The sequence below is a fragment of the Coregonus lavaretus genome, assembly GCF_964263955.1.
Source record: "Coregonus lavaretus genome assembly, chromosome: 1".
NCBI classification, from domain to species: Eukaryota; Metazoa; Chordata; class Actinopteri; order Salmoniformes; family Salmonidae; genus Coregonus; species Coregonus lavaretus.
Genome location: NC_139988.1, coordinates 9,642,795 through 9,786,973, shown reverse-complemented (window position 1 = coordinate 9,786,973; position 144,179 = coordinate 9,642,795). Strand labels below are relative to the sequence as shown.

General features: G+C 42.9%; 6 protein-coding genes across 7 annotated transcripts; 3 read left to right on the top strand and 3 right to left on the bottom strand.

Moving 5' to 3' along the window:
- Positions 1 to 55,260: 55,260 nt before the first annotated feature.
- On the bottom strand, positions 55,261 to 79,579 carry LOC311147571 (PHD finger protein 10-like). The gene is made up of 12 exons (XM_084184320.1): positions 79,469 to 79,579; positions 72,429 to 72,535; positions 71,985 to 72,115; positions 71,635 to 71,718; positions 71,359 to 71,483; positions 70,615 to 70,764; positions 62,965 to 63,074; positions 62,719 to 62,863; positions 62,416 to 62,559; positions 56,589 to 56,697; positions 56,215 to 56,403; positions 55,261 to 55,588 (listed from the first exon to the last, which is right to left on the bottom strand). The coding sequence occupies exons 1-12, from the start codon at positions 79,535 to 79,537 to the stop codon at positions 55,491 to 55,493; spliced, it is 1,461 nt and encodes a 486-aa protein (XP_084040446.1). The 5' UTR covers positions 79,538 to 79,579; the 3' UTR covers positions 55,261 to 55,490.
- A 6,201-nt stretch (positions 79,580 to 85,780) lies between these two features.
- Positions 85,781 to 90,507, bottom strand: LOC311120542 (uncharacterized protein; the record flags this gene model as incomplete). Its single annotated transcript, XM_084157861.1, has 5 exons — positions 85,781 to 86,347; positions 86,492 to 86,651; positions 86,974 to 87,167; positions 87,983 to 88,876; positions 90,503 to 90,507. The coding sequence occupies 2 exons, from the start codon at positions 90,505 to 90,507 to the stop codon at positions 88,153 to 88,155; spliced, it is 729 nt and encodes a 242-aa protein (XP_084013987.1). The 3' UTR covers positions 85,781 to 86,347; positions 86,492 to 86,651; positions 86,974 to 87,167; positions 87,983 to 88,152.
- Positions 90,508 to 98,066: 7,559 nt separating this feature from the next.
- On the top strand, positions 98,067 to 100,389 carry LOC311134588 (proteasome subunit beta type-1). The gene is made up of 6 exons (XM_084168323.1): positions 98,067 to 98,275; positions 98,615 to 98,722; positions 99,193 to 99,274; positions 99,440 to 99,569; positions 99,714 to 99,820; positions 100,075 to 100,389. The coding sequence occupies exons 1-6, from the start codon at positions 98,175 to 98,177 to the stop codon at positions 100,258 to 100,260; spliced, it is 714 nt and encodes a 237-aa protein (XP_084024449.1). The 5' UTR covers positions 98,067 to 98,174; the 3' UTR covers positions 100,261 to 100,389.
- Positions 100,390 to 101,969: 1,580 nt separating this feature from the next.
- On the top strand, positions 101,970 to 109,671 carry LOC311106949 (TATA-box-binding protein-like). 2 transcript variants are annotated; one of them, XM_084149355.1, is made up of 8 exons: positions 101,970 to 102,072; positions 102,546 to 102,748; positions 102,872 to 103,188; positions 104,067 to 104,154; positions 107,802 to 107,893; positions 107,984 to 108,151; positions 108,333 to 108,427; positions 108,534 to 109,671. In XM_084149355.1, the coding sequence occupies exons 2-8, from the start codon at positions 102,698 to 102,700 to the stop codon at positions 108,611 to 108,613; spliced, it is 891 nt and encodes a 296-aa protein (XP_084005481.1). In that variant the 5' UTR covers positions 101,970 to 102,072; positions 102,546 to 102,697; the 3' UTR covers positions 108,614 to 109,671. The 2 variants fall into 2 exon arrangements, with proteins under 2 accessions (XP_084005481.1, XP_084005482.1); XM_084149356.1 differs by having other exon boundaries at positions 101,991 to 102,072; positions 102,666 to 102,748.
- A 150-nt stretch (positions 109,672 to 109,821) lies between these two features.
- LOC311130795 (programmed cell death protein 2-like) lies at positions 109,822 to 115,602 on the bottom strand. Its single transcript, XM_084163592.1, has 6 exons — positions 115,194 to 115,602; positions 111,731 to 111,970; positions 111,498 to 111,638; positions 111,231 to 111,331; positions 110,662 to 110,775; positions 109,822 to 110,295 (listed from the first exon to the last, which is right to left on the bottom strand). Exons 1-6 carry the CDS (start codon positions 115,480 to 115,482, stop codon positions 110,125 to 110,127), a joined length of 1,056 nt encoding a protein of 351 aa, XP_084019718.1. The 5' UTR covers positions 115,483 to 115,602; the 3' UTR covers positions 109,822 to 110,124.
- Positions 115,603 to 116,394: 792 nt separating this feature from the next.
- Positions 116,395 to 123,523, top strand: LOC311134581 (rho-related GTP-binding protein RhoU-like). Its single transcript, XM_084168310.1, has 3 exons — positions 116,395 to 116,953; positions 117,328 to 117,386; positions 122,152 to 123,523. Exons 1-3 carry the CDS (start codon positions 116,707 to 116,709, stop codon positions 122,602 to 122,604), a joined length of 759 nt encoding a protein of 252 aa, XP_084024436.1. The 5' UTR covers positions 116,395 to 116,706; the 3' UTR covers positions 122,605 to 123,523.
- The last annotated feature ends 20,656 nt before the right edge of the window (positions 123,524 to 144,179 follow it).

Below are 144,179 nucleotides of genomic sequence, written 5' to 3'. Positions count from 1 at the left end.
GTCCACAACCTCAAACAGTCACACTCCAAACTCCACTATGGCCAAGACCAAAGAGCTGTCAAAGGACACCAGAAACAAAATTGTAGACCTGCACCAGGCTGGGAAGACTGAATCTGCAATAGGTAAGCAGCTTGGTTTGAAGAAATCAACTGTGGGAGCAATTATTAGGAAATGGAAGACATACAAGACCACTGATAATCTCCCTCGATCTGGGGCTCCACGCAAGATCTCACCCTGTGGGGTCAAAATGATCACAAGAATGGTGAGCAAAAATCCCAGAACCACACAGGGGGACCTAGTGAATGACCTGCAGAGAGCTGGGACCAAAGTAACAAAGCCTACCATCAGTAACACACTACGCCGCCAGGGACTCAAATCCTGCAGTGCCAGACGTGTCCCCCTGCTGAAGCCAGTACATGTCCAGGCCCGTCTGAAGTTTGCTAGAGTGCATTTGGATGATCCACAAGAGGATTGGGAGAATGTCATATGGTCAGATGAAACCAAAATAGAACTTTTTGGTAAAAACTCAACTCGTCGTGTTTGGAGGACAAAGAATGCTGAGTTGCATCCAAAGAACACCATACCTACTGTGAAGCATGGGGGTGGAAACATCATGCTTTGGGGCTGTTTTTCTGCAAAGGGACTAGGACGACTGATCCGTGTAAAGGAAAGAATGAATGGGGCCATGTATCGTGAGATTTTGAGTGGAAACTTCCTTCCATCAGCAAGGGCATTGAAGATGAAACGTGGCTGGGTCTTTCAGTATGACAATGATCCCAAACACACCGCCCGGGCAACGAAGGAGTGGCTTCGTAAGAAGCATTTCAAGGTCCTGGAGTGGCCTAGCCAGTCTCCAGATCTCAACCCCATAGAAAATCTTTGGAGGGAGTTGAAAGTCCGTGTTGCCCAGCGACAGCCCCAAAACATCACTGCTCTAGAGGAGATCTGCATGGAGGAATGGGCCAAAATACCAGCAACAGTGTGTGAAAACCTTGTAAAGACTTACAGAAAACGTTTGACCTGTGTCATTGCCAACAAAGGGTATATAACAAAGTATTGAGAAACTTTTGTTTTTGACCAAATACTTATTTTCCACCATAATTTGCAAATAAATTCATAAAAAATCCTACAATGTGATTTTCTGGAATTTTTTTTCTCATTTTGTCTGTCATAGTTGACGTGTACCTATGATGGAAATTACAGGCCTCTCTCATCTTTTTAAGTGGGAGAACTTGCACAATTGGTGGCTGACTAAATACTTTTTTTCCCCACTGTAGCTAAATGGGTACATTTGTCAAAGTTGCCGGGTAAATGTAACTAAATGGATACATTTGTCAAAGTTGCCAGGTAAATGTAACTAAATGGATACATTTCACAAAGTTGCAGGGTAAATGTAGCTAAATGGATACATTTGACAAAATCAAACTAGAGCTACTGAATTGCATCAAATAAATAAAGGTAGAAACAGAGCATAACAAACATGTAATCTGAATGTTTTACAACCAGCTCTGATCATCTTTCCATTGGCATAAACAAACGTTGACGACCATTCAAGACAGGAGAGGCATGCCTCCATTCCATTAGTACCACACAGGTGGAGTAAAGTATAATTCCACATGTAGCATAATGACCGTACCCACTCTGGCCCTTTGGTGCCCCTTGACTTTGCCCAGGAGGGACCACCCAGCTGGGGGGTGATAGTCCACCTCAGCCCCACAGGGAACATCCATCCATCACACGCCCCCTCATCTTGAGAGGGACAGAGCTTTCCAGCCATGTAAATCACCCTCTGGTACAAACTCAGTGATCCAGAGAGCACAGCCCTTTGTGTTCTAGCTGACACTTTTACTGTCCTGGGACCGTCAGCACCCTTGAGGGAAGTGTTGGTCCTCCTGAAAGCCTCTGCAGGAATCCAAGGGTTCAACATTCCCTTAGTCATGGAAGACAGACAAGAAGTCAGGCCTCCTTCTCATCTGTCCAGAGATGGTTTCATCATGTCAGGCAAATATGGCTGAGTAGGACTGAGTATCTCGGGCAAAGGTAGTAAAACAAGCTTGAGTGTGGAGGTAGAAATGTATTGGAAGAGCTTATTAAAAACATTTAATTTGATTGAACACTGTTGTGAATCAACATGATCTTTGGATGAACTGTGAAATGGCAGCATCTTTGTTGCCTGTAAATCCAGCCAACATCAATATATCAAATAGTCCTGAATGCACTGAGTAAACTGAGTTTATATTTTCTGAGAGCAAGATGGACGCATGCACAACAAATGCAAACAAGTGCCTTACATCAATGACTTTATTGATAACCAACAGACCAGCAGTTTACATTATTTAGATGTGGATCTAAATCTGTAGCACAAATGTAGCTCCATGGACTGTAACAAACTGAATAAAGGTTTGTTTGCTTCTCTTTAGTCTGCCATAAAAGTTTATCATTAACATCTGCTATGTCGTCCCCACCAACCCCACAGTGGGCAATTATCTGTTGTGACTCTGTGGACATTGTCAGGAGTTGAAAGTGGCTCCCTAGGGACCAAGCCTCTTTGAGTCCCGTTTGCTCACCCCTCCCAGAAGGGACTCTTAGAAATCCTACCAGATACACCACATGAGAGATAACAGACAGGGAATCTACCAACTCAAACCCCAAACCCAGCTTTTACAAATCCTGTAACTGACCATACAGGACAGATAGTTCTAAGTTATCGAATTCAGCTGTGGTGAAAAAGGCACATTTTTATAGGTTCACTTCATGTTGTTCAACATTTTTCTAGTTCAATTCAAATTTCAGCAGTTCCTCCTTGTTTACCAATGTCATAAACTCAACTTTTCAGAAGTTCACCTATTTTTTCATGTCCTCATAGGAAAGTAAAATGAAGAGTGGCATCCTCCCAATGAGGATCACTGTGCAGAGGCAATGACAACAGGTTTCTAAGCATGGCAATAACTTCCTTTGCACAATTCGTGGGAACCGCCTGTGGCAGACAATGATTAAATTCACAATGGTGCATACAAAGGCCACCTTTGGGAGAAACCATATCCCACAGCATGCTGGGAAAGGGGAGCAATGGCAGCAGATGATGATGTCAGAACTATAAGCAACAGATGCCTCCTTGTAAGAATTCAGCCCTGCGCACAAGCCAAGCCCACAGAGCTGTGATGAGCCAAAGAGCGTTGAGAGCTCAAGAATGGGAGTGCACACAAATAATAGTGGATTAGTCTCTGTTTTGGTGGAGAGAAAGGAAAATGTAATGAAATCAAGGTACAATCGATTTGTGATTATTTTAATTGTATTCAAGTTTGTACATATTGATGGGAACTTATTGGTTACTTATTATTCAAAGTTTTCTTCATGCCAAAACAATAAAGCGGTCCCCAAAATAAATCTGGGTAAAGACACAACATACATATTTCAGACCAGGGAAACCAGTCAGTCATTTACATTTATCAAACGTTGAGTGAAATGGTCCTCACATCCCATTATGTTGAAATAGATTTAAAAAAAGACAATGAACAATGTTCGTGTTTTATAAGCTACTGTGAGTAAAATAAATGGATTACAGGTCCTCAGTAGCTCAGTAGCTCAGTAGCTCAGTTGGTAGAGCAATGGTGCTTGCAATGCCAGTATAGTGGGTTCGATTCCTGGGACCACCCCTACGTGAAATGTATGCACCCACGACTGTAAGTTGCTTTGGAAACAAGCATTTTCTAAGTGGCATATTTATTCAACCTAAGCTCAAACTAAATGCTTTGAAATCCCTGGTGATCCAGTCCTTGCTTGGTGTCTTTGCTCTACTCATTCATAGATAGACCTGCTGAAAATGTCAATGTTCAATCAGAATCAGAATGATCAACCTGTTTCACTGAGACGACACAAGGAATTAAGTGGAATACATGAGTGACAATATTGCTGGGAGGTGATTATACATTTTGCCAATGAGTAGTAATAGTTGCATTGATTCAGTGAGATGCTGCTGTTGTTCCCAGTCAAGAATCATTGTTGTTTTCTTCTCCTCTGTTTTGTGTTGCCTGGCCCTGTGGCCGGTGTGGCTTCTGGTCAACGCTAAAGGAGTCAGGAAAGAGTCACACAGAGAAGCTGGCTGTGCTTGTTGGTGTGGATTCTCTGAATATGAGGCCTTTTCTGAGGGCCTTCAGTGACCTGTGGAGGTCACAGGACACAGGACCTTGATCCCAGGCACCGTAATTGACACAGTGCCAAAAGAGCCACAACACCCCAATAAATAGCATGTCCCCATTACATGAGAGCAAATATAATGTGAATATAAATGCACAGCACCTTGACTCTCGTGCTCAGAAAGTGCCGGGTTGCCAGTTCTTCTCCATTGAAGCGAGAGCGGAGCGTGTCCCTTGGAGACAACGTTCAGTGTGGGGTGTGTGGGAATGGACCAGTGAACTGACGCCTGATTAATGACCACAAACACTGAATGCTCTGCTCTCTTGAGATGAAAATCATTTGAAATGGCAGATGAGTAGGAAAGTTGAGGTTTGGCCACAATCAACTGAATGAAAATCGCTTCGGTTGAGAACAAAGGAAAAAGTATCCCATGTCCTCCGTTGGCCTTTAGCTTAAGGCCAATTACTTGGAAAACAAGAGAGGGGACGGATGTGTGCTGTTCACTAGATTAACCATGAGGAGGCATCTCACCGGGATTATTGTGACTAGACATGTTAGATGTGACTCATCATTTCTCTTGTTTATTTGGACAGTAACAACCCTGAGAAGAAAACATTAGAGGAAGAGGAGGACATGATGTCATCCCTGACAACACTATGGGATCCTCCGCTGCTGACACACAAGGAAAGAAAGTCAGTCTCACATTCAGATGAATGACAATGACACAAGACAGTGTGAGTATGCCCAATCTTGGCGGGGGATGGATGTATCCATAAACAGCAGTGCTGAACAGCCCCTCTCTCACCCACCCATCCCCCCAGTACATTGTCCTCCCCTCTCGTGTCTGTGTGGGACTGCTCTAGCCAGCAGAGCTCTGGGGACCTCACTCTGGCTCCTGTCTGCCTGTGATGCCATGCAGCTGGGAGTCGACACGGACGCCTCGCCACTCCAACGGACAGATGGTGAGCAACGCCCATCAATGGGCTGAGCGGCATTGCTCCGTCCCTTCTGGTAACTACCGGCCTGTGCTGGCATTTTCTCATCCCTCTCCTCCGGCAGACATGCCAGGCCCCATACTTCCCTCCACAGTATGTAAATGATCAGACAGAGAAGGCTTTCATCTGAATATGAATGCAGGAAGAAGAGGATGAGAGAGAGAGAAAAGCCCCTCCCCCTCCATTATAGACTTAATTCTAAAAACAAATCTCAGACAGGACACAATCAAACTGATTAAAACAATATGTCCCATCGTCTCCCATCTTTTTTCTTCTTCATTGTGTTTAGCATAACCATAACAATAATAAATGCTATTTTGGTCATATACAGCAAACAGTTTACTTGAACACAGAACTGAATTTGGTTCGTGTTTAGTCTCGTTCTTTGAAAGGAGGAACTTCTGAAGGGATGTAATGAGTGAGTTGAATTGACCCCCGTCTCTATGAATGAACATCAGGAAGTCTAATCAGAGAGCAAAGCAAGTCCTAAAGACATGGACACTCTGAACTACATCAAAATGAAACAGACCACCGACTAAATGTGTGTGAATTAGCCACGCTAAATGCTAAAATGTTTATTCTATTCTACTGAGGCATTTACTTCATGTTCCTATTCTTATCTTTTCTTATTGTTGTTGCATTGTCCAGAAGGAACCTGCGTGTAAGCATTTCATTAGACGGTGTATACCATGTGTATCCTGCACATACCACTCTAATACAACTTGAAACTTGAAGTAGTAGTCACCTAGGTTTCATTCCTGCCTTTCTCCATTGACACAGTACCGTAAAGTGTGTGGTTAAGCATGATGATCAGCTTTAGTAAGCATTTCACTGTTAGTCTACACCTGTTGTTTACGAAGCATGTGACAAATACATTTTTTAAATTTGATTTAATTATGTATGCGTGTACTGAATAAGCCTAAATACACCAAAGGATAATTACACTTTTTGAAATAACATTTACATACATTAGATATTTTCCTGTAAAGTTTAAAAGTTCCTTCATCTTTTGAATTTAAACATAATATTTGTGCTCCTTTCTGACATTGAAGTACCAAAGAGACTGGGTATCTGTTTTGGAAGATCCATTTGTATCTGCAACCCCTATTGGAAACTAAATGATGGTTCAAACTGGAGTGTTCCTACCAGACCAGGCTGATAGAGCAAGACAAACATGCTTCATCTGCTGGTAGGATATAGGAGAGTTGCTGATTAAGAATGCGTTGGTCGAGGGGGGATCGCAGGCTACCAGAGTTATTGCAGCAGGAAACCGTGCCTGCTTCCTCCCAGGAGTCCCCTGATCTGAGGAAAAACAAGTGATAGATTCAGGTTGTACATGTTAATTGGTCTAATTCCAACTAAAAAAGTATATATATAAAAATAATGTATAATGTAAAGTTATGCAGACAGTTATGAAACTGTTATAGACATGGGTAATGAGGAATTCAGCTATAGGTATTTAGTTGTAATAACTGATAACAATTTGACTGTAAAGGAGCACAATAACAGCATAGAGTTCATGTTCCATGTCCTTTCCACATTCTGTATTTGAACCTTACCCACAAAAAAACTCATTGCCCCTCAGTATGAAGGAACTTTGGGAGCTAACTGTGCATTCTGACTGGACAAAGAACCATTTGGTTGAAGTACAAATCTCTTCCATAGCTTCTCCCTGGTCGACATGGAGGGGGACAACCTCTCTGCCTGTCATCTACTCCAGTATAAATCAAACTAAATCAAACTCTCTGACAGTCAACACAAGGCCCTAAAACAAACACAGAACACACTTTCCCTCCCCCTCACCAAGTTATCTGTCAGAGCAAATAAAACAGCCACGTTCCCCAAACGTTGGCATTTGTTCCAGAGAAGGCCACTGCTAACTGTCAAGTGGGATGAACGTTAAAACCGTTTCAGGCCGGCCCAGTTTGCCATTGAAAGGGCCTTTCTGCCTGGTCTGCCTAATGGGGCACCCGTGTTAAAAGCAAATGTGCTGCTGCACAGGGTTTACTGCATGATTTGTCATTTGTGAGATTTAATTTGTCCAAGAATGAGCCCCGAATCAGAGGTCAGTGGGCAGGACAGCAGACCTGCTGACAGGTTGACTGTTCACGGGGGACTAATGAGAGCGCTCTGCCAAGTGAACGGAACAAAGGCAGACATGGACTCATTTGTTGACTGGAATCAATAACACCAGTCACTTGGACTTACATTTCCACCCTACGGTAGCCACTGGCCTGGCAAAGGCATCCATTCAGAAAGCATCATGTCGTCCTCTCGCCCCCACACGCACGCTGGCTGACATAGCAGCGGGCAACATTGATTTTGTGTCTCTTTCCACTTGGCTTGCAGCATTGTCATCATCCCTTTGGTGGGGAGCAGAGGAGGGGTTTAACTTTTTACTGAAGGCTTTTATCTGCCTTTTGTCCAATCACTGTTTGGATGTAGAGAACATGGGTTTTTAAAGCAAAGCGCATAATATGGATGAATTATAAGAATTCAAAAACAGAGCTAAATAAATTGTAACTTTGTCGAACTTAAAAACATTATTTCAAATAAAATAAAATAACATTTTATTTGTCACGTGCCGAATACAACAGGTGTAGACCTTATCGTGAAACGCTTACTTACAAGCCCTTAACCAACAATGCAGTTTTAAGAAAAAAAGAGTTAAGAAAATATTTACTAAATAAACTAAGGTTAAAAAAGTAACACAATAAAATTAGAATAACAAGGCTATATACATGTCAATGTGCGGGGGTACAGGTAAGTCAAGGTAATATGTACATGTAGGTAGGGGTAAAGTGACTTTGCTCTCTGGTTAAAGCTAATTGGGCAAGAACAGTGTGTGTGTGTCTGTGTGCGTGCGTGTTCGTTCCAGAGGAATGCTTGAGATAGATGGGTTAGCTGACAACGTCATTAAAACGATGTGCGCACTTCAAAGGGGTAGAAGTCTGTGTATTGTTATCAGTTGCGGTCGGTGACTTTTAAGATGAGGGAGGATGATTTATTTTTAATGAGCATGGCCTAATTTCTATTACAGCATATTGGATGACTGTCATTCAAATCAAATCAAATCATATTGTATTTGTCACATGCGCCGAATACAACAGGTGTAGACCTTACTGTGAAATGCTTACTTACAAGCCCTTAACCAATAATGCAGTTCAAGAAATAGAGTTAAGAAAATATTTACTAAATAAACTAAAGTAAAAAATAAAATAAAATGTAACAATAAAATAACAATAACAAGGCTATATACAGGGGGTACCGATACCGAGTCAATGTGCGGGGGGTACAGGTTAGAGAATTTTGAGTAATTATGGTGACAGACATTGACACATTAAATACCGCCTTGCACACTCTTGCCTGCATCTAGCTGATCTAGGGTGTAATCATTAGTCCATCAGCTGCAAATGAGAGTTTCTATTGAAAAAATGCAGGTATGTTTATCCCTGTTTCATTCTGTTTGCTTCCGTTTAATAAATGTTTTTCAACAGAATCGGCAGAATGATCACACACAAACAGTTCACTTTCATAGCAGCCACATAAAAACAGTACGATCACTTTGCTCGTTGTATAATTCCTTCTCGCAACTATCTACGCGCCGCCTCCTCTCACCTTTTCCCTTCACTTGTGGACTTCAGTGCACAACAGATCAGCTGTCTGTGACCAGGCAAAACAACCTTTCCAAGCCAAACCTTCATATCATGACCACTAACCGCTACACACAGCCTACGTCGTTTTCACGTCATAGTCAACTAGAACTACTAGAACTAAAGCGTTAGTAAACCCGTTACAATCATGCAGTACAGTGTACAGCCAGCAAGCAGTTTAGCAGTTACACCGGAGGGCCCCGGTTGTAATAAATTAATAAAAACCAAAAGCTTACCTTGACTTGGAAGAGTTCCAGTATTGGATAGCCATAGCCAGCTAGCTAACATAGCATCCCTCTCTGTTTGAGCCGGGTGTTTGAGTAGGCTAAACTAGCTAGCTGCATTTGCTAGCTAAGTGAAAGTGAAAGTTTTAAAAAATATAACCAAATATAGCTAGCTCTCACTTTCTCTCTCGATTCTCCTTAATTTTTTAAGAAATGAATTTGTTCAAAACTGTTCAACTATTGTCTTTCTCTCTCTTTGAGTCAACTACTCACCACATTTTATGCACTGCAGTGCTAGCTAGCTGTAGCTTATGCTTTCAGTACTAGATTCATTCTCTGATCCTTTGATTGGGTGGACAACATGTCAATTCATGCTGCAAGAGCTCTGATAGGTTGGAGGATGTCCTCCGGAGGTTGTCATAATTACTGTCGAAGTTTATGGAAGGGGGTGAGAACCACGAGCCTCTTAGGTTTTGTATTGAAGTCAATGTACCCAGAGGAGGACAGAAGCTAGCTGTCCTCCAGCTACACCATCGTGCTACCCTACAGAGTGCTGCTGAGGCTACTGTAGACCTTCATTGCAAAACAGTGTGTTTTAATCAATTATTTGGTGACGTGAATACATTTAGTATAGTTTTATCTAAAAGGGATAACTTTGTTAATGTTTCACTATTTAAATTTTTATGAAATTCACTGAGGAGGATGGTCCTCCCTTTCCTCCTCTGAGGAGCCTCCACTGGTTGATGTGATTTTGGATGGCCAGATAGCTAGCAACAATGACAAGAAACTGCCATGTGAGAAATTGTAAGTGGCTGTTTCAGCTAGTTTCATCTTGTTCTTGATATCATATCTTGTTTTGAGGTGTTTTGACAGATATCACGTCTATGCTAATATGGCAAAAATGTGTTAGCTAGCTAACCAACAACTGTAATGATGTATTTGAGAGACAAGTGCTCATTGTGCAACTTTATTCATGTTTTCAATAAGCATTGGAGATGAAATATAGTTTAATAACCTGCCCAGGGACTGCGGTTGAAAATTAGCCGGCTGGCTAAAACCGGCACTTTTACTGAAACGTTGATTAATGTGCACTGTCCCTGTAAAAATAAACTCAAACTCAAACTCAAACATGTTGTCAACAATCTAAGACAACCCCGTCTGTTTTGCCCCATAGTTGCGCACACGTCGGTTTTGTTGCTAAACAACCAACCCGTCTATTGTTCACACTGACTGATGATGTCTGGGCAAGAGTTTTACTGAGGAAGTGCATGAGGACCTAGAGGAAGCCCTTGCCAGTATCCACCCTCTATCTGCTGAATAGGGGAAGGGAAAGAGAGATGCTACTGTATAAACCATTTGATTATACATGAAACAAAATAGGGAGTATTTACTTTTTAACTCCCACATGCTGATTGATTCCTGTTGGTTGAAATTACATCATTATATTTTTGCCCATTGGTTTCATTTGCTGTTTCCAAAAACAGGTGAGAAAAGCAGAGAACTTGGTCATCCACAGCAGGAGCAGCAGAGTTATTAGTTGGGTAGTTGTATACAAAATCACACTAGGGACTGTTTCCAAAACAGTCAGCGAATTATGAGAGAAGTATTCTGTCCTTACGATACGTAAGTATTACAGACAAGTGCACGTTTTTATTTCCTTTAAACATTTTAGTCATTTTTTTACTTTATTTGTTATTTTATTGTTATTTACACTTTTTAGTAATTTAGCAGACTCTCTTATCCAGAGCGACTAACAGAAGCAATTAGGGTTAAGTGCCTTGCTCAAGGGCACATCGACATATTTTTCACCTAGTCGGCTCGAGGATTAGAACCAGCGACCTTTTGGTTACTGGCACAACGCTCTTAACCACTACCTGCCGCCCATTTAGCAGACGCTCTTATCCAGAGCGACTTACAGTTAGTGAGTGCATACATTTTTCATACTGGCCCCCCGTGGGTATCGAACCCACAACCCTGGTGTTGCAAGCGCCATGCTCTACCAACAGAGCTACAGGAAAGACATCAAATTATTCCCATGCACCTGCAATAAGCCTTCTCAGACTAAACCAGCCACGTTGGGTGCGCGAGCGTTGCAAAATAAATGTACATGTTATTCAATCATTTCATGCTCACTGCTTGCGCGCATCAACGAGCGCCTGCGTTGCCGAACGCTAACATGCTGATCACACCACACGCGTTACGTGCGCAAGCGTTGCAAAATAAATGTACACATACATGTTATTCAATCATTGCACCCACACTGCTCGAGCGCGTCAACGCTGCAAGTCCCACCTCTCCCATCGGTTTTTAGGAGCATTTAGCCACATGGGTGATTGAAAGATGAACTGAGGTCCACACTCCAGTCCAGTTGGAGGTGGTAATGCACTTTAAAATTGGTTGCCAACTGCCATACAAAGTCCAAAGAAGAAGAAGAAGACCGAAGGAGGAGAGATTACTACATTTGCATTTTAGTAATTTAGCAGACGCTCTTATCCAGAGCGACTTACAGTTAGTGAGTGCATACATTTTATTTATTTTTTCATACTGGCCCCCTGTGGGAATCGAATCCACAACCCCGGCTTTGCAAACGCCATGCTCTACCAACTGAGCTACATCCCTGCCGGCAGGGATGAAATTGTCTGGGTAGCCATGATTAGCTGTTCAGGAGTCTTATGGCTTGGGAGTAGAAGCTGTTAAGAAGCCTTTTGGACCTAGACTTGGCGCTCCGGTACTGCTTGCCGTTCGGTAGCAGAGAGAACAGTCTATGACTAGGGTGGCTAGAGTCTTTGACAATTTTTAGGCCCTTCCTCTGACACCGCCTGGTATAGAGGTCCTGGATGGCAGGAAGCTTGGCCCGAGTGATGTACTGGGCCGTACGCATTACCCTCTGTAGTGCCTTGCGGTTGGAGGCAGAGCAGTTGCCATGCCAGGCGGTGATCAACCAGTCAGGATGCTCTCAATGGTGCAGCTGTAGAACCTTTTGAGGATCTGAGGACCCATGCCAAATCTTTTCGTCTCCTGAAGGGGAATAGGCTTTGTCGTGCCCTCATCACGACTGTCTTGGTGTGTTTGGACCACAATACTTTGTTAGACACCAAGGAACTTGACGCTCTCAACCTGTTCCACTACAGCCCTGTCGATGAGAGTGATTATGCACTCACTAACTGTAAGTCGCTCTGGATAAGAGCGTCTGCTAAATGACTAAAATGTATAGATGAAAACTCTCTTGGTAAATAGTGTGGTCTACAGCTTACCATGAGATACTCTACCTCAGGTGAGCAAAACCTCGAGACTTCCTTAGTATGAAATGTTATGCACCAGCAGTTGTTTACAAATATACACAGACCGCCACCCCTTGTCTTACCGGAGTCAGCCGTTCTATCCTGCCGATGTAGCGTGTATCCCGCCAGCTGTATGTTTTCCATGTCGTCGTTCAGCCACGACTTGTTGAAACATAAGATATTACAGTTTTTAATGTCCCGTTGGTAGGATAACCTTAATCTTAGGTCATCCAATTTATTTTCAAATGTTTGAACATTGGCTAATAGGATTGATGGAAGTGGCAGTTTACTCGCTCGCCGTCGGATGCTTACAAGGCACCCTGACCTACGTCCACGATATCTCTGTCTCTTTCTCATGCGAATGACGGGGATTTGGGCCTTGTCGAATGTCTGTAGAATATCCTTCGCATCAAACTCGTTGAAGAAGAAATCTTCGTCCAATACGAGGTGAGTAATCAATGTCCTGATATCCAGAAGCTCTTTTTGGTCATAAGAGACGATGGTAGAAACATTATGTACAGAATAAATTACAAATAATGCGAAAAAACACACATAATAGTACAATTGTTTAGAGGGCTGTAAAACGGCAGCCATCTTCTCCAGCGCCATTTCCAAAACTTTTTATCCCAGGACAAATTAGCTAGTAAAAACAAGCTAGCTAGCTAAATTGCTATGAATGTTTAATGCTTTTTGACCTGTCCCTAGGGCTGTTGCAGTGACTGTATTACCGCCACACCGGCGGTCACAAGTCATGAAGGCAGTCAAATTCCACAAGACCATTTAGTCACGGAAATTAGGCTTCTCCAAGCACTGATGCTGCTGACGGTCATTAGTAGCCTACCAAACTTGCTAACTGCCTGGTACCCAACACTCTATTGTCCCTCTAATCACTCTAACATCAATGCAAATGTCATCGAAAATCTAATCAAACACTTCATGAGAGCCCATGAGCTCATGTTGCGCAACATTTCAATAGGCAATGAAATTGCCGAGAAAACAGAGTGATGGCCTCTACTAAAAAGAGGAGGATCAGCTTTCTATAGGCTAGGCCTACTGTATTTATTTTTAAACTTTCCTAATATTAAGCACAATGCTTATATTTACAACTGGCTGGCATGAAAATAAACCACGGGGAAAAGCGTTCTCCATTCACTATTTAAGTGCATAGATTACATGTATTTTTTCCCACTGCCCCTGTTTCAATACAGGTGCATGATAATGGTCCATTCTAAATCAAAACTAATTTCACACATATATTATTTAGGATATGTAAAGACAATATTAAATCAAGAATAATCTGATGGGTGACAATATTAGCCTATCACTTGTGAATTATATATTATCACTTGTGAATGATGCCCAGCTTAAGAAACAATGCCTTTTTTTTGCGACTTTTCCGAATTATAGTCGCACACCTCATGTAGCCTAGCCAATAGGCCTATATGTTTTACTAAGGTTTGTATCACCACTAAAGTGGCCAAATAACATTAATCAGCTTTACAAGGGGTGTAGAGCCTAACTGGCATACATAAGCAGCGCAAAAGTTTCAAGTCTGGGGAAGATCATTTTCACCATAATAATTGCACCTTTATAATAAAATAATTACATGCATAACTGCATTTGCGGTCACTTTTGATAATGGTGTTTTCCCCTAATGGAACATTCACGCTTATAGCTTACTACCATGTGTGCATTGCTGCGCTTATGATGTGAAGAAATAGCCTGATAATTTATCAACATTTTAAGCTAAACATTCGGATCTGTTGCGTCAGCCACATTGTGTAAAAAATGTTTTTTAATGCTAGTGGTTGTATTAATTTGGGATCTATCGCATCCCACAACTGTTCCAGACTATGTTTGGATTATTTATTTATCTCACAGAATAGAATAGGTCGACCTTTGTACTATGGAGGATAGGAGATTGACATAGGCTAGTGCTTTTGCTGTTCGTTAGGCCTACTCATCTTGTTGGCTGACGAAAAGTAAATGTGGACAGTTCTTCCAATATCTTCAATATGCACCTCGGAATTGGATAAGGACGCGCGCAGTTGCGTCCCCGATGTGTCTGTCTTCACTTGTAGCCTGTGAGAAAGACCCAATCACAGTGATGGAGCGTGCAGCACTCTGGGAGAAGGGCACAACGGCCACAAAAGGCATGGATTTTTTTAGGGTGCATTACGGCCACACAAAGGGGATGCCGCCATGAAATTCTAGGCATTATCAAGTGCTTGTCAAATTGTGAATGAGAGACTGATGTAGTGTGTAAAGCCTGCGCAAGAAACAAAGCAGAGCTCATGCCTTTCAAGTCGCATCATGCAGCCTTACAATGTATTAAAAATCAAAACATATAGCCCAACGTTTGTAGAACAACTAAAGTTACATTAATAACTCTAAATTAAGCATATACCTATTAAGGAATACCTATTTCTTTGCTAACCGCTCAACACAGAATAGCTGCATGTGCGCATGTAACAGGGTTATATTGGTGATTCCCCTTGCCACTTTATTGTTAAGCCAATGGGTTTTTGGTTTTGTCTTGCCTTCACCTACTCAACATGGCATCTTATTGGCTGGTTGGCGTAGCTTGCTTACGAGGGAGGATGTTTCAGTTAGAATCATCCCAGTGAACAAGCACCAAACTAGCGGTAAGTTGTTGGTTGCAAAGCACTGTACGTCAAAAGTGATTTTTATACTCCCAAGTGATGATGTAAATGTATAATTTATATCAATTTGTTTGTAAATGTTTTTCGAACATCACACATAAGATGCAGTGTTTTTTGGTGAAAATTTGTTGTGCATTTTGTTGTAGAGAATTCCAGCTAATACTAGCTAGCAATTTACTGTGTCTGGTGGGGGGTTTGTATATTTTGTACAGTGCGTGAGTGCAGAGTTGGATGGTGAGCCGTGCATTGCATTACGTGCAATTTTGTGCTGTTCCTATCAGGTACATTGTTAAAGATATTATATTTTAATTGTATTATTTCAGTTAGAATCGTCCCAGTGAACAAGCACCAAACTAGCGTGCGTGAGTGCAGAGTTTGATGGTGAGCCGTGCATTGCATGACGTGCAATTTTGTGCTGTTCCTATCAGAATAAAGCTCCATGACTGGTGTTACAAGATGGAGTTCATGTTGATGATTGATTGTACACAACGCAAGAAGAGTACTGTTACAGTGGTGCCGTGACCGTTCTTCTGGATCGGATCATCCTTCGCTGGATTTCCATCTCAGAACTTCGCTGTGGTTGCCGTTGAAGAATCAGATAAGACATTGCTGGTGCAGTTTATGGCAATATCGCATTTCGCCACAAGAGGGCACTTACATTTTTATTAGTGTGTTGATTTCCAATTGTTAAAATGGAAGGTGTTGGGAGAGGTAGGGGTTTCCTGACATTTAATCTGTCACAATCTGTTGGTAGGGGTTCAGCCATCATTCCAGTTGCTTCTACACCTATGCCTAAACTGGAGGGTTTTGGGAGTTTTGATGATAGTTTACCCATGGAAACACCCAAGGATGTGTATGATAGAGTTTTGCCAAATGCAGGGAGTGGGGAGGTCTCCATGGATTTCATAGCAGACATAGTACAGCAGATTGGTCATTCCATTGGGGAGAACATTACCTCCTGTTTGGAGTCAAAGGCAATTGTTGGACATGTTGGTGACAATGTTATGGGAAATGCATGCAGCTCTAGGGGTATGGATGTGTCAGGCCTGAACCTGGTATTGAAGTCTGATATCAGGGAACCGGTGTACTTTCGGGGGGATGGCTCTGAAAAGTGCACAGTGCATGAGTGGGAGGATATGGTCATGGTTTACATGCGTAAGAGGGGCGTACAGTGGGGGAAAAAAGTATTTAGTCAGCCACCAATTGTGCAAGTTCTCCCACTAAAAAATATGAGAGAGGCCTGTAATTTTCATCATAGGTACACGTCAACTATGACAGACAAATTGAGGGAATAAAATCCAGAAAATCACATTGTATGATTTTTAATGAATTTATTTGCAAATTATGGTGGAAAATAAGTATTTGGTCACCTACAAACAAGCAAGATTTCTGGCTCTCACAGACCTGTAACTTCTTCTTTAAGAGGCTCCTCTGTCCTCCACTCGTTACCTGTATTAATGGCACCTGTTTGAACTTGTTATCAGTATAAAAGACACCTGTCCACAACCTCAAACAGTCACACTCCAAACTCCACTATGGCCAAGACCAAAGAGCTGTCAATGGACACCAGAAACAAAATTGTAGACCTGCACCAGGCTGGGAAGACTGAATCTGCAATAGGTAAGCAGCTTGGTTTGAAGAAATCAACTGTGGGAGCAATTATTAGGAAATGGAAGACATACAAGACCACTGATAATCTCCCTTGATCTGGGGCTCCACGCAAGATCTCACCCCGTGGGGTCAAAATGATCACAAGAACGGTGAGCAAAAATCCCAGAACCACACGGGGGGACCTAGTGAATGATCTGCAGACAGCTGGGACCAAAGTAACAAAGCCTACCATCAGTAACACACTACGCCGCCAGGGACTCAAATCCTGCAGTACCAGACGTGTCCCCCTGCTTAAGCCAGTACATGTCCAGGCCCGTCTGAAGTTTGCTAAAGTGCATTTGGATGATCCAGAAGAGGATTGGGAGAATGTCATATGGTCAGATGAAACCAAAATAGTAAAAACTCAACTCGTCGTGTTTGGAGGACAAAGAATGCTGAGTTGCATCCAAAGAACACCATACCTACTGTGAAGCATGGGGGTGGAAACATCGTGCTTTGGGGCTGTTTTTCTGCAAAGGGACCAGGACGACTGATCCGTGTAAAGGAAAGAATGAATGGGGCCATGTATCGTGAGATTTTGAGTGAAAACGTCCTTCCATCAGCAAGGGCATTGAAGATGAAACGTGGCTGGGTCTTTCAGCATGACAATGATCCCAAACACACCGCCCGGGCAACGAAGGAGTGGCTTCGTAAGAAGCATTTCAAGGTCCTGGAGTGGCCTAGCCAGTCTCCAGATCTCAACCCCATAGAAAATCTTTGGAGGGAGTTGAAAGTCCGTGTTGTCCAGCGACAGCCCCAAAACATCACTACTCTAGAGGAGATCTGCATGGAGGAATGGGCCAAAACACCAGCAACAGTGTGTGAAAACCTTGTGAAGACTTACAGAAAACGTTTGACCTGTGTCATTGCCAACAAAGGGTATATAACAAAGTATTGAGAAACTTTTGTTATTGACCAAATACTTATTTTCCACCATAATTTGCAAATAAATTCATTAAAAATCCTACAATGTGATTTTCTGGAGAAAAAAATTCTCAATTTGTCTGTCATAGTTGACGTGTACCTATGATGAAAATTACAGGCCTCTCATCTTTTTAAGTGGGAGAACTTGCACAATTGGTGGCTGACTAAATACTTTTTTCCCCCACTGTATCTGTGATGGACCAAGCAGATGAGGTTATGGGTAGGCTTATGGGAAGGGCCCGTGATGTTGTTAAAGTGGGCATACGCAGCAATCCCTCCGTTGATTTATCCAAAGGCCCGAGTCCCATCTTTGACATACTGAAACAACATTTTAGTGACACTGCTTTTTCAAGCATGCCCCTCGCTGACTTTTATGCCACATTACCTCTGACTGATGAACAACCATTCGACTATTGGCTCAGACTGAACAGGGCTATGGAGGTTGCTGAAGATTGTCAAAAGAGACAATTGTCTAAAAAGTGTTGAAGACCCATCTCGTGAGCTCACAGTCATGTTCATCAGACATTGCCCTAATGCCGAACTGTCTCTTATCTTTAAGTGCAAACCATTACAGCAGTGGACCGCAGCAGATGTTCATGAGAGGTTGGATGAATACAGGAGGGAGCAGAGGTACTCTCACTTATCTAAGGTGACCCCAGCCATCGCAACAATGAAGCAGGAAGTTGGTGCTGTCATGCCAATCACCATGCCTGCTGTGAGGCCTCACATGGAAGTACCTAATGCGTTGCCTTCTCCAGCCCAGACTGTTTAGGGCTCAGCTGAGCTGATGGAACGTATCCTTGCAATGCTGGAGCGTGTGCTGGAGCAGAGGCCACAACAGTCTGACCGTAAGTTCCAAAAAGAGAATAGGAGCAAATTGAAGTCTAATGGGCCATGTAACATGTGCAGGGATGCTGGACATGATACTTACTTTCACTGCAGGGCCAATCACCTCTGCTTTCTTTGTCATGTAGCTGGCCACGCACAACGTTCTCAGTGCCCCAAGGCCGCAGCTCTGAGCACAGCTGGTAGAGTCCCTACAGTAATCACTGCTCAGCTCCCAGGAAACTAGTAGGCTTGCATGTAGAAGGGGAGAGTGTTGGGCCTTTTGTAGAGTCCCCATCGGTGAGAGCTGTTGATTTGGAGTCTGAATATAAAAGTGTTTGTGACGAAATGGAGACTGAGAAGAATATCATAATGCAGACCACACAGAGACTTTCCCCATATGATGATTTATTCTATGCCAAGGTGTTAATAGGAGGAGAAGTAGAAGTGAGAGCTATGCTTGACAGTGGGTCCATGGCTTGTACCTTGAGCTCTAGGGTCTTACCTGAACTGTTGCAAGCAGGAATGTTGAAAAGTCCATCATTGAGTCCTACAGAGGTAGTCTTGGTTGGTTGTGGTGGGTTGAAGATGAGGCCTTCGGGAGTATGTGAGCTGGAGATGGAGGTGTACAGCTGTAGAGTTGCCGTGCCTACACTGGTGGTTGAAGGCCAGAGTGATGACCTCATCTTGGGCAGCAATCTCCTAAAGCACTTGATTCGCCACCTGAAGACTAATGGAGATCTCTGGAAGAGGGTTTATACTCCTGTGTGTGATGGGGGTGAGGAGAGCAAGCTAATCAACATGATGGCTAATGTGGAGAGATGGAGAGACAGTGAAGTACCTGACAAAGTTGGAACTGTGAGACTAAAAGGGGCTGTGACTCTAGAGCCTATGCAGGAGCACTTAGTCTGGGGCAGACTACGAAACACTCAGAATCTATCACCGGGCAGTGCTGTTCTCATTGAGCCCAGCAGTTCAAGGTCAACACCAAGGTCAATCCTGGTAGGGAGGACAGTAGCTCTATTGCGGGGGGGATGGGTGGCTCCCTGTTAGAGTGATAAACCCTTCTCAGAAGACAGTGATGTTGAGACGAAACGCAACTCTAGCCGATGTCTTTCCTTGTATGGCTCTAGAGGACTTTGACTGTTCGTGTGTGAATGATGATTCATCAGCAGCTTTTCAGCAACAAGTGCAGAGAACGGCTGATATACTCACTGACTGCCAAGATGACTTGACACTGACTGATGACGGTTCCAGCCAACTTCACGATACTGACGGACCTGACAGTTCAAGCAGTCCTGAGGTCTTACGTGACTTAGGTTTGACTGATATTGATGTTGACTCCTGTCAACTGTCTCCTGCTGATAAGAAGAAACTCATCCAGCTCATAGCTGAGTACCAGTCCATTTTTTCCAGGCACAAGTTGGATTGTGGAAAAGCTTCTGGATGTCTTCACCGCATTCAACTGAGTGATGAGAAACCCTTTCGGATGCCCTACCGACGCCTTTCACCAAATCATTAAGAGAAGCTCAAGCAAGCATTGAATGAGATGGAAGAACGTGAAATCATAAGGAAGTCTAGTAGTGAGTTCGCCTCTCCCCTTGTCCTTGTATGGAAGAATTCTGGAGACCTGAGACTCTGTACTGATTTTCATTTGCTCAATGCTCGCACCATCAAGGACGCACACCCACTCCCTCACCAGGCTGATGCGCTTGCTGCTTTAGGTGGAAATGCCTTTTTCTCGACAATGGACCTTAACTCTGGCTACTACAATGTGGAAGTGCATGAGGATGACCGGAGATTCACAGCTTTTACGTCGCCATTTGGATTGTACGAATACAATCGTATGCCACAGGGGTTATGTAATAGTCCTGCAACCTTTATGAGGATGATGCTAAACATGTTTGGGGATCAGAGCTTTCTTAGCCTGCTGTGTTACCGTGACAATGTCTTGGTCTATGCACCCACTGAAGATCTGGCTATACAGCGCCTGGAAATGCTTTTTGAGCGTCTCAATTTTCACAACTTGAAGTTGGCGCCTAAAAAGTGTAACTTTCTGCAGAGATCTGTGAAGTTTCTGGGGTATATCATTAGTGCGGATGGTGTAGCTACAGACCCTGAGAAGGTGAGGGACATTACAGGAGTAACAGAAGCTGATCTGATGGAAGATGGCACTGACATTCCATCTCAGAAGAAATGGAGGTCATTCCTTGGGATGGTGGTGTATTATCAACAATTCATTGAAGTTTGCTCGACCATCGCAAAGCCTCTCTTTGGATTGACTACTGGACACAAGGCTCCACGCTGGAAAAATAAGCGACGCTCACCTGTCAGGAAGTTGACGGCTGCCGACTGGACAACAGAATGCAGACAGGCCTTATTCCAGCTAAAGCAAGCCTTAATGGACCAGGTTTTGTTGGCCCACCCCAACTTCGACAAACCCTTTCTACTCTCGGTGGATGCGTCCAGCAACGGCTTAGGTGCTGTGCTGTCCCAGGTGCAGGAACAGGGAGCTACAGCGAGACCTATAGCCTTCGCGAGCAAGTCCATCAGTTATGCGCAGTCGAGGTATTCTGCGCACCGGCTCGAGTTCTTTGCCATGAAATCGGCTATCTGTGACAAGTTCCACCACTGGCTACGGGGACAGCAGTTCACGGTATGGACGGATAATAATCCCTTGACATACATTCTGACCAAAGAAAAGCTTGATGCTTGTGAAACAGAGATTTGTCACCAAGCTGGCACCGGACGAGTTTGACATCAAGTACATTCCTGGAAAAATAAATGTTGTTGCAGATGCTTTGAGCAGAGAGCCCTTCGTACGACCCAGTGCACTCCATCGCCTGACAAGGGTCCCGTACGAGACCTTACTAGCTGAAGCTAACGCTGTGCGCACAGAAAGAGTGCAAGATGTGTTTCGCTGGTCCAGCCACCCCTTTGACAAAGCCTCTGACCAACGAAGTGGTCATTAACTGTCAGGCTACTGTTGACCCCCCATCTGGTGCTTTATCAAGACATGAAGTTGCAGCTGTTCTTCATTCACACAGGTGCTGGGTGGGTGAAGTGGGCTCACATGCACTACTGTTGCCACAGCTTCCACAGGCTGTTATGCCATCAGAGCAGACTGATGTCGATGTTCTGCCACACAACCTACTGATGAGTAAGCAGCGTGATGACAACGTGATCAGCAGAGTGATCTTCTTTGTGGAGAGGGGGAGAAGACCATCCCGGAGAGAGTGTGCCCATGAGAGTGTTGAGGTTTTGTGTCTTCTCAGAAGTTGGGACAAGTTGACCATGAAGATGGGTGTACTGTATCGTGTTTAGAAGAATGTGGTTAAAAAGAGGAAGCTGTATCTGTATGTGGTTCCAGCCTCCATGAAAGCAATGGTGTTGAAGGGTGTCCATGATGAAGCTGGCCACCACGGCCAACAGAGAACAGTCTACCTGACAAGACAGAGGTTCTTCTGGCATGGCCTGGAGAGGGAGGTAAAAGCATATGTGAAGTGCTGCAGGAGATGCGTCGTGAGCAAGACTCCTGATCCAGAAGCAAGAGCTCCTCTTGAGAGCATAATAACAACTGAGCCTCTTGAACTAGTGTGCATATACTTTTGGTCTGCAGAAGATTCTTCAAACAAGTCCTTGGATGTGCTCGTTGTTACTGACCACTTTACCAAATTGGCTTGTGCCTTCTTGTGCCCGAACCAGTTTGCTAAGTCAATAGCTCATCAGTTGTGGAACAACTATTTCTGTGTCTATGGGATGCCTCGCCGTATACACTCAGACCAGGGAGCCAACTTTGAGAGCGCTTTAATAGCCGAACTGTTGAGTGTTGCAGGTGTTCAGAAGTCTCACACCACGCCGTACCATCCGATGGGGAACGGGTCCTGTTAAAGGATGAATAGGACGTTGGGAAACATGATCCGGGCCCTGCCGACGAGAGCAAAGCACAGATGGCCTCAGGCGCTGAAGTCCCTCACGTTTGCGTACAATTGTACCATCCACGAGACCACAGGCTTTGCCCCTTTCCTGCTAATGTTTGGGAGGACGCCAAGACTGCCTGTTGACATAGTCTTTGGCTCTGTCATAGAGAACACAGAAGTTGTCGACTTTGATCAATTCGTTCAGTCTTTGAGGAGAGATCTAAAAGAATCCATGAATACAGCACAGGCATCTGCAGCGAAGCAGTTGAAGAGGCACGCTGACCTTTATGACAGAAGAGTCAGAGGAGCACCAGTGGAGATTGGGGATCGAATGTTGCTGGCTAACAAGGGGGAGCGAGGAAAGCGGAAGCTCGCTGACCATTGGGAGGATACTGTCTACCTTGTCACTGGATTGAATGCTGACAGTCACACTTTTAAGATTCAGAACAGCTCCACTGGACAGGAGAAGACAGTACATTTTTCAACTTTCTTCCTCTTCCCCATGCTGCCTTTGATGAGGGAACAGACATGTCTGGATTAACAGAGTCTGAGGACATGAATGACAGCTTTGTGGTCTCAGCTGCCATGGATACTGCAGTGGATGATGATGCTGAGTACAGAACAAGAGTGTGGGTGTCAGAGTTGCCTTCTGAAGGAAAAGGTGACACAAGCCTGGAGGGTGATGTGCGATCCTTGGAAGCTCAGGATATTCCACCTTTGGATTCTGTGGAAGATGTACTGCAGCTGGAAGGTCTGCCTCCATCAGAGAGTCTTCAAGAATCTGACCAAGACCGTAACAGCGTAGTGAGGGATATAATTGACCAGTCTGCTTACGATATCCGTACTGACCTACCAAACTCTGACCATTCCCTACCTGATCAGTTACGCACTGACTGTGTTGACATACCCACTATTGCAACAGTACACAACACTGTTACCCCTTATGCAGTTGAAGGTACTCGGGGTCGTATTAGATCAAGGGCAGGAAGAATATTTAAACCAGTGTTTAGACTGATTGAGATTATGAATCAGCAGAAAGTTAGCTCTTGAAGATTAGTATGTGAATGGTATTGACATCTTTTATTTGTTTTGTTTTTACATCATTGTGACCATGATTAGAGGTTGCAGGATGGTAATGTGACGGATGTGATAAAGTCTCTTATGGTTGTTTATTTTATTACTTGGATGTTTTAAAGTCACTGAGTGTACTTAACATGTAACAGGCATGTTTACCTATGAGGGCTAAGGGGATTGATCAACCGCTTTTCACTCTAATTCTCAAGGAGAATAGTCTAATGACTGGAATATTTAGTGACTGTTTTAAAGCAGGGTCTGCATCCTCGATATACACAGCTTTACCTTTTAGTTTTCTATATTAGGTAGTATAAAAATATATATTTAAAAAAATTTTTTTTCTCTCTCTGAATTATGCTGTACATATGTTGAGTGTTTCTGTACCTGGTATGTTTGCACAGTGCCGTTTTGTATTTTTATTATTTTTCTTTGCAAGTGGAATTCAGTAGGGGGGAGTGTAACAGGGTTATATTGGTGATTCCCCTTGCCACTTTATTGTTAAGCCAATGGGTTTTTGGTTTTGTCTTGCCTTCACCTACTCAACATGGCATCTTATTGGCTGGTTGGCGTAGCTTGCTTACGAGGGAGGATGTTTCAGTTAGAATCGTCCCAGTGAACAAGCACCAAACTAGCGGTAAGTTGTTGGTTGCAAAGCACTGTACGTCAAAAGTGATTTTTATACTCCCAAGTGATGATGTAAATGTATAATTTATATCAATTTGTTTGTAAATGTTTTTCGAACATCACACATAAGATGCAGTGTTTTTTGGTGAATATTTGTTGTGCATTTTGTTGTAGAGAATTCCAGCTAATACTAGCTAGCAATTTACTGTGTCTGGTGGGGGGTTTGTATATTTTGTACAGTGCGTGAGTGCAGAGTTGGATGGTGAGCCGTGCATTGCATGACGTGCAATTTTGTGCTGTTCCTATCAGGTACATTGTTAAAGATATTATATTGTAATTGTATTATTTCAGTTAGAATCGTCCCAGTGAACAAGCACCAAACTAGCGTGCGTGAGTGCAGAGTTGGATGGTGAGCCGTGCATTGCATGACGTGCAATTTTGTGCTGTTCCTATCAGAATAAAGTTCCATGACTGGTGTTACAAGATGGAGTTCGTGTTGATGATTGATTGTACACAACGCAAGAAGAGTACTGTTACACGCACTCCCTCAAATCGTTTGGAGAAAATATATTTTCTATTTTATTCAGCTATGTTCAATTGTATTCTTCATACTATAAAATAATGCCATGGAATTCTAAGCAAATCTTGTCTGCTAAATGAACTAGTGTACACAGCCATTTGGCATAGCCAGATCAGGACCTAACACAAGGACAACTCAGAGTATGCTATTCTGTTCTTCTGAAATAGACTACAATTTCTTCATATCATTCTTCTTTCGACCTGTCTAAAATAAATAATGGATTTATTGTGAAGGTGTAGGCTATATTTGACTTTTTTAAATGTAGATGTTCCAAAGGTCAGCATCAGTGGCTTTTAGGCTATGTGTGGAAGCCAGGAGATGCTAAATGTGTTTATGTTAATTAACGGTCAATTACCGTGAGACCGACAGTTATTTGCTTGACAATCACCGGCTGATGAAATTACGTGACCGCCACAGCTCTACCTGTCTCCAAATTAATATAGTTGTGTCAGAGTTGATATTTCAACCTGCGTGTCCTGATCGCGTCTGGTCTGGATGGACAAAATCAACATGCGCGCGATGGCGCACGCGGACGCCCGGTCTAGTCAGCATGTAAAGGTGCTGATTAACTGAAGACGATGTGGGGCGATGAAACAAGGGAAGCCATTCATTTTTTATGGAAGAGAAGGAAAAGTGGCGGGACCATTGGGTGATGCAAGCTTGGGGTGGGATCGTGAACAGTGCGGGACCTAAGTACTCAGCAATCTCAGGGCATGATTGACCAATCGAAGCTCACTATAGCTTCCAGCCCCTACTGGATTGCATGGTTGGGGTCAATTCTGAATTGAGTTATAAATTGCTCTTCAATTTCAAATAAATTCTTGAATTTGAATTGTCCACACCCCACAGGAAGCAGAATTTGAATTGAATTTGAATTAAAGGAAGTAGAATTTAATTCAATGACATTCAAATGGCTAATTTATTCTATACATCACCATAGAAATGTTTATTGTTAAAACATTCCAATTTTACATTTTAGTCATTTAGCAGACGCTCTTATCCAGAGCGACTTACAGTTAGTGAATAGATATTTTTTTATACTGGCCCCCCGTGGGAATCGAACCCACAACCCTGGCGTTGCAAACGCCATGCTCTATCAACTGAGCTACATCCCTGCCGGCCATTCCCTCCCCTACCCTGGACGACGCTGGGCCAATTGTGCGCCGCCCATGAGTCTCCCGGTCGCGGCCGGCTGCGACAGAGCCTGGATTCGAACCAGGATCTCTAGTGGCACAGTTAGCACTGCGATGCAGTGCCTTAGACCACTGCCCCACTCAGGAGTACACAATTTTAAACTCATTCTCCTAAAACAATTTTAAGTAATTACAATGGTCTGGAAATATTCTAAGATCATGTTGTGGATTGTCTATAATAATTCATAATTCCCTTAATGTTTTGAAATATCCTATTTGTTTTATTTTCCAGAATGCATTACATCAAACACTTCAGTATGGAAGGGAACAATCTAACAGCTCATGACAAATAAAAATAAAATGGTATGTGTATTCTTTGCATTAATAAGATTTGATAAAAGATTTGTCAAATGAATGAGACTTTCATATTGAATTTGTTTGAATTGCTTTGAATTAAATTCTACTACCTTCAATTCAAATTCAATTCAAATTTTGCTTCCTGTGTGGGTGTGGCCAAAAAGTGCACAGGTAAGGGAAATTGGGAGGTTGGTCAATCCTTGAGAGAGAGGTAGACATAGGCCTGTCGGTCTTTATTTTGTTTTACAGTAGTTAACCTCTTTATTTGGTTTTACAGTAGTTAACCATAGTTTTCGACCGGTCATTCTGAGTGTCTTTTTGTAAATATTTTGGTCACCCTAATCAATAATCCTCTGGTCTAACAGACCCATGGGAGTCAGGATGGAGCTGGTCTAACAGACCCATGGGAGTCAGGATGGAGCTGGTCTAACAGACCCATGGGAGTCAGGATGGAGCTGGTCTAACAGACCCATGGGAGTCAGGATGGAGCTGGTCTAACAGACCCATGGGAGTCAGGATGGAGCTGGTCTAACCGACCCATGGGAGTCAGGATGGAGCTGGTCTAACAGACCCATGGGAGAATGCCACGATTTGATTTGTTGTCAGGGGTTGGTATGCTTCCTTCACCGCGTTACGAGCTAATGCCTTCATTTTAAGAGGACATTTTGATAGGTTGTTTAGCTCTGGCTCATTTGCTAATTTTTAATTTAAACAAAATGCCTTTACTGACACTGTGAAAGTTTGGGTCATTGGGTCATCCCCTCCTGCCCACGCACATACTCATGCTTCAAAATCTAACCAACCCACGGAGCTGGTCCTGGATCCCGGTTAGTTCACTGTCCCCAGGCACACACACACACATCCAACACGGTCCGCACACATACTTCCACGTTAATGCACACACCTAGTCAGGTTACAGAACAATAGACCCAGCGAGTGTAATGTAACAGTAAAACCTACTGGGTCTAGGAGCCTTAGGCTTGCCTAATTGTTCTGTAACCTGACTAGGTGTGTGCATTAACGTGGAAGTATGTGTGCGGACCGTGTTGGATGTGTGTGTGTGCCTGGGTTCAGTAACACTAGCAATTCCTAGCATGCTGTTGGTATGCTAGTAACCACATGGTGAGCCATTCTGGGTAAAGCTAGCGTGGCTAGGTGATGCATCGCTGATAGTTAACAGGGTTCTATTTGAGATCCTCAACACAATGCAAGTCCCACCTCTCCCATCTCCTTATTGGTTTTCCTGAAGATACAAACCCATGTGGGTGCTTGATCTAACTAGGTTTCCCTTTTTATCTGTGGATTAATTGTCGAAGTAGAGAAACATAGGATTTTGTATGACTCTGGGTAAGTTCTACAAAAAAACATCTAAAGGAACATAGTAAACAGCACACCTTTGGCCGATGTATCACATTGCTTAGGGAATATATAGTTTGGAGATCTTTCGCACATTGGGAAGACGTCCCCGAGACATCAGAATAGAATGTTGATGTCTGGCTGACATACAAACGATGTAGAACTGTAGAATTTAGAATGTAGGTATTCTAATAAAAGACGTCTTTCCAATGAGCAATGTCTAAACTGCATCTTCCTGATGTATCCTATATACGTTGTGTCTACGTTGGGGAGACGTACACTACCAGTCAAAAGTTTGGACACACCTACTCATTCAAGGGTTTTTCTTTATTTTTTCTATTTCTACAGTATAGAATAATAGTGAAGACATCAAAAGTATGAAATAACACATGGAATCATGTAGTAACCAAAAAAGTGTTAAACAAATCCAAGTATATTTTTTATTTTAGATTCTTCAAAGTAGCCACCCTTTGACAGCTTTGCACACTCTTGGCATTCTCTCAACCAGCTTCACCTGGAATGATTTTCCAACAGTCTTGAAGGAGTTCCCACATATGCTGAGCACTTGCTGGCTGCTTTTTCTTCACTCTGCGGCCCAACTCATCCCAAACCATCTCAATTGGGTTGAGGTAGAGTGATTGTGATGCAGCACTCCATCACTCTCCTTCTTGGTCAAATAGCCCTTACACAGCCTGGAGGTGTGTTTTGGGTCATTGTCCTGTTGAAAAATAAATGATAGTCACATTAAGCGCAAACCAGATGGGATGGCGTATCGCTGCAGAATGCTGTGGTAGCCATGCTGGTTAAGTATGCCTTGAATTCTAAATAAATCACCAACAGTGTCACCAGCAAAGCATCCCCACACCATCACACCTCCTCCTCCATGCTTCATGGTGGGAACCACACATGCGTAGATCATCCATTCATCTATTCTGCGTCTCACAAAGACACAGCGGTTGGAACCAAAAATCTCAAATTTGGACTCATCAGACCAAATAACAAATTTCCACCGGTCTAATGTCCATTGCTCGTGATTCTTGGCCCAACCAAGTCTCTTCTTCTTATTGGTGTCCTTTAGTAGTGGTTTCTTTGCAGCAATTCGACCATGAAGGCCTGATTCACGCAGTCTCCTGTGGCGGTCCTCATGAGAGCCAGTTTCATCATAGCGCTTGATGGTTTTTGCGAATGCACTTGAAGAAACTTTAAAAGTTCTTGAAATTTTCCGGATTTACTGACCTTCATGTCTTAAAGTAATGATGGACTGTCGTTTCTCTTTGCTTATTTTAGCTTTTCTTGCCATAATATGGACTTGGTCTTTTACCAAATAGGGCTATCTTCTGTATACCAACCCTACCTTGTCACAACACAACTGATTTGCTGAAACGCAATAAGAAGGAAAGAAATTCCACAAATTAACTTTTAACAAGGCACACCTGTTAATTGAAATGCATTCCAGGTGATTACCTCATGAAGCTGGATGAGAGAATGCCAAGATTGTGTAAAGCTGTCATCAAGGCAACGGATGGCTACTTTGAAGAATCTCAAATATTTAACACTTTTTTGGTTACTTCATGATTTCATATGTGTTCTTTTATAGTTTTGATGTCTTCATTATTATTCTACAATGAGTAGGTGTGTCCAAACCTTTGACTGGTACTGTATGTATATACTGTATTCTATACTACTTTATATTAGTCTATGCCACTCCGTCGTTGCTCGTCATAATATTTATATATTCCTTAATTCTATTCTTTTACTTTTAGATTGTGTGTATTGTGTGTATTGTTGTGAATTGTTAGATATTACTGCACTGTTGGAGTTAGAAACACAAGCATTTCGCTACACCTGCAATAACATCTGCTAAACATGTGTATGTGACCAATAAAATTTGATTTGATAACTGAATTAATGTAATCACTATTATAAACAAACTGAATTCATGTAATCTCCATTAAAAATACTAAGTGAATTCATGTAATCACCGTTATGAACAGTAAATGAATTCATGTATGAGTGCAAGCACACTGCAACCATACGTCTTCCTGTCATTACCAGAGACACCAGCTCTGGGGACAAGGGGGGCTGGGGAGTGTGTGGCTGCAGTAGCCCTTCCAGGGACAGAAAGACTCGGGATAAACGCCCGGTAGGGAGACCCCATCCAGGGAAACGTTTTACCCTATAGGGTTCAAGATGCACTCCATGATCTTACTCTATAGGGTTAAAGATGAACTCCAGGATATTACCCTATAGGGTTAAAGATGAACTCCAGGGTATTACCCTATAGGGTTAAAGATGCACTCCAGAATCATACCCTATAGGGTTAAAGACGTACTCCAGGATATTACCCTATAGGGTTAAAGACACACTCCAGGATCTTTCCCTATAGGGTTAAAGATGCACTCCAGGATCTTAAGCTCAACAAATTCTTAACATATAGTACAAATTGGATTGGTAGCATGTCATACAAGCATATCATGGACGTAGCATATCATAAGAGCATATCATGGATGTAGCATATCATATAGAGCATATCATACAGAGCATACAGTATCATGGATGTAGCATATCTTACGAGCATATCATGGATGTGGCATATCGTACGAGCATATCATCAATCAATCAATCAATCAATTTTATTTTATATAGCCCTTCTTACATCAGCTAATATCTCGAAGTGCTGTACAGAAACCCAGCCTAAAACCCCAAACAGCTAGTAATGCAGGTGTAGAAGCACGGTGGCTAGGAAAAACTCCCTAGAAAGGCGAAAACCTAGGAAGAAACCTAGAGAGGAACCAGGCTATGAGGGGTGGCCAGTCCTCTTCTGGCTGTGCCGGGTGGAGATTATAACAGAACCATGCCAAGATGTTCAAAAATGTTCATAAGTGACAAGCATGGTCAAATAATAATCAGGAATAAATCTCAGTTGGCTTTTCATAGCCGATCATTAAGAGTTTGAAAACAGCAGGTCTGGGACAGGTAGGGGTTCCATAACCGCAGGCAGAACAGTTTAAACTGGAATAGCAGCAAGGCCAGGCGGACTGGGGACAGCAAGGAGTCACCACGGCCGGTAGTCCCAACGTATGGTCCTAGGGCTCAGGTCTCTCAGTTGGCTTTTCATAGCCGATCATTAAGAGTTGAAAACAGCAGGTCTGGGACAGGTAGGGGTTTCGTAGCCGCAGGCAGAACAGTTGAAACTGGAATAGCAGCAAGGTCATAAGAGCATTTCATGGATGTAGCATATCATACGAGCATATCATGGATGTAGAAAATCATACGAGCATATCATGGATGTAGCATATCATACGAACATATCATGGATGTAGCATATCATACATAGCATATCATACAAAGCATACAGTGTCATGATGTAGCATATCATACAAGCATTTCATGGATGTAGCATATCATACGAGCATATCATGGATGTAGCATATCATACGAGCATATCATGGATGTAGCATATCATAAGAGCATTTCATGAATGTAGCATATCATACGAGCATATCATGGATGTAGCAAATCATACGAACATATCATGGATGTAGCATATCATACATAGCATATCATACAAAGCATACAGTGTCATGACGTAGCATATCATACAAGCATTTCATGGATGTAGCATATCATACGAGCATATCATGGATGTAGCATATCATACGAGCATATCATGGATGTAGCATATCATACGAACATATCATGGATGTAGCAAATCATACATAGCATATCATACAAAGCATACAGTGTCATGATGTAGCATATCATACAAGCATTTCATGGATGTAGCATATCATACAAGCATATCATGGATGTAGCACATCATACGAGCATATCATGGATGTAGCAAATCATACGAAATGGATGACGAAATACACATAAAATGGGGACCACTTTTGGCTCGTGAGCACCACATTAAAAACTACTGGCTGAAATTATACAAAAGTTTGAGAATGCATCTGTAAGTGAGCACCTCAATCTCTCGTTATTACCCATTTGATGTAGTGACCCTAGATGTTATGGTGACAGGGTGAATACAAAGACACAACATCAACCAACCATGTTGTGGTTTAAAGACCCACCAACTGCTTAACTAATACTGCGCTTGTCACATCCAGCAGACAGTTAGTGCACCAAATGGTGTTCCAGCAGGCTACCTGTATTATTTCAATTGTTGATAGCTAAGATATGAGGCTGTGATAGAACCCATAGCCTAATATGGAACTCCGTAAGCAATGGGTTCCCTTCTTCCTCATGACTCACGTCACGTCCTAACAGCTTTGCCAAAGATATTCCTCCACACAATAGTGGACTCCTTCCCTCTCCTCTGTGACCTGTGCTGTTCCTGCCCTCTCCTCTCCTCTGATCTGTGCTGTTGCTGCCCTCTCCTCTCCTCTGTGACCTGTGCTGTTCCTGCCCTCTCCTCTCCTCTGTGACCTATGCTGTTCCTGCCCTGTCCTCTCCTCTGTGACCTGTGCTGTTCCTGCCCTCTCCTCTGTGACCTGTGCTGTTCTTGCCCTCTCCTATGTGAACTGTGCTGTTCCTGCCCTCTCCTCTCCTCTTCTCTGTGACCTGTGCTGTTCCTGCCCTCTCCTCTTCTCTGTGACCTGTGCTGTTCCTGCCCTCTCCTCTCCTCTGTGACCTGTGCTGTTCCTGCCCTCTCCTCTCCGACCTGTGCTGTTCCTGCCCTCTCCTCTCCTCTGTGACCTGTGCTGTTCTTGCCCTCTCCTCTCCTCTGTGACCTGTGCTGTTCCTGCCCTCTCCTCTCCTCTGTGACCTGTGCTGTTCCTGCCCTCTCCTCTCCTCTGTGACCTGTGCTGTTCCTGCCCTCTCCTCTCCTCTTCTCTGTTACCTGTGCTGTTCTTGCCCTCTCCTCTCCTCTGTGACCTGTGCTGTTCCTGCCCTCTCCTCTCCTCTGTGACCTGTGCTGTTCCTGCCCTCTCCTCTCCTCTGTGACCTGTGCTGTTCCTGCCCTCTCCTCTCCTCTTCTCTGTGACCTGTGCTGTTCCTGCCCTCTCCTCTCCTCTGTGACCTGTGCTGTTTCTGCCCTCTCCTCTCCTCTCTGACCTGTGCTGTTCCTGCCCCTGCTCCACAGTGCTTTCCAGACAGACAGATAGACGGACAGACAGCACTGCTGGAGGAAGAGGCTGGATTACAGTAGAAGGCCTGCCCAAATGATTAGTCAGGAACACAGACCGTTTCCTTGGAATCAGTGCCCATTTCCTATTTGAGCGAGTTGAGAATGAGTCTTTCCTTACTCTGACCATTTCCCTCTCATATCCTGAGCCTTTCCAACTGCCACGCTTGTTACCAACTTAACTGTTTCAACACCAGGGAACAATGTTGGACTCACTGTCTGGGGGCCCTGTCCCAAATCTCTGCCAGCACCCTCACCTCCATTCTGTCTTGTCATTGGTTTTAAGCCACACTGACCACCACCATGTGTATAGGTATTTAACTAACAAAAAATTATATCAAGGTCTATACTTGTTCATAGACATTATATCATCTCCATTTTAGGGTTCTAAATACATCTGGTAATTAAGGTGCATAACACAACATACACTTTAGTTCCACATTTCTTAACAGAAAGATAACGCCATCTAATAGATAGTACAATTTGTCATAGAAATTCTGTGGCTCTATGTAGTTTCTTAAATATACTGTATATCCAATGCAATTGAGTCTTTGATGTAATCAGGGGTTCAAAGCGAAGCATAACTCCAGCATAGATTGGTACATTTTTTAAAATCTAATTTGGCACACAGAAACTAGAGGCCATGGGTTCTATGTTAACAAAACTAACGCAATGGTCGATCTAAGCGCTGGCGGTATAGGTTCAGGGGTGTGTCAGAAATAGTATTTTATATTTTCACAACCACAATTATTGGCGCAGTTGCTGGCGTTGGCGCAAAAGGGCTGGGTTTTGATTTATAAACAAGTTGTAAGTGTTCGAGGCTTGTCCCCTCACTGGCCAATCAGAAAGTGCTCCATGGCTAAATATGTGGTTGCTTCAAGTTGTGTATTTACGGTCTCTTATGTATTGCCTTTGAATGAACTCCAATTAAAATGTTAGTCTGTTGTAGTTTGATAAACAGCTTACAAAAACAAAATAACAAAATGTGTTAACTTGAACCTGTTTGCAGTCCATATTGTTCTAAGTAATTGCATGGCTTTAATGTGGAAAAATATGCATAGAATTCGCACTGATATAGGGGCTAGGCCTACTGTAAATTGCATTATGGCGGAGCATAGACATGCCAAATGTTGTCAATAACCAAGATTAAATTCATTATTGATAAGGCCTAAAAAGACAGCGAATAACTTGGATAAAATTCTAAACGAAACAACAACTTGTTTTAAATAGGCTGTGTCTAAATACACTTACAGGCACCATAATTGCTTCTCGTGGGCATATAATATTAAAACAACGCATACTATGGAAGGGGCGCAGATCAGGGTGCCTTGTGAGAATTTGTCGGAAAGTGGGTAACCCGCCTCCACCATCCGTTCTATTGGCCAACGTGCAATCACTGGAGAATAAACTGGATGAGCTCCGTTCGAGACTATCCTACCAACGGGACATTAAAAACTGTAATATCTTATGTTTCACCGAGTCGTGGCTGAACGATGACACGGATAATATACAGTTGGCTGGGTTTTCCGTGCATCGGCAGGACAGAACAGCTACGTCCGGTAAGACGAGGGGTGGGGGTGAGTGTCTATTTGTCAATAACAGCTGGTGCGCAATGTCTAATATTAAGGTAGTCTCGAGGTATTGCTCGCCTGAGGTAGAGTACCTCATGATGAGCTGTAGACCACACTATCTACCAAGAGAGTTTTCATCTATATCTTTCGTAGCTGTCTATTTACCACCACAAACCGACGCTGGCACTAAGACCGCACTCAACGAGCTGTACAAGGCCATAAGCAAACAAGAAAATGCTCATCCAGAAGCGGTGCTCCTAGTGGCTGGGGACTTTAATGCATGCAAACTTAAATCCATTTGACCTAATTTCTACCATCATGTCACATGTGCAACCAGAGGAAAAAAATAACAGACCACCTTTACTCCACACACAGAGACGCGTACAATGCTCTCCCTCGCCCTCCATTTGGCAAATCTGACCATAATTCTATCCTCCTGATTCCTACTTAGAAGCAAAAACTAAAGCAGGAAGTACCAGTGACTCGCTCAATACGGAAGTGGTCAGATGACGCGGATGTTACGCTACAGGACTGTTTTGCTAGCACAGACTGGAATATGCTCCAGGATTCATCCAATGGCATTGAGGAGTATACCACCTCAGTCACCAGCTTCATCAATAAGTACATCAACGACGTCATCCCCACAGTGACCGTACGTACATATTCCAACCTGAACCCATGGATTACAGGTAACATCCACAACGAGCTAAAGGCTAGAGCTGCCGCATTCAAGGAGCGGGACACTAATCCGGACGCTTATAAGAAATCCCGCTATGCCCTCAGACGAACCATCAAACAGGCAAAGAGCCAATACAGGACTAGATTGAATCGTACTACACCGGCTCTGACGCTCGTCGGATGTGGCAGGGCTTGCAAACTATTACGGACTACAAAGGGAATCCCAGCCGCGAGCGCTCAGTGACGCGAGCCTACCAGACGGGCTGAATGCCTTTTATGCTCACTTCGAGGCAAGCAACACTGAAGCATGCATGAGAGCACCAGCTGTTCCGGACGACTGTGTGATCACGCTCTCCATAGCCGATGTGAGCAAGACCTTTAAACAGGTCAAAATTCACAAGGCTGCGGGGCCAGACGGATTACCAGGACGTGTACTCAGAGCATGCGCGGACAAACTGGCATGTGTCTTCACTGACATTTTCAACCTCTCCCTGACCGAGTCTGTAATACCTACAGGTTTCAAGTAGACCACCATAGTCCCTGTGCCCAAGAAAGTGAAGGTAACCTGCCTAAATGACTACCGCCCCGTATCACTCACGTCGGTAGCCATGAAGTGCTTTGAAAGGCTGGTCATGACTCACATCAACATCATCATCCCGGAAACCCTAGACCCACACCAATCCCCCAACAGATCCACAGATGACGCAATCTCAATCGCACTCCACACTGCCCTTTCCCACCTGGACAAAAGGAACACCTATGTGAGAACACTGTTCATTGACTACAGCTTAGCATTCAACACCATAGTGCCCACAAAGCTCATCACTAAGCTAAGGGCCCTGGGACTAAACACCTCCCTCTGCAACTGGATCCAGGACTTCCTAATGAATTTGAGGAAGATTAGCTGCTGCATTCAAAGTCGGCCAAGCTACACCACTAGATGGCACCATATCACTCCAGGGCTGTAAGAACTGAACCGATGGACATAGGGCCATGAAATTTGGTATGTAAACCTTATGTATATGTCCTTAGAAGCTGAGTGAATATAAAGTAACTGCAACCTTAGGTGGCTGCACCATACCAGTTGGTGCTACTATAGATGTAATTGGCACCAGTGGCACCATAGGATACTAGAGCAATGCCCTGGCTGAGGGAAGGAGGTTCTCACCCAAGATTTGACGGTACATGGCCTCGTCCATCGTCCCTTTGATGCGGTGAAGTTGTCCTGTCCCCTTAGCAGAAAAACACCCCCAAAGCATAATGTTTCCACCTCCATGTTTGACGGTGGGGATGGTGTTCTTGGGGTCATAGGCAGCATTCCTCCTCCTCCTCCGAACACGTTAGGTTGATGCCAAAGAGCTCGATTTTGGTCTCATCTGACTACAATACTTTCACCAGTTCTCCTCTGAATCATTCAGATGTTCATTGGCAAACTTCAGACGGGCCTTTATATGTGCTTTCTTGAGCAGGGCGACCTTGCGGGCGCTGCAGGATTTCAGTCCTTCACGGCGTAGTGTGTTACCAATTGTTTTCTTGGTGACTATGGTCCCAGCTGCCTTGAGATCATTGACAAGATCCTCCCGTGTAGTTCTGGGCTGATTCCTCACCGTTCTCATGATCATTGCAACTCCACGAGGTGAGATCTTGCATGGAGCCCCACGCCGAGGGAGATTGATGGTTATTTTGTGTTTCTTCCATTTGCGAATAATTGCACCAACTGTTGTCACCTTCTCACCAAGCTGCTTGGCGATGGTCTTGTAGCCCATTCCAGCCTTGTGCAGGTCTACAATCTTGTCCCTGACATCCTTGGAGAGCTCTTTGGTCTTGGCCATGGTGGAGAGTTTGGAATCTGATTGATTGATTGATTGCTTCTATGGACAGGTGTCTTTTATACAGGTAACAAACTGAGATTAGGAGCACTCCCTTTAAGAGTGTGCTCCTAATCTCAGCTCGTTACCTGTATAAAAGACACCTGGGAGCCAGAATTCTTTCTGATTGAGAGGGGGTCAAATACTTATTTCCCTAATTTAAAATGCAAATCAATTTATAACATTTTTGACATGCGTTTTTCTGGATTTATTTGTTGTTATTCTGTCTCTCACTGTTCAAATAAACCTACCATTAAAATTATAGACTGATCATTTCTTTGTCAGTGGGCAAACGTACAAAATCAGCAGGGGATCAAATACCTTTTTCCCTCACTGTATCTCTATAATCACATATTGTTGCCCTATTATGTGGTCTGAACGTAGTGAAAAGTAGATATTTTATTAGGGAAAATTAGAAACCGGAAGTCCTGCCACTTGCACAGTCAGCACATTACAGCTGTGCAAGTGTATTGAAGTATTTTGGAACGCTAATGTGGAGTGTACCAACTGAGATTTAATCATATACACAAACAGATTGACATATTTGTATTATTATGTTTGCATTGTCTAATATGAAAGAGCTGCAAAACATTTTTTATATATTTTTAAGAAAACCTCAAACATAGTGTATGACAGCTGTTGATGTGGACGCATTTTTGGAAAACTAATATGCACTGCACCAACTGAAATGTGAATTATTTGAACAGCAGTGTAAAATATTTGAATTATTATGTCTGCATAATGTGCACTATTGTTGCCGTATTAGAAAACGTGAACCGGAACTGGCGCCGACAAAGAAACTTTGCAGTATTTTGTTTTTTTATGTATTATTTTTTACATTATTAGCTCAGAAAATGTTTTATATCATTACATACAGCCGGGAAAAACTATTGGATATCAGAGCGGCGGTAACTCACCAGAACTACCAGCATTACGACCAGGAATACGACTTTCCCGAAGCAGATCCTTTGTTCGCACTCCCCAGGGCAATTGAACTGATTCCAGAGGCTGAACCAAAACATCACCGGCGGAGGAGAGGCACTCGGAGCAGCCTGCTGGTTCGACTTAGGAGGCGGGCACACCACCCACCGCTTCCGAGTTTATTACTTGCTAATGTTCAGTCTTTGGATAACAAAGTTGACGAGCTCAGGGCAAGGGTTTCTTTCCAGAGAGAAATCAGGGCCTGTAACAATACTTTGTTTAATGGAAACATGGCTCTCTTGGGATATTCTGTCGAAATCAGTCCAGCCAGATGGGTTCTCAGTTCATCGCGCAGACAGAAATAAATATCTCTCCGGGAAGCAGAAGAGCGGAGGTGTCTGTTTCATGATTAACGACTCATGGTGTAATTGTAGTAACATACAAGAACTCAAGTCCTTTTGTTCACCCAACCTAGAATACCTCACAATCAAATGCAGACCGTATTATCTCCCAAGACAATTTTCCTCGGTTATAGCCAACACTGTTTATATCCCCCCTCAAGCCCATACCATGACGGCCCTCAAAGAACTTCACTGGAAACCACATATCCTGAGGCTGCATTTATTGTAGCTGGAGATTTTAACAAAACAAATTTGAGGACTAGGCTGCCGAAGTTCTATCAACATATCGACTGCTGTGCTCGCACTGCTAAAACACTCGACCATTGCTATTCGAACTTCCGGGATGCTTACAAGGCCCTCCCCCGCCCTCCTTTCGGCAAATCTGACCACGGCTCCATTTTGCTCCTCCCTTCCTATAGGCAGAAAAGCAAACAGGAAGTACCCGTGCTAAGGACTATTCGATGCTGGTCTGACCAATCGGAATCCACGCTTCAAGATTGTTTTGATCACACGGACTGGGATATGTTGCAGTTGCTTGCGAAACAAATTTAGACGAATACACTGAAATGGTGACTGAGTTTACCAGGAAGTGTATAGGAGATGTTGTGCCCACTGTGACTATTAAAACCTACCCTAACCAGAAAACGTGGATAGACTGCAGCATTCGCGCAAAACTAAAAGCGCAAACCACCGCATGGCAAGGTGACTGGGAATATGACAGAATACAAACTGTGTAGCTATTCACTCCACAAGGCAATCAAACAAGCAAAACGTCAGTATAGAGACAAAGTGGAGTCGCAATTCAACGGCTCAGACACAAGACATACAGTGAGGGAAAAAAGTATTTAGTCAGCCACCAATTGTGCAAGTTCTCCCACTTAAAAAGATGAGAGAGGCCTGTAATTTTCATCATAGGTACACGTCAACTATGACAGACAAAATGAGAAAAAAAAATCAAGAAAATCACATTGTAGGATTTTTTATGAATTTCTTTGCAAATGATGGTGGAAAATAAGTATTTGGTCAATAACAAAAGTTTTTCAATACTTTGTTATATACCCTTTGTTGGCAATGACACAGGTCAAACGTTTTCTGTAAGTCTTCACAAGGTTTTCACACACTGTTGCTGGTATTTTGGCCCATTCCTCCATGCAGATCTCCTCTAGAGCAGTGATGTTTTGGGGCTGTCGCTGGGCAACACAGACTTTCAACTCCCTCCAAAGATTTTCTATGGGGTTGAGATCTGGAGACTGGCTAGGCCACTCCAGGACCTTGAAATGCTTCTTACGAAGCCACTCCTTCGTTGCCCGGGCGGTGTGTTTGGCATCATTGTCATGCTGAAAGACCCAGCCACGTTTCATCTTCAATGCCCTTGCTGATGGAAGGAGGTTTTCACTCAAAGTCTCACGATACATGGCCCCATTCATTCTTTCCTTTACACGGATCAGTCGTCCTGGTCCCTTTGCAGAAACACAGCCCCAAAGCATGATGTTTCCAGCCCCATGCTTCACAGTAGGTATGGTGTTCTTTGGATGCAACTCAGCATTCTTTGTCCTCCAAACACGACGAGTTGAGTTTTTACCAAAAAGTTCTATTTTGGTTTCATCTGACCATATGACATTCTCCCAATCCTCTTCTGGATCATCCAAATGCACTCTAGCAAACTTCAGACGGGCCTGGACATGTACTGGCTTAAGCAGGGGGACACGTCTGGCACTGCAGGATTTGAGTCCCTGGCGGCGTAGTGTGTTACTGATGGTAGGCTTTGTTACTTTGGTCCCAGCTCTTTGCAGGTCATTCACTAGGTCCCCCTGTGTGGTTCTGGGATTTTTGCTCACCGTTCTTGTGATAATTTTGACCCCACGGGGTGAGATCTTGCGTGGAGCCCCAGATCGAGGGAGATTATCAGTGGTCTTGTATGTCTTCCATTTCCTAATAATTGCTCCCACAGTTGATTTCTTCAAACCAAGCTGCTTACCTATTGCAGATTCAGTCTTCCCAGCCTGGTGCAGGTCTACAATTTTGTTTCTGGTGTCCTTTGACAGCTCTTTGGTCTTGGCCATAGTGGAGTTTGGAGTGTGACTGTTTGAGGTTGTGGACAGGTGTCTTTTATACTGATAACAAGTTCAAACAGGTGCTATTAATACAGGTAACGAGTGGAGGACAGAGGAGCCTCTTAAAGAAGAAGTTACAGGTCTGTGAGAGCCAGAAATCTTGCTTGTTTGTAGGTGACCAAATACTTATTTTCCACCATAATTTGCAAATAAATTCATTAAAAATCCTACAATGTGATTTTCTGGAAAAAAAAATCTCAATTTGTCTGTCATAGTTGACGTGTACCTATGATGAAAATTACAGGCCTCTCTCATCTTTTTAAGTGGGAGAACTTGCACAATTGGTGGCTGACTAAATACTTTTTTCCCCCACTGTACAGTGGGGAGAACAAGAATTTGATACACTGCCGATTTTGCAGGTTTTCCTACTTACAAAGCATGTAGAGGTCTGTAATTTGTATCACAGGTACACTTCAACTGTGAGAGACGGAATCTAAAACAAAAATCCAGAAAATCACATTGTATGATTTTTAAGTAATTCATTTGCATTTTATTGCATGACATAAGTATTTGATACATCAGAAAAGCAGAACTTAATATTTGGTACAGAAACCTTTGTTTGCAATTACAGAGATCATACGTTTCCTGTAGGTCTTGACCAGGTTTGCACACACTGCAGCAGGGATTTTGGCCCACTCCTCCACAGAGACCTTCTCCAGATCCTTCAGGTTTCGGGGCTGTCGCTGGGCAATACGGACTTTCAGCTCCCTCCAAAGATTTTCTATTGGGTTCAGGTCTGGAGACTGGCTAGGCCACTCTAGGACCTTGAGATGCTTCTTACGGAGCCACTCCTTAGTTGCCCTGGCTGTGTGTATCGGGTCGTTGTCATGCTGGAAGACCCAGCCACGACCCATCTTCAATACTCTTAGAGGGAAGGAGGTTGTTGGCCAAGATCTCGCGATACATGGCCCCATCCATCCTCCCCTCAATACGGTGCAGTCGTCGTGTCCCCTTTGCAGAAAAGCATCCCCAAAGAATGATGTTTCCACCTCCATGCTTCACGGTTGGGATGGTGTTCTTGGGGTTGTACTCATCCTTCTTCTTCCTCCAAACACGGCGAGTGGAGTTTAGACCAAAAAGCTTTATTTTTGTCTCATCAGACCACATGACCTTCTCCCATTCCTCCTCTGGATCATCCAGATGGTCATTGGCAAACTTCAGATGGGCCTGGACATGCACTGGCTTGAGCAGGGGGACCTTTCGTGCGCTGCAGGATTTTAATCCATGACGGCGTAGTGTGTTACTAATGGTTTTCTTTGAGACTGTGGTCCTAGCTCTCTTCAGGTCATTGACCAGGTCCTGCCGTGTAGTTCTGGGCTGATCCCTCACCTTCCTCATGATCATTGATGCCCCACGAGGTGAGATCTTGCATGGAGCCCCAGACCAAGGGTGATTGACCGTCATCTTGAACTTCTTCCATTTTCTAATAATTGTGCCAACAGTTGTTGCCTTCTCACCAAGCTGCTTGCATATTGTCCTGTAGCCCATCACAGCCTTGTGCAGGTCTACAATTTTATCCCTGATGTCCTTACACAGCTCTCTGGTCTTGGCCATTGTGGAGAGGTTGGAGTCTGTTTGATTGAGAGTGTGGACAGATATATTTTATACAGGTAATGAGTTCAAACAGGTGCAGTTAATACAGGTAATGAGTGGAGAACCGGAGGGCTTCTTAAAGAAAAACTAACAGGTCTGTGAGAGCCGGAATTCTTACTGGTTGGTAGGTGATCAAATACTTATGTCATGCAATAAAATGCAAATTAATTTCTTAAAAATCATACAATGTGATTTTCTGGATTTTTATTTTAGATTCCGTCTCTCACAGTTGAAGTGTACCTATGATAAAAAAATTACAGACCTCTACATGCTTTGTAAGTAGGAAAACCTGCAAAATCAGCAGTGTATCAAATACTTGTTCTCCCCACTGTATGTGGCAGGATCTACAGACAATCACGGACTACAAAAGGAAAACCAGCCACGTCGCCGACACCGGCGTTTCGCTTCCGGACAAGCTAACCTTCTTCACCCGCTTTGAGGATAACACAGTGCCACTGACGCGGCCCACTACCAAGGACTGTGGGCTATCCTTCTCCGTGGCCGACGTAGGTAAGACATTTAAGCGTGTTAACCCTCGCAAGGCTGCCGGCCCAGACGGCATCCCTAGCCGAGTCCTCAGAGCATGCTCAAACCAGCTGGCTGGTGTGTTTACGGACATATTCAATCTCTCCCTTTCCCAGTCTGCTGTACCCACATGCTTAAAGATGGCCACCATTGTTCCTGTACCCAAGAAAGCAAAGGTAACTAAACTAAGTAGCACTCACCTGTCATCATGAAGTGCTTTGAGTGACTAATCAAGGATAATCTCCACCTTACCTGTCACCCTAGACCCTCTTCAATCGCCATCACACTGCCCTATCGCATCTGGACAAAAGGAATACCTATGTAAGAATGCTGTTCATTGACTGTAGCTCAGCATTCAACACCATAGTACCCTCCAAGCTCATCATTAAGCTCGAGGCCCTGGGTCTCAACCCCGCCCTGTGCAACTGGGTCCTGGACTTCCTGACGAGCCGCCCCCAGGTGGTGAAGGTAGGAAACAACACCTCCACTTCGCTGATCCTCAACACTGGGGCCCCACAAGGGTGCGTGCTCAGCCCACTCCTGTACTCCCTGTTCACCACTGTACGGCAACTGCACCGCCTGCAACCGCAGGGCTCTCCAGAGGGTGCGGTCTGCCCAACGCATTACCAGGGGTAAACTACCCGCCCTTCAGGACACCTACAGCACCCGATGTCACAGGAAGGCCAAAAAGATCATCAAGGACATCAACCACCTGAGCCACTGCCTGTTCACCCCGCTATCATCCAGAAGGTGAGGTCAGTACAGGTGCATCAAAGCTGGGACCAAGAGACTGAAAAACAGCTTCTATCTCAAGGCCATCAGACTGTTAAATAGCCATCACTAGCACATTAGAGGCTGCTGCCTAAAGACATAGACTAGAAATCACTGGCCACTTTAAGAAATGGAACACTAGTCACTTTAATAATGTTTACATATCTTGCATTACTCATCTCATATGTATATACTGTATTCTATAATATTCTACTGTATCTTAGTCCATGCCACTCTGTCATTGCTCGTCCATATATGTATATATTCCTAATTCCATTCCTTACTTAGATTTGTGTGTATTGGGTATATGTTGTGAAATTGTTAGATATTACTTGTTAGATATTACTGCACTGTCAGTGCTAGAAGCACAAGCATTTCACTACACCCGCAATAACATCTGCTAAACACGTGTATTTGACAAATACAATTTGATTTGGTTTGATTTGGAAATACTTGCGCACTAGAATAAACTTCACTTGTGTCATCCTTGGGGTATTGAGAGATAAACGATTTCACTGACTGCACATAAGGGAATATAGTTCCTACGTGATAGAGTGCTTGCTTTGTTATCCAACTGATCTTGTCCTTTCTGTCACCCTGTGAACCCTGTGCATTGCTGCTCGCAGCTATATTTGAAGTTTTTTTTAAATATACAGTTCCATCACTTCAGTACATCACAGTTGCATCTTGTTTTCTTCATAATATCAAAAACTGTTGTAAATCATTTATTTTGATCTCAAAATTCCATCTCTCAAGCCTGCCAATAAAAGTTTTTTTGTTTTGTTTTTCTTCCCACCAGCCAAATAGATAAAACAGTTGAGAATGGTAAAAAGCGGCTTGTCACTTGTTTATAGTTGGCAATGTGGACCGAGTGAGCGCTGGGAAAAAAGTTGGGGAGCGTGGCCCACACGCTGGCCAGCGACAGCGAGCTGGCCCGATTGGGTTTATGAAGTGGAAAGTTTAATGAAGTAGCGAGCGAAGGAATGGTTGGGACAGTTCTCCCTGCACAGATGTCCCTTTGTAACTCCTGACACCTGCCAGCTGCTCCGGCTTCAAAATGATGGCGCTGGGGGGAGGGCCCTGCCTTCTAAGCTTCCTACAGTGGCTGGGGCTGAACCCCTGACCCCTGGTGTCAGACAGGGCCACTGAATGTTTTCTCTCTTCTCAGTGGGTCTCCAGCCCGTCTATGGCGCCTCACTCTCACCACAGTCGCCTGCTCGGGGGGACCGCCTCCTTTGGCCACCCGGCCTCAACCACACCACACCAGAGCGCTTCTGTTTGGTCACTTCTTTCTCTGAAAGACGAACTGGATGAAGGGTGTTCTCAGGCTGAAAATCAGACCGTTGTTGGTTCTATTTTGATCTAAGCTCAGTAAATGGCCAATGGTTCATTTTCACTTTGAAAATATTGCTACAGAGAGTTTATGAATACACACTTTTCAAACATTGAATTTATTTCATATAAATGAAAAACATCCAAGAAATACAAGAGCTTTATTAGTTTTTCCAATTGCTCCAACAGACGTGATACAGTATTGTTGTATAAGACATTGTCCCTCTTGGAGAGTAACTATGCTTTCTCCTATTTCCCCTCTGTGAGGTCTTGACATACAGGTAACTGCCAAAATAATGGAAACACTTGAGTAAGTGAAGGATACAAAGTATATTGAAAGCAGGTGCTTCCACACAGGTGTGGTTCCTGAGTTAATTAAGCAATTAACATCCCATCAAGCTTAGGGTCATGTATAAAAACGCTGGGCAGGCCATTATTTTGGTTACCATGTCGATGCCCCCATAGGATGAGTGGTCACTGAATGGTTTGATGAGCATGAAAACTATGTAAACCATATGCCATTGCCATCTCAGTCACCAGATCTCAATCCAATTGAACACTTATGGGAAATTCTGGAGCGGCACTGAGACAGCGTTTTCCACCACCTCAACAAAACACCAAATGATGGATTTCTCGTGGAAGAATGGTGTCACATCCCTCCAATAGAGTTCCAGACACTTGTAGAATCTATGCCAAGGTGCATTGAAGCTGTTCTGGCCCAACACCCTATAAGACACTTTGTTGGCGTTTCCTGTATTTAGGCAGTTACCTGTATTAAATTACATACCTGTATATATCTGTATTATATATTTATTTTATATTTGTGTGTTTTTGTTTGCTTGTTTACTCTACGTCCCAGCGTTTTGGTCCCAGCCCAGCGTTTTGGTCCCAGCCCAGCGTTTTGATCCCAGTTGAGCTACATGTTTTTCTACACTCTGTTATTCCCGCAGTAATCATGTCACTGACCCACAGAAGGCTGTTTTACCATCCACATGAAAGATAAAGGTATTTGCATTGCTTGTGGATGAACCGTACCACATACCAGCTCCACTGGTAGCCTACTGTAGATTAAACTGTTTATTTGGTTGAAAAACATCCTGCAGTAGCTGGTGACCATTTGTTCAAATCAACCAGCAGGTGTCAAAAGTAAACCCCTCGACCCTGTCCAACTATAGCTATATTTCTCATCCTGTCTCATAACAGTTTAGGTATCCAAACCTACACTAATAGGATTACAGGGGTTTAGGGGCCTTATAGATACGTTTCAATGTCACATGCACAAGTACAGTGAAATGCCTTGCAAGCTCTAAACCCAACAATGCAGTAATCAATAAATCATTCCCATTATATTGCTGACTTCATCCCAATATGTTCTGTAGAAATGTTTCCACTACATGAAAAGTGCTTTCTGGAAGTTATTTTGAACAAAGGCTTTTCGGTATTGTTCACTATCCAGCATCAAGTTCTGTTTGTTCCATTTCATCCCATGATGAAACGTCACCTCACAGTATACACCTATGATGAAACGTCACCTCACAGTATACACCTATGATGAAACGTCACCTCACAGTATACACCTATGATGAAACGTCACCTCACAGTATACACCTATGATGAAACATCACCTCACAGTATACACCTATGATGAAACATCACCTCACAGTATACACCTATGATGAAACATCACCTCACAGTATACACCTATGATGAAACGTCACCTCACAGTATACACCTATGATGAAACATCACCTCACAGTATACACCTATGATGAAACATCACCTCACAGTACACCTATAACCAAAATAAGTGCTCCTCTCCTGTCTCCACAATGTTTAACTGAATATTTTCTACAATTAAAGAAAGTGTTTTATTTGCTCTTGCAAAACCTTTTCTGTATCTTAAATATCCGTAACAATAGATAACAATAGATAACTCATAGCAAACAGGTCAGGGTCAGGGATGATAATCCCCAATTCCCTGTCAGGGGATAGTTTGGAGGACTGTGTTTCTCCAGGACTTAGTCTTGTAAACGGCTCAGGTTTCTGCCCACACCCAGCCCAATGACAGACAGACACATCAGAAATGGTAGGATGGCAGATGATGTCTTAAAATACTTGCTACTTGAATTAGTGCACAGACAGATACAGGTCTGGGATGTGGTGTCAAACCATCAAACTGCCCATTCGGGGGACTGTAACAGGGATTATAAATTGAGAGAGGATAGACAGAGAAAGAGAAATGCATCCCATAAGAGAAGACAGGTTTTTTTTTTAGACACACAAACCTCAACCTGGCTGCAACACAAATAATTATAGAAATACAGCCAAGAAACAAACTAGAGAAATACACAATATTTCTCATAAAACACCAATCAACAGCATACCCATACATCTTATTATCTCTACCCCATCATGGCTTCACAGTTTGTACCAAAAGCCTAAAATCTGCATTGCAGAAGGCAGCGATAGAAATGGCTAACACAGATCATCAGGCAAATTCTTTGGCCCTGTTAATCTGCTCTGCCCTGCCCTCAAAAGGGTCTGCCTTCCTCCCTGAGAATGGCCACAGAAACACTGGAAGGGAGTTTCTAGTGACAGCTGGTTGGCTGCATCCCTTCCTGCAGACCCCCTCATCTTCTCCCTGGGCCCAGAGTAAATGAGTGATTCCAGAGGTCAAAGGTAGCGCTCCCTTTCCCAGGCATCCACCCAGCCCGAACAACATTCCCTTGAAACAGGAAGGGAGGGCATTGTCCATATGCTGTCTTCAATCACAGGGAGCCCCAGAGGTGCTTCAGCAGCTCAGTGACAAAGCGGGCCCACTGTTTGGAACAGGACTGTGAAACTGTTCCAGAGGCCAGAGAAACTGGAATGAACTGTAAAATGAAGCCTGCCTGCCCACCCCCAACGCAGCAGCACAGACACTCAGCAGAGAGAACAGGGTTTACATAAAAGTCTAGCTTTTCACAGGTCTCCTTCCCACGTTGTGGAGGAACAGGCGAAAGGGGAGGTAGTCACTGACAGGCAGGACAGCACATCTAGGTGTTGTATATTGCTTATACCGATACTAACTAAAAACAATTCCCATTTTACAGCTGCCCCAACTTTAATACGCATTTAACAACCTGAGGGATATAGTGTATACTAAAACTCAATTTGATGATACAGTGGAGGACATTACAGTACAGGTGGTATTCAGTTACATCATGCTGCTGCTCAAGTCCAGGATTCAGGACATGAGGTCTAAACTGATACAGGCTATGGAACTGAGGGGGTGAAGTCACACTAACTAATACAGGCTGCAGAACTGAGGGGGTGAAGTCACACTAACTAATACAGGCTGCAGAACTGAGGGGGTGAAGTCACACTAACTAATACAGGCTATGGAACTGAGGGGGTGAAGTCACACTAACTAATACAGGCTATGGAACTGAGGGGGTGAAGTCACACTAACTAATACAGGCTATGGAACTGAGGGGGTGAAGTCACACTAACTAATACAGGCTGCAGAACTGAGGGGGTGAAGTCACACTAACTAATACAGGCTGCAGGACTGAGGGGGTGAAGTCACACTAACTAATACAGGCTATGGAACTGAGGGGGTGAAGTCACACTAACTACTACAGGCTATGGAACTGAGGGGGTGAAGTCACACTAACTACTACAGGCTGCAGGACTGAGGGGGTGAAGTCACACTAACTAATACAGGCTGCAGAACTGAGGGGGTGAAGTCACACTAACTAATACAGGCTATGGAACTGAGGGGGTGAAGTCACACTAACTAATAAAGGCTGCAGAACTGAGGGGGTGAAGTCACACTAACTAATACAGGCTGCAGAACTGAGGGGGTGAAGTCACACTAACTAATACAGGCTGTAAAACTGAGGAGGTGAAGTCACACTAACTAATACAGGCTGCAGAACTGAGGGGGTGAAGTCACACTAACTAATACAGGCTATGGAACTGAGGGGGTGAAGTCACACTAACTAATACAGGCTATGGAACTGAGGGGGTGAATTCACACTAACTACTACAGGCTATGGAACTGAGGGGGTGAAGTCACACTAACTAATACAGGCTGCAGAACTGAGGGGGTGAAGTCACACTAACTAATACAGGCTGCAGAACTGAGGGGGTGAAGTCACACTAACTAATACAGGCTATGGAACTGAGGGGGTGAAGTCACACTAACTATTAAAGGCTGCAGAACTGAGGGGGTGAAGTCACACTAACTAATACAGGCTGTAAAACTGAGGAGGTGAAGTCACACTAACTAATACAGGCTACAGAACTGAGGAGGTGAAGTCACACTAACTAATACAGGCTGCAGAACTGAGGGGGTGAAGTCACACTAACTAATACAGGCTATGGAACTGAGGGGGTGAAGTCACACTAACTAATAAAGGCTGCAGAACTGAGGGGGTGAAGTCACACTAACTAATACAGGCTGCAGAACTGAGGGGGTGAAGTCACACTAACTAATACAGGCTGCAGAACTGAGGGGGTGAAGTCACACTAACTAATACAGGCTGCAGAACTGAGGAGGTGAAGTCACACTAACTAATACAGGCTATGGAACTGAGGGGGTGAAGTCACACTAACTAATACAGGCTGCAGAACTGAGGGGGTGAAGTCACACTAACTAATACAGGCTATGGAACTGAGGGGGTGAAGTCACACTAACTAATACAGGCTATGGAACTGAGGGGGTGAAGTCACACTAACTAATACAGGCTGTAGAACTGAGGGGGTGAAGTCACACTAACTAATACAGGCTGTAGAACTGAGGAGGTGAAGTCACACTAACTAATACAGGCTGCAGAACTGAGGGGGTCAAGTCACACTAACTAATACAGGCTGCAGAACTGAGGAGGTGAAGTCACACTAACTAATACAGGCTGCAGAACTGAGGGGGTGAAGTCACACTAACTAATACAGGATGGAACTGAGGGGGTGAAGTCACACTAACTAATACAGGCTGTAGAACTGAGGGGGTGAAGTCACACTAAGTAATACAGGCTGCAGAACTGGGGGGTGAAGTGGCCACCAGTACTGAACAAAAAATCTGCAGTCTTCCCTGCTGAGGGGGACCATGTGCGAAGCTTCTTTGTAAGTGTTGGCTGTGCAGGTTTACTTTATGTCTGTCTGTGCAGCCAGTCACTTACCTCACTCAAGCATGTGGTGCCACTGGAGAGCAGCTGCAGCCAGCTGTTGGTCCGAAGCAGTGAGTGGTGATTACTGGAGAACCCTTGTCTAGGTCCTGTGGGTGACTACTGGATAACCCCTGTCTAGGTCCTGTGGGTGACTACTGGAGAACCCTTGTCTAGGTCCTGTGTGGCCCTCACAATTACACACAATCACACGGACACATCCAGTCAACACTACACCACACGGACACATCCAGTCAACACTACACCACACGGAAACTCCCAGTCAACACTACACTACACGGATACCTCCCAGTCAACACTACAGCACACGAATACCTCCCAGTCAACAGAGGGAGATCCACCAACGCTTCAAACACCTCAATTATTAACTCTGTTGTTTGTCATGAGATTAGGCCTTATTCTGGTGGTACGATATACCTGGCTAAAGATACCTCACTGGAACAAAACCAGTAAACCCACTCCATTCACACTCCCTTCTTTACCCTTTACCTCCCTCAACTGACACCCCTCCATTAACTGCTCCATTCAAGGCTGGTGAGACAGAACGGCAGTGAAAGGTGCCTACCGCATGGCCAGTCCTCACTTATGCCGCTCGTCCACCGGGGCGAAGGCACTCTCATTGTGGAGGGGCAACAGGTGTGAGGCATGTGCCCCGGCTTAAAACCTTCTCTAGTCAAATATGCATGAGGAAGGTCCCATAACCATGCTGATGTCTGCACTCAGCCTAGTTTAACAGGCTGGCAACAAGAGAGCACCATTACACCTGGTTTAACAGCCGGGCAACAAGAGAGGACCATTACACATGGTTTAACAGCCTGGCAACAAGAGAGGACCATTACACCTGGTTTAACAGCCTGGCAACAAGAGAGGACCATTACACCTGGTTTAACAGCCTGGCAACAAGAGAGGACTATTAAACCTGGTTTAACATCCTGGGTTAACAGCCGGGCAACAAGAGAGCACCATTACACCTGGTTTAACAACCTGGCAACAAGAGAGGACCATTACACCTGGTTTAACAGCCTGGCAACAAGAGAGGACTATTAGACCTGGTTTAACATCCTGGTTTAACAGCCTGGCAACAAAAGATGACCATTACACCTGGTTTAACAGCCAGGCAACAAGAGGACCATTACACCTGGTTTAACAGCTTGGCAACAAGAGGACTATTACACCTGGTTTAACTGCCTGGCAACAAGAGAGGACCATTACACATGGTTTAACAGCCTGGCAACAAGAGAGGACCATTACACCTGGTTTAACAGCCTGGCAACAAGAGAGGACCATTACACCTGGTTTAACAGCCTTGCAACAAGAGTGAACTATTACACCTGGTTTAACATCCTGGTTTAACAGCCTGGCAACAAGAGAGGACCATTACACCTGGTTTAACCGCCTGGCAACAAGAGATGACTATTACACCTGGTTTAACAGCCTGGCAACAAGAGGACCATTATACCTGGTTTAACAGCCGGGCAACAAGAGAGGACCATTACACCTGGTTTAACAGCCTGGCAACAAGAGAGGACCATTACACATGGTTTAACAGCAGGGCAACAAGAGAGGACCATTACACATGGTTTAACAGCCTGGCAACAAGAGAGGACCATTCAACCTGGTTTAACAGCCTGGCAACAAGAGAGGGCTATTACAACTGGTTTAACAGCTTGGCAACAAGAGAGGACCATTACACCTGGTTTAACAGCCTGGCAACAAGAGATGACTATTACACCTGGTATAACAGCCTGGCAACAAGAGGACCATTACACCTGGTTAAACAGCCGGGCAACAAGAGAGGACCATTACACCTGGTTTAACAGCCTGGCAACAAGAGAGGACCATTACACATGGTTTAACAGCCTGGCAACAAGAGAGGACTATTACACCTGGTTTAACATCCTGGTTTAACAGCCTGGCAACAAGAGAGGGCTATTACACCTGGTTTAACAGCTTGGCAACAAGAGAGGACCATTACACCTGGTTTAACATCCTGGTTTAACAGCCTGGCAACAAGAGAGTACTATTACACCTGGTTTAACAGCTTGGCAACAAGAGAGGACCATTACACCTGGTTTAACAGCCTGGCAACAATAGGACCATTACACCTGGTTTAACAGCCGGGCAACAAGAGGGGACCATTACACCTGGTTTAACAGCCGGGCAACAAGAGGACCATTACACCTGGTTTAACATCCTGGTTTAACAGCCTGGCAACAAGAGAGGACTATTACACCTGGTTTAACAGCCAGGCAACAAGAGGACCATTACACCTGGTTTAACAGCTTGGCAACAAGAGGGGACCATTACACCTGGTTTAACTGCCTGGCAACAAGAGAGGACCATTACACATGGTTTAACAGCCTGGCAACAAGAGAGGACCATTACACCTGGTTTAACAGCCTGGCAACAAGAGAGGACCATTACACCTGGTTTAACAGCCTGGCAACAAGAGAGGACCATTACACCTGGTTTAACAGCCTGGCAACAAGAGAGGACTATTACACCTGGTTTAACATCCTGGCTTAACAACCTGGCAACAAGAGAACCATTACACCTGGTTTAACAGCCTGGCAACAAGAGAGGACCATTACACCTGGATTAACATCCTGGTTTAACAGCCTGGCAACAAGAGAGGACTATTACACCTGGTTTAACAGCTTGGCAACAAGAGAGGACCATTACACCTGGTTTAACAGCCTGGCAACAATAGGACCATTACACCTGGTTTAACAGCCTGGCAACAAGAGGGGACCATTACACCTGGTTTAACAGCCGGGCAACAAGAGGGGACCATTACACCTGGTTTAACAGCCGGGCAACAAGAGGACCATTACACCTGGTTTAACATCCTGGTTTAACAGCCGGGCAACAAGAGAGGACCATTACACCTGGTTTAACAGCCTGGCAACAAGAGAGGACCATTACACCTGGTTTAACAGCCTGGCAACAAGAGGACCATTACACCTGGTTTAACAGCCTGGCAACAAGAGAGGACTATTACACCTGGTTTAACATCCTGGCTTAACAACCTGGCAACAAGAGAACCATTACACCTGGTTTAACAGCCTGGCAACAAGAGAGGACCATTACACCTGGTTTAACATCCTGGTTTAACAGCCTGGCAACAAGAGAGGACTATTACACCTGGTTTAACAGCTTGGCAACAAGAGAGGACCATTACACCTGGTTTAACAGCCTGGCAACAATAGGACCATTACACCTGGTTTAACAGCCTGGCAACAAGAGGGGACCATTACACCTGGTTTAACAGCCGGGCAACAAGAGGGGACCTTTACACCTGGTTTAACAGCCGGGCAACAAGAGGACCATTACACCTGGTTTAACATCCTGGTTTAACAGCCGGGCAACAAGAGAGGACCATTACACCTGGTTTAACAGCCTGGCAACAAGAGAGGACCATTACACCTGGTTTAACAGCCTGGCAACAAGAGAGGACCATTACACCTGGTTTAACAGCCTGGCAACAAGAGAGGACTATTACACCTGGTTTAACATCCTGGCTTAACAACCTGGCAACAAGAGGACCATTACACCTGGTTTAACAGCCTGGCAACAAGAGAGGACCATTACACCTGGTTTAACATCCTGGTTTAACAGCCTGGCAACAAGAGAGGACTATTACACCTGGTTTAACAGCCTGGCAACAAGAGAGGACCATTACACCTGGTTTAACAGCCTGGCAACAAGAGAGGACCATTACACCTGGTTTAACAGCCTGGCAACAAGAGAGGACCATTACACCTGGTTTAACAGCCTGGCAACAAGAGAGGACTATTACACCTGGTTTAACAGCCTGGCAACAAGAGAGGACCATTACACCTGGTTTAACAGCCTGGCAACAAGAGGACTATTACACCTGGTTTAACATCCTGGTTTAACAACCTGGCAACAAGAGGACCATTACACCTGGTTTAACATCCTGGTTTAACAGCCTGGCAACAAGAGAGGACCATTACACCTGGTTTAACAGCCTGGCAACAAGAGAGGACACCCTGAGCCTATATCCACCGCAAGTCAAAACAGCAGAGGTGCCTTTTAATTTAAAAGCCATAATCAGTTTGTAATTTCCATGAGCTTACCCGATTAATAATTGATACATAGTAACAAGTGATCCAGTGTTTGTTTGGACCCAAGCCAGAGGAGGGAGGCATGGGAGCAGAGCACAGGAAGTAGCCTGCTAGAGGTTCAGACAGCCACAGGCTGTTTTCTCTCTGACCACTACTGCTGGCTTCATGAGAGGATCGGTTTTATTTCATGACACATTGTGTAAAAGTACTTTAACACATAAGTGTTGCAATCTATCAAAAAAGATGGTACTTTCACTCCCTCTTTATAAAGTGTGTCCCAGAGTTTGTACATAAATCCTGGTCATAAAGACTCCTTGTGAAAGACGTCCTTATCTCAGTACGCCAACAAGAGACTCCAGGGCAATACAGTTTGGCAGACTGCAATAAAAAAATATCTCAGAGTTTGACATGTTATGCTGAAAATCATCAACCCAAGAGAGCGCTTTGACATCTGATAGCAATAAAGAAGTCTGCAGTGAATAAAAATTGAACAATTACTCATTTCCAAAAAGTTCCATCAAATTTCTTAACAAAAAGGTCGCAAACATTGGCCCACTGGTTAAGAACATCTCTTCTCCCCAGAACATTGGTTTGCTGTGTTCCCAAACATTGTGAGGCAACAGGATGCATTATTTCCTAAATACAAAGTGCAAACTGGTACAAAATCTGGGGCAAACCTTCAAGAGCAGGAATCTTTCAAGCTATTGAATATGGTATTTGTTCACTCTACAGCATCTTCATACCAACCAGGGATATTGACAGAGAGCAAAGGTGGCTCAACCAAAAGCTCTTGGCTTCCATCCAGTGGTAATTTAGGAAACAGCACAGCAAGTTCTTACTGCTCTCGAGGTTTAGACCAGCATGCATAAAACGCCATTCCTCTTCTAGCCCCAAAGATAGAAAGTACCTCATTTCAACTGATGGCTCATATACATTGCAATTTATACAAATTCACAACAGACCACTTTTCAACAGACCAAGCCAGGCTTCAGTTGTTGAACGCTGATGATTCTTTTACTTTTAGATTTGTGTGTATTGTTGTGAATTGTTAGATACTACTGCACTGTTGGAGCTAGGAAGACAAGCATTTCGCTACACCAGCAATAACATCTGCTAATTATGTGTATGTGACCAATAACATTTGATATGTTGACTGAATGGGCTCCTCAAAACAAACACCGGCTGTTGAGTGGAACACTGACCTTTCTGTGAGACGCAGCGAGCGTTCACACGCGTATCGTTACAGTGTCTTGCTGCTGCTCCCAACTGCCCATGGTACTCCACACCCTCACATATCAGATGACAGGGACCCACGCACGTCTCTCACTTACTGTAGTCTACCTGGTCGCCACGTAGCAGCTGCTCTAAGACTTCACACCAGGGCCCAAAGGAACCATAAGAGGCAAACTGATCTCTTTGACTCACCTGGACAGAACTGTTCAGATGCTACATAGGGCCACCTCTCCAGGTGACTAATTGGTCACACTTAAGCCAGTCCTTGTCAAATATGCATGAGGAGATACTGTGGTGCCTGCTGTATGTCTGGTTGTATTGATTGTGGTCTTAGAAATGTCACACAACAACAACATGATGTGGTTAATTCAGAGTTCTATTGTAACTTATCAGAGAGGAATAGGTGGTATTTGCTGGCACTACCTTGATGAGAAGTTATTGGTGCACAATGGTAGGAAGGGCATTTTTGGGACATCATCTGTGTTTTAATGAAACTTCAGGACAGTCATGTGTTATATCATTAAAAAAACATTTACTGGCAAAAATTATATAACTTCAGTGGCAATGACATTTCAAATATAATTAAGACAAAGCAAATCTATATATACAGGATTACAAACTTAATCTTAACACAATCTAAAGTACAAAAAGTATCAAAAGGGTTAGCTAGTTGATTTGATCAGCCTGTAATCACATTCTATTTATGTGCAGATTTAGACATAGTTTTTCTTTTTGTTCCTCCTTTGTTCTTGGGGGTTGTGAACTCCTTGTTGCAACACTCACAAACCCAGCAACCTGAGGAGAAAAACACAAAACAATTATGTTACATATTTCAGTTGATCCACATCAAACCAAAGGCTAGAAAACAGAATGCATTGTGGGATCTTTCAGACTAAAAGGCATCTAGACAAAACCGTCTCTTTCCAACATTTGATTTCAACACTTTTAAAGCACTTCGACCACATTCCAAACATGAACTTTCCGATGTTTAATTTGCAGCAACGCTAATTATAGCAAGTTGAGGTAACACACAACCATTCTTGACAGCACAAAAAAATCTTAAAATGTCAGTCTTGGAAAACTCTAAAAACAGGTTTCTAATTTAGCATTATTCACCAAGCTCAGTTGGCTACGCAAATTAATGTTGTTTTCACATAAAACCAGAAATTCAATCACCCCAAAAGTCCATAAAAGAATAATAAGATAAGATACAATGAGAGAGAAAGAGAGAGACAGAGTGCAACAGCAAGACAGAGATTTGTATATATATATTTTATTTTTACATACCCTCCCTTCCTTCCTAATCACTGATCTAACATATATTGATAGGCGCAAGCAACGAATTTATCATAAAGCTTTCACCAAGGAAAGGAGGAAGGATGCATTCTTAAAGTATTTGAACAGACCCAGAGAGAGCTCACCTAGAGGGATGGAGTCCAGGCCCACGCAGAAGGTGTGGAAGCCCCGGTCACACTTGTCACAGAACATCATCTCCTCCTCGTGGTGGGGATGCTTACACACCGTGCACGTCTTACACACCATGCACTGCCACGGGTAGGTCTTAATCAGACCCACCAGCTCCTCACTCATGTCCAGGCACGATGGGTGACCTGGGACACACACAATGATCGCACCATAGCACTACTCCAAAACACACTGTATAATTCCAATTTGTGATCCCGACAAATCAGATTAAGTTCTGTTGCTCATATTTTAGAGGCTTAATGGTCATTATGAACAAGCCTGTGCAATTCGTCAGTTTTAATTAAAAAAACAAAACAGAAGTTCTACTTACCACTGTTCTTGCACTGTGAGCAGTGAATGAGAGCTTCTGGCTTTCCTTTCTTGTTGGACTCCTTACCCTTCTGGCAAATTCCACATATAGCATTGGGTATGACCTTAGGCTGCAAGGACAGAACAATTCTATCATATTTAGCAACAAGGCCTAATGCACCATGTGACACAGGGCTTCTGGGTAACACACATTATACTGTACAACGTGTTAAATCCTAAAAGGCCTGATATGAGGTATATATTAATTTATTTAACTCGCAATAGATCCAATCTTGTTAGGTGCTTCTTACTTCACAACACCAAACAAGAATGACTAGGAAAAGCCTTTTGTCTCATGGGGACTGGGAGACTATGATACTTGGATCTCAAAATCTCCAAAGGCAAACACCAAGAGGTCAAGCTGATTTAAGATCCATTTGGATGTGCCACGGTGTCCCCCACAGCTGCTCATAACAGGTTAAACACTTGAATGTCCCTCCTGTAGACACCGAGGTGTTTCCATATAAAACGTTAGTTAGCCAAAGTGATTTCTGACAGGAGGAAAACTATTTCCCTGCAGGTATTTCATTACAGGACCTCAGTCTCTGTGCTGCTAATAGAATCAAAACATCTCTGAACAGTCTATTTGTTTGAAATCTTTATTTCAATGGTTAACTGTGTCTAAAGACTGACATATCAAAGCTTTTCCTACATAAAAAGTATTGGATTAGATAAGAGCAGTAAAAGCCTTTCTAAAACAAACAAATGACGAAACATGTGGGAGGGCGAACCAGAGGTTAGAGACACACAGTTCAATTAATAAAAGGACAGCTAATTGAATACAAGATGTCTCCACAGAAAAAGGTGCCAGCTAAACTAGGAGAACAAAATATTTATCCAAAAGGAAGGTATGACACTCAGAGGGACACCTTTGTCATTACACTCACATCAAACATGTAAGACAAATGGACATTCTAAGAGGGAAGGGTACAAGTCGGGAACAAATTGAACATAAACTGTACCTACTTAGGTGGACAGTCTGCACAAATATTGGGAATGACAAGTGTGCAATCAGTTGGGAGGACACAGCCCATGAGTATGAAGTAGGTTTCTATGTGTTCATGGATATATAATACATTTTCAAAATGTCAAATGTTTGGTGTTGCCATCTTGAAATGTTTCATCTGACTGGTGCAAAATAAGAAGAAAAGGCTACATATTTTCTGTTAGGCTTCAGAAGGCTACCCCTGCAGTGTAGTGCCAACACAGGATATTCATACCATTACCAGTATGAAAATGATCAATTTATTGTACAGCTCCTGAACTCTAACTTGTATTAAAATGATAATAAAGTCAACTTTAAGGCCATGTTATCTATGGCTGGGTAATTATTCTGCAAGTACTGTATCGACTTTAGCCTTAAATTCAATGAGCTCTGATATTGTAAAGTTTGTGTTAAATTCCAAACACATCTAAGATATTTAGTCTAATTACATTCATTACATACTAACAATAAATGGAAGGTAAGTAGAGAAACGTTTTTAAACATTTAAAAGTTTGGTTTGGGGCACTCAAAATAAATTGTTCAAATTCCCTTTGGAAACCTGCTAATTGGAAAGGTAACAGGGAAACATGCTGATTGGAAAGGTAACAGACAAATCAATCCCTGTGGAAAGTTATGAGCTCTCCACATCAATCAATGACCAATGATCAAATCCTGATGTAGGATGTGGTGTAGTAATAACACAGTCATGCCATGACAAGATATATTTGTGCTTACTGCTCTTGCTGTCATTTTTGGCAAACAAACTTTTAATCATCTCCCATGTTGCCCTTGCAGTAAGACAGATGAGCGTAAATTGCCAGAAGGTAGATCATGTTGATCCCAGAAATGCCATACTCTTATCAAATAATTTTAACTTAACACAACAACTTTCAGAGGCAATCGAAAGCAAAAAAGCCAACATATAGAACATGTATTAACAGGCCTCTGGCACACTGACATTGTGTTCTCCAGTCTCATAAAAAAACAAAGAACAGTATGTAAGGTTATATCAAAACAACCGTTATAGATTTACAGCACAAGAATACTGCATTAAAAGTACTGAAACATAAGTTGAATTATAAAACGTTCAAACACTCAAGTATTACCGTAGTTTAAGTGCTACTACTAAATAAAATGTATGCATCTTATAAAGTCTGTTTCATAACAAGAAATACTGTATGATGTTTCAAAACAATTAATCTAGCAGCCAAATATTTCTGATCACTTGTCTTAAAGGGATAGTTCATCCAAATTACATGTTGGTTTCCTTACCCTGTAAGCAGTCTATGGACAAGGTATGACAACAATCCATGGTTTGGTTTAGTTTCCATGGCACCGTTTCCAAATGCTAACGTTTTAGCATTTGTGGCACAAAACCGCTTTAAGTCATGGGACCGATATTAGCATTTTTCACACATCACGTCCAAATCATCCGAAAGTATTGAAAATGTATTGTAAAAACAAAGTCACTTATAAATTATTTGAACATGATGCACGAAAAAGCTAATAATCGGTCCCATGACTTGAAATGGATTTGTGCCACAAATGCTAAAACATTAGAATTTGGAAACAGTGCCATGGAAACTAAACCAACGCATGGATCGCTGTCATACCTTGTCCATAGACTGCTTACAAGGTAAGGAAACCAATGTCATTTTGTAATTTGGGTGAACTATCCCTTTAATTAGTCTGTTGCCAAGTACACAGAAAAGAGGTATATTAAGACATTCAAAGAATACGGTGAAAAATGTACAAGTCTTTAGGACCAATTAAAAGTGCTGTGAAGACAAAATCCCAGATGTGACAGAACTACTCCAAAATGTTATTGCTCATAAAGTCTGATATGGAACCATTAGTGTTTTAACCAATGATGTATATAAACCCTGGATTGCTGATGCTATGTATTGGCCAATGAGACGCTTTGAAGTCACCGGTCGGCCATATTGGCACTGCCCAGAAGAAGCATAGGAATGAACGGAATTATACAGTATTTCAATTAAATGTTTCAAGGACAAAATTACATGTATTTAAATATTTGTTATTGTTGTAGTGGGGACAGTAACATTGGTACTTTCTCAAAATAATACTTTAAAGCTTGAATCCTTAGCTGCTACATCAACTTTGGGATTTAAATTAATGATATACAGTACCAGTCAAAAGTTTGGACACACCTACTCATTCAAGGGTTTTTCTTTATTTTTACTATTTTCTACATTGTAGAATAATAGTGAAGACATCAACACTATGAAATAACACATATGGAATCATGTAGTAACCAAAAAAAGTGTTAAACAAATCTAAATATATTTTAGATTTTAGATTCTTCAAAGTAGCCACCCTTTGCCTTGATGACAGCTTTGCACACTCTTGGCATTCTCTCAACCAGCTTCACCTGGAATCCTTTACATTTACATTTTAGTCATTTAGCAGATGCTCTTATCCAGAGCGACTTACAGTCAGTGAATGCATGTTATTTTATTTTTTTATACTGGCCCCCCGTGGGAAACGAACCCACATCCCTGCCGGCCAAACCCTCCCCTATCTTTGACGACGCTGGACCAATTGTGCGCCGCCCATGGGTCTCCCGGTCGCGGCCGGCTGCGACAGAGCCTGGACTCGAACCAGGATCTCTAGTGGCACAGCTAGCACTGCGATGCAGTGCCTTAGACAACTGCGCCACTTTTCCAACAGTCTTGAAGGAGTTCCCACATATGCTGAGCACTTGTTGGCTGCTTTTCCTTCACTCTGCGGTCCAACCTATCCCAAACCATCTCAATTGAGTTGAGGTCGGGTGATTGTGGAGGCCAGGTCATCTGATGCAGCACTCCATCACTCTCCTTCTTGGTCAAATAGCCCTTACACAGCCTGGAGGTGTGTTGGGTCATTGTTCTGCTGAAAAACAAACGACAGTCCCACTAAGCGCAAACCAGATGGGATGGCGTATCGCTGCAGAATGCTGTGGTAGCCACGCTGGTTAAGTGTCCTTGAATTCTAAATAAATCACCATCAGTGTCACCAGCAAAGCACCCCCACACCATCACACCTCCTCCTCCATGCTTCACGGTGGGAACCACACATGCAGAGATCATCCGTTCACCTACTCTGCGTCTCACAAAGACACAGCGGTTGGAACCAAAAATCTCAAATTTGGACTCATCAGACCAAAGGACAGATGTCCACCGGTCTAATGTCCATTGCTCGTGTTTCTTGGCACAAGCAAGTCTCTTCTTCTTATTGGTGTCCTTTAGTAGTGGTTTCTTTGCAGCAATTTGACCATGAAGGCCTGATTCACGCAGTCTCCTCTGAACAGTTGATGTTGAGATATGTCTGTTACTTGAACACTGTGAAGCATTTATTTGGGCTGCAATCTGAAGTGCAGTTAACTCTAATTAACTAATCCTCTGCAGCAGAGGTAACTCTGGGTCTTCCTTTCCTGTGGCGGTCCTCATGAGAGCCAGTTTTATCATAGCGCTGATGGTTTTTGCAAATGCACTAAAGAAACTTTCAAAGTTCTTGAAATTTTCCGGAATGACTGACCTTCATGTCTTAAAGTAATGATGGACTGTCGTTTCTCTTTGCTTATTTGAACTGTTCTTGCCATAATATGGACTTGGTCTTTTACCAAATAGGGCTATCTTCTGTATACCCCCTACCTTGTCACAACACAAGTGATTGGCTCAAACGCATTAAGGAGGAAAGAAATTCCACAAACTAACTTTTAACAAGGCACACCTGTTAATTGAAATGTATTCCAGGTGACTACCTCATGATGCTGGTTGAGAGAGTGCCAAGAGTGTGCACAGCTGTCATCAAGGCAAAGGGTGGCTACTTTGAACGATCTCAAATATAAAATATATTTTGATTTGTTTAACACTTTTTTGGTTACTACATGATTCCATATGTGTTATTTCATAGTTTTGATATTTTCACTATTATTCTACAATCTAGAAAATAGTAAAAAATAAAGAAAAACCCTGGAATGAGTAGGTGTGTCCAAACTTTTGACTAGTACTGTATACCCATTGATTCTTGAAGAATATAACTTCTAAATGCCTCGTGAGCTTAGTTTAACTGTCCTCCCCATCAGAACCCAAAATAGAAGCTTGTTTTACTCCAATGTTTGTAAACAATGTAAATGGAAACAAACACTGTATACCTCAAAACATGGTTCAATCTATAATGTTGGTATCATGGATGGTCAGTCCTTGCATCCATAGCTCTGTCTATTCATCTGAGAGTGGTTACATTTCTCCAGGCCCATTCGTCAGCTTTTTACCAAAACAGAGGCGGGGTGTACGCTTTGTTATTGTTTCAATTAAGGATTTTAGCTTTACTTTTTATGTTCAGTTCACATAATGTAATTTAAAAGTATGCATTAAATGTTTCTGTAATAGAATAAATGTGGCAAAAACAAATGTAGACATTAATAAATGCATTTTTATAGCTTTTTTTTTTTTTTTTACAATGGTGGGGGAGTGTCAAGATGGAGTCGTGGTGGCTTCAAAACAGAACCCCGTCAGTCATCTAGTGTATATACTGTATATAAATAATTAGTTTTAACCATACGGAACCATCAGCATTTTAACCATACGGTTGATATGGAACCATCAGTAACAAACTGGACCAAGTGAAAGAGGGAAGGCAGAACAAGTCCACAGACTTGAGTGTTGCCCCAATAAATAACTATTGCCACCTGGTGGAGTGTGTGTGTGTTAGGGTGGGGACAAAGGAGGTTCTCTACTGAAAGTGCTGAATAAGCTAGAAGGGTAAAGGGAAGAGAAAGTCAGGGGCTTTTTTCTTCTACCTTGTACCCAGGGACAGATTTGTGTTGGTTGAGGCGTGGGGTGGCATCTTTAGCCGGGGTGGCAGTCCTGTCCTTGGCCTTGCCCTTTGACTGCACTCCACTGTCCTGACTGTCCCCATCTGAGGTGTTTCCAGATGAGCTGTCCTGTAGACACAATTCAGTTCTTACTATTCAAGCAAGCTGCAAAGGAGTTTACATTGAAGTCAACTTACAGAGCAGCTCTAGGCATTTACTGGTAATACAATACAATATGTCTTCGCATCTCTAGCTGTGTAAAACCAGTTCCAGGATCCAGTTTCTTACTGAATTTTTCTTGCCCTCTTCTCCCTTGTTGTCATCTGCATCGTCCGAGTCCCCATCGCTGTCCAGGGCAGGCAGCTCCGGGTCCAGGGGGGGCTCGAACAGGGCTGTGTTCAGGGGCAAGTAGCGCAGCTCATTGGGAGAGTACCTGTATCAAACACAGGAACGTCAATTTATCAGCTATTCAAATATCTTTAGAGGTCAGGACCTGCATTCATGAAGACTAGTTTTTTGATTAGTGAACCATACCTTTTGTAATAGTCCTGGAACTGCCCAGGGATGAGGGCCACTGGATAGGGTCCAGTCTTGGTTCTCTCTGGAGGAAGGACTTTATACCTCCCTTGGGGTACTTGGATAATCTGTTAGAAAGTTACTGTTGAAACTTTTACTCATTCAATTACACGTTCAACTCCACATAGATAAGTACTACAGTTTATTAATGTACCGATATACACTGAGTGTATAAAACATTAGGAACACCTTCGTAATATTGAGTTGCACCCCCTTTTGCCCTCAGAACAGCCTCAATTCGTAGGGGCATGGACTCTACATGGTGTCAAAAGCATTCCACAGGGATGCTGGCCAATGTTGACTCCAATGCTTCCCACTGTTGTGTCAACTTGGCTGGATGTCCTTTGGGTGGTGGACCATTCTTGATACACACAGGAAACTGTTGAGCGTGAAAAACCCAGCAGCATTGCAGTTATCACAAACTGGTGCGCCTGGTACCTACTACCATACCCCGTTCAAAGGCACTTCAATATTTTGTATTGCTCATTCACCCTCTGAATGGCACAAATACACAACCCATGTCTCAACTGGCTTAAAAATCTTTCTTTAACCCGTCTCCTCCCCTTAATCTACACTGATTGAAGTGGATTTAACAAGTGACATCAATAAGGGATCATAGCTTTCACCTGGATTCACCTGGTCAGTCTATGTCATGGAAAGAGCAGGTGTTGGAAAATAAATTGGATGACCTAAGATTACGGTTATCCTACCAACGGGACATTAAAAACTAATATCTTATGTTTCACCGAGTCGTGGCTGAACGACGATATGGATAACATACAGCTAGCGGGCTATACGCTACATCGGCAGGATAGAACGGCTGACTCCGGTAAGACAAGGGGTGGCGGTCTGTGTATATTTGTAAACAACAGCTGGTGCACAAAATCAAATACTAAGGAAGTCTTGAGGTTTTGCTCGCCTGAGGTAGAGTATCTTATGATAAGCTGTAGACCACACTATTTACCAAGAGAGTTTTCATCTATATTTTTCATAGCTGTCTATTTACCACCACAAACCAATGCTGGCATTAAGATTGCACTGAATGAGCTGTATAAGGCCATAAATCAACAGGAAAACGCTCATCCAGAGGCAGCGCTCCTAGTGGCCGGGGACATTAATGCAGGGAAACTTAAATCCATTCTACCTAATTTCTACCAGCATGTTAAATGTGTAACCAGAGGAAAAAAAACTCTAGACCACCTTTACTCCACACACAGAGACGCATACAAAGCTCTCCCTCGCCCTCCATTTGGCAAATCTGACCATAACTCGATCCTCCTGATTCCTGCTTATAAGCAAAAACTAAAGCAGGAAGCACCAGTGACTCGGTTAATAAAAAAGTGGTCAGATGACGCAGATGCTAAGCTACAGGACTGTTTTGCTAGCACAGACTGGAACATATTCCGGGATTCTTCAGATAGCATTGAGGAGTACACCACATCAGTCACTGGCTTCATCAATAAGTGCATCGATGATGTCGTCCCCACAGTGACCGTACGTCCATACCCCAACCAGAAGCCATGGATTACAGGAAACATCCGCACTGAGCTAAAGGGTAGAGCTGCCGCTTTCAAGGAGCGGGACTCTAACCCGGACGCTTATAAGAAATCCCGCTATGCCCTCCGACGAACCATCAAACAGGCAAAGAGTCAATACAGGACTAAGATTGAATCGTACTACACCGGCTCTGACGCTCGTCGGATGTGGCAGGGCTTGAAAACTATTACAGACTACAAAGGGAAGCACAGCCGCAAGCTTCCCAGTGACAAAAGCCTACCAGACGAGCTAAACCACTTCTATGCTCGCTTCGAGGCAAGCAACACTGAAGCATGCATGAGAGCACCAGCTGTTCCGGATGACTATGTGATCACGCTCTCCGTAGCCGATGTGAGTAAGACTTTTAAGCAGGTCAACATTCACAAGGCCGCAGGGCCAGACGGATTACCAGGACGTGTACTCCGAGCATGTGCTGACCAACTGGCAAGTGTCTTCACTGACATTTTCAACATGTCCCTGACTGAGTCTGTAATACCAACATGTTTCAAGCAGACCACCAAAGTCCCCGTGCCCAAGGACACTAAGATAACCTGCCTAAATGACTACCGACCCGTAGCACTGACGTCTGTAGCCATGAAGTGCTTTGAAAGGCTGGTCATGGCTCACATCAACACCATTATCCCAGAAACCCTAGACCGACTCCAATTTGCATACCGCCCCAACAGATCCACAGATGATGCAATCTCTATTGCACTCCACACTGCCCTTTCCCACCTGGACAAGAGGAACACCTACGTGAGAATGCTATTCATAGACTACAGCTCAGCATTCAACACCATAGTGCCCTCAAAGCTCATCACTAAGCTAAGGATTCTGGGACTAAACACCTCCCTCTGCAACTGGATCCTGGACTTCCTGACGGGCCGCCCCCAGGTGGTAAGGGTAGGTAACAACACATCTGCCACACTGATCCTCAACACTGGGGGTCCTCAGGGGTGCGTGCTCAGTCCCCTCCTGTACTCCCTGTTCACCCATGACTGCATGGCCAGGCACGACTCCAACACCATCATTAAGTTTGCCGACGACACAACAGTGGTAGGCCTGATCACCGACAACGATGAGACAGCCTATAGGGAGGAGGTCAGAGACCTGGCCATGTGGTGCCAGGATAACAACCTCTCCCTCAACGTGACCAAGACAAAGGAGATGATTGTGGACTACAGGAAAAAAAAGAGGACTGAGCACGCCCCCATTCTCATCGACGAGGCTGTAGTGGAACAGGTTGAGAGCTTCAAGTTCCTTGGTGTCCGCATCACCAACGAACTATCATGGTCCAAACACACCAAGGCAGTCGTGAAGAGGGCACGACAAAGCCTATTCCCCCTCAGGAGACTGAAAAGATTCGGCATGGGTCCTCAGATCCTCAAAAAATTCTACAGCTGCACCATCGAGAGCATCCTGACTGGTTGTATCACCTCCTGGTATGGCAACTGCTTGGCCTCCGACCTCAAGGCACTACAGAGGGTAGTGCGTACGGCCCAGTACATCACTGGGGCCAAGCTTCCTGCCATCCAGGACCTCTATACAAGGCGGTGTCAGAGGAAGGCCCTCAAAATTGTCAAAGACTCCAGCCACCCTAGTCATAGACTGTCCTCTCTGCTACCGCACGGCAAGCGGTACCGGAGTGCCAAGTCTAGGTCCAAAAGACTTCTCAACAGCTTCTACCCCCAAGCCATAAGACTCCTGAACAGCTAATCATGGCTACCCGGACTATTTGCACTGCCCCCCCACCCCATCTTTTTACGCTGCTGCTAATTGCTGTTAATTATTTATGCATAGTCACTTTAACTCTACCCACATGTACATATTACTTAAACTACCTCAACTAGCCGGTGCCCCCGCACATTGACTCTGCACCGGTACCCCCCTGTATATATAGCCTCCCTACTGTTATTTTATTTTACTTCTGCTCTTTTTTTCTCAACACTTTTTTGTTGTTGTTTTATTTTACTTTTTTATTAAAAAATAAATGCACTGTTGGTTAAGGGCTTTAAGTAAGCATTTCACTGTAATGTCTGCACCTGTTGTATTCGGCGCATGTGGCCAATAAAATTTGATTTGTTCCTGATGCCTTGTATACTCAGTGTATCTACTCAAACATGACAAGTGAGTTCTTATAAACACAAAATATGAATGACTAATAGAGCTTTTCGTATTTATTCAAGGTATTAACATACGTGTGTCTGAAGGTCAAAATAGGAATGACTAATAGAGCTACACGTATATATTCAAGGTATTAACGTAGAGTTGAAGTCGGAAGTTTACATACACCTTAGCCAAATACATTTAAACTCAGTTTTTCACAATTCCTGACATTTAATCCTAGTAAAAATTCCCTGTTTTAGGTCAGTTAGGATCACCACTTTATTTTAAGAATGTGAAATGTCAGAATAATGGTAGAGAGAATGATTTATTTCAGCTTTTATTTCTTTCATCACATTCCCAGTGGGTCAGAAGTTTACATACACTCAATTAGTATTTGGTAGCATTGCCTTTAAATTGCTTAACTTGGGTCAAGCGTTTCGGGTAGCCTTCAACAAGCTTCCCACAATAAGTTGGGTGAATTTTGGCCCATTCCTCCTGACAGAGCTGGTGTAACTGAGTCAGGTTTGTAGGCCTCCTTGCTCGCACATGCTTTTTCAGTTCTGCCCTAAAATTTTCTATAGGATTGAGGTCAGGGCTTTGTGATGGCCACTCCAATACCTTGACGTTGTTGTCCTTAAGCCATTTTGCCACAACTCTGGAAGTATACTTGGGGTCATTGTCCATTTGGAAGACCCATTTTCAACCAAGCTTTAACTTCCTGACTGATGTCTTGAGATGTTGCTTCAATATATCCACATAATTTTCCTTCCTCATGATGCCATCTATTTTGTGAAGTGCACCAGTCCCTCCTGCAGCAAAGCACCCCCACAGCATGATGCTGCCACCCCCGTGCTTCACGGTTGGGATGGTGTTCTTCGGCTTGCAAGCCACCCCCTTTTTCCTCCAAACATAACAATGGTCAATATGGCCAAACAGTTCTATTTCTGTTTCATCAGACCAGGGGACATTTCTCCAAAAAGTTAGATCTTTGTCCCCATGTGCAGTTGCAAACCGTAGTCTGGCTTTTTTATGGCGGTTTTGGAGCAGTGGCTTCTTCCTTGTTGAGCGGCTTTTCAGGTTATGTCGATATAGGACTTGTTTTACTGTGGATATAGCTAATTTTGTATCCGTTTCCTCCAGCATCTTCAAAAGGTCCTTTGCTGTTGTTCTGGGATTGATTTACACTTTTCGCACCAAAGTACGTTCATCTCTAGGAGACAGAACGCGTCTCCTTCCTGAGAGGTACGACGGCTGCGTGGTCCCATGGTGTTTATACTTGCGTACTATTGTTTGTACAGATGAACGTGGTACCTTCAGGCTTTTGGAAATTGCTCCAAAGGATAAACCAGACTTGTGGAGGTCTACAATTTTTTTATTCTGAGGTCTTTGCTGATTTCTTTTGATTTTCCCATGATGTCAAGCAAAGAGGCACTGAGTTTGAAGGTAGGCCTTGAAATACATCCACAGGTACACCTCCAATTTAAAGGCAATGCTACCAAATACTAATTGAGTGTACGTAAACTTCTGATCCACTGGGAATGTGATGAAACAAATAAAAGCTGAAATAAATCATTCTCTCTACCATTATTCTGACATTTCACATTCTTAAAATAAAGTGGTGATCCTAACTGACCTAAAACAGGGAATTTTTACTAGGATTAAATGTCAGGAATTGTGAAAAACTGAGTTTAAATGTATTTGGCTAAGGTGTATGTAAACTTCCGACTTCAACTCTACGTTAATACCTTGAATAAATACGAAAAGCTCTATTAGTCATTCATATTTTGTGTTTATAAGAACATTTTTATGTTTGAGTAGATACACTGAGTATACAAGGCTAAGGTGTATGTAAACTTCCGACTTCAACTGTATATATACACAACGTATTAACGTACGTGTGTCTGAAGGTCAAAATATGAATGACTAATAGAGCTACACGTATACACTACCGGTCAAATGTTTTAGAACACCTACTCATTCCAGGGTTTTTCTTTATTTTTTACTATTTTCTACATTGTAGAATAATAGTGAAGACATCAAAACAATGAAATAACACATATGGAATCATGTAGTAACCAAAAAAGTGTTAAACAAATCAAAATATATTTTATATTTGAGATTCTTCAAATAGCCACTCTTTTCTTTGATGACAGCTCTGCACCCTCTTGGCATTCTCTCAACCAGCTTCATGAGGTAGTCACCTGGAATGCATTTCAATTAACAGGTGTGCTTTCTTAAAAGTTAATTTGTGGAATGTATTTCCTTTTTAATTGGTTTGAGCCAATCAGTTGTGTTGTGACAAGGTAGGGGGTATACAGAAGATAGCCCTATTTGGTAAAAGACCAAGTCCATATTATGGCACGAACAGCTCAAATAAGCAAAGAGAAACAACAGTCCATCATTACTTTAAGACATGAAGGTCAGTCAATACTAACAATTTCAAGAACTTACAAAGTTTCTTCAAGTGCAGTCGCAAAAACCATCAAGCGCTATGATGAAACTGGCTCTCAAGAGGACCGCCACAGGAATGGAAGACCCAGATTTACCTCTGCTGCAGAGGATAAGTTCATTAGAGTTACCAGCCTCAGAAATTGCAGCCCAAATAAATGTTTCACAGAGTTCAAGTAACAGACACATCTCAACATCAACTGTTCAGAGGAGACTGTGTGAATCAGGCCTTCATGGTCAAATTGCTGCAAAGAAACCACTACTAAAGGACACCAATAAAAAGAAGAGACTTGCTTGGGCCAAGAAACATGAGCAATGGACATTAGACTGGTGGAAAAGTGTCCTTTGGTCTGGAGTCCAAATTGGAGATTTTTGGTTCCAACCGCCGTGTCTTGAACGGAGGGTGAGTCGCGGTGTGGGTGAACAGAGGATCTCCGCATGTGTATTTCCCACCGTAAGCATGGAGGAGGAGGTGTTATGGTGTGGGGGTGCTTTGCTGGTGACAATGTCTGTGATTTATTTAGAATTCAAGGACACTTCACCAGCATGGCTACCACAGCATTCTGCAACGATACGCCATCCCATCTGGTTCGGGCTTACTGGGACTATCATTTGTTTTTCAACAGGACAATGACCCAACACACCTCCAGGCTGTGTAAGGGCTATTTGACCAAGAAGGAGAGTGATGGAGTGCTGCATCAGATGACCTGGCCTCCACAATCCCCCAACCACAACCAAATTGAGATGGTTTGGGATGAGTCGGACCGCAGAGTGAAGGAAAAGCAGCCAACAAGTGTTCAGCATATGTGGGAACTCCTTCAAGACTGTTGGAAAAGCATTCCAGGTGAAGCTGGTTGAGAGAATGCCAAGAGTGTGCAAAGCTTTCATAAAAATATATATATTTGTACCTTTATTTAACTGGTCCTCTGTAGCTCAATTGGTAGAGCATGGCGCTTGTAACACCAGGGTAGTGGGTTCGATCCCCGGGACCACCCATACGTAAAAATTTATGCACACATGACTAAGTCGCTTTGGATAAAAGCGTCTGCTAAATGGCATATTATTATTATTATTATTATTATTAACTAGGCAAGTCAGTTAAGATCAAATTCTTATTTACAATGACGGCCTACACCGGCCAAAGCCGGACGACGCTGGGCCAATTGTGCGCCGCCCTATGGGACTCCCAGTCACGGCCGGTTGTGATACAGCCTGGAATCAAACCAGGGTGTCTTTAGTGACGCCTCAAGCACTGAGATGCAGTGCCTTAGACCGCTGCGCCATTCAGGAGCCCATCAAGGCAAAGGGTGGCTATTTGAAGAATCTCAAATATAAAATATATTTTGATTTGTTTAACACTTTGTTGGTTACTGCACGATTTCATGTGTTATTTCATAGTTTTGATGTCTTCACTATTATTCCACAGTGTAGAAAATAGTAAAAATAAAGAAAAAACCTTCAATGAGTAGGTGTTCTAAAACTTTTGTCCGGTAGTGTATATTCAATGTATTCACGTACGTGTGTCTGAAGGTCAAAATATGCCCTTCTCTCTTCCATCCTTTCCCTGTTGAAGTTACTGTTGAACTCAGCAGCTTTCTTGGCAGCTTTCTGTATGTACTCTGGCACTCTACTGGCTTCAACCTTCTGAGGCCTTTGTTGCTGCATTTTCTTGGAGATAAAAACATAGAATAAAAACTTACCAACAACATATTGAATAACCATGTCAACTGTAAATGTACTATGAGTGAAAATATACAAATCGGGGAACTCAAGTCCAAGACTGCTGTAACAAGATCTAGAAATCAGCAAACACAAAACTAACTTTGCATCAATTAAAATGTGTCAATGTTGCTGAGCATACTAACGTTAGTGATACTCACTGAACTGAGAGTACTAACATTAGTGATACTCACTGAACTGAGAGTACTAACATTAGTGATACTCACTGAACTGAGAGTACTAACATTAGTGATACTCACTGAACAGAGTACTAACGTTAGTGATACTCTCTGAACTGAGAGTACTAACGTTAGTGGTACTCACTGAACTTGAACTGAGAGTACTAACATTAGTGATACTCACTGAACTGAGAGTACTAACATTAGTGATACTCACTGAACTGAGAGTACTAACATTAGTGATACTCACTGAACTGAGAGTACTAACATTAATGATACTCACTGAACTGAGAGTACTAACGTTAGTGGTACTCTCTGAACTGAGAGTACTAACAATGATACTCTCTGAACTGAGAGTACTTACAGAGTACTCTTCTGTTATCCTCTGGCGCTCCCTCTCTTGGAGGATGACAGAATACTCAGCATGTTTTCCCGGGTACTCCTTGATCATCAAATCAATGACTTCATCACTTCGTAAAGCAGTCAGGCCTGGAAAAGGAGATTCACAATTAATGAATGTATCCATGAATAGCCTAATTCCCCAAAACAACTCTTGGTAAGGCTTGAGGCCCTGGTGGTTTATGCCGCACTCCAAGCTCTTCGTGATTACGCAACAATTCCATGTTTTTCCAGTTCTCACCCAAGGTGCACTGAGTCTCTGTGATGACATTTTGCTCCCTCAGATATAGCTTCTCCTTGTGGGAGAGGTCTCTCCTTTCCAAATCTAAAAGAATAATTGATTGAATTGATTAGGTAATTCAAAGTAGTAGACCGCTCTAGCCAGAGACAACATTACATACAAAAACAATTATTGAGGATAAAAAAACAAATCAAACCTGGAGGCTTATTACCATTTAAATAAGGCATGGTTAGCTAGAGATTGACCAGTATAATCTACAGATAGTTTCGTTATAGCCTATTAGCCTAATCATTAAATTGACACACAATGATCCTCCTACACCATACATGCCAAACGTTCAGTCACATTACCTGGATATTTTCGCTTGAATGAAGTGACTCCCAGATATTCACTGACTTGTTCTTGCAACATATAGTACTCCCCACTGCCGTCTGACGGCCACCTGTACTCGGTCAGATTTTCTGCTGAGAAGTATGTGGGCCTGGGGAAACACATTTGACTGAAAGGTTAAGAGCAGGGTAGAAGTATTAAGCCTATTTGAAAGAGGGACTCAATGTTATTGGACACATAGGCTGCGTTTAGACAGGCAGCCCAATTCTGATATTTCTGACCAATCAAATCTAATGTGAAAAGATCTGATTTGTCAAAAGACCAATTAGTGGAAAAAAGATCGGAACTGCACTGCCTGTGTAAACGCAGCCTAAGAGTTTGTAATGGGGATTGGACGTGGTCTATTAGGAAGTAGTGATGAAAATATTTCAATCTACGCCTTCAGATATGATCTGACCACATACCCAAGTTCCTGACTGGAGGTGTCGCAACTTCTGGAACTGTCGCCTGAACCCATGCGCCGTCTTTTTGGAGCTTGACTGCCATCATTGGACACTTCCTCGATGTCATCCTAAAAGGATAGCCCATACAGTTAGGATACACAAAACACCTGAACTATTACTACTTGTTAAAGTTAATAGTTCTCTCCTAAATGAAAGTTTGTTGGACGTTTTCAGATCTCAAGGGGTTAGTTAATTTCCTCTGTTGTGTAGATCCATTAAGCACCGTTCCCCTCTCACTAGATTAAGCTGACTTAGAGGTAGCCCTATTCCCGATTGTGGCAATGCCTTCCATTATGTATAGCATAGGCATGCATTTACATAAACATCCATTGTCTGTCACGAATGTTGAATACAATTATATTTGAACTTACTCTGCCGATTGTCCATGGGGTTGGTCATTCAGCTGGTCAAAATGTAAGACAAAAATATCCACAGGAAATATTTATTAAACGACTTCAAAACGCGAGTCTATGTGGCAATCAAGATTTGTTTACTTCCGTCTTGTGCACATGACCCAAGGCATGTGCACAAGATGGAAGTACACGCACGCGATACATGCATACTAACCGAAGTCTTGCAGGTGTTTACATGGTTTTGCGCATGTGCCAGAGCACAAAGTTGGGTAAATAATACTTTCCTGTGGATATTTTGTCTCTAATTTCAACCAACTGGTACCAAGTTCAAATGTACTTGTATTCAACATTCTGGATTGTAAGGAAACTTTTCAAGTTTTTGCAGTGTTTTGTTTCAGAATGTATACCATGAATTGTTATCACAGTCTGATTTATTAGGCATGCCTAGAGGCAAAACAGAGAGCATTTGATTTGGACTATGGTCGGAGGAGGGGTGGTATATGGCCAATATACCACGGCTAAGGGATGTTCTTATGCATGACGCAACGCGGAGTGTCTGGATACAGCCCTTAGTTGTGGTATATTGGCCATATACCACAAACCCCCGAGGTGCCTTATTGCTATTATAAACTTGTTACCAAAGTAATTAGAGTAGTAAAAATAAATGTTTTGTCATACTCGTGGTATACGGTCTGTTATAAACTGGGTGGTTCGAGCCCTGATTGCTGATTGGCTGACAGGGGTATGACAAATATATAATTTTTACTGTTCTAATTACATTGGTAACCAGTTTATAATAGCAATAAGGCAACTCGGGGGTTTGTGGTATAAACTGAAAGCGCGAACCACCACATTTAACCATGGCAAGGTGACTGGGAATATGGCAGAATACAAACAGTGTAGTTATTAACTCCGTAAGGCAATCAAAACAGGCAAAACGTCAGTACAGAAACAAAGTGGAGTCGCAATTCAACGGCTCAGACACGAGACATATGTGGCAGGGTCTACAGACAATCACGGACTACAAAGGGAAAACAAGCCACGTAACGGACACCGACGTCTTGCTCCCAAACAAGCTAAAAACCTTCTTCGTCCGCTTTGAGGTTAACACAGTGCCAACAACGCAGCCCGCTCCCAAGGACTGTGGGCTCTCGTTCTCCGTGGCCGACATGAGTAAGACATTTAAGCGTGTTAACCCTCGCAAGGCTGCCGGCCCAGACAGCATTCCTAGCCACGTCCTCAGAACATGCGCAGACCAGCTGGCTGGAGTGTTTACGGACATATTCAAACTCTCCCTTTCCAAGTCTGCTGTTCCCACATGCTTCAAGATGGCCACCATTGTTCCTGTACCCAAGAAAGCAAAGGTAACTGAACTAAATGACTATCGCCCCGTAGCACTCACCTCTGTCATCATGAAGTGCTTTGAGAGGCTAGTTAAGGATCATATCCCCTCTACATTACCCGACACCCTAGATCCATTTCAATTTGCTTACCGCCCCAATAGATCCAAAGACGATGCAATCGCCATCGCACTGCACACTGCCCTATCCCATCTGGACAAGAGGAATACCTATGTAAGAGTGCTGTTCATTGACTACAGCTCAGCCTTCAACACCATAGTACCCTCCAAGCTCATCATTAAGATCGGGGCCCTGGGTCTGAACCCCGCCCTGTGCAACTGGGTCCTGGACTTCCTGACGGGCCGGCCCCAGGTGGTTATGGTAGGAAACAACACCTCCACTTCGCTGATCCTCAAAACAGGGGCCCCACAAGGGTGCGTGCTCAGTCCCCCCTCCTGTACTCCATGTTCACCAATGACTGCGTGCCCACGCACGCCTCCAACTCAATCATCAAGTTTGCACACGACAACAGTAGTAGGCCTGATTACCAACAATGACGAGACAGCCTACAGGGAGGAGGTGAGGGCTCTGGCGGAGTGGTGCCAGGAAAATAACCTCTCCCTCAATGTCAACAAAATGAAGGAGCTGATCGTGGACTTCAGGAAACAGCAGAGGGAGCACGCCCCTATCCACATTGACGGGACCGCAGCGGAGAAGGTGGAAAGCTTTAATTTCCTCTGCGTACACATCACTGACAATCTTAAAATGGTCCACCCACACAGACAGTGTGGTGAAGAAGGCGCAACAGCGCCTCTTCAAACTCAGGAGGCTGAAGAAATTTGGCTTGGCCCCTAAGACCCTCAGAAACTTTTACAAAGGCAAAATTGATAGCATCCTGTCGGGCTGTATCACCGCCTGGTACGGCAACTGCACCGCCCACAACCGCAGGGCTCTCCAGAGGGTGGTACGGTCTGCCCAAGGCATCACCGGGGGCACACTGCCTGCCCTCCAGGAGACCTACAGCACCCAATGTCACAGGAAGGTAAAAAAGATCAAGGAAATCAACCACCCGAGCCACGGCCTGTTCACCCCGCTATCATCCAGAAGGCGAGGTCAGTACAGTTGCACCAAGCTGGGACGAGAGACTGAAAAACTGCTTCTATCTCAAGGCCATCAGACTGTTAAATAGCCATCACTAGCCAGCAACCACCCGGCTACTCAACCCTGCACCTTCGAGGCTGCTGCCCTATATACAGTTGAAGTCAAAAGTTTACATACACCTTAGCAAAATACATTTAAACTCAGTTTTTCACAATTCCTGACATTTAATCCTAGTAAAAATGCCCTATCTTAGGTCAGTTAGGATCACCACTTTATTTTAAGAATTTGAAATGTCAGAATAATAGGAGAGAGAATGATTTATTTCAGCTTTTATTTATTTCATCACATTCCCAGTGGGTCAGAAGTTTACATACACTCAATTAGTATTAGGTAGCATTGCCTTTAAATTGTTTAACTTGGGTCAAACATTTTGGGTAGCCTTCCACAAGATTCCCACAATAAGTTGGGTGAATTTTGGCCCATTACTCCTGACAGAGTTGGTGTAACTGAGTCAGGTTTGTAGGCCTCCTTGCTCGCACACACTTTTTCAGTTCTGCCCACAAATGTTCTATAGGCTTGAGGTCAGGGCTTTGTGATGGCCACTCCAATACCTTTACTTTGTTGACCTAAAGCCATAACTTTGGAAGTATGCTTGGGGTCATAGTCCATTTGGAAGACCCATTTGCGACCAAGCGTTAACTTCCTGACTGATGTCTTGAGATGTTGATTCAATATATCCACATAATTTTCCTTCCTCAAGATGCCATCTATTTTGTGAAGTGCACCAGACCCTCCTGCAGCAAAGCACCCCCACAGCATGATGCTGCCACATCCGTGCTTCACAGTTGGGATGGTGTTCTTCGGCTTGCAAGCCAACCCCTTTTCCTCCAAACATAACGATGGTCATTAGTGCCAAACAGTTCTATTTTTGTTTCATCAGACCAGAGGACATTTCTCCAAAAAGTACGATCTTTGTCCCCATGTGCAGTTGCAAACCGTAGTCTGGCTTTTTTATGGCGGTTTTGGAGCAGTGGCTTCTTCCTTGCTGAGCGGCCTTTTAGGTTGTCGATATAGGACTTGTTTTACTGTGGATATAGATACTTTTGTACCTGTTTCCCCCAGCATCTTCACAAGGTCCTTTGTTGTTGTTCTGGGATTGATTTGCACTTTTCGTACCAAAGTACGTTAATCTCAAGGAGACAGAACGTGTCTCCTTCCTGAGCGGTATGACGGCTGCGTGGTCCCATGGTGTTTATACTTGCGTACTATTGTTTGTACAGATGAACGTGGTACCTTCAGGCGTTTGGAAATTGCTCCCAAGGATGAACCAGACTTGTGGAGGTCTACAATTTTTTTGCTGATTTCTTTTGATTTTCCCATGATGTCAAGCAAAAATTTGAAGGTAGGCCTTGAAATACATCCACAGGTACACCTACAATTGACTCAAATGATGTCAATTAGTCTATCAGAAGCTTCTAAAGCCATGACATAATTTTCAGGAATTTCCCAAGCTGTTTAAAGGCACAGTCAACTTAGTGTATGTAAACTTCTGACCCACTGGAATTTTGATACAGTGAATTACAAGTGAAATAATCTGTCTGTAAACAATTGTTGGAAAGATTACTTGTGTCATGCACAAAGTGGATGTCCTAACCGACTTGCCAAAACGATAGTTTGTTAACAAGAAATTTGTGGAGTGGTTGAAAAACTAGTTTTAATGACTCCAACCTAAGTGTATGTAAACTTCCGACTTCAACTGTACATAAGATATGGCCACTTAAATAAATGGAACACTAGTCACGTTAACATTGTTTACATACTGCTGTACTCATCTAATATGTACAGTACCAGTCAAAGGTTTGGACACACCTACACATTCAAGGGATTTTCTTTATTTTTACTATATTGTAGAATAGTGAAGACATCAAAACTATGAAAAAACACATATGGAATCATCCAGTAACCAAAAAACTGTTAAACAAATCAAAATATATTTGAGATTTTTCAAAGTAGCCACCCTTTGCTTTGATGACAGCTGTGCACACTCTTGGCATTCTCCCAACCAGCTTCATGAGGTAGTCACCTGGAATGCATTTCAATTAACAGGTGCCTTGTTAAAAGTTAATTAGTGGAATTTATTTCCTTCTTAATGTGTTTGAGCCAATCAGTTGTGTTGTGACAAGATTGGGGTGTGATATACAGAAGATAGCCCTATTTGGTAAATGACCAAGTCCATATTATGGCAAGAACAGCTCAAATAAGTAAAGAGAAATGACAGTCCATCATTACTTTAAGACATGAAGGTCAGTCAATACGGAACATTTCAAGAACTTTGAAAGTTTCTTCAAGTGCAGTTTCAAAAATCATCAAGTGCTATGATGAAACTGGCTCTCATGAGGACCGCCACAGGAAAGGAAGACCCGGAGTTACCTCTGCTGCATAGGATAAGTTCATTAGGGTTACAAGCCTCAGAAATTGCAGCCCAAATAAATGCTTCACAGAGTTCAAGTAACAGACACATCTCATCATCAACTGTTCAGAGGGGAGTGTGTGAATCAGGCCTTCATGGTTGAATTGCTGCAAAGAAACCACTACTAAAGCACACCAATAAGAAGAAGAGACTTGCTTGGGCCAAGAAACACGAGCAATGGACATTAGACTAGTGGAAATCTGTCCTTTGGTCTGATGAGTCCAAATTTGAGATTTTTGGTTCCAACCGCCTTGTCTTTGTGAGACTCAGAGTAGGTGAACAGATGATCTCCGCATGTGTGGTTCCCACCATGAAGCACGGCGGAGGTGGTGTGATGGTGTGGGGGTGCTTTGCTGGTGACACGGTCTGTGATTTATTTAGAATTCAAGGCACACTTAACCAGCATGGCTACCACAGCATTCTGCAGCGATACGCCATCCCATCTGTTTTGCACTTAATGGGACTATCATTTGTTTTTCAACAGGACAATGACCCAAAACACACCTCCAGGCTGTGTAAGTGCTATTTGACCAAGAAGGAGAGTGATGGAGTGCTGCATCAGATGACCTCGCCTCCACAATCACCCGACCTCAACCCAATTGAGATGGTTTGGGATGAGTTGGACCGCAGAGTGAAGGAAAAGCAGCCCACAAGTGCTCAGCATATGTGGGAACTCCTTCAAGACCGTTGGAAAAGCATTCCAGGTGAAGCTGGTTGAGAGATTGCCAAGAGTGTGCAAAGCTTTCATTTTTGGTTACTACATGATTCCATATGTGTTATTTCATAGTTTAGATGTCTTCACTATTATTCTACAATGTGGAAAATAGTACAAATAAAGAAAAACCCTTGAATGAGTAGGTGTGTCCAAACTTTTGACTGGAGCCCCCTGTAGCTCAGTTGGTAGAGCATGGCACTTGCAACGCCAGGGTTGTGGGTTCGTTTCCCATGGGGGTCCAGTATGAAAATGTATGCACTCACTAACTGTAAGTCACTCTGGATAAGAGCGTCTGCTAAATGACTAATATGTAAATGTACTGTATATACTGTATTCGATTCTACTGTATTTTAGTCAATGCCACTCCAACATTGTTCATCATAATATTTATATATTTCCTAATTCCATTATTTTACTTTTAGATTTGTGTATTGTTGTGAATTGTTAGATACTACTGCACTGTTGGAGCTAGAAACACAAGCATTTTGCTACACCCACAATAACATCTGCTAAATATGTGTGTGACCAATACAACTTGATTTGATATACCACACCCCCTCATGCATTATTGCTTAAATATACCACGACTGTCAGCCAATCAGCATTCAGGGCTCGAGCCACCCAGTTTATAATGACACACACGATGTAATGAAAAACAATGATATGCTGACACTAGTATTAAACAGCTAGGTACCTACCTAGATAGCTAGACTAGCTAAGTAAAATGTAGTTAACGTTATGGATAGCTAGCTAGCTAATAACGTAAACTATCTAGTCGTTAACTAACGACGACACAAGAGTTACAACACATCGAACCCCAATAGCTAGATAGCTAACAATTGTATTTCTAACGTTAGCTAACTAGCGAAACGGCAGTAGGTTGAATAAAACAAAGGAGTTGTGTTGTCAGCTAACTAACGTTAGCTACCTTAGCATGTTGTGTCTTCAACACATTATTAATATGTATGTGGCCAGCAATGTGTATAGTAGTATTTCCAGTCCGATATCTTTGCCAAGTTTACCTTTACAGACTGAACTCCCGGGGTTGCAGGGTTGCTATCGCAAGGTCTGGGTGGGAGAACAGTAGCCATGTTTAGCGGCTACTGTGCTGCTAGCTAGCTTCAGAGATGCACACTAGGAAAATAATGTTACCGACCGGAAACAGAGACAAGGAACAAATGTTCTTCAAGTAATGTCTAACTCTAACCACTGGGAGGCGGTAAAGCAAGTCTATGGACGGGGAATACATTTTTGCCACATTTTTACCAACATTGGCTATATTATACTAATTCATGAAAACAAACATTTGCTTTTTGGTCTTAATTTAAGGGTTCGGCATAAGGTTAGCAGTGTGGTTAAGGTTAGGTTTAAAATCTGATTTTAAGAAGATCATTTGTAGTAATTGGTGGGGTTTAGCCATAATTATGACTTTGTGATGTAGTAACTAGTGACAACCAATCAAGTATAGGTAACTGCATACGCGGAAAGTGGGCGTGGCGAAATCAGTGGGTGGCTCATCAGCTATATATCAGCGCTCTGTGATTGGTTAAACAGTTTTGATTTAGCAGTGTTTTTCGTTTCTCAAATTGCACGTTTTATTAGTCAGGATACACATGGTATACAAGTCCAACGAAATGCTTACTACTTGCAGGTTCCTTCTCGACAATGCAACAACAATAAGAAATAATAAAAGATGATATGAACAAAGTAAATGGGGATGTATAGAGCCCCACAGTGCACAAGTCATAATACCCATAAAACCTAGTGGTCAAAAAGTACTCAATTGTCATACTTGAGTCAAAAGTAAAGATACCTTAATAGAAAATTACTCAAGTAAAAGTGAAAGTCACCCAGTAAAATACTACTTGAGTAAAAGTCTAAAAGTATTTGGTTTGAAATATACTTAAGTATCAAAAGTAAAAGTGCAAATTTCAAATTCCTTATATTAAGCAAACCAGATGGCACCATTATAATGTTGTATTTATTTTTATTTATTTTTTTATGGATAGCCAGAGGCACACTCCAACAAGAGGAATAATTTACAAACTAAGCATTTGTGTTTAGTGAGTCCACCAGATCAGAGGCAGTGGTGATGACCTGAGATGTTCTGTTGATAAGTGTGTGAATTTGACAATTTTCCTGTCCTGCTAAGCATTCAAAAATGTAACGATTATTTTTGGGTGTTAGGGAAAATGTTGGAGTAAAAAGTAAATTATTTTCTTCAGGAATGTAGTGAAGTAAAAGTTGTTAAGAATATAAGTAGTAAAGTACAGATACCCCAAAAAACTACTTAAGTAGTACTCAGTTGGTAGAGCATGGCGCTTGCAACGCCAGGGTTGTGGGTTCGATTCCCACGGGGGGCCAGTATGAAAAATGTATGCACTCACTAACTGTAAGTCGCTCTGGATAAGAGCGTCTGCTAAATAACTAAAATGTACTTCCAAGTATTTTTACTTAAGTACTTTACACCACTGTATTTCATGTAGGCTTTCCCTGGCGTGACGTTTTGATAACGTGTGAATCTCTCTAGGAAAAGGTGACTTTTATCAATATAGTCGTCTCTATTTACCCTGATTCGAAAATGCTAATTAGCATCATAGACATCATGCATGACTACAAATCCCTGCATGTCATCTCTAGCTGACACCTTTGCTGTCAGCTAGCTAGCTACCTTGATCCAAAACAAAATATATATTGAACATTTTAATTTACTGTTCCCTATTTTAACTCATATTTGTTGTCTTATTTATGCATTTGGTCTTGTGTCTTGTACAGAATACTATCCTAGTAGCAGTCAGATATTTATAATGTGCCATAAATACTAGGCTAATATTTTTTGCTAAGAAGCTAGCTAGCTAGCTAGCTACCTACCTAGAGATGATATTAGCAACATATCCTTATTTTACCAGATCCTCTTCTTCTTCAGCCAGTGGAGTTCTATATTTAATCCCTTATAATTTCTGCCAACTACATGAATGAGGTGAAATCTATTTCAATTCATGGTGTCAGAATGCACTGCTGTATTAAAGCAATTCAGAACTAACTTGTTGACATGTTCTGTTACACATTTAAAGCCAGATTAATTTATTGCAGAATGTATCCATAATCATGAATTCATAAATTTATTTGACAAGAATGCACCTAGCCACCCATCAATCCCGTCAAACACCTGAACTCCAACAATTACATTGTTTTAGGCCTACAATGCCTTCAGAAAGTATTCACACCCTTTGACTTTTGCCACATTTTGTTGTGCATTTAAAATATATTAAATTGAGATTTTGTGTCACTGGCCTACACACAATACCCCATAATGTCAAACTGGAATTACGTTTTTCAAAATGTTAACAAATGAATTAAAATTGAAAAGCTGAAATGTCTTGAGTCAATAAGTATTCAATCCCTTTATTGCAAGGCTAAATAAGTTCAGGAGTACAAATGTGCTTAACAAGTCACATAATAAGTTGCAAGTGTTTAACATGATTTTTGAATGACTACCTCATCTCTGAACCCCACACATACAATTATCTGTAAGGTCCCTCCGTCGAGCAGTGAATTTCAAACACAGATTCAACCACAAAGACCAGGGAGGTTTTCCAATGCCTCGCAAAGAAGGGCACCTATTGGTAGATGGGTTTAAAAAAAAGCAGACATTGAATATACCTTTGAGCATGGTGAAGTTATTAATTACACTTTGGATGGTGTATCAATACACCCAGTCACTACAAAGATACAGGAGTCCTTCCTAACTCAGCTGCCGGAGAGGAAGGAAACCGCTCAGGGATTTCACCACGAGGCAAATTGTGACTTTTAAACAGTTCGTTTAATGGCTGTGATAGGAGGCTGGATCAACAAAATTGTAGTTATTCCTCAATACTATCTTAAATGACAAAGTGAAAAGAATGAAGCCTGTACAGAATAAACATTTTCCGAAACATGCTTCTTGTTTGCATTAAGGCACTAAAGTAAAACTGCAAAGAATGTGTAAAATAAATGAACTGTCCTGAAAGTGTTTGGTTTGGGGCAAATCCAACACAACACATCACTGAGTACCACTCTCCATATTTTCAAGCATGGTGGTGGCTGCATCATGTTATGGGTATCCTTATCATTGGCAAGGACTAGAGTTTTTTTGGGGATAAAAATAAAAGGAATAGAGCTAAGCACAGGCAAAATCCTAGAGGAAAACCTGCTTCAGTCTGATTTCCAACAGACACTGTGAGACAAATTCAACTTTCAGCAGGACAATAACCTAAAACACAAGGCCAAATATACACTGGAGTTGCTTACCAAGACAACATTGAATGTTCATGTGGCCTAGTTACAGTTTTGACAAATCGGCTTCAAAATCTATGGCAAGACTTGAAAATGGCTGTCTAGCAATGATCAAATCAAATCAAATTTTAGCAGATGTTATTGCGGGTGTAGCGAAATGCTTGTGTTCCTAGCTCCAAAGGTGCAGTAGTATCTAACAATTCAACAACCAACTTCACAGAGCTTATAGAATAAAAAAATAAAAAAATATGCAAATATTGTACAATCCAGGTGTGCAAAGCTCTTAGAGACTTACCCAGAAAGACTCACAGCTGTAATCGCTGATTCTAACATGTATCGACTCAGGGGAGTGAATAGATATTTCTGTACTTAATTTAATACATTTGCAAAAATGTCTAAAAACAAGTTTTCAGTTTGTCATTATGGGGTATTGTGTGTAGATGGGTGAGAAAAAAATATTTTGAATCCATTTTGAATTCAGGCTGTGACAACAAAATGTGGAATAAGTCAAGGGTGTGAATACTTTCGGAAGGCACTGTATATACAGTTGAAGTCGTAAGTTTCACACCTGAGCCAAATACATTTAAACTCTGTTTTTCACATTCCTGACATTTAATCCTAGTAAAAATTCCCTGTCTTAGGCCAGTTAGGATCACAACTTTATTTTAAGAATGTGAAATGTCAGAATAATAGTAGAGAGAATTATTTATTTCAGCTTTTATTTATTTCATCACTTCCCCGTGGGTCAGAAGTTTACATACACTCAATTAGTATTTGGTAGCATTGCCTTTAAATTGTTTAACTTGGGTCAAACGTTTCGGGTAGCCTTCCACAAGCTTCCCACAATAAGTTGGGTGAATTTTGGCCCATTCCTCCTGACAGAGCTGGTGTAACTGAGTCAGGTTTGTAGGCCTCCTTGCTCGCACACGCTTTTTCAGTTCTGCCCACACATTTTCTATAGGATCGAGGTCAGGGCTTTGTGATGGCCACTCCAATACCTTGACTTTGTTGACCTTAAGCCATTTTGCCACAACTTTGGAAGTATGCTTGGAGTCATTGTCCATTTGGAAGACCCATTTGCGACCAAGCGTTAACTTCCTGACTGATGTCTTGAGACGTTGCTTCAATATATCCACATAATTTTCCTTCCTCATGATGCCATCTATTTTGTGAAGCGCACCAGTCCCTCCTGCAGCAAAGTACCCAGACAGCATGATGCTACCACCCCCGTGCTTCACGGTTGGGATGGTGTTCTTCGGCTTGCAAGTCTACCCCTTTTTCCTCCAAACATAACGATGGTCATTATGGCCAAACAATTCTATTTTTGTTTCATCAGACCAGAGGACATTCCAAAAAGTACAATCTTTGTCCCCATGTGCAATTGCAAACCGTAGTCTGGCTTTTTTATGGCGGTTTTGGAGCAGTGGCATCTTCCTTGCTGAGCGGCCTTTCAGGTTATGTCGATATAGGACTTGTTTTACTGTTGATGTAGATACTTTTGTACCTGCTTCCTCCAGCATCTTCACAAGGTCCTTTGCTGTTGTTCTGGGATTGATTTGCACTTTTCGCACCAAAGTACGTTAATCTCTAAGAGACAGAACAAGTCTCCTTCTTGAGCGGTACGACGGCTGCGTGGTCACATGATGTTTATACTTGCGTACCATTGTTTGTGCAGATGAACGTGGTACCTTCAGGCGTTTGGAAATTGCTCCCAAGGATGAACCAGACTTGTGGAGGTCTAAATTTTTTTTCAAATCTTGGCTAATTTCTTTAGATTTTCCCATGATGTCAAGAAAAGAGGCACTGAGTTTGAAGGTAGGCCTTGAAATACATCCACAGGTACACCTCCAATTGACTCAAATTTTCTGGAATTTTCCAAGCTGTTTAAAGGCACAGTCAACTTAGTGTATGTAAACTTCTGACCCACTGGAATTGTGATACAGTGAATTATAAGTGAAATAATCTGTCTGTAAACAATTGTTGGAAAAATGACTTGTGTCATGCACAAAGTAGATGACCTAACCGACTTACCAAAACTTTGTGGAGTGGTTGTATGTAAACTTCCGACTTCAACTGTATAGTGTATGTACACAGTCTTGTACTCTTAACCTTTTTTAAACTGACTATCGTATTTGTTGATTAAATCGGACTTCATTAGCATAATGAGTAATCCAGGAATGTCAAGTTAATTGACACGAGAAAACCTGAGAAAATAGCAACTCTACAGAGCGCCAATAGCTACAATGAATGGCTAAATTACTTTCGGAGACAAAGGGTCCGCGCAGCTCCTCCTCACCACTCGCTAGGTTTTGGCCAAAAAGCCAAGCCTACATTAGTGCCTACAAAAGGAGGCCATTACTATTGCCCTCTTTAGCAGAGCTGGCCCTAGCCTTTTGGGGCCCTAAGCAAGATTGACGGAGGACATTTTAATTTCCTGCAATTCTAAACAGTTTGCCATGACTTATGCAATGTTAATGATATCTGAGTGAGAGTGACTAACAAAATCAATGCGGGCCCCCTGGAGGTCAGGGACCCAGGGCATGTGCCCTGCGTGCTCGGTTGGTAATGGGCCATGATTACTAGAAATGTAGATAGCTGGCTAGATTAATTTACCAATCTAAAATGTGTTATCTGACATGGCTAATTGAGTGACTCAGTGAATGACATAAGAGAAAAGGTGCTTGAAATTGCACCTTGTGTGTTCTGCTATTATAACTCAACAGTAAGTTCAGAGTGAGGAGTGAGACCCCGACTGAGTTCGCATCTAGACATTATTTCCAGTATCTTTTAGCCTAGCATTTGGTTTTCAACAGCGGAGATTTGTTTCAATTTTGAATTGCGATCTCCACCGTATCATAGAAAGTGTCCGAACGAGACAGACAGCAAGTTGGTCTGGTTGTCATAGTAACATACAACAACTAGTTAGCTAGCTAGCTAAGCTGCGGGGAATAACAAAGTGAATGTATTGTTTCACTGATTAAAATCAGTTCAAATGAAATCCCAAGGTCAAGAACATTGGGAAACAGCGGCACTCCAAAATAAGGACAAAAAAACGTCACCTCATTTCACCATTTTATTTTTGGCCGAGCAGGCTAACGTGGTTCGGCAATTATGCCTTCGTCAGAGCATCCTTATATCTTTCTTTTGTCTAGTATAGCCATTTAGCTTAGATAGCTTGGCATAGAACACATAGAACTAATGACCAGTTGGCTTGGTTGGCAACAAGCAGCTTAGATTTGTGTCGGGACTATATCTCATGGAAGGAAGGAAATAGTATGAATAAATTCATCAAAATAAAGTTGAATGAAAATATGTCAATCATTATTTGAATATGTCAGTAACCGTTGCATAAAAGTGATAATGCCCTCCAAGCCGTGATTTGGAGGTTATATTGGCACGGTTTGCCGGCCCTTGACAAATATATCATCCAAACCACGGCTTCTTGGGCACTATCACTTAAATACACCCTTTTCCCCAAGTCCATCATGGCACAGGGGCTGCCACACTCCTGTCTCGTCTCCTTCTTCCTCCTTCCCGGTATGCTGCCAGCTGCAACCACTTTTTCATGACCGACTCCACATCACTTTCGGACGCTCTAGATGTTAACGGATTCTTCCGGACAACAGCTAATGAACAAGAGCACAAGTGGTTTCAAAGATGTGAAAAGGCAGTTGCAACAGGGAGAACGGAATACTGTAAAATGTAATGGTAATTGCATTGCAGGCTATTTGTGTCGTGATGAGACATTTGTAAATATGAGAAATCCTTACCAATCAAAACCTCTCTCAGTTGAAGGGATGCAAGTGAGATTTTCCGATTTACTCCTCTCCAATTCATGTTTTTTGCCAGCGCATTGGAAATTGTGCGCCTCATTAAACGCCACACAGCATCTTTCACATCGCATCCCCCAATTAGGCTCAAGTGGTTAATCTAAAGGAAAAATACATTTGAATAATGTATCAATTGACATACAATTTATATCCACAATTGACTGCCGCTTTTCCCCAGGTGAGAGAAGCATATATGGTTTTAAGAAACACGTATGCTTATTCTGAGCATCGAAACATTAAGCTTTTATCCTACATCAAGTTGAAACGTTTTTACAGGGAGCCTTTTCCTTTTCATCAAAATGTTTTTGTGGACATAAATAATAATGTTTTTGTCTTGCTTAACTGAACAATTAATTTAATCCCATAAACTCCCATTGAATCTCTAAAAAAGAGCTTAAGATACAAAGTGGAATGAAACTCACCAGTTTAACTTTGAAGTCAGCCCCCTGAAGATCAGTTTCCAGGCTCTGGAGACCTTGCTGATCCTTCAACGGCAGAAGGCCTTCTTCAATCGCATATTCTGCTCCATTTTGCTGTCCTGTTTGTAACAGTCGTAGGATGAGTGTCTGTTGTTCCAGTATCACCTCTTGCTTGGTAAGCATTTCCCGAATGAGCGCTGAAAGACATTTTAAGGGGCATTTCACTATAACACAAAGAGGTGGACAAGAGTGAGGTAAGTGTATATTGCTGCCCACCAGGAGTAGGGGAGACATGGAAGATGTGTCTACCCACTGGGCACACACTGGTTGAATCAACGTTGTTGAATCAACGTGGAATAGACGTCTGTGCCCAGTGGGTATCCTCGGCGTAGAATGGACACATCCTTCCCATCTCTCCCTCCACCGCTGGTACTGAAACATGAGTGAGTGAGGTATTGGCATTTGTAAATATTAGTGTACAAAACATTAGGAACTGCTCTTTCCATGACAGACTGTCCAGGTGACAGCTATGATCCCTTATTGATGTCACTTGTTAAATCCACTTCAATCAGTGTAGATGAAGGGGAGGAGACAGGTTAAAGAAGCATTTTTAAGCCTTGAGACAATTGAGACATGGATTGTGTATGTGTGCCATTCAGAGGCTGACTGGGCAAGACAAAATATTTAAGTGCCTTTGAACGGGGTATGGTAGTAGGTACCAGGCGCACCAGTTTGAGTGTGTCAAGAACTGCAACGCTACTGGGTTTTTCAAGTTTAACAGTTTCCCGTGTGCATCAAGAATGGTCCACCACCCAAAGGACATCCAACTAACTTGACACAACTGTAGGAAGCATTGGCGTCAACATGGGCCAGCATCCCTGTGGAACGCTTTCAACACCTTCCCCAACGAATTGAGGCTGTTCTGAGGGCAAAGGGGGGGATACAACTCAATATTAGGAAGATGTTCCTAATGGTGGTACACTCAGTGTATATATTATGTATTGCTGCTCACCAGGAGAAGGAGAGACAGGGAACATGTGTTGATCCTCTGCAAACACCCAATTGTCCTGGACAAAGCACTGACTCTTGAGATTGGAGTGAGCTGTAATGTCCTTCTCAGCAGATGTATGCTTCCTTAGTTGATGTTTCGTCAGGTTATTTTTGTTAAGCCATAAACTGCAGTTACGACATTTGATTTTCCTCTTGCTTGCAGGTCTCACAGCTGGACACGCTGAACCTGGGCCTCTCACAGTTGCACTGGTTACATCTGGGCCTCTCACAGTTGCACTGGTTACATCTGGGCCTCTCACAGTTGCACTGGTTACATCTGGGCCTCTCACAGTTGCACTGGTTACATCTGGGCCTCTCGCAGTTGCACTGGCTGCATCTGGGCCTCTCGCAGTTGCACTGGCTGCACCTGGGCCTCTCGCAGTTGCACTGGTTACATCTGGGCCTCTCGCACTTGCACTGGCTGCATCTGGGCCTCTCGCAGTTACACTGGCTGCATCTGGGCCTCTCGCAGTTGCACTGGTTACATCTGGGCCTCTCGCAGTTGCACTGGCTGCATCTGGGCCTCTCGCAGTTACACTGGCTGCATCTGGACATCTCACAGCTGCACTGGTTACATCTGGGCCTCTCGCACTTGCACTGGCTGCATCTGGGCCTCTCGCAGTTACACTGGCTGCATCTGGGCCTCTCGCAGTTGCACTGGTTACATCTGGGCCTCTCGCAGTTGCACTGGTTACATCTGGGCCTCTCGCAGTTGCACTGGTTACATCTGGGCCTCTCGCAGTTGCACTGGTTACATCTGGGCCTCTCGCAGCTGCACTGGTTACATCTGGGCCTCTTGCAGTTGCACTGGTTACATCTGGGGCTCTGGCAGTTGCACCTGGGGCTCGCCCACGTACTGACTCACATTGTGGAATGTGTTTGGTAAAATCACTCCTATTTACATAGGTCTTGGGGCAGTATGGGCAGTGGAAATGCTTTGCTGCTCTGCACTCCAAATGGCAGATGAATATTGTGAACTCTGAAATAGAGAAAATAAAACGATCAGCATCCAGGACCCAAAGTTTCCCGGTTTATAATAATCATGGTATCATGTGCTAAACTAGCATAATGAATGGAAGGCTTCACGTGGTTAGTATCTGTAGCTAAGTGTAACATCACTGTACGTGATTACCTCTATGCAGCACAGCCTTCAATCTGTGAGACTCAATGTGTGCCGACACACTGGCATAGTCTCGGGGCTTGAAAATGGAGGGCTGGCAGAAGGGGCAATGATACAATTGGTACTTCTGGCACTTGGATAAAACAACACGGCCATCAGCTGCTTTTCGCACTGTGATATGCTGTCAAACACAAACATAAATGACAAATATACTGAACAATAATATAAACACAACAATTTCAAAGATTTTACTGAGTTACAGTTCATAGAAGAATCAGTCAATTTAAATAAATTCATTAGGCCCTAATCTATGGATTTCACATGACTGGGCGGGCCACTTGTTCTCAACTGGCTTACCTGGTTAAATAAAGGTGAAATAAAATAAAAATAAAATAGGCCCACCCACTTGGGAGCCAGGCCCACCAATTGGGGAGCCAGGCACAGCTAATCAGAATGAGTTTTTCCCCACAAAAGGGCTTTATTTCAGACAGAAATACTCTTCAGCGGCCTCCCGAGTGGCACAGCGGTCTAAGGCACTGCATCGCAGTGCTTGAGGCGTCACTACAGACCCGAGTTCGTTCCCAGGCTGTGTCACAACCGGCCGTGACCGGGAGTCCCATAGGGCGGCGCACAATTGGCCCAGCATCGTCCGGGTTAGGGGAGGGTTTGGTCAGGGGGGCTTTACTTGGCTCATCGCGCTCTATTGACTACTTGTGGCGGGCCAGGCGCCTGCAGACTGACTTCGGTCGTCAGTTGAACAGTGTTTCCTCTGACACATTGGTGCAGCTGGCTTCCGGGTTAAGCGGGCAGGTGTTAAGAAACACGGTTTGGCGGGTCATGTTTCGGAGGACGCATGACTCGAGCCCGTTGGGGAGTTGCAGCGATGAGACAAGATCGTAATTGGATCGCAATTGGATATCACGAAAAAGGGGGTAATATACAACAACAAAAAATACAAAATTAAATATTTAAAAAAATACTCCTCAGCACCCTCCTTCCCCCTCCACAGACAATCCGGCAGGTGAAGAAGACGGATGTGGAGGTCCTGGGCTGGCATGGTTACACGTGGCCTGCGGTTGTGAGGCAGGTTGGATGTACTGCCAAATTCTCTAAAATGACGTTGGAGGTGGCTTATGGTAGAGAAGTGAACATAAAATTATCTGGCAACAGCTCTGTTGGACAATCCTGCTTTTTGTGCATTTGGAACATTTCTGGGATCTTTTATTTCAGCTCATGAAACATGGGACCAACACTTCACATGTTGCGTTTATATTTTTGTTACATATAGTTTAGCAAGTCAGCTAGGTGAGTTGATAACGTTGCCTCACTGTGTATTATACATCATGAATATGGAATACGTACATCATGAATACGGCTGCAACGAATGGGCCTACAGCCAATGTTACCTTCTTTTTTTACTGTGAACACAGGCTGTACCCGCTTTAAGTTACAGTTTTAACAGTGGCCAAGTAGGCTAATGTGGCTATTTGATCATAATGTAGTCCTACCAGAGTGGCCTATCATCAAAAACAATGGAGAAAATGCATCCCATAACATTTTAACATGGAAATAGCTGTTCTATCATTCATCCTACAGAAGCAGCCAATGTGTGGTGTTCAATGTAGGCCTACATTCCATTAGACTTTGGAAAAAAATATGCAGGGCTTGACATTAACCTGTTTATCCACTTGTCCTTCAGACAAGGAAGTGACTGAAAATGTTGTTGTGTTATTTGATGCAAGAAACCACTTTACAAAATAAAATGCATTATTATTCCCATACCATTATTACAGAGAATCAGACACATTATGCTACCCTCTGCCTATTGGCTACTTAGCTTATTCAAGCCTGTCTCAAAATACAACACTGCTACTTTAAGACAAAAAAAAAGCTCTTTACCTGACACACTTTTCAAAGATAATGCACATTTTGTGCTCTTGTAGGAAGCAATCACTCCCCTATTGCTGACTACAAATGATCTATAACTGGGCTAATAACTCACTAACTAGCAAAGGATATTAAAAAATGTGCACAGGTGGCTATATGCAGCTCTGGCTTTGATCTCAAAACAAGCGCATCTACTCACAACCACAGCTTTAAAACGGGTCAATGACGTATAAGGTTTTAAAAAGTGAAAAAAAAGTGAAAAGGGAAAACAATTTAATTTTAAATACTTGTTATGTTCCCTTGAGTGTTACCTATGCACTTTCAGGGTTTGTCGCAAAAAATAATTGTTAAAAATTTGTTTTTTTATGCGATTGTTAAATTGACCTCCTAAAGAAAGTAATTCGGTGCAACCATGAATACAAATTTAAAAAAGGTTTTCGGACCATTATTTCAAGCAAAGAAGAGTAAAATATGAATATATGCATGGTCTCAAATATTCAACATTAAAGAAGTTATAAGTTACAGTATAATAAATATATTTTCACTGGAGGAACCCTCATTTTGAATGACTGTCAACTACAACTTCTGTTAAATGAAAACCATATAACATTTTACAGAAATGCATTTTCTCTTATAGACTGAGCTTCTCTCTGCATGTTTGAGACAATAACATAATATAATTGTTTTTTAACATTAAAAACACTGGTTGTACCAAATGATCATTGCTAGTCGCACCGCATTACTATTTTGTTATGGTGTAATTCTTTAGGCAGATCTCTCTCTCTGTTTCCATCTTAATCAAACACACACACAATAAGAGTAAACATGGCTTCCTATTCAACAACAATGAAGCCTTTAATGCTTAATAAAATACAAAAAATGTGACTCAAATGATAATCACGCAGAAACATTTCATCATGAACATGACAATGGACTTCTAAAAACAGGATTAAAATGATGCATTATGATGAATTTATTTAACAATAATTCAACATTCAAACATAAAAATATAAAATGCATTAAACCGTTTTTCTACATTACATTACAATTTCAAGAAACAAAGAAATTATCACAAGTTGTATCACAAACTCATTTAAGTTGACAATAATCAAACTTGCATTCTTAAAACAGTGTTTTTGATGTTGTTGCACTAGTGTGACAGGAAAGCATCCCAGTCTGTGTCGGACAGCCCAGATGCTCTTGAGCTCAACGGCTCGGGCTCAATGATCATTGACTTTTTACATTTACATTTTACGTCATTTAGCAGACGCTCTTATCCAGAGCAACTTACATTATTTAATTTTTTTCATACCCCTTGTGGGAATCGAACCCACAACCCTGGCGTTGCAAACACCATGCTCTATCAACTGAGCTACATCTCCTTCATAGTAGAAGGTAATGTTTAGCACAGAGGGCCAGACAAAAACATTCCTCACTCCATGCTGCTGCATACAAGTGATCTGCACTTTCTCCCCAACCACCTTCAGCACCTGGCCCACAAAGGGGCAATCTTCGTAGCTGACAATGACAAAACTGCCTAGACTTTCAGCAAGTGCTGACTTGGACACAGCTGCAGCTTCATCTTGCTGTTCCTCAGTGATGGTGTTGTCCTGATGGCACAGCACTGAAACAGGTGTTGCAGATGCTTGGTCTGCTGCAGAAGCAAGACACTTCATGGTGTTTTATTTTCCCTTCCACTGTGGAGATGACCTGGTGCAATTTCATGGTTCCTTTGACTCCAGCAAGGTTGTTTGGCACAGCTTCATCGTACTTAGTGACATCTAGCCTCCTGAGTGGCGCAGTGGTCTAAGGCGCCGCATCGCAGTGCTAACTGTGCCACTAGAGATCCTGGTTCGAATCCAGGCTCTGTCGCAGCCGGCCGCGACCGGGAGACTCATGGGCGGCGCACAATTGGCCCAGCGTCGTCCAGGGTAGGGGAGGGAATGGCCGGCAGGGATGTAGCTCAGTTGATAGAGCATGGCGTTTGCAACGCCAGGGTTGTGGGTTCGATTCCCACGGGGGGCCAGTATAAAAAAAATAAAAATTATTCACTAACTGTAAGTCGCTCTGGATAAGAGCGTCTGCTAAATGACTAAAATGTAAATGTAAATGTATAATCCAAAAGAACTTGATGCTCAATCCACTCTTCAAGTAGTTCGAAGAGCTCCTTGGGAGTCTGTACACCCTCCCCACGTTGAATGTGTTTGTCTGTACAACGTTTCATAGCCCCACCCACGCTATCTGATGCCCCCTTCCCGTAGGCCTTTTCAGAAAAGTTCCAGGTGATTTGTTTGAATCCGTAAATAAATGGCAGTGTTGAGTAGATACATGTTCTTCTTGTTTCTGTATTGGTTGACGGGACCATCGCTCATCATGTGGAGTGTCATGATTTGTGGATTCTTATTCTTGACATCTCTTAGGACAGGCTCCAGGTGAGCCCATACTGCTCTCTCATCATGTCTAAGGGAGTCAGATATGTTGGCGTAGGACTGGCTTCCCTCTGATGTGTACACAACACTTGTATGGATCGTAGCCTGCTGTCTACTCCCCCCAAAGTGGAACGCCTGGAATTCTGTGGCAAATTTGCAACTGAGTCAGCAGTAATCTGTGTCTTGACGATAAAGCATTTGCTTGATAAAGGCATCTGCAAATTGACTCTCAATTAAGATAGATAGATAGATAGATAGATAGATAGATAGATAGATAGATAGATAGATAGATAGATAGATAGATAGATAGATAGATAGATAGATAGATAGATAGATAGATAGATAGATAGATAGATAGATAGATAGATAGATAGATAGATAGATAGATAGATATAGGATAGTAGTTATTTACATAAACTTATTTTCAGTTTTAGCTGCTTGATGTGCTATACTATAAAACTAAAAAAACTGACATAAAATACCCTTATCCGACAAAAACGTGTGTTTTTACTTGAAAAGGAGATAATATTATGTATTTGTGTGTACCAAAAAAATATACAAAGACAAACATATTGACATTCAGTACAACCGTTTAGTCATATGGTGTAACTGGAATTTCTGGTGACTCCGAATGATCATTTTGCTTACACCATATTACCTTTCTCACATAAACATGTTTTAGAGGCAACTGCTTATGCACCCATGTGAACACTTGACTTTGACATCAAGTATGTATCTTGAGTATCGAAATAAAATAAGCTTTACAGATAATTCAACATTTTAATTGGTTTTTAGTAGTGGAAATGTAAACTTATCAAAGATTTATGAGATACTTGCTAACCTTTATTTTTAACCAAAGGGTATCTCACAGGCATCTTAATGATGTCACATCCTGTCACATGAGTACCGAATGATAATCATTAAGGCTATTTTTCCGGACAAAAGTATTTAAAACCTTTCTGCCTAAAATGTCTTACCCATACAGACGTATAGTGCAATAGACCCTTAAAAAAAACATGCAAGAATAATCATTTTACAGTTTTGTTATGATTTGAGATGTTTTATTAACATTTATATAGATTGCATTTGTCTTCGGACAGTATGACTTTTTTAAACTTTAGAGCACCGAAGGTGACAGTTTTTTTTCTCACATTTAACCATTAACTATTTTAGGACTCAATAAAAGAGAAAGGGCATAGTTACATAACATAAAATGTGTATAAATTGGTTGTTGATTTTGGAAAGTATTTCATTCGGACACCAAAATATGCACATCATGTCAATGACCCAAACACAGTCCAGTTCAAAGTAAATGTCACAGATCCATATATGGCAATGGTTTATTTGCATATAGGCCTACTGCAGCTCTGATTGGTTATGCCGCACCAGTCTGTGTAGAGTACCGGCTGAGCCTAAAACAAAATCTCTTGCATAGTTTGTTTTGTTTCGGTATGTTGCATTGAAAGTGGCTAATATTGTGTTGATTCGATCACAATTGCCAAAGTAAAGGGAAATATTGAAAGTGTTAACTAACAGGGAAAACTCTAGAAAGTTGAGTGATGTTCAATCTCGTGCTTCTCTCCATGGGCTGATATTTCTTCTGCGCTCTGCGTGGCAGTCCCGGGGGAGCTGCGGGTGCCTACAGCTAATGTGTTAGCATCAACATCCGGGGAATTGTCTACGTTTCTTTTCATGCTTTGATTGACATGGTAATGGACAAATAGTATTTGAGAAAAGCTGGAAAACTGACCCCTTCTGGCCTGAACTTTACCGTGTTACGACTAGGGTTGCAAAATTCCTGGGAACTTTCAATAAATTCCCTGGTTTTCCAGAAATTCTGGTTGGGGACCAGACAGTGAATTTCTAAATACACCGTCTGGAACATGACAGTGTTTGATTCTGGAAATGGTCCTCTCAGGTCCTCTACAATTGTCAAACACTCATGTTCCAGATGGGGTATTTATAAATGGGTAATTCCACGGTAGTAACAAAAGAAATACCAATGATTGCAAAGTTCAACAAACCATACAACTCCATGCTATGCACAATAACTACTTTTAACAGTTTTCACTGAAAATGTTTAAGTCGTCGCAAAGTAGCAAATAGTTGAAAAGTTGCTATTTAGTTAAAATGCTAAAGTTGTCTGTGATGAGGTTCGAACATGCAACCTTTGGGTTGCTAGACGTTTGCGTTTATGCCCACCCCGACCAACCACCCCCTCCTTTCGTTTTTGCCTTAAGTAACTTTCTGTCATATGTAACCATACCAGTGCTTAATTTGAGCCGGATCCTCTCCGTTTGGGACTGTTTCGTTCCGGAACCTATTTGGCCGGATCCGGTACCTCTCGTGGCATGAAAACTAATTGTCACTTTTTACTATGTAAAAATTATAATAAAAGCAATCAAAGTTCATTCGAGTTGCCTCTTCGTTAAAACATTTGCGCCACATTGTAGCCAATATAGACCAACGCATGGCCATCACTGTGGTGAGAGAGAGAGAAGCGGGCCTGTATCTCTCACAGAACTAGAATGAGATTCACTTTCTATGATCTCTCTCCCTCTCTCTGCAGTGTTAGACATGAGCCTGCAACTCATCTCTCCAGCGTTTCACTTCATCATTTATGTCCTTATAGAATCATAGCCGTGGGAAGGGTGCTGGAGGTGCTGCAGCACCCATGATAAATTGAACTACATTTGCCAAAGTTATAGAATTACTGCTGTCTGTTCAGAAATAAATTAAATAATTCAGAATAGCCTACTACACAATGAAAATGCCTACAATTTAGCCACAGAGGATCAACAGCTTATTTAAAAAAATAACCTAGCTGTGGATTGTAAGGCAATAACAAGGAATAGCCTACAGTCGGGAATGCATGGCACATCTGTCAGTGAACAAACAGCACGCAGACAAAACAGGCCTTACGCAATATTTCAAATACAATCGAGGGAAAACACAGGTTAGAAAGTAAATGGCTCCAGCTGAAAATACCAATCTGTCTGCTGTAGGCTAACAAAATATTTGATCAACTTCCAAATATTGTTTTACAAAGTAAAAAGAGAGATATAGGCTTTTGGCACAAACGCATCGGCCATCACCGGTGAGTGAACTGCACATCATTGGGTGAGTCTGTGAAACTGGAAACCATTTTTAGGACTATAATTTCCTCCTCATATTGTAGCCTACAATATATGTCTCCACACACTTAGGCCTAGGCTATTGCTGGATTCAACACAAGGTTGTTTTTATTGATCTCAGATTTTCAGTTTGTCAGTGTCAAAGTAGTCTGTCATTTCGATCATTTACAGTATTAAAAAAGTATCTGCCAAAGTCTCCAGTCATGTAAAATGACATAGAATTGCATGAAATGCATTTATAAAAGTCACATTTTCCCCTGACCCTTAGGCTACTAAAATGTTCCCCATGTGTGCAACTTCTGTAATTGCCTCTACTCTACTGCTCTATGCCACTACGCAAATGCAATGAAATGCATGCAATGCTTTATTATAAAGGTGAGGAAAAAATAAGTAATGCGCTCCTGGTACTGCAGAGCTCCCCAGGTCACCCCCCTCTCATGTACACTTTTTGTTCCAGCACCTCCCGATTTACAATTAAACACTGAACCATACATACCAAACGTAACATATCGTACACATTTGAGGCTTCCATATTTATTTATTATGTTACGTCTAGTATATGAGACCAGGCTGAATACACAGACTCCAGATGTAGTGTCCCAAAGCTTGGAATAGCCCAAACTCCTTGTCTGGTCCCCAGGCTAACTTACCTAGCTAGCTAGCTAAGGTAAAAGTCTAGCTAGCTTGGTAGATCGCCACGTTATCGTTATACAGTAATAAAAAGCTAGTATATACATCTACGAAAAACGTAGACACCGGTATCTACACAAAAGGCGAAGCTCAAAGTGAATCGCAAAATGTTAGCCTAAATGAAATGGCTTACCCTCATCTCTGCGGTCGAAGACACACTGAAACAGAGACACATCAGGGCTGTATTCATTACGCCAATTCTGTTGCAAAACGTTTACTCCAAACAGAAAACGTTTCGCAATGAAAACGACTTTCTATTGGCCAAATTCTGGTATGTCCCTCTCAGTTTCGTTCCCGTTTGCGCTGTTTGCTTCCGTTTGGTTCTTAAACGGTTTCCGTTGTAAGACGTAATGAATACACCCCAGCAGCCACGCAAAACGGTCTTGAGTGGTAACAAATTTGCACAATTAGCTGTTCGATTTCCATACACCCACTTGTGTATTCGTTTTGAAACCGGGATGCCTCCCGGGCGTGAGCCAGGTGCCCCTTTCTGGCCGACGGCGAAGTCGGCTCAAGACAAAAGTGACGTAATTAGTAGGATTCGGTATTTTCATATGCTAAAGTGATTCGTTTTTTATTTAAAAATGCTTTATCTGCCTTCCCAATGATTTTTTTTTTGAAAATTGTTTATTAACATTGTTGTTTTTGCTGATTTGTTGATAACATGGCTGAGCTGCGCAGATTCGATTTGAGAGTGGCGCTCCTCCCTCACCGCTTTTTCGAACTCCCTCCATGACTCCAGCCAGTGGGTGGTAGGAAAGACAACTTTTTGTTTTGTAGGTTGTTGAAGAAGAAGAACCATATCCGTCCGCCATATTGCAGTGATACAGCGAGATTTCCCATTTGTCTTTAGCAAGCTGAAGAGTTTATTGAGTTTCCTTGTCAACCGGCATAATGTTTAATACACAAGTTTATGGAGATAATGGGAAAATGAAGGAGTATCACTATACTGGACCAGTAGAGCACCGATTCTCTCCATATTCCTTCAACGGAGGGTAAGCGTCAATATCCAACTAACGTTAGTTTAGGTAGCCCAAATGTTAGCAAGCTACAGTAACGTTAGCTAGCTACCTAGCTAATGCTGTGCATCATTTTGTTCTGCAGAATGTACAGTGACTGATATAGTGTCTGACTAAGAATGTGTCATGGTGTAAATAGCTAACACTTAATCAAGATAATATTTTCGTAGTTAACTACGTGAAAAACAAGACTTAACTACATGTTGTTTAGCTGGTTTCGATTTCAGTTAGTTACAGTAGGTTTTGCCAAAACTAACCAACTTGTTTGTTAGGCCATCATGTCAACTTACACTTGACTTTTTTGTTTGTTTCCAGGACTGTGCTTGCTGTTGCCGGTGAAGACTTTGCCATTGTGGCCTCAGACACCCGTCTGAGTGAAGGCTATTCAATCCACAGCCGTGATTCTCCAAAATGCTACAAATTGTAAGTTTTTTTTTTTTTTTTTTTTTTTTTTTTTTCACCTTTATTTAACCAGGTAAGCCAAGTCAAGTCCACACAACTGTATTCCCAAGGATGAGCGAAGGCAGATTGTCACATGGTGTGGTTTAACCCCATTAACTGCCTCCCTATTGCTGTGTTTAGACAGGCAGCCCAATTCTGATATTTTTTTTTCACTAATTGGGCATGATTGGTCAAAAAAACAGTTGTTGGAAAACATTTTCATAATTGGGCTGCCTGTCTAAGCTCAGCCAAAGTGACTTGTCAATTATTTTTATCTAATGACATGATAGATGATAAATCTAAATGCAGTCTTGGTCAAACTAAATAAGTTGAAATGGTGGTGAATTAAAATGGATTACGCTTGTGAACATCATAATACATTAGATGTTCATCAATATTTGACCACTAAGTTACGGTGCTGTAACTAATACATTTTGTTTCATTTCTCACAGGACAAATACAACTGTCATAGGCTGCAGTGGATTCCATGGGGATTGCTTGACTCTTACCAAAATCATTGATGCAAGATTAAAGGTGAGATCGTCTTGAGACTGTTTCACTTTCTTTCATCATTTTTACTTTCAAAATTGTTAGTTCAGCTGAAAGTTATGGCATACGGCCGTACACAATAAATTAGCATTTGTAAATGTATAATTTTCTAACATCAGCCAATGTCTGATGGGAAATTTTATTTTTTAGATGTACAAGCACTCCAACAACAAGAGCATGACAAGTGGAGCAATCGCAGCCATGCTGTCAACAATCCTGTATGGTAGAAGATTCTTCCCCTACTACGTTTACAACATCATCGGTGGCTTGGATGAGGAAGGTATATCTCCTGCTCTATTTCTGTTATTACTGTTATCAGATGCTTGGTTCAGTTTCCATATGTGTAAGGTATTCACTGCATATGTTAAGTCTAGTCCACTATTTATGACGTTCCAAACTGAACTGGATTGTTTTTGCTTTTCAGGTAAAGGAGCTGTTTACAGTTTTGACCCAGTGGGATCCTATCAGAGAGACACATACAAAGCTGGAGGCTCAGCGAGTGCCATGCTGCAACCTCTGCTTGACAACCAGGTAAAGAAACCAAAAAGTGGTATAAGTTCAGCATCACTATTATCTTTTGAGGGCTTTGTTCAACTCAAAGCACCTCTGTCTAATTCGACAGCACAATATGACTGGAATTTTTGTATGCCAAATGTGTATGTAGAATTTAGCTGTGGCAAGGAAACCCTAGACATTCTAGTGACCTAGATATCTTTGATTCGGGACAAACCATCTCCTTGTTACTGTATTTCCCCTTATCGTCTTTATTCTTAATTTACAATCAGATTGGATTCAAGAACATGGAGGGTGTGCAGCACCTGCCCCTGAGCCAGGAGAAGGCTGTGCAGCTGGTCAAAGATGTCTTCATCTCCGCTGCTGAGAGAGACGTGTACACCGGGGACGCCCTCAGGATCTGCATCGTCACCAAGGAGGGTATCAAAGAAGAGACAGTCCCTCTCAGGAAGGATTGAACAACCTATTCCCCGCCGCCGTGTCAAGCTAACGCTTTTGTCTGGATTTTTCATATTTTGGACCAATCTCCTGCTTTTCTTTTTACATTCTTGCTGAAGAATAAAAAATGTTCCCTGTAGTTCATTTTCTCATGTTGTCAGTGTCCTTTTTAAAATTGTATAAATGACATGAAATGTTTGAAAATGTATTTGATTACAATGGAGTCTGAACAGTATTCAAATGTATAAAGAAAAATCTTGCTCAACATATATGCCATCGGTCCTGAGATTGGAAGTGTCTCCTTAGACGAGAATTGGTTAAGGCTGGCAAAAATACTTTTAGCCAAATAGGGGTGTTAAGAGATTGAGTTTGGACAGCTGGAACTGGATATACTACCACCTGTGCCATAACTGACCAGGGGGCGGTTTCCGATTGCGATGGAATTTAGATTTATGAGCGTTTTAAAGATTTTATCTTTCCTACACACGCCGAAGCTGTAATGCCGTATTCAAGTGCTAGTCTCTGACTAGGATACTGACATTTCAGACTTGCTAACTGGTTGTAGTTATACACGTGACGCCTTCAGTGAATCAGCAAATTGGACATTTCCGAGTTTCCTAGTTCAGACTAGCATGAGAACGCAGCACAACATACATTTCCTAAAACACCAAGCAGAGAGAACGAACAGAACGAACGTTCGCTAAGTGCGTCGCGTCGTTGAGGCACGTGTCGATACTGATAGGCTCGAAAGACAATGCTGCTTTTGGATCAGCTTTCTCCATTCAAATCATACCATAGCATTAGAATTATTCCACAATACTGAGGACGGATCAGCTCCTAAAAAGACACAACCTATGGCTGCAATTACCGAGGCGGCTTATTCTAATGCTTACCCTATAATAATGCACTAAATCAAGATTTGGCACATCATTGCGCACATGTTAGGCTACACATCATGAAATATAGAAAAATTAGCCAACAGATACCCTACACGTAGCAAAATATAACTCAATTGATTGAACATGAAATGTATTTACATTTTATTGCAGTCATCTCGGTTTTAATTTGAAGCATTTTTTATACGTCGATGGTTTGTATCATTTGCAAAGACATTGGCAACTTTATTTGTAGTCGACTTTGTTCTGAAGTTATCGTGGTATCAGGGGCGGATAAACCATGTGATTATATGTTTAGCGGATATCTTCTGTATATAAAGTGCGACGAGTGGTCTGAGGCAAGCGTTAGATCACGAGCGTTTTCACGTGCAACGTTAATAACGATGGTTTTGGGAAAAAGCTCGGAGATTTAACGATGCTCCTACGAAGGCCTTAAGGAGCTTTTGGGAAACCAGGCCCTGACCTTTTGGTTGTAGTAAGGTAGTATTCTGGAGTCATAACTCCTCTCAAAGAGGCACACTTCACAGTTCACACAAACCCCTATGCAACCAGGGGTAACGCTTCCGACAAAGGCCAGAAACCAGGGATTATCCTTCTGCTACCACCAATGTAATGGTTGAAGGGAAACTTCTGAACTGCAGGGATTGAACCAAAGAAAATCACTAAAGACATCTCTAAAGAAAATGCATAATACCAACCCTTTTTTCTTGAACAGTACTTTCTGTTTTTAATTTTGGATAACTTTTGCCTTTGCTCCTGCCAGATAAAATAATCAAGAATATTATGTGAATTTTTGTGAACTTTGACACCGGATGTATCATACCGGATGTATCATACCGGATGTCACTGTTTTGAGCGAGTGAGTGCATGAACCAGTGAAAGCAGCGGCTATCCAAAGCGTTTTAATGTGACATTTTAAGTAAAGTTAGAGACGTGGTGAGTATTTGAAATATTTGTCCCATCTCAACAGCTCACAACTTCATCACTTAGTGAGCAAAACACTAATGACCACAAGAGTGTTGACATGGAAGTAGAAAGCTAGCTAACGTTGATACTACGCTAACATTAGCCTGGCCAGCTCTGCCAATCATCAAGTCAGGTGCGATTTTTGCGCCAAACTGATTTTTACGCGCACACGAAGTTGCATGCGTTACATATACAACTGCATACATTGCAACATTGGATTTAATTCCAATGTGTAACGTTAAAGTGCTAGCTATGTTAAGAGAGTTCGTGCGCCGCTATCACTGGCGGTAACTAGCTAGCTAGCTGACTGGCTGCAAAGGCTTGTTAACTAGCAATAGTTTTTTGCTAGCTACTGCTGCATAATGTGGTCTAGTTCAGTCATTTATCAAGTTTCTTGACAGTAGTGTTACTTGGTATCAATTGTGATTGTTGTCTTCTTGCAGGTCAAAAGAAGCTAGCTTAGGGGTTCGCTGCTACCCTCTGTTGTTCCAACACGACTGTGGTCGAATTTTTCAAAAACAGAATTGCTCATAGGTCTCAGAATTTATTTCCTTTTGAGACAGTGAACCAACTGTCCGCTTCATAATTTGAGGACATGGAGCAGAACAACAGTTTGCCTCCTTTCCAGGGTCTTGCCTCCCCGCAGGTAACTCATTTGACTTCTAATAAATTTGAGTGAGAAGTTTTTGTAGGCAACACAGAAACAGCATTGCTCAAATGTTTAGATTCAACTATCCTAATTGAGGGATTGTTATTCCATCTTTTAAAGGGGGCGATGACGCCTGGAACGCCCATCTTCAGCCCCATGATGCCCTATGGCAGTGGTCTGACTCCCCAACCTGTGACAAACACCAACAGCCTGTCTCTCCTGGAGGAGCAGCATCGGCAACAGCAGGCTTCGGCCCAGCAGGGTGGGGTGTCAGGGGGCTCGGGACAGACACCACAACTTTATCACTCACAAACGGTCACTACCACCACACTGCCGGGAAACACCCCTCTCTACACCACTACGCCACTAACCCCCATGACACCCATCACACCTGCAACACCTGCCTCTGAGAGCTCTGGGATTGTCCCACAGCTACAGTAAGTGTTCTTGAATAATTTGTTAGTGTCAACCACTATGTAGGTAAGTTGAATAGTGATGTGACCATAGTGATGGTTTGAATAGTGATCATCATGATGGTTTGAATAGTGATGTGACCATAGTGATGGTTTGAATAGTGATCATCATGATGGTTTGAATAGTGATGTGACCATAGTGATGGTTTGAATAGTGATCATAGTGATGCTTTGGATAGTGATGGTTTGAATAGTGATGTGATCATAGTGATGGTTTGAATAGTGATGTGACCATAGTGATGGTTTGAATAGTCATGTGACCATAGTGATGGTTTGAGTAGGGATGTGAGCATAGTGATGGTTTGAGTAGTGATGTGAGCATAGTGATGGTTTGAGTAGGGATGTGAGCATAGTGATGGTTTGAGTAGTGATGTGAGCATAGTGATGGTTTGAGTAGGGATGTGAGCATAGTGATGGTTTGAGTAGTGATGTGAGCATAGTGATGGTTTGAGTAGGGATGTGAGCATAGTGATGGTTTGAGTAGTGATGTGAGCATAGTGATGGTTTGAGTAGGGATGTGAGCATAGTGATGGTTTGAGTAGTGATGTGAGCATAGTGATGGTTTGAGTAGGGATGTGAGCATAGTGATGGTTTGAGTAGGGATGTGAGCATAGTGATGGTTTGAGTAGGGATGTGAGCATAGTGATGGTTTGAGTAGGGATGTGAGCATAGTGATGGTTTGAGTAGTGATGTGAGCATAGTGATGGTTTGAATAGTGATGTGACCATAGTGATGGTTTGAATAGTGATCTGACCATAGTGATGGTTTGAATAGTGATCTGACCATATCAGCAAGGAGAATCTCTCATCCTGATGGTATGGTTTATTTCCTTCCCTCTTTAGGAACATTGTATCCACTGTAAACTTGGGCTGCAAACTTGACTTGAAAACAATAGCACTGCGAGCTAGAAATGCTGAGTACAATCCTAAGGTAAGCATATTGTTATTTTTCATTTGCAAATCAAAATGAATTTATGTTGCATACCCAGATTAACAGATGTTAACCCTTAACACTCGTGTGAATTGACTATGGTAGCAATGGAGAGGGAACAGTTTCGAGGTTATGGGAAAATTATTAGACTAAAGGTGAGGACACAACAGTTCACCTGACAGAAGACTGAATCCAAACATTACACTGTTGATTTAATGTGCATTTTACATTTACTGTAATTTTTGCCTAATTTGTTGATAACGGAAATCTGAAAATACTATGGATACATTCATTAACTGATAAGAATATTCCAGGAAAATGTTGGGTAGGTGCAACATAAGACCAAAAAATGACAAGGGTTTGAATGAGAGGACTAACTGGTGTCTCCAAGTGGCCACACACCTCTCCAAAGTGTCCTCAGTTCCTAAGTCATTTCTATGCACTTTTATGACTCAAAGAAGCGTCTTCAACTATAAGATGCTTTTTTTTTTAGCTCTCCTAGCTGTGCCGTTGAGGAACTAGAGCAAGCACACTTGTAGTTGTTTTGAACACAGCCCTGCATCCCCACCATTACACAATTACTGTTGTTGTTTATGCAATAAAAAAACGGTCCATTATAAATCACAATCTGGGTCAGGTGGGCATCATTTGAAAGCCTGTTCTATTGCCAACATGACTAGATAAGTTATAAAATACCATACTACAGTGTTAGGCTTTCACAAGGCAATTCAGGGAAACTGATCATAATTTTGGTGCGCATAGAAAGGAGTCATGCATTCAGGTGCGTGTGCCGCGGGGAATGTTCTTCACAATAGACAGGCTCATTCTGTTCAGAACAACCCAGGGTATGACGCCATGCCATCTTGTAACTGTACATCAAACATAGTGATCATAAACGTTGACACTGTATATGACATGATTTTTATGATATGGAAATGTGAAGTGCACATTTGGACTCACAGGTGTTTGGCATGCTTGTATGACATCAAAGCGGTATTTATTATAATCCTCACGATCTCATATTTTAAAATACATTAATATTAATTAATATGCCATTTAGCAGATGCTTTTATCCAAATCGACTTAGTCATGTGTGCATACATTTTTACGTATGGGTGGTCCCGGGGATCGAACCCACTACCCTGGCGTTACAAGCGCCATGCTCTACCAATTGAGCTACATAGTCCCTTAATTTACAGCATTTACCTCACTCAGACTTTTTTTTTGTGCAATAGTTGCCCAATTAGCGGGAGGGATGGGGGCAACGTCATGTCGCGCGAGGTGCTCAAGCTCTGAACCCATACAGCGCTGTGAAGTGCAGAGCCAGAGCTCTGACATCATGGATAGCGTTTTACTCTACAGCCACTGCATTCCAATTTAGGTGTTTATCAGTGCCCAAATCTGCCATTTTTAACCCGTATATGGGTACGAGTATAAAGAGTTAAAGCAGGTGCAGCGAAATGCTTGTTTCTAACTCCAGCAGTGCAGTGTGTGTCTAACAGTACAATGCTAATACACAAATAATCCTACCGGCCCCCTCAAATAAAGAAACAAGAAATTACGAAATATCAGAACAAGCAATGTCAGTCTGTAATATAAATACGTGGTGTGTTTGTGTGTATAGTTCGTATGGACAATGTAAAAGGTATGTACAGCTGTAGTCAGGTAGCCTAGTGGTTAAGAGCATTGGGCCAGTAACCGAAAGGTTGCTGGTTCAAATCCCAGAGCCGACTAGGTGAAAAGTCTCTGTGCCCTTGAGCAAGGCACTTAACCCTAATTGCTCCTGTAAGTCGCTCTGGATAAGTGTCTGCTAAATTAGTAAAATGTAGTTACAATGCATTCGGAAAGTATTCAGACCCCTTCATTTTTTCCACATTTTGTTACGTTACAGCCTTATTCTAAAATGGATTACATTGTTTCCTCAATCTACACACTATACCCCATAATGACAAAGCGAAAACAGGTGTTAAGATTTTTTGCCAAATGTATTACAAATAAAAAAACATACCTTATTTATATAAGTATTCAGACCCTTTGCTATGAGACTCGAAATTGAGCTCAGGTGCACCCTGTTTCCATTGATAACCCTTGAGATGTTTCTATAACTTGATTGGAGTCAACCTGTGGTCAATCCAATTGATTGGACATGATTTGGAAAGGCACACACCTGTCTATATAAGGTCCCACAGTTGACAGTGCATGTCAGAGCAAAAACCAAGCCATGAGGTCGAAGGAATTGTCCGTAGAGCTCCGAGACAGGATTGTGTCGAGGCACACATCTAGGGAAGGGTACCATTTCTGCAGCATTGAAGGTCCCCAAGAACACAGTGGCCTCGGTTATTCTTGAATGGAAGAAGTTTGGAACCACCAAGGCTCTTCCTAGAGCTGGCCGCCCGGCCAAACTGAGCAATCGGGGGAGAAGGGCCTTGGTCAGGGAGGTGACCAAGAAGCTGATGGTCACTCTGACAGAGCTCCAGAGTCCTTTTGTGGCGATGGGAGAACCTTCCAGAAGGACAACCATCTCTGCAGCACTCCACCAATCAGGCCTTTATGGTGGAGTGGCCAGACGAAGCCACTCCTCAGTAAAAGGTACATGACAGCCCGCTTGGAGTTTGCCAAAAGGCACCTAAAGGACTCTGACCATGAGAAACAAGATTATCTGGTCTGATGAAACCAAGATTGAACTCTTTGGCCGGAATGCCAAGCATCACGTCTGGAGGAAACCTAGCACCATCGCTACGGTGAAGCGTGGTGGCAGTGTCATGCTTTGGGGATGTTTTTCAGCGGCAGGGACTGGGAGACTAGTCAGGATAGAAGGAAAGATGAACGGAGCAAAGTACAGAGAGATCCTTGATGAAAACCTGCTCCAGAGCGCTCAGAACCTCAGACTGGGGCGAAGGTTCACCATCCAACAGGACAACAACCCTAAGCACACAGCCAAGACAACACAGGAGTGGCTTCGGGATAAGTCTCTAAATGTCCTTGAGTGGCCCAGCCAGAGCCCGGACTTGAACCTGATCTAACATCTCTGGAGAGACCTGAAAATAGCTGTGCAGCAACCCTCCCCATCCAACCTGACAGAACTTGAGAGGATCTGCAGAGAAGAATGGGAGAAACTCCCCAAATACAGGTGTGCCAAGCTTGTAGCGTCATACCCAAGAAGACTCGAGGCTGTAGTCGCTGCCAAAGGTGCTTCAACAAAGTACTGCGTAAAGGGTCTGAATATTTATGTCAATGTCATATTTCCATTTTTATTTTTAACATATTTGCAAAAATGTCTAAACCTGTTTTTGCTTTGTCATTTTGGGGTATTGTGTGTAGATTGAAAAAAATATAAATATGTTTAATCAATTTTAGAATAACGCTGTAACGTAACAAAATGTGGAAAAAGTGAAGGGGTCTAAATACTTTCCGAATGCACTGTATATAGGATGAGCTATGTCGAGAATACACAGCTCATCCTATATAACTGCTGCTGGTACATACCTTTTTCCAAATCATTGTCAGGGCCCATGGAAAGGTGAAATTGGACCACGGTAAAATGCCAACTAGAATGGCAATGTTGCTTCGGGTCCTAGAATGTCCCAACAAGACACTGTTGTTCTATTGAATAAATTCACAACTTTTTAACTATTCTTGTCTTACAGCGATTTGCTGCTGTAATCATGAGAATACGAGAGCCAAGAACAACTGCACTAATCTTCAGCTCTGGGAAAATGGTGTGCACAGGAGCCAAAAGGTTAGTATCATCTTCTTAAAAAAAACAAAAACAGGAAACATGAAAACATCTGTTTTAAAGGCCTTATCATACTTCCTCCTTCCCCTCCAGTGAAGAGCAGTCCCGCCTGGCGGCCAGGAAATATGCCAGAGTCGTGCAGAAGTTGGGCTTCCCAGCCAAATTCCTTGATTTCAAGATTCAGAACATGGTGGGCAGCTGTGATGTCAAATTCCCCATTCGGTTAGAGGGACTTGTACTAACTCACCAGCAGTTCAGCAGGTTTGTCTATTTCACTACTGCAAAATGAAAGCCTGTAATATCTGAGGAGATGCGTTGTCATACTTGGAATTCTGTCATATTTTGTTCATTATTTATAAAACTGCTATTGGTATTCTAAAGTGATTTAGTACTGGGAGCAAAGATTAGAAGTAGGCCTAATATTTCTCTTGTTATTTTTCAGTTATGAACCAGAGTTGTTCCCTGGGCTAATCTACAGAATGATCAAACCCAGAATTGTCCTGTTGATATTTGTTTCAGGCAAAGTTGTATTAACAGGTGAGTTTTTCTCATTTTCCTAATAACATAGAGAAGGGGCATTTGTTGTCCTTAATTTTTGTCAAATGTAACTTGTGTATGTACTATTGTTGCTGCTTTTTTCAAGGTGCAAAGGTGAGAGGAGAAATTTATGAAGCATTTGAAAACATCTACCCCATCTTGAAAGGATTCAGGAAGACAACATAAATATTTATGCCTGCAATCTTTTTTTAATTTTTAATTGTCACATGGGAACTTGTCCTATGTTGTGAGCTGTTACTTTGGGACTGATTGGACCTGTACAGTTTAATCAAGTCAGGGACCCCTCCTATTCACCGTAAAGGGATACTTCGGGATTTTGGCAATGAGGCCATTTATCTACTTAGTCAGATGAACTCGTGGATACCATTTTTATGTATCGGTGTCCAGTATAAATGAAGTTTATTTTTGCGAGCCAATGCTAACTAGCGTTAGCATGCTAGCAGATACCCATAGACTTCCAGTCACTGCGCTAACGCTAGTTAGCATTGGCTCGCGAAACTACCTCTAACTTCCTTCATACTGGACACGGAGACATAAAAATGGTATCCACACGTAGATCTGACTATGGGGGAGTATATAAAGGTGATCCCTTTAATGGTGATACTAGGAGAAATGCTGTATTTTAGCAGTTTTATTTATTTTTAAATGACTCTTGCTTGTTAATAAATAAGGCAGTCTGGCTGGCTCTTAAATTTTTCTAATGTAGGTTTTGTTATCCTAACGTTTCTCAGTGGATGTTTGTCCACATATTCCCTACAGACATTCAAGATTCATAACATTATTCTTTAAATGGTTTTTAGTCTTTCATTGTTATATGAAGAATCTCCAGATTTAATGTTACTTGGGATTGTATTGCAGCAAGGCTTAACTTCCCAATTTTGTCATTATTTGAACATTGTTTGGATGACATTTTGATCACTCTTTGGTGTTGAAGGCCAGAAAATGGTTGAACATGAATCATGCAACCTTAGTCTGAATCTTAGGACTGTTATTAGTCATATCTGTATGTACCTCCAATGTCTTATTTTGGTCCTTTTTAAGTGTGATTTAAGATCCCTCATGTTTTAATGCTAGAATAGACAAACTAGCCTTTGTTTCAGTAGTTTACACATACTGTATGTTTGGTCTACCATGTAAGCCCACGAAAGCACTGTCAGTAATTATGTTCTGGTTTTAAATGTGTTCTTTTGCTACATTGTGCACAATTAAATATTTACTTACCAATTGTGATCTCCCTCCTTAGTTTAAAAATCTTTGTCTTCAGGGTATGGCAAGATTTACAACTAGTCTTCAATCATCCAGTGAATGACTAGTACGTACATGGATTTGAGATAGCATGACCAGTTTAAAGAATAGACCCACTAACAATGGCGCAATATTCCAAGGTGCATCACATGACATTTTAACATGCAAAGTGCGTTTAATTTTCAAGAAATTACATTCCATTAATGTTTTTAAACCGGATTTGAAGCTATGTCCTATGACAAAACAAATGACATGTATTTTGCTTATGATAAAGTAAGTACCTTGTAACAATCAAGTCCTATTCCTCAAATCAATGTATGAGCGATTGGAAATCTAAAAGATTGTGGCTGTTTATGCATAGTTTTTCCTCTAGAAAAGGAAATAGCCACTGAGACAAAGGCCCAAGCCCACTAAATTAAACATTTCCATAACTAGGTACATTCGGATTTCTGTTCTGTGAAATCTTGTTTCCAGATGAATTCGGAAGAGTACTTGTTGCCTTGGTCACAGCTGTCAGCACATGTGTAGACAGCCAAGGTTCCCCAGTCTATACTGGCATCAGGGCTGTCCACTTTTAGGTCATTCAGTAGCTGGGGCATGACCTGTTGGGATGCAAAACACTATCAGCACATTGTCATTCAAGCCTTAGACGTTGAAACATTTAGGTCTGGTTTTCTGGACCCAGATTAAGCTCAGTCCTGGATGAAATATCTCGGATGAAATATCTCAGCTGAAAGTGTGGTTTAGTCCAGGAATAGGCTCGATGGGGTGTATTCATTAGTCGCAGACCGTTGCCTCTAGGATCCAAACAGAAAGAAACGGAGGAACCTACCTGATTTAGTTCAATAGAAACTCTGTTTAGTTTCAAAATGTTTTCAGTTTAGAGTAAAGATTTTGCAACAGTCTGCGACTAATGAATACACCCCTTGGTCCAGGAAACCGGCTCTTCGTTTAAATATTGCAAATACCTGAAATTCGAAGATACGCCTGGAACCACATGAACAATGTGGGATGTCCTTCTCCACAGGAACATGTTCAGACGAAACCCAAAGAGGAGAGCCACCTCTACAGTATCGCAAAACCTACAATAACACAATGTTATTATAGTCTTCAGTAATCAGGGAAACCCACAATTAAAATTGTGTGTAATTGCATCAGATGCTTGATTAGGTTCTGGGGGGAGATGTATGAAAAGAGTCTCCACCCTGCTAAATGGAAACTCTCAGCCAAAGCATTGGCCAAATGTCACCTCCCCTTATGAAATTTGAAAGATGTGAACACCTTTGAAATCGTGATTTGTCCAAATGATCAGTGATGGAAAAAATATGCGCACAGGAACAAAGTTCCTGATAAGTCTTCGCATCCCAGTCTTGACAGAAGCAAGATACCATCCTAAATTATGTGCATTTGTCCACAAGAGATTGTTTCGAGTAAAAAAAAAAGATTAATTTCAGAGTAATCTACACGATTGCCAAATACGTATTTGAGTGATTCTGATGCTCTTCATGTCTGAGGATTCTGCTTGAAGAGTTGTTACCTGATGTGGCTCTGACGCAATCCTCTGTTTAAACTTCTGGAACACTTTGCTATCTTCGGTTTCATGCATGGCCATGTCTTCAAGTTCTGTCTCTGCCAAATCTGTGGAATAGAAGTCATGCTTTTATACAACAGAAATTGTAATCATTTATAGACTCCTATTTAGGCTGGGTCAAATGCCAAAAGATTCTCTCTTCACTCTCCTTTTGATGCCTTAATGGGTCTGAAAGGACTAGATAAGTAAATGCAATGCAGTCTAACTTCTTACCGTCAACTGAGGAGGAGCATTCCACGTTATTCTGTGCGTCCCCGACTGTTTCACTTGATTCTTCTTTCTGATGTTCCTCAGGCTCTGTGACCAGTTCCGACTCTGGGAACAGGAATGGGGAAGGCACTGCGCTGGACGGCACTGAACATGTATTGAAAGTTTAATGTTTATCTTTCAGGCGGGCGGAAAACACAATTTCAGCATTATTACAAATAGTATGACAGTATAATTACCTTGTTTGCAACACTCTTTCTTGTGACAGTGTTTCCAGTCTATGGTCTGGTGTTCTTTGCTGCAGTAGGACACTGCATGGCATTTAGAGCAAGCTTTCTGACCAGGACAGCCACAGAGCTTGCATAGTTTAACTCCTGAACTGTGGACGCAGGGGTCACGCTCAGTCCAATTGGGGTCTTCATCAGATGGAGGATCGTAGGGATAAAAGTCGTTCTTCCGTGGCAACTGGCTCCGAAATACTGGAAAAGAGTAATCTCAAGGTCAGCTTGAGTGGAAGTAACATCATTAGTTTCAAGTTTTATTAATCGTACAGTGGGGGGAAAAAGTATTTAGTCAGCCACCAATTGTGCAAGTTCTCCCACTTAAAATGAGAGAGGCCTGTAATTTTCATCATAGGTACACGTCAACTATGACAGACTAAATGAGAAGAAAAAAATCCAGAAAATCACATTGTAGGATTTTTTATGAATTTATTTGCAAATTATGGTGGAAAATAAGTATTTGGTCAATAACAAAAGTTTCTCAATACTTTTATATACCCTTTCTTGGCAATGACACAGGTCAAACGTTTTCTGTAAGTCTTCACAAGGTTTTCACACACTGTTGCTGGTATTTTGGCCCATTCCTCCATGCAGATCTCCTCTAGAGCAGTGATGTTTTGGGGCTGTTGCTGGGCAACACGGACTTTCAACTCCCTCCAAAGATTTTCTATGGGGTTGAGATCTGGAGACTGGCTAGGCCACTCCAGGACCTTGAAATGCTTCTTACGAAGCAACTCCTTCGTTGCCCGGGCGGTGTGTTTGGGATCATTGTCATGCTGAAAGACCCAGCCACGTTTCATCTTCAATGCCCTTGCTGATGGAAGGAGGTTTTCACTCAAAATCCCACGATACATGGCCCCATTCATTCTTTCCTTTACACGGATCAGTCGTCCTGGTCCCTTTGCAGAAAAACAGCCCCAAAGCATGATGTTTCCACCCCCATGCTTCACAGTAGGTATGGTGTTCTTTGGATGCAACTCAGCATTCTTTGTCCTCCAAACACGACGAGTTGAGTTTTTACCAAAAAGTTCTATTTTGGTTTCATCTGACCATATGACATTCTCCCAATCCTCTTCTGGATCATCCAAATGCACTCTAGCAAACTTCAGACGGGCCTGGACATGTACTGGCTTAAGCAGGGGGACACGTCTGGCACTGCAGGATTTGAGTCCCTGGCGGCATAGTGTGTTACTGATGGTAGGCTTTGTTACTTTGGTCCCAGCTTTCTGCAGGTCATTCACTAGGTCCCCCCGTGTGGTTCTGGGATTTTTGCTCACCGTTCTTGTGATCATTTTGACCCCACGGGGTGAGATCTTGCGTGGAGCCCCAGATCGAGGGAGATTATCAGTGGTCTTGTATGTCTTCCATTTCCTAATAATTGCTCCCACAGTTGATTTCTTCAAACCAAGCTGCTTACCTATTGCAGATTCAGTCTTCCCAGCCTGGTGCAGGTCTACAGTTTTGTTTCTGGTGTCCTTTGACAGCTCTTTGGTCTTGGCCATAGTGGAGTTTGGAGTGTGACTGTTTGAGGTTGTGGACAGGTGTCTTTTATACTGATAACAAGTTCAAACAGGTGCCATTAATACAGGTAACGAGTGGAGGACAGAGGAGCCTCTTAAAGAAGTTACAGGTCTGTGAGAGCCAGAAATCTTGCTTGTTTGTAGGTGACCAAATACTTATTTTCCACCATAATTTGCAAATAAATTCATTAAAAATCCTACAATGTGATTTTCTGGATTTATTTTTCCTCAATTTGTCTGTCATAGTTGATGTGTACCTATGATGAAAATTACAGGCCTCTCTCATCTTTTTAAGTGGGAGAACTTGCACAATTGGTGGCTGACTAAATACTTTTTCCCCCCACTGTATGTACAGGATACACATGGTATACACTGTCTAACGAAACACTTACTTGCAGGTTCCTTCTGGACAATGCAACAACAGTAAGAAATAATAAAGGATAATACAAAACAAAGTAAATGGCTCAGTAGAATAGAAAACATTTGAACATAAGTATAATACAGGAAGGCAAAATGTATAGTCCAATATTTACATGTGTACTGGGTAAGGGGGGATTGGGGGGCAAGTGTTTAAATTGTGCAATATTAGCAATAGTAAATAATTGTTTGCTAGCAGCCATTGTGGTGTGTGTGTGCTAAGGTGAGGAGAGTCAGAGCAGGTGGTCAGTCCAGTTCAGCAGTCTGATGGCTTGTAGATAGAAACTGTCTATGAGCCTGTTGGTATCAGACCTCATGCTCCAATACCGTCTGCCCAACGGTAAGGGAGTGAACAGCTTGTGGCTGAGGCATGTGGGGTCCTTGATGATGCTGTGGGACTTCCTCAAGCACTGTTTCAAGTACAGTGGCTTGCGAAAGTATTCACCCCCCTTGGCATTTTTCCTATTTTGTTGCCTTACAACCTGGAATTAAAATGGTGCAAGTCTCTTGGGGTATGTCTCTATAAGCTTGGCAAATCTAGCCACTGGGATTTTTGCCCATCCTTCAAGGCAAAACTGCTCCAGCTCCTTCAAGTTGGATGGGTTCTGCTGGTGTACAGCAATCTTTAAGTCATACCACAGATTCTCAATTGAATTGAGGTCTGGGCTTTGACTAGGCCATTCCAAGACATTTAAATGTTTCCCCTTAAACCACTCAAGTGTTGCTTTAGCAGTATGCTTAGCATCATTGTCCTGCTGGAAGGTGAACCTCGGTCCCAGTCTCAAATCTCTGGATGTCAAACAGGTTTCCCTCAAGAAATTCCCTGTATTTAGCGCCATCCATCATTCCTTCAATTCTGACCAGTTTCCCAGTCCCTGGCAATGAAAAACATCCCCACAGCATGATGCTGCCACCACCATGCTTCACTGTGGGGATGGTGTTCTCGGGGTGATGAGAGGTGTTGGGTTTGCGCCAGACATAGCGTTTTCCTTGATGGCAAAAAAGCTCGTGCCCTTGCACTCCTACTAAACAACTTTTTTTATTTGGTGAATGGTAAAATCTACAAAACTTTGTCCACTCTGTAATAGATTCGAGTTTTGGGAACAGAACTGTATTGACATCAAACGTTTCATCGATGAGAAAACTTGCATAATGTCGGCCAAAATCCATCTGGCTCCATCTTCCACTGCCGGCCACTGGGCTTCCTCTCATCACCATATTTGGTAGTGAGTGGAAAACGCCAACACCTATACATCCGGTGAAATCTCTGGCTCATTGTTCCATCTGTGGTAGTGTGATTGCCCTGTAACAGGTTTGAAAATTCAAGCCCCACTCCAACTGTTGCACCACAGTAATTACAATGGTGGTAGCGGTGGGATAATCCCAGCCTTTTAGTGTGCCCCTCTCATTCCCATCCCTGACCATGTGACTATAGGTTTGATGTTGATGGAAATGCAATAGCTAGCTAGCTAAATGCTATTTACCTTTCAGGCAACGGCTGTCGTTTCGTGAATAGCAGTCTGGTGTCTTGCAGCAGAATACAAAAAGAGTTCGGTGAAAACTTATATCCTGTCCAGTTATTGGAGCGTAAACCTGCAAGAGAAATGCTGTATGAAGTTGGCATTTTCCACATGCTAACTCAGGAAGACTTGGGATGTCCAACTGACTCAACCATGCAGGTTTGCCTCCAACTTTGCTGGGGAACTGATGACTCTGTAGTAGCCAGTGTTCGGCCTCCTCCAAAAAGCCAAGAGCAACCCCTGTTTCTGCCATAGTGTTAATTTAACTATTTGCCAAGTAACGTTGATTTGATCGTATTCCTTCAATCGCTGGCTAGCTGTCTGTCCCAACAAATTCCAACGTGCGTCAAGGTTGTAACTTTAAAATATGTCCGGAGTGGAACAATACTTTTAGGAGGCAAACGTTCCGTGTAATTCGCGCTCCTGCCATATCGCTTATTTGCAATTGAAACACCTTAATTAAAATAGTGTGGCGTACCTCGGAAACCGTAATTAAATGTATCTGTAGGTCCAAGAAATGCTGAATAGTTGTCTCTGTCACGTCGTCAGTGGGCTCCCGAGTGGCGCAGCGGTCTAAGGCACTGCATCTCAGTGCTAGGGTCACTACAGACCCTGGTTCGATTCACAATCCGGTCGTGATTGGGAGTCCCATAGGGCTAAAAAATAATTTGTTCTTAACTGACTTGCCTAGTTAAATAAAGGTAATAAAAAATGAAGTCAGTCAATATAGAATATTTCCTGTCAAAGTCCACCAGGTGGCAGACTTCAGCTACTGTATCATCGCTCAGCCATATCATCGGAGAGAAGTGATACTGTTGGTGAGATCAAACAGGCTGAGGGATACAAATGTAACAATTGTGTACAAAACATGTAACAATTTCGCCGGTTAAAACTTAACCATGAATAGTAGAGAATTAGAAACCATTGAACAGACGAAGCCTTACAAATTACTTATTTATTTATTTTAGTTTATAAAACAAAATTTTTGCACAAAAAAAAGAATCAAATTCTAGGTAGGATATATTTGCAATCTACCAAGACATTTAATATAGCTTATTGCTATTGGTCAATGGTGCAATCTTTTTTCTGACTCAGTGGTGTTTGATGATGTCATACTGCTCAGGAGTAGAAGGCTGAGCTGTTTTTTACAGTCATAGGGCTGAGTAGGGGAGGGGAGTGCGAACTACAAATGTGGAAAAGATTCAGGAAAGAAACTTCAAATCATACGGGGTGGAAACATTTTCTCCTATTGGACTTATTGCTTGAGGAATTTATTTCTGTACAATGGGGGATTGACATCAAGGTGTCTGCATCGTCTTTATAGAAAGGCCACACTTTTTCCAACCATGGAACACTACAGAAGATAAGGGGCAGTTCTTGTGAAAGTCACGTTGATGTCAGATCTAGGAAACTAATGGTTTGGCGAAACTAGGATTAACTGGTTGCTGGACGGTTCCATTGGCTATACCACAAGGCGATGCCTCCCCAGGGCGATGGAGAATATAAACCTGTAGCAGTGTCGGCGGTCCCACCGGTTCCCCCTCGGAGGGTTCGGAGCAGAGAGTCGTTTTCGGGCTCCAAGTGTTGGTCCGGTGGCGGAGAGCGCAAAGTGAAGTGTGTGCTTGTCGGTGACGGCGCAGTTGGAAAGACGAGCTTGATTGTCAGCTATACCACAAATGGATATCCAACTGAATATGTCCCAACTGCTTTTGATAATTTTTCAGGTAACTTGACAAATATGTGCCTTTTGAAGTCAGGTAGGCTATTAGGACCTATTGTGGTCCTATTGGCATATGCAATTAATTGTTTTTCTCAGGCCCTTTTAACAGCACATTTAACAGGTAAATTCTTGATTAGCCTATATTTCTACTCAGCCTCAGACTGACAGCAATTTTAAATTCAGCTTGAGTAAAATTTCTGCCAACTGTCTGCTGCCATACATTGGCAACAGGAAGACTATGGTAATTATTATACACAATAGTTTGTCCATAACAACACTGTTCTGGCCTTAACAGTAGTTAATGGCATTGTGGTTACCAATTTATTCTTTGTTATATTGGCTGATTAAATTTATAATTTGTTGTATTTTTTCTTTCAGCGGTTGTGGCAGTTGATGGCAAGCCAGTAAAACTGCAGCTTTGTGACACAGCTGGGCAGGTTTGTAATTAAAATACACCTCTAGGACAGTTTCATATGATCGCTACACTCCTGGAAGTGTAAAGGATTAGTTACAAACAAACAAAGTTGACCTTTTTGCTGTTCCTAAAATGTCTCAAACTTCTTCTAACCCCCTATGCATTACTAGGCTACTACATGTACAGAATGGGTTCAAATGGTCTACTAGTGTAGGGGAGATAAGGGATCTGTCTAAATTGATGTGCTCCAGTAGTGTTTTTGTCCTGTCATTTACATTTTAGTCATTTAGCAGATGCTCTTATCCAGAGCGATTTACAGTTAGTGAGTGCATACATTTTCATACTGGCCCCCTGTGGGAATCGAACCCACAACCCTGGCGTTGCAAATGCCATGCTCTACCAACTGAGCTACACGGGACCAGTCATGAGTCTTCACCATAAATGAGGTTACTCAGATAAATGCTGTCTCCCCCACATGGGAGGGGGTAACAGGCTTGGGGGGATTACAGATAGGAAACCTTATAAGTGTAATGAATTGAATATGAGCCTGGAAAGGAAACGTAGCTTCGGCACAGCTGGGGCTGGTCAGAGGAGATGGGTCTGTTTCTGAGGAGCAGAGCAGGCTGGAGAGAGTCAGCAGTGGAAAACAGCCCAGGAAAGCAGGCCAAGAGAGATCCAGAGCGGTTCTGTCTAGACACAGAGAGAGTCCCTGGCTGGAGGCTGAGCTCTGTGGGTTCATAGGGTTCTGCTTTGTCTCTTTGCAGTGAGGCTCTAAGCCGATGAGCTTTTCATTAGACACCAATGATCTTTTCAATTGTTTTGAAATTATTTTTTACAAGACAATGCAAGCAATATCATAGTTATAGCATAGTTAAACCTTGGTTACATAGAAAAATAATCAAGATGACATTTCCGTTTGCATGAATATTTTGCCCCAGCTGCCCGCCCAACCCCATGATGTGCTGCAAATGTGAGATAATGGCTGAGCCAATTCAACAAAATAATAGTTATTACCTTTTCAAAGATCAATGTCACCCTACTCCCCTGGGCATAACTGAGTCTGTGTATTTAGCATACTAAGCATGCAGAAGACTGCCTGAATACCAACCACAGGGTCCCTCACAGTCAATGTTTTAGTATTTTATTGGGATCCCCAGTAGCTAGTGCTGAAGCAGCAGCAACTCTTCCTGGGGATGTTGTTGACCTCATTGGGTTCCTGATACCACTAATTAACTCCCAGCCAATCAGAAATGATCTGGAGACCCTTTGCTGCTACCCTCTGAAGAGGGAAATGCACTATTAAAATCTCTTTCAGGAAGCAATGGGTACACACAAGCTGGGTGTATCAGAGAAACAGATGAGAGAGAGCGATGGAATGCACGTTTGTCAATTAACAACAAAATATAATCTCAGTGGAATGCCAGCGTTATCCCTCCAATAGAACTAGATGTATTGGAGATATGCAAACGTAATCTGAATGTTGTGTAATAAGCAAAGATAAGCACACATATTGGCGTCAGTGCAATGGCCCATGGGTTGGATGTTTACCGCTGGAACTCCCCTGCAATGCTGAGCTGCCACTAATAACTGATTTAAATGATGTCACCGCTCCACTCAGGGGCTCTTTAGCTGGTGATATAAATGGTGTCACCGCTCCACTCAGAGGCTCTTTAGCTGGTGATATAAATGATGTCACCGCTCCACTCAGGGGCTCTTTAGCTGGTGATATAAATGATGTCACCGCTCCACTCAGAGGCTCTTTAGCTGGTGATATAAATGATGTCACCGCTCCACTCAGAGGCTCTTTAGCTGGTGATATAAATGATGTCACCGCTCCACTCAGGGGCTCTTTAGCTGGTGATATAAATGATGTCACCGCTCCACTCAGAGGCTCTTTAGCTGGTGATATAAATGATGTCACGCTCCACTCAGAGGCTCTTTAGCTGGTGATATAAATGATGTCACCGCTCCACTCAGAGGCTCTTTAGCTGGTGATATAAATGGTGTCACCGCTCCACTCAGAGGCTCTTTAGCTGGTGATATAAATGATGTCACCGCTCCACTCAGGGGCTCTTTAGCTGGTGATATAAATGATGTCACCGCTCCACTCAGAGGCTCTTTAGCTGGTGATATAAATGATGTCACGCTCCACTCAGAGGCTCTTTAGCTGGTGATATAAATGATGTCACCGCTCCACTCAGGGGCTCTTTAGTTGGTGATATAAATGATGTCACCGCACCACTCAGAGGATCTTTAGCTGGTGATATAAATGATGTCACCGCTCCACTCAGGGGCTCTTTAGCTGGTGATATAAATGGTGTCACCGCTCCACTCAGAGGCTCTTTAGCTGGTGATATAAATGATGTCACCGCTCCACTCAGGGGCTCTTTAGCTGGTGATATAAATGATGTCACCGCTCCACTCAGAGGCTCTTTAGCTGGTGATATAAATGATGTCACGCTCCACTCAGAGGCTCTTTAGCTGGTGATATAAATGATGTCACCGCTCCACTCAGAGGCTCTTTAGCTGGTGATATAAATGGTGTCACCGCTCCACTCAGAGGCTCTTTAGCTGGTGATATAAATGATGTCACCGCTCCACTCAGGGGCTCTTTAGCTGGTGATATAAATGATGTCACCGCTCCACTCAGAGGCTCTTTAGCTGGTGATATAAATGATGTCACGCTCCACTCAGAGGCTCTTTAGCTGGTGATATAAATGATGTCACCGCTCCACTCAGGGGCTCTTTAGTTGGTGATATAAATGATTTCACCGCACCACTCAGAGGATCTTTAGCTGGTGATATAAATGATGTCACCGCTCCACTCAGGGGCTCTTTAGTTGGTGATATAAATGATGTCACCGCTCCACTCAGGGGCTCTTTAGCTGGTGATATAAATGATGTCACCGCTCCACTCAGGGGCTCTTTAGCTGGTGATATAAATGATGTCACCGCTCCACTCAGGGGCTCTTTAGCTGGTGATATAAATGATGTCACCGCTCCACTCAGGGGCTCTTTAGCTGGTGATATAAATGATGTCACCGCTCCACTCAGGGGCTCTTTAGCTGGTGATATAAATGATGTCACCGCTCCACTCAGGGGCTCTTTAGCTGGTGAAAATCACATATCCTTATACTTACAGAGATTGGGCAGTGGGGTAGTGGTTTGCTGTGCCAACTGTGAATCAGATATGTTTTCCTCCTCTACCCTCTCAACAGCCTCATCACACTTTCTCTCTTTCATTTAGCTGCATGATCGTCATCACAAATTCCTTTTGGGAGTCAGTCAGACAAAATGTGGACTATGGTTCATAGTCTTATGTACACTGAACAAAAATATAAACGCAACATGTAAAGTGTTGGTCCCATGTTTCATGAGCTGAAATAAAAAATCCCATAAATGTTCCATACGCACAAAAAGCTTATTTCTCTCAAAGTTTGTGCACAATTTTGTTTACATCCCTATTGGTGCATTTCTCTTTTGCCAAGATAATCCATCCACCTGACAGGTGTGGCATATCAAGAAGCTGATTAATCAGCATGATCATTACACAGGTGCACCTTGTGCTGGGGACAATAAAAGGCCATATGCATTTTTGTTGCACAACACAATGCCACAGATGTCTCAAGTTTTGAGGGAGCGTGCAATTGGCATGCTGACTGCAGGAATGTCCACCAGAGCTGTTGCCAGAAAATGTTATGTTCATTTCTCTACCATAAGCCGTCGTTTTAGAGAATTTGGCAGTATGTCCAACCGGCCTCACAACCGCAGACCACGGGTAACCACGCCAGCCCAGGACCTCCACATCCGGCTTCTTCACCTGCGGGATTGTGTAGGGGGGTGGGGGGGGTGCTGAGGAGTATTTCTGTCTGTAATAAAGCCCTTTTGTTAGTAAAACTAATTCTGATTGGCTGGGCCTGGCTCCCAAGAGGTGGGCCTATGCCCTCCCAGGCCCACCCATGGCTGCACCCCTGCCCAGTTATGTGAAATCCATAGATTAGGGCCTAATGAATTTATCTCAATTGACTGATTTCCTTAAAGGAACTGTAACTCAGTAAAATCGTTGAAATTGTTGCTTGTTGCGTTTTATATTTTTGTTCAGTATAAATATTTTAATCTATAATATAGTTATGTTCTAGCAATTTAATAATGCTCTCTCTCTTCTCCAATTTAGCTATTGGTAGTTCAGCAACATTAAAGGAGATTCAAATCAACTGTAGGCTATGCTGAAAGAGCTGTCCCTAATCAGAAACACTACAGCATGTAGACTTTGTCACTCTAACAGAAACTGATACAGGTGTCATGTGTTGTCAGGTTGTGGACACAGTGTGTGTTCCTGCCTGCCAGAGACACTTTGTCATGAGGTTGAGGCTCCACTAGTTACAGCCATGCACATGGTGACATCTTAGCCAATGAGGGCAGGATTTTTCTTCTCTTGACTATGCCCTTGTCAACCCTCTACACTCTTAGAAAAAAGGGTTCCAAAAGGGTTCTTCAGCTGTCCCCATAGGAGAACCCTTTTTGGTTCCAGGTAGAACCCTTTTTGGTTTCAGGAACCAAAAAGGTTCTACCTCTGACCAAAAAAGGTTATTCAAAGGGTTCTCCTATGGGGACAGCCGAATAACCATTTTAGGTTCTAGATGAAACCTTTTTTTCTAAGAGTGTACTCAAAGACGTGTCATGAACCCCCCTCTCCTCTCCTCTCCTCTCCTCTCCTCTCCTCTCCTCTCCTCTCCTCTCCTCTCCTCTCCTCTCCTCTCCTCTCCTCTCCTCTCCTCTCCCTGCAGGATGAGTTTGACAAGCTGCGTCCGCTCTGCTACACCAACGCAGACATCTTCCTGCTGTGCTTCAGCGTCGTCAGCCCCTCCTCCTTCCAGAATGTAACAGAGAAATGGGTGCCGGAGATTCGCCGGCACTGCCCGCAGGCGCCGGTGGTTCTGGTGGGCACCCAGTCGGACCTGCGGGAGGATGTTAATGTTCTGATCGAGCTGGCCAAGTATAAAGAGAGGCCAGTCGAGCCCCAGGAGGCCCAGCAGTGTGCCGAGGACATGAGGGCCGTGTCACACATGGAATGCTCCTCACTCACCCAGAAGAACCTCAAAGAGGTGTTTGACGCAGCCATCGTGGCCAGCATCCAGCACTCTGACAGTCAGCAGCAGCATAGACTGAAAAAACGGACTCCAGACAAGATGAAGAAGCTTTCTAAATCATGGTGGAAGAAGTACTGTTGCGTGGCTTAGCCTCTATCTGCGTGTGTGATAGGAAGGACGCATGGGTTCCTATTTTGGTTCCATGTCAGCATGTTAACAGGGGCAGTAAGGAAAACAGTGACTGGAATATGGACGAAGGTCTGGTCTGGAGTATCTGAGTTATGTGTAGGTTAGGCCTCAATGACCCCATGCTATTTTTGCTTTACCAATGTGAGCTGCAATGGAGACAGAGCTGACTTCCCTCGAAGAATACTCATTGACTTTCCCCTGCCTTATATCCATGATCCTGGGGGGGGACAGCTTCTAAATGGACAACTGTGAAAGATGAAGCCCTATTGATAACCAGGAGGGCTTATGTTGTTATATCAGCCCATATTTAAGAGCCTTGTTTAGCTTGTTGTCTAATGTACAAACCACTCAGAAACATAGCAGAGCTACATTTTTCTAATGTTTTTCAGAATTTCTAACTGTTGTTTACATTAGGACATGGGTTCTGTCCAAGTTCATATGAGGGTCACAGTCTCAAGTTATGTGCTGGAGTTCTAACTGGACTTGTTGACCTTCGGTTCACTTGACCATAGCACAACCTGAGGAGTTTTAAACAAACACCGCCATGGCAACATTTAAAGAGCTCCCTATGGGACTCAAATGCATGTGACATGTCCCCTTGTTACGTATGTCAGTAGCTAGGTTTCCATCCATTTGGGGACAGGTTTTCATGCGAATATTCTAAAATCCATGTAAAGAAAAGATGTGCATTTTCCCACAATTGGTCTTTCACCACGCTGTGAAGTTCATCATGACTTATTTAATCTGTAGCCTAATAAACAGCATGGTTTCCTGAGTCATAGTGGGAGGTCCACACACCATATCATCTTGTGACTCCTAGTTTACTTCGATATGATGGTTATTATATCAATATTTGCGTATAAAGACGTTTCCACCGCCATTTCTCGCATCATTAATTTTATTGACACAAAACGATCCCACCATGTTGAACAAACAAATTATCTGTCTGCATTTATATAATTGTTGAGAAAATTCCTGTTTCTATCACAGCTGTCGTGATTTTCTTATATACGGCATTACTTTACTCGCATAAAACCTGTGGATGGAAACGTGATTAGTAGGTACAGTGAGGGAAAAATTTATTTGATCCCCTGCTGATTTTGTACGTTTGCCCACTGACAAAGACATGATCAGTCTATAATTTTAATGGTAGGTTTATTTGAACAGTGAGAGACAGAATAACAACAAAACAATCCAGAAAAACGCATGTCAAAAATGTTATAAATTGATTTGCATTTTAATGAGGGAAATAAGTATTTGACCCCTCTGCAAAACATGACTTAGTACTTGGTGGCAAAACCCTTGTTGGCAATCACACAGGTCAGACGTTTCTTGTAGTTGGCTACCAGGTTTGCACACATCTCAGGAGGGATTTTGTCCCACTCCTCTTTGCAGATCTTCTCCAAGTCATTAAGGTTTCGAGGCTGACGTTTGGCAACTCGAACCTTCAGCTCCCTCCACAGATTTTCTATGGGATTAAGGTCTGGAGACTGGCTAGGCCACTCCAGGACCTTAATGTGCTTCTTCTTGAGCCACTCCTTTGTTGCCTTGGCCGTGTGTTTTGGGTCATTGTCATGCTGGAATACCCATCTACGACCCATTTTCAATGCCCTGGCTGAGGGAAGGAGGTTCTCACCCTAGATTTCACGGTACATGGCCCCGTCCATCGTCCCTTTGATGCAGTGAAGTTGTCCTGTCCCCTTAGCAGAAAAACACCCCCAAAGCATAATGTTTCCACCTCCATGTTTGATGGTGGGGATGGTGTTCTTGGGGTCATAGGCAGCATTCCTCCTCCTCCAAACACGGCGAGTTGAGTTGATGCCAAAGAGCTCGATTTTGGTCTAATCTGACCACAACACTTTCACCCAGTTCTCCTCTGAATCATTCAGATGATCATTGGCAAACTTCAGATGGGCCTGTATATGTGCTTTCTTGAGCAGGGGGACCTTGCGGGCGCTGCAGGATTTCAGTCCTTCACGGCGTAGTGTGTTACCAATTGTTTTCTTGGTGACTATGGTCCCAGCTGCCTTGAGATCATTGACAATATTCTCCCGTGTAGTTCTGGGCTGATTCCTCATTGCAATTCCTCATTGCATTCCACGAGGTGAGATCTTGCATGAAGCCCCAGGCCGAGGGAGATTGACAGTTATTTTATGTTTCTTCCATTTGCGAATAATCGCACCAACTGTTGTCACCTTCTCACCAAGCTGCTTGGCGATGTTCTTGTAGCCCATTCCAGCCTTGTGTAGGTCTACAATATTGTCCCTGACATCTTCGGAGAGCTATTTGGTCTTGGCCATGGTGGAGAGTTTGGAATCTGATTGATTGATTGCTTCTGTGGACAGGTGTCTTTTATACAGGTAACAAACTGAGATTAGGAGCACTCCCTTCAAGAGTGTGCTCCTAATCTCAGCTCGTTACCTGTATAAAAGACACCTGGGAGCCAGAAATCTTTCTGATTGAGAGGGGGTCAAATACTTATTTCCCTCATTAAAATGCAAATCAATTTATAACATTTTTGACATGCGTTTTTCTGGATTTTTTTGTTGGTATTCTGTCTCTCACTGTTCAAATAAACCTACCATTAAAATTATAGACGGATCATTTCTTTGTCAGTGGGCAAACGTACAAAATCAGCAGGGGATCAAATACTTTTTTCCCTCACTGTACACTATATACAGTTGAAGTCGGAAGTTTACATACACCTTAGCAAAATACATTTAAACTCAGTTTTTCACAGTTCCTGACATTTAATCCTAGTAAAAATTCCCTGTCTTAGGTCAGTTAGGATCACCACTTTATTTTAAGAATGTGAAATGTTTACATAAACTCAATTAGTATTTGGTAGCATTGCCTTTAAATTGTTTAACTTGGGTCAAACGTTTCGGGTAGCCTTCCACAAGCTTCCCACAATAAGTTGGGTGAATTTTGGTCCATTCCTCCTGACAGAGCTGATGTAACTGAGTCAGGTTTGTAGGCCTTCTTGGTTGCACACGCTTTTTCAGTTCTGCCCACACATTTTCTATAGGATCGAGGTCAGGGCTTTGTGATGGCCACTCCAATACCTTGACTTTGTTGTCCTTAAGCCATTTTGCCACAACTTTGAAAGTATGCTTGGGATCATTGTCCATTTGGAAGACACGTTTGCGACCAAGCTTTAACTTCGTGACTGAGGTCTTGAGATGTTGCTTCAATATATCCACATAATCTTCCTTCCTCATGATGCCATTTATTTTGTGAAGTGCACCAGTCCCTCCTGCAACAAAGCACCCCCACAGCATGATGCTGCCACCCCCGTGCTTCACAGTTGGGATGGTGTTCTTCGGCTTGCAAGAAACCCCTTTTTCCTCCAAACATAACGATGGTCATGATGGTCAAACAGTTCTATTTTTGTTTCATCAGACCAGAGGACGTTTCTCCAAAAAGTACGATCTTTGTCCCCATATGCAGTTGCAAACCGTAGTCTGACTTTTTTATGGCGGTTTTGGAGCGGTGTTGATGTCGATATAGGACTTGTTTTACTGTGGATATAGATACTTTTGTACCTGTTTCCTCCAGCATCTTCACAAGGTCCTTTGCTGTTGTTCTGGGATTGATTTGCACTTTTCGCACCAAAGTACGTTCATCTCTAGGAGACAGAACGCGTCTCCTTCCTTAGCGGTATGACGGCTGCGTGGTTCCATAGTGTTTATACTTGCATACTATTGTTTGTACAGATGAACGTGGTACCTTCAGGCGTTTGAAAATTGCTCCCAAGGATGAACCAGACTTGTGGAGGTCTACCATTGTTTTTTCTGAGGTCTTGGCTGATTTCTTTTGATTTTCCCATGATGTCAAGCAAAGAGGCACTGAGTTTGAAGGTAGGCCTTGAAATACATCCACAGGTACACCTCAAATTGACTCAAATGATGTCAATTAGCCTATCAGAAGCTTCTAAAGCCATGACATCATTTTCTGGAATTTTCCAAGCTGTTTAAAGGCACAGTCAACTTAGTGTATGTAAACTTCTGACCCACTGGAATTGTGATACAGTGAATTATAAATCAAATAATCTGTCTGTAAACAATTGTTGTAAAAATTACTTGTGTCATGCACAAAGTAGATGTCCTAACCGACTTGCCAAAACAATCATTTGTTAACAAGACATTTGTGGAGTGGTTGAAAAACAAGTTTTAATGACTCCAACCTAAGTGTATGTAAACTTCCGACTTCAACTGTATACAAAAGTATGTGGACACCCATTCAAATTAGTAGATTTGGCTATTTCAGCCACACCCGTTGCTGACAGGTGTATAAAATCGAGCACACAGCCATGCAATCTCCATAGACAAATATTGGCAGTAGAATGTCCTTACTGAAGAGCTCAGTGACTTTCAAAGTGGCACCGTCATAGGATGCCACCTTTCCAACAAGTCAGTTTGTCACATTTCTGCCCTGCTAGAGCTGCCCCGGTCAATTGTGAAGTGGAAACGTCTAGGAGCAACATTGGCTCAGCCGCGAAGGTAGGCCACACAAGCTCACAAAATGGGACCGCCGAGTGCTGAAGCCAAGCACCATCTGGTAGTCCGATGGACGAATCTGGATTTGGCGGATGCCAGGAGAACGCTACCTGCCCCAATGTATAGTGCCAACTGTAAAGTTTGGTGGAGGAGGAATGATGGTCTGGGGCTGTTTTTCATGGTTCGGGCTAGGCCCCTTAGTTCCAGTGAAGGGAAATCTTAACGCTAAAGCATACAATGACATTCTAGACTATTCTGTGCTTCCAACTTTGTGGGAACAGTTTGGGGAAGGCCCTTTCCTGTTTCAGCATGACAATGCCCCCATGCACAAAGCGAGGTCCATACAGAAATGGTTTGTCGAGATCGGTGTGGAAGAACTTGACTGGCCTGCACAGAGCCCTGACCTCAACCTTATCGAACACCTTTGGGATGAATTGGAACGCCGACTGCGAGCCAGGCCTAATCGCCCAACATCAGTGCCCGACCTCACTAATGCTCTTGTGGCTGAATGAAAGCAAGTCCCCGCAGCAATGTTCCAACCTCTAGTGGAAAGCCTTCCCAGAAGAGTGGAAGCTGTTATAGCAGCAAAGTGGGGACCAACTCCATATTAATTCCCATGATTTTGGAATGAGATGTTCGACGAGCAGGTGTCCACATACTTTTGGTCATGTAGTGTATGTGTTGGTCTACTGTGAGGAAAGGACGAAATTGCTTTTTTTAATGATTATTCCAGGAGTTTAAGAGTGGAAGAACAATATTGAATTTGACATTACATACAGTATGTCAACCCATAGGGCGAATTTGTATGTAATTTACCGTCCACGTTGTACACAACAACGTAATTTAAGTGAGTCAACATTTCTTTGTGGTTAAATTCTTTTTAACTTTTGCCATTCGAGAGTCACACAAATCATGTACTAATACTCCTTTACGGTCATTTGTTAGTTTTGAAATGTTAATCATTATATTATAGAAACCAATGATGATTATTCTCTCCAAAAAGAAATCAAGGTTTTCAACATTTCAATGCAATATATCTTTACTGTGAACCATGAACTATATGTATATTCACTGTAATCTTTTGTTTACTGTATGAATGTAGATTTAACATGAAAATACAGCAATTTCCTCTTAGTCCAATTGAGAACCGTACAGCAACCAGACCTGTAGACTATAGTGCATAATGATTTTTATATGAAGAGGCAGTTTGGACATTCAGATTAGACCTGTTCTTTAGGCAGTGATTTTGATTTCAATCATGATAGCAAATATATTATTGATTGATTGAATGGGCCTAATCCCCTATGTAATGCTGTTTTAGGAATTAGGAATTAGAATACTAGAATGGCAATGAACATTCTTATGATGGTCCAAAGGTCAGCCGTTTTGGTCAGGGAGTTGTTCAACCATGGTTTGCCAGTGCTGTGATAAGATATTGTGTGAAACAATGAATATGAATAATTGATGTGCACTGTGTGTTTGTTAGCTAGCTAGCCAGCCAGTTTTAGAGGAATTTTTCCATTAATTGTTCAAATTAACTGCCACTATGCCAACATTCCATTCAAACAATGCAGTCAATCCACAGCCATACACTGGCTGAAATCAGTTGATAATAGGACTGAGAGAAGTTGTAAATGCAACAAGTACTGATATTGTATGTAATAGCACTCACAGCTTTCCAAGAAAACAAAATCTGAGGCATTTATGGTCTGTTTACATATATTTTAGAGGCTATTTATACAGAATTTATTTATAAAAACCTGTATAAACTGTATTTATAATTATATGACAATATTTTAAGTTGAATATAATTATATTTCTGATACCTGCATCAACTATGCCTTGACTGCCATTCATTCCAATTACACTGGTTTTGGATTTTCCATTGACCAATATGGCTGCCATTTTGGTCCCATTCTGGAACTTTGAGGTTTTATGACATAGCCCCTCTAGTAATGTAATATGATCTCTATGGTGATAACTGTCACCTCTTTCAGAGATTTGTTTTTCAAGCATTGTAACTTGAGCCTTGTAATATCTCTTCCAGTAGAATGCCAAACTAAACCTTGGGCTTAACAATACAGTTACCTGTATGATCATGTTCACCTCCTTAGATGACCTGGACGTGTCACCTGTGGATGTGTGATGGACCTCAAAGTGAAATATAATGGAAGACAGACAATGGAGAAGTTATTGTTTTACTGGATCACTCTTAGTCGACCTTGTTGCATCAACGGTTAGTTCAATGTTAATCATCACCATTAATAAATAATATATACAGCTAGTGATTTTATCTCATTATGAAATACAAGCTATTCCTTGAAAAGGAAAATACAAGGAGATGGGTGAAATGGAAATGTGACAAGAATGCTTTAAATAGGATAGGTCTTTGGATGTGATGTGGGTAAGCGGTAAGTGTTAGTGGACATTGGTGCACACACCTTTGGACAGGTGTCTTTTTCTGGGTCCTTTTGAATTTCGGGTTCTTCATAGCGTCATAGGATATTTTCGAACTTCTTCCAATGTCCAGTTTCTCAGTATTGCGGGGATTATATCCTCAGTACGAATACATTTAACAACGATGCATTTCTTCAAATGCCTCTCTTTGTTACAGTGCACATCACATGGTGTACTATACTCTTGTAGACTGAATGGACAAAACATTAAGAACACCTTCCTAATATTGAGTTGCACCCCTTTTGACCTCAGAACAGCCTCAATTCGTCATGGCATGGACTCTACATGGTGTCTAAAGCATTCCACAGGGATGCTGGCCCATGTTGACGCAAATGCTTCCCACAGTTGTGTCTATGCCATGGAAAGAGCAGGTGTTCCTAATGTTTTGTACACTCAATGTATTTCCAAGTAACCTATGACTTCCAGCAAACATGGAAGTTCAAGGATCTTTGTTCAGGATGGCGCTGTGGTGAAATAACAGCTTTCATTCAGTGTCATGTCAGGACAAAGATCTGTTTGTCTGTAGTTTGATACCTTTGGAAAATAAATAATATTTGGTATACATGCTGGGTTTTGTGTTTGTTACATTGAAATGGATTTGTTGGGGTTTTGTCTCTGAAGCTCTTTTCCTTCGTGATATTTGTAAGTCTGTATGAGTCACACAAACTGGCCCTGTTTTTGTTTTTATTTTATTTATTTCACCTTTATTTAACCAGGTAAGCCAGTTGAGAACAAGTTCTCATTTACAACTGCGACCTGGCCAAGATAAAGCAAAGCAGTGCGATAAAAACAACAACACAGAGTTACATATGGGGTAAACAAAACATAAAGTCAAAAATACAACAGAAAATATATATACAGTGTGTGCAAATGTAGCAAGTTATGGAGGTAAGGCAATAAATAGGCTATAGTGCAAAATAATACAATTAGTATTAACACTGGAATGATAGATGTGCAAGAGATTATGTGCAAATAGAGATACTGGGGTGCAAATTAGCAAAATAAATAACAATATAGGGATGAGGTAGTTGGGTGGGCTAATTTCAAATGGGCTGTGTACAGGTGCAGTGATCGGTAAGGTGCTCTGACAACTGATGCTTAAAGTTAGTGAGGGAGATAAGAGTCTCCAGCTTCAGAGATTTTTGCAATTCGTTCCAGTCATTGGCAGCAGAGAACTAGAAGGAATGGCGGCCAAAGGAGGTGTTGGCTTTGGGGATGGAGTCTGTATGTGTTTAATGGAGTCTGTATGTGTAGAGGTGTTGGCGGTGCAATGTGTAGAGTTCTTGCCCAACCATACAGACCCACATGACAAATAACCACCTCAACTGAGACCAGAATAAATGTGAGAGATGTCTAGATGGTACAGATAACATGTTTTGACGTATGCACACTGATGCCCACACTCAACTATGAAGAAGGTCCCGCAAGACAAGTTCCATAACTCTTCTTAAAGAGTGGGGGGAAAATACTGGTGGCCTGATAGATTTGCTAGAGGGGGTAGAAGCTGTTAAGAAGTGGACCTAGATTTGGCACTCCGGTACCACTTGCTGTGCGGTAGCAGAGAGAACAGTCTATGACTAGGGTGGCTGGAGTCTTTGACAATTTTTAGGGCCTTCCTCTGACACCGCCTGGTATAGAGGTCCTGGGTGGCAGGAAGCTTGTCCCCAGTGATGTACTGGGCCGTACGCACTACCCTCTGTAGTGCCTTGCGGTCAGAGGCAGAGCAGTTGCCATACCAGGCAGTGATGCAACCAGTCAGGATGCTCTCGATGGTGCAGCTGTATAACTTTTAGAGGATCTGAGGACCCATGCCAAATCTTTTCAGTCTCCTGAGGGGGAATAGGCTTTGTCGTGCCCTCTTCATGACTGTCTTGGTGTGTTTGGACCATGATAGTTTGTTGGTGATGTGGACACCAAGGAACTTGAAGCTCTCAACCTGCTCCACTACAGCCCCGTCGATGAGAATGGGGGCGTGCTCGGTCCTCCTTTTCCTGTAGTCCACAATCATCTCCTTTGTCTTGATCACGTTGAGGGAGAGGTTGTTATCCTGGCACCACACGGCCAGGTCTCTGACCTCCTCCCTATAGGCTGTCTCATCGTTGTCGGTGATCAGGCCTACCACTGTTGTGTCATCGGCAAACTTAATGATGGTGTTGGAGTCGTGTTTGGCCATGCAGTCATGGGTGAACAGGGAGTACAGGGGGGGACTGAGCACGCACCCCTGAGGGGCCCCAGTGTTGAGGATCAGCGTGGCAGATGTGTGTGTTACCTACCCTTACCACCTGGGGGCGGCCCGTCAGGAAGTCCAGGATCCAGTTGCAGAGGGAGGTGTTTAGTCCCAGGGTCCTTAGCTTAGTGATGAGCTTTGAAGGCACTATGGTGTTGAATGCTGAGCTGTAGTCAATCAATTAATCAATCAACTGTTATTTATAAAGCCCTTTTTACATCAGCAGATGTCACAAAGTGCTATACAGAAACCCAGCCTAAAACCCCAAACAGCAAACAATGCAGATGTAGAGGCATGGTGGCTAGGAAAAACTCCCTTGAAAGGCAGAAACCTAGGAAGAAACCTGGAGAGGAACCAGGCTCTGAGGAGTGGCCAGTCCCCTTCTAGCTGTGCCGGGTGGAGATTATAACAGCACATGACCATTAAGGCCAGATTTTTCTCCAAGATGTTCAAACGTTCATAGATGACCAGCAGGGTCAAATAATAATCACAGTGGTTGTAGAGGTTGCAACAGGTTAGTACATCAGGAGTAAATGTCACTTGGCTTTTCATAGCCGGGCATTTAGAGGTTGAAATAGTAGGTGCGGTAGAGAGAGAGAGTTGAAAACAGCAGGTCTGGGACAAGGTAGCACGTCCGGTGAACAGGTCAGGGTTCCATAGCCGCAGGCAGTGGAAACTGGAGCAGCAGCACGACCAGGTGGACTGGGGACAGCAAGGAGTCATCAGGCCAGGTAGTCCTGAGGCATGGTGCTAGGGCTCAGGTCCTCCGGGATGGGAGGGAGTGAGGGACAGAGAGAGATTTAGAGGTAGCATACTTAAATTCACACAGAACACAGGATAAGACAGGAGAATAACACCAGATATAACAGACAGATGGCTGTAGTCAATGAATAGCATTCTCACGTAGGTGTTCCTTTTGTCCAGGTGGGAAAGGGCAGTGTGGAGTGCAATAGAGATTGCATCATCTGTGGATCTGTTGGGGCGGTATGCAAATTGGAGTGGGTGTAGTGTTTCTGGGATAATGGTGTTGATGTGAGCCATGACCAGCCTTTCAAAGCACTTCATGGCTACAGACGTGAGTGCTACGGGTTGGTAGTCATTTAGGCAGGTTACCTTAGTGTTCTTGGGCACAGGGACTATGGTGGTCTGCTTGAAACATGTTGGTATTACAGACTCAGTCAGGGACAGGTTGAAAATGTCAGTGAAGACACTTGCCAGTTGGTCAGCGCATGCTCGGAGTACACGTCCTGGTAATCCGTCTGGCCCTGCGTCCTTGTGAATGTTGACCTGTTTAAAGGTCTTACTCACATCAGCTACTGAGAGCGTGATCGCACAGTCATCCGGAAGAGCTGATGCTCTCATGCATGCTTCAGTGTAGCTTGCCTCGAAGCGAGCATAGAAGTAATTTAGCTCGTCTGGTAAGCTTGTGTCACTGGGCAGCCCGTGGCTGCATATTCTGCATATACACAGTGTGTGCTGTTCAAAAGACTGGGCCCATAGGTTGTGGCAAACCATGTCAGTATATGTTATTGTTTCTGGGGAGGCAGCACAGCTAGTTATTGGATCTTGGCAATGTTTGGGGTATAAAAGTTAATAGCGGTTGGAATTACCACAAAACAGGTTGTGTGTGTGATGCCTTTAATCAATGCCAAATGTTGAATGAGAAAGAAGCCCTGTTAATCATTTCCCTGAGTAGGAGAGTAACAGAGTGAGATGGCTGTTCATCATTTCCCTGAGTAGGAGAGTAACATAGTAACATATGGCTGTTCATAATTTCCCTGAGTAGGAGAGTAACAGAGTGAGATGGCTGTTAATCATTTCCCTGAGTAGGAGAGAAACAGAGTGAGATGGCTGTTCATCATTTCCCTGAGTAGGAGAATAACAGATGGCTGTTCATTTCCCTGAGTAGGAGAGTAACAGAGTAAAGATGGCTGTTCATCATTTCCCTGAGTAGGAGAGTAACAGAGTGAGATGGTTGTTCATCTTTTCCCTGAGTAGGAGAGTAACGGAGTAACCGATGGCTATTCATCCTTTCCCTGAGTAGAAGAGTGTCACACCCTGGTTCGGGGACTCATTATGTTGAACCAGGGTGTGTTCATTCTATGTTTTCGGTTTCTCTGGTGGGTGTTCTAGGTGGTTTATTTTCTATGTTTGCCGGTGTGACTCCCAATCAGAGGCAAACGAGTGTCAGCTGTCGGCTGTTTGTCTCTGATTGGGAGCCATATTTAATCTATCTGTTTTCCTTTCGGGTTGTGGGATTTTGTTCGTGTGTGTGCGTGTTGTACCACAGACGTCACGGATTCGTTGTTTGTTTTGCTCGTGTGAGCATTTAATAAATATACTATGTTCACTCAACACGCTGCGCTTTGGTCTCCTCCTTCACACGATCGTGACAGAAAATCCCACCAAGACCAGACCAAGCAGCGTGTACAGGAGCTGAAGGGCGATAATTGGAAACAGAGGAGCGAGAAGTGGGCGAGAATGATGGAGGCCTGGTCCACGGGGGGGAGAGACCCCCAGGAAATTTTTAGGGGGGGGCTCACGACGTCGGGGCAGCAGGTGTACGGGTTGGAGGAGTGCAGGAGGTTGGCAGATAGGGCCGCCAGGTTAAGGGGGCCACTGGTCACGAAGGGGAAGGAAGGTGTAGAGGCACGGCCAAGGGTACTGGGGTGTGTTACCAGTCCGGTCCGGCCCGTTCCTGATCCCCGTGTAGGGCCAGGGGTGTGTGTCCTCAGTGCGGTCCTGTCTGTTCCTGTTCCTCGCATGGAGCCTGTGGTGCGCGTCCCCAGCCCAGCCCGGCCTGTTCCGGCCACTCGCACCAAGGATACGGTGCGCGTCGCCAGCCCGACCCGGCCTGTTCCGGCCACTCGCACCAGGGATACGGTGCGCGTCGCCAGCCCGACCCGGCCTGTTCCGGCCACTCGCACCAGGGATACGGTGCGCGTCGCCAGCCCGACCCGGCCTGTTCCGGCCACTCGCACCAGGGATACGGTGCGCGTCGCCAGCCCGACCCGGCCTGTTCCGGCCACTCGCACCAGGGATACGGTGCGCGTCGCCAGCCCGACCCGGCCTGTTCCGGCCACTCGCACCAGGGATACGGTGCGCGTCGCCAGCCCGACCCGGCCTGTTCCGGCCACTCGCACCAGGGATACGGTGCGCGTCGCCAGCCCAGTCCGGCCCATCCAAGCTTCCCGCACCAAGTCTGTGGTGCGTCTCGTCAGCCCTGTCCGGCTCGTCCCTGCTCTCCGCACCAAGTCAGTGGTGTGCGTCGCCAGCCCATTCCGGTCCATTCCTGCTCCACGCACCAAGCCAGGGGCGCGTGTCGTCAGTCCGGCTCCGGCCAGCGGGGCTAGACAGGACCAGGAGTACTTTGGGGGGTTGGAGAGGAAGTGGGGATCAGGCCCGGAGCCGGAGCCGCCGCCGAGGAAGAATGCCCACCCAGCCCTCCCCTGTTTTGCTCGTATTTAGGCGCGGTCACAGTCCGCGCCTTTAGGGGGGGGTACTGTCACACCCTGGTTCGGGGACTCATTATGTTGAACCAGGGTGTGTTCATTCTATGTTTTCGGTTTCTCTGGTGGGTGTTCTAGGTGGTTTATTTTCTATGTTTGCCGGTGTGACTCCCAATCAGAGGCAAACGAGTGTCAGCTGTCGGCTGTTTGTCTCTGATTGGGAGCCATATTTAATCTATCTGTTTTCCTTTCGGGTTGTGGGATTTTGTTCGTGTGTGTGCGTGTTGTACCACAGACGTCACGGATTCGTTGTTTGTTTTGCTCGTGTGAGCATTTAATAAATATACTATGTTCACTCAACACGCTGCGCTTTGGTCTCCTCCTTCACACGATCGTGACAAAGAGTAACAGAGTGAGATGGTTGTTAATCATTTCCCTGAGTAGGAGAGAAACAGACTAATAGATGGCTGTTCATCATTTCCCTGAGTAGGTGAATAACAGGTGGCTGTTCATCATTTCTCTGAGTAGGAGAGTAACAGAGTGAGATGGTTGTTCATCATTTCCCAGAGTAGGAGAGTAACAGAGTAACATATGGCTGTTCATCATTTCCCTAATTAGGAGAGTAACAGATGGCTGTTCATCATTTCCCTGAGTAGGAGAGTAACAGATGGCCGTGCATCATTTCCCTGAGTAGGAGAGTAACAGAGTAACATATGACTGTTCATAATTTCCCTGAGTAGGAGAGTAACAGAGTGAGATGGCTGTTCATCATTTCCCTGAGTAGGGGAGTAACAGATGGCTGTTCATCATTTCCCTGAATAGGAGAGTAACAGAGTGAGATATCTGTTCATAATTTATTTCCCTGAGTAGGAGAGTAACAGAGTAACAGATGGCTGTTCATCATTTCCCTGAGTAGGAGAGTAACTGAGTAACAGATGGCTGTTCATCATTTCCCTGAGTAGAAGAGTAACAGAGTGAGATGGCTGTTCATAATTTCCCTGAGTAGGAGAGTAACAGAGTGAGATGGCTGTTAATCATTTCCCTGAGTAGGAGAGAAACAGAGTAATAGATGGCTGTTCATCATTTCCCTGAGTAGGGGAGTAACAGATGGCTGTTCATAATTTCCCTGAGTAGGAGATTAACAGAGTGAGATGGCTGTTCGTCATTTCCCTGAAAAGGAGAGTAACAGAGTGAGATATCTGTTCATAATTTATTTCCCTGAGTAGGAGAGTAACAGAGTAACAGATGGCTGTTCATCATTTCACTGAGTAGTTGAGTAACAGATTAAGAGAGTAACAGAGTAAGATGGCTGTTCATAATTTCCCTGAGTAGGAGAATAACAGATGGCTGTTCATCATTTCCCTGAGTAGGATAATAACAGATTAAGTGAGTAACAGGGTAAGATAGCTGTTCATCATTTCCCTGAGTAGGAGAATAACAGATGGCTGTTCATCATTTCCCAGAGTAGGAGAGTAACAGAGTAACAGATGGCTGTTCATCATTTCCCTGAGTAGGAGAGTAACATAGTAACATACAGTGGGGAAAAAAACTATTTAGTCAGCCACCAATTGTGCAAGTTCTCCCACTTAAAAAGATTAGAGAGGCCTGTAATTTTCATCATAGGTACACGTCAACTATGACAGACACAATCAGAAAAAAAAATCTCCAGAAAATCACATTGTAGGATTTTTAATGAATTTATTTGCAAATTATGGTAGAAAATAAGTATTTGGTCAATAACAAAAGTTTCTCAATACTTTGTTATATACCCTTTGTTGGCAATGACACAGGTCAAACGTTTTCTGTAAGTCTTCACAAGGTTTTCACACACTGTTGCTGGTATTTTGGCCCATTCCTCCATGCAGATCTCCTCTAGAGCAGTGATGTTTTGGGGATGTCGCTGGGCAACACGGACTTTCAACTCCCTCCAAAGATTTTCTATGAGGTTGAGATCTGGAGACTGGCTAGGCCACTCCAGGACCTTGAAATGCTTCTTACGAAGCCACTCCTTCGCTGCCCGGGTGGTGTGTTTGGGATCATTGTCATGCTGAAAGACCCAGCCACGTTTCATCTTCAATGCCCTTGCTGATGGAAGGAGGTTTTCACTCAAAATCTCACGATACATGGCCCCATTCATTCTTTCCTTTACACGGATCAGTCGTCCTGGTCCCTTTGCAGAAAAACAGCCCCAAAGCATGATGTTTCCACCCCCATGCTTCACAGTAGGTATGGTGTTCTTTGGATGCAACTCAGCATTCTTTGTCCTCCAAACACGACGAGTTGAGTTTTTACCAAAAAGTTATATTTTGGTTTCATCTGACCATATGACATTCTCCCAATCCTCTTCTGGATCATCCATATGCACTCTAGCAAACTTCAGATGGGCCTGGACATGTACTGGCTTAAGCAGGGGGACACGTCTGGCACTGCAGGATTTGAGTCCCTGGCGGCGTAGTGTGTTACTGATGGTAGGCTTTGTTACTTTGGTCCCAGCTCTCTGCAGGTCATTCACTAGGTCCCCCCCGTGTGGTTCTGGGATTTTTGCTCACCGTTCTTGTGATCATTTTGACCCCACGGGGTGAGATCTTGCGTGGAGCCCCAGATCGAGGGAGATTATCAGTGGTCTTGTAACAGAGTAACAGATGGCTGCATAATTTACCTGTGTAGGTGAGTAACAGAGTGAGATGGCTGTTTATCATTTCCCTGATTAGAAGAGTAACAGAGTGAGATGGCTGTTCATAATTTCCCTGAGTAGGAGAGTAACTGAGTAACAGATCGCTGTTCATCATTTCCCTGAGTAGGAGAGTAACAGAGTAAGATGGCTGTTCATCATTTCCCTGAGTAGGAAAATAACAGATGGCTGTTCATCATTTCCCAGAGTAGGAGAGTAACAGAGTAACATATGGCTGTTCATCATTTCCCTGAGTAGGAGAGTAACATGGTAACTTATGGCTGTTCATCATTTCCCTGAGTAGGAGAGTAACAGAGTAAGATGGCTGTTCATCATTTCCCTGAGTAGGAGAATAACATATGGCTGTTCATCATTTCCCAGAGTAGGAGAGTAACATGGTAACATATGGCTGTTCATCATTTCCCTGAGTCGAGAGTAACAGAGTAAAAGATGGCTGTTCATCATTTCCCTGAGTAGGAGAATAACAACAGATGGCTGTTCATCATTTCCCTGAATAGGAGAGTAACAGAGTGAGATGGCTGGTCATAATTTCCCTGAGTAGGAGAGTAACAGAGTAAGATGGCTGTTCATCATTTCCCTGAGTAGGTAGAATAACAGAGTAACAGATGGCTGTTCATAATTTCCCTGAGTAGGAGAGTAACAGAGTGAGATGGCTCTATACTGTATGTGCTGAAGATAAATAATGTATAACTGCTTTAATCAACTCTTCAATAAACTCTTAATTTTCCCTTCAAATCTTTCCTCTTTGTCTGTATACTGCAATTCAGCTTTTAGATGTGAACCTTACTGTTCAGGGATGTATCATGCGTAAAGGACATTGTGTTCTTTGATTGGTCAATGCGTACTTACTCCTGTAATACATTGCATCTGAAACGCCATAGGCTCAGTAGGAAACACAAGTCCTTTAATGCAGACGTGCCATAGGCTCAATAGGAAACACAAGTCCTTTAATGCAGACGTGCCATAGGCTCAATAGGAAACACAAGTCCTTTAATGCAGGCGTGTCATAGGCTCAGTAGGAAACACAAGTCCTTTAATGCAGGTGTGCCATAGGCTCAGTAGGAAACACAAGTCCTTTAATGCAGACGTGCCATAGGCTCAATAGGAAACACAAGTCCTTTAATGCAGACGTGCCATAGGCTCAATAGGAAACACAAGTCCTTTAATGCAGGCGTGTCATAGGCTCAGTAGGAAACACAAGTCCTTTAATGCAGGTGTGCCATAGGCTCAGTAGGAAACACAAGTACTTTAATGCAGGCGTGTTTTGCCTCTAAACTAAGCCACAGTAACAAGTAGTCTAGATATAGACCCATTCCCATGTTTTTAAAGGTTATTTTCAGAAAATGTCCAACTGCTCTCTATATCCCTCCTAGAATTACAGAATTAATTTGCTTGGTACTCTGTAAACTGCAATGACACAGCACGGCCAGGGCAACGTGACAGCACGGCCAGGGCAACGTGACAGCACGGCCAGGGCAACGTGACAGCACGGCCAGGGCAACGTGACAGCACGGCCAGGGCAACGTGACAGCACGGCCAGGGCAACATGCATTTTGACACAGGCCAAAAAGGAGGGCACTGCAGCAGAGCATCATGGTTTCATCCAGTCATATGATGTTATATAATGGGAGAAACCAGAATGTTCACAGAAATTACTTTTAATGGCCGAGGAACAAATCTGCTCTTTTTACTTAAAACATACTATTAATCCAATAAAAGTGACTAAAGCTATAACTCACTTTGCACCCCAGTTTTGAAGATAGGCGAGTACATGTGTTGCCATGTCATTTGGATAAAGAGAACACCGTAGATGTAGTAGCTTATGTAACAATTTTTTATTGTTTTGGTTTATGGAACGTGTGTGTGTGCGTGTGTGTGTGTGCGTGTGTGTGTGTGTGTTAAATGAACATGTCAAAAGAACTAGCCCAGGGAGACTGGCAGCAGATCATTTGTACTGGCCTTGGCAAACTGCCATCTCTTTCAACCACCACCAACACAACATTGGGTCCAGGCTTTTAAATTATGTGGGACAGTATCCACTTAAAATCATGAAAGGAAGGCCTTAGCATTGCTCTGTCCTCCTTGAGTTCACTGTGCTTGACAATTCCATTTCAACAACAACAACATGTTTATTAAGTTACACATCTTCTACAGAAGTGAGGCTCATATAGACTTGCTTTACTAGAATGATAAAGGGCCTTATAGACATACTAGTCTGATAATTACGCCGTCTTACTTTCACTTCAGGTTTTTTTCATGACAAAACACATTGCTTTGTTGTGGTTTGAGTATGCAAGCAAAGCCAATGGCTCTCACTCACTACAATATTGTGTAGGCTATTGTCAACCATGTGTGATGATGAAAGGAGCCTTACTAACTGAGGTGTTGATCAAACTTCACACATGTCCTGTTTCAACAGTTTGTTATGCTTTGAAGGCCTACAGCTGTGCTTAAATGTGGTAAGAATTACTGAAAGATAGTAAACAAGTACTAGAACCTTACATGTTTTCAAAAGGCAAACATATCATGTTTGCAGCAGGCGGAAAAAGAAGGCGGTTACAGGTATCACAACATCAAATTCCTTGAACAAACTCATTGGAGAGAAAAAAAGAAGCAAGTTATGACTAGACAAACCAACCCCTGGTTACTGTGTGATAATTAGGGCTCAGTTTTTATTTATTTTTATTTAACTAGGCAAGTCAGTTAAGATCAAATTCTTATTTACAATGACGGCCTACACCGGCCAAACCCGGACGACGCTGGGCCAATTGTGCGCCGCCCTATGGGACTCCCAATCACGGCCGGTTGTGATACAGCCTGGAATCAAACCAGGGGGTCTGTAGTGATGCCTCAATCACTGAGATGCAGTGCCTTAGACCGCTGCGCCACTCAGGAGTTTAACGGACCATTGCCCCTTTTGAGTTAATGTGACTGACTGATCAGTCTGTGAAGGTCAGAGTGGGTTTTAAAAGTAAAAGCATCTAGACACTGGAGAGAGAGAGAGAGAGAGAGAGAGAGAGTGAGAGAGAGAGAGAGAGAGAGAGAGAGAGAGAGAGAGAGAGAGAGAGAGAGAGAGAGAGAGAGAGAGAGAGAGAGAGAGAGAGAGAGTTCTAGCCTCAAATCAGCTGGTCTGCAGTCATTTGGGCTTTTGCCAATACATTTATTTTGTTGTCAAGAGCATGGTTTCTAAGAAAACAATGATAACATCTTCAAACGCCACTAATAATTGTGCACAGCTGTTTTGCAAAGAAGGTTTAATAATTTATTTAGAATAGTAAGAAATCCCTTTGTCAAAAAAATATATTTATCCCTTTTGCCCCCCTAGCTCCCTCTCCTTGTCCTTATCAACCAGACTGGTTTTCATAGACTAGACGTAACATAGTAAACGTACATTTGAGACTCTCAAATTAGTATGATATGTTATGTTTGGTATGGTTACATAAGATTGAAGGTTACTTAAGGCAAAAACGGAAGGAGGGTGGATGGGTGGGTGATCTACGCAACCCAAAGGTTGCTTGTTCGAATCTCATCACGGACAACTTCAGCATTTTAGCTAATTAGCAACTTTGCAACTACTTACTACTTTTTAGCTACTTTACATTTTACATTTACATTTTAGTCATTTAGCAGACGCTCTTATCCAGAGCGACTTACAGTTAGTGAATACATGTTTTTTTTTATACTGCCCCCCCCGTGGGAATCGAACCCACAACCCTGGCGTTGCAAACGCCATGCTCTATCAACTGAGCTACATCCCTACCGGCCATTCCCTCCCCTACCCTGGACGACGCTGGGCCAATTGTGCGCCGCCCATGAGTCTCCCGGTCGCGGCCGGCTGCGACAGAGCCTGGATACGAACCAGGATCTCTAGTAGCACAGTTAGCACTGCGATGCAGTGCCTTAGACCACTGCGCCACTCAGGAGACTACTTAGCATGTTAGCTAACCCTTCCCCTAGCCCTAACCCTAACCTTAACCCTTTAACCTAACTCCTAACCCTAACCTTAACCCTAACCTTAACCCCTAACCCTAACCCCTAGCTTAGCTAACGTTAGCCAGCTAGCTAATATTAGCGTTTGCAACCTAGCCACCTAGCTAACGTTAGCCACAACAAATTGGAATTCGTAATATATCATACATTTGGCAAATTCGTGACTATTTTACGTTTTGCAAATTCATAACATATTGTATGAATTACAATTCGTAACATATTGTACGAAATGGAAGTATGGACATCCACAAATTAATAAATACCATACGAAACGTAACATATCATACTAAATGTATTGTCTCGGATTTAAGTACAGAATAATACTAAATGCTCTTAGACCAGGTTGCAGCAACTGTGGGGAACCTCACATTTTGTTTGTCTTGGATGGGTTGATTACATAGACTAGTGGTAGTTTATTTCTAATGTGTGACCTGTGGATGTTTACTGTGTAGGGGGAACAGTTGGATAGTGTCCCAAACCCTTTTTAACAGCGTAGCCTAGCCTTTATGATGTCACTACCACTGTACTTTATCTTAAAACCTCTCCCTTGTCACAGTCTCAGCAGTCAGCCCAATAGAACTTCTGTATGATTGTTATATTCTCCCCAGAAAAATGTGGTGAGGATTCTGATATATACACCTTTTGAAATGGAAAATCAGCAGAGTGTGTAGACACAAAGTGCTGCTGGGAAAAGAAGATACAACATTATATTGAGAGAGGGGAGGAGGGAGGGAATAAACTGCCTCCCTCTGGGGTTTTTATTAAGTTGTGGCCTAGAAACCAGATGTAACCACCAGCAGGTCGACCTGCTCACTTCCCCAGTCAGTCATAGCACTGGGCCAGAACCAGTCAGAGTCATGGCACTGGGCCAGAACCAGTCAGAGTCATGGCACTGGGCCAGAACCAGTCAGAGTCATGGCACTGGACCAGAACCAGTCAGAGTCATGGCACTGGTCCAGAACCAGTCAGAGTCATGGCACTGGGCCAGAACCAGTCAGAGTCATGGCACTGGACCAGAACCAGTCAGAGTCATGGCACTGGTCCAGAACCAGTCAGAGTCATGGCACTGGGCCAGAACCAGTCAGAGTCATGGCACTGGGCCAGAACCAGTCAGAGTCATGGCACTGGACCAGAACCAGTCAGAGTCATGGCACTGGTCCAGAACCAGTCAGAGTCATGGCACTGGACCAGAACCTTTGTCTTGTTTTCCAACTTTGTGAGCTGACACAAATGAGACAACAGGCAAGGCTTTTGAGGGAAAATGTGAATCACCTACTTTCTCCTGCTGTAACCTCATAGCTCATGGCTCTCACATCCTCAAAGAATAGGCTCTGCAGCAAACAAACAAGAGGAGAAAAAGTAGGAGATCCTATTCGCATCCTATGAATATAGTTTTTCCAAGACATACACATTTTAAGATCACAATATCCATCATTTTAGCAGGAATTATTTTCAATTAAAGATTATTGGAGAGAGTTGACACAACGCTCACACACTGCTAGGAAATATTGGTGTAATGAAATCCCAAACTGCATTAAGCTGGTCTTGGGTGCACCTCAGCCACGCTAAAGGTCCTAAACGATATTATAACCGCGATCGATAAAAGACAGTACTGTGCAGCTGTCTTCATCGACCTGGCCAAGGCTTTCGACTCTGTCAATCACCGCATTCTTATTGGCAGACTAAATAGCCTTGGTTTCTCAAATGACTGCCTCGCCTGGTTCACCAACTACCTCTCAGATAGAGTTCAATGTGTCAAATCAGAGGGCCTGTTGTCTGGACCTCTGGCAGTCTCTATGGGGGTGCCACAGGGTTCAATTCTCGGGCCGACTCTATTCTCTGTGTATATCAATGATGCTTTGCTCTATCTTGGCCAGGTCGCAATTGTAAATGAGAACTTGTTCTCAACTGGCTTACCTGGTTAAATAAAGGTGAAATAAAATTAAAATAAAAAAAATTAAACACGTTGAATTACAGTATAATACTGACTGAGACTGCTGTGTTTTGTCTTGAAAACTCTGATCCTTTTACCCCATATGGCCAGCGTGGTTTACAATCGGTTGCCCCCATGTTCTTACTGTCAGTGGGGATCTGATGACTCTGGTATTGAGTGACTGATCTTGTGCTGATGAAAGGTAGGCATTGGAAAGGGGTCAAGACATGATGGAACAATGTGAGTTGAATTTACAGTTTGAGCTGAATTTATAATAATAAAATAATAA

Bases quoted from the DNA above. Each gene is read 5' to 3' on its own strand.
- LOC311147571 (XM_084184320.1), bottom strand. From the start codon at position 79,537: ATGGCTACTGTTCTCCCACCCAGACCTTGCGATAGCAACCCTGCAACC. The intron at 63,075-70,614 runs GTACGTGAATAC...ACTTTCTAACAG, and splicing joins ATTTTGACCTTCAGACACAC to ATTATCCAAGTACCCCAAGG. The intron at 62,560-62,718 runs GTAAGAAACTGG...TTGTGTCTACAG, and splicing joins AAGAGGGCAAGAAAAATTCA to GACAGCTCATCTGGAAACAC.
- LOC311134588 (XM_084168323.1), top strand. From the start codon at position 98,175: ATGTTTAATACACAAGTTTATGGAGATAATGGGAAAATGAAGGAGTAT. The intron at 98,723-99,192 runs GTAAGTTTTTTT...CATTTCTCACAG, and splicing joins TCTCCAAAATGCTACAAATT to GACAAATACAACTGTCATAG. The intron at 99,821-100,074 runs GTAAAGAAACCA...ATTTACAATCAG, and splicing joins AACCTCTGCTTGACAACCAG to ATTGGATTCAAGAACATGGA.
- LOC311106949 (XM_084149355.1), top strand. From the start codon at position 102,698: ATGGAGCAGAACAACAGTTTGCCTCCTTTCCAGGGTCTTGCCTCCCCG. The intron at 104,155-107,801 runs GTAAGCATATTG...CTTGTCTTACAG, and splicing joins ATGCTGAGTACAATCCTAAG to CGATTTGCTGCTGTAATCAT. The intron at 108,152-108,332 runs GTTTGTCTATTT...GTTATTTTTCAG, and splicing joins ACTCACCAGCAGTTCAGCAG to TTATGAACCAGAGTTGTTCC.
- LOC311130795 (XM_084163592.1), bottom strand. From the start codon at position 115,482: ATGGCAGAAACAGGGGTTGCTCTTGGCTTTTTGGAGGAGGCCGAACAC. The intron at 111,639-111,730 runs GTAATTATACTG...ATACATGTTCAG, and splicing joins GAAAGAGTGTTGCAAACAAG to TGCCGTCCAGCGCAGTGCCT. The intron at 111,332-111,497 runs GTAAGAAGTTAG...TCTATTCCACAG, and splicing joins ATGCTCCTCCTCAGTTGACG to ATTTGGCAGAGACAGAACTT.
- LOC311134581 (XM_084168310.1), top strand. From the start codon at position 116,707: ATGCCTCCCCAGGGCGATGGAGAATATAAACCTGTAGCAGTGTCGGCG. The intron at 116,954-117,327 runs GTAACTTGACAA...TTTTTCTTTCAG, and splicing joins TGCTTTTGATAATTTTTCAG to CGGTTGTGGCAGTTGATGGC. The intron at 117,387-122,151 runs GTTTGTAATTAA...CTCTCCCTGCAG, and splicing joins TTTGTGACACAGCTGGGCAG to GATGAGTTTGACAAGCTGCG.